The following is a 125,855-nucleotide window of genomic DNA, read 5'->3' on the forward strand; positions in this document are numbered from 1 at the left end:
GATTCTGTTTAAGCACTTTGAGAAGTAGTTAATTTCTCCTAAGCCTGTGGTGCGAGGGGCCATCCAGGACTTAGGTTCTGTTTAAGCACTTGAGAAGTGGTTAATTTCCCCTAAGTCTGTGGTCTGAGGGGCCATCCAGGACTTAGGTTCTGTTTAAGCACTTTAGAAGTGGTTAATTTCCCCTAAGCCTGTAGTCCAAGGGACCATTCAGGACTTAGGTTCTATTTAAGCACTTTAGAAGTGGTTAATTTCCCCTAAGCCTATGGTCCGAGAGGTCATCCAGGACTTAGGTTCTGTTTAAGCACTTGAGAAGTGGTTAATTTCTCCTAAGCCTATGGTTCGAGGGGCCATCCAGGACGTAGGTTCTATTTAAGCACTTGAGAAGCGGTTAATTTCCCCTAAGCCTGTGGTCCAAGGGGTCATCCAGGACTTAGATTCCGTTTAAGCACTTTAGAAGTAGTTAATTTCCCCTAAGCCTGTAATCCGAGGGGCCATCCAAGACTTAGGTTCTGTTTAAGCACTTGAGAAGTGGTTAATTTCCTCTAAGCCTGTGGTCTGAGGGGCCATCTAGGACTTAGGTTCTATTTAAGCACTTTAGAAGTGGTTAATTTCCCCTAAGCCTGTGGTCCGAGGGGCCATCCAGGATTTAGGTTCTGTTTAAGCACTTTAGAAGTAGTTAATTTCCCCTAAACCTGTGGTCCGAAGAGCCATCTAGGACTTAGGTTCTGTTTAAACACTTTAGAAGTAATTAATTTCCCCTAAGCCTGTGATCTGAGGGGCCATCCAGGATTTAGGTTCTATTTAAGCACTTGAGAAGTGGTTAATTTCCCCTAAAACTGTGGTCTGAAGGGCCATCCAGGACTTAGGTTCTGTTTAAGCATTTTAGAAGTAGTTAATTTCCCCTAAGTCTGTAGTCCGAGGGGCCATCTAGAACTTAGGTTCTGTTTAAGCACTTAAGAAGTGGTTAATTTCCCCTAAGCCTGTGGTCCAAGGGGCCATCTAGGACTTAGGTTCTATTTAAGTACTTTAGAAGTAGTTAATTTCCCCTAAGTCTGTGGTCCGAAGGGCCATCCAGGATTTAAGTTCTGTTTAAGCACTTTGAGAAGTGGTTAATTTCCCCTAAACCTGTGGTCCGAGGGGTCATCCAGGACTTAAGTTCTGTTTAAGCACTTGAGAAGATGTCATAGTTAGCCCGACTTCAGTTCATCTTTTGATTTGTAGTGCTATCAACATGCGCCGTTCTGGGCAAAGGATTCCATGCAACGAGACCGTACCAACTAATTTTTCATCTACGTGTTGTGCCTTTGTCATTTCGACTGGCGAAGGTTCAGCGATATCGGCCATTTGGTCCGTGAGAACCTGCCCCATGACGGAGGCACGAGATATATATTTGATACTAAAAGCCCCCAATATAGTTCCGTACGGAGCAATCTTCTACATGGCATATGTCACAGCCAAAATGGTCCACTCCACCAATGGTCGATATATCGTTGTATTGCCTCGATAGGTTGAGCGTTCAACTCGCTTAGAACCAAGTCCCCACAAACGGCGCCAATTGTAGGGTCTCTATTTTGGAGCCCAAGCCCAAATTGTATGGAGTCTTGGTTTAATGAGCCTAATACAATGAATTTGTAGAGAATGGGTTGGAAACTTGGACCTTAGCGGATCAAACGAACAACCAACAAGTTTAGGTGATAAAGAAAGAAAGATGATATAGATTTACTAAGAAGAGACGTCCTCGGATTTTATCCGAGGAGACTCGTTCTTCATCTATATATCCCCCCTCTTACCAGTCCTTCCCTCCTATTTTATACTGTCTTCCTCCCATTTCCACCATCTACGTGTAGATTTAGGTTGATAATGATGATATTTGTCCCATCAGCTCCTTCCCAAAGTCGTTGGGAGTGGTTGTAAAGGCTGAAAAGCAGAGTTCAGTTAGTTGCAGAGCACTTAATGTAATACTAGCAGTTTTCTCTTAGATATTTTCAGGCCTCCCTTTGTCCTTTTCCTTCTTAATACTTATCATCTTCCATAGAATGGTCCAGAGTATCACTCTTAATGACTAACCGTCCCCTTTGTCCTCGACCTTGCCTGGCCGAGGAGGAGTTCTTCTTTGGGCTGGGCCCCTAGCCCAACATATATATTGATATGGGCTCCCTGATTTGTCACCCCCACAGATGAAATGTTTGCTTTGCAAAATGTGACTAAATCAATATTAGCAAAAAAATTGTGAACTCCAGTCCTAGGTAAGCCTCTAACTGCTATTAATTTTCAATTTTTTCATCATCCAACAAGATAAATTTTCATTTTCTTGGAGGTTATTACTTATAATTTACCATCAATCGTTCTTTAAATAATTTGATGTCAACTTGACAAACTAATGAAGATTTGTTAATTAAAGCTTAAAATCTTTATAAAAAAAATCCACTATGTCAAACTTCAGAAAGAAAAAATAATTCATAACAAGTTTTTAGTCACCTTATTAAATTACTTGTTGAGTGTCTTGATTCAAGGGAAAATTAAAACTACGTCCCTCATCTTTTAAGCATATTTTGATCCAACCAATATTATCCTAGTTTTCCTGGAGGCTCACCAAGTATCCCACATAATAGTTACACGACTTTCAATTTGTCAGTCAAGGCACCCCATGAAACTGTAATCTCTCAATAAATTACTACGCGAATTTGAACTGTGATCTACAATCAAACAACTCTCCATAAAAAAATTTAAAAAAAATAATTAAATAATTTAAAAAGAAAAAAGCTCTCCACAAGTAATCCTTAAATTCATATATAATTCACACAAACCTCATGTTTCAAACTCCAAGTCCAAGCCTCCACCTTTGAAAGGAGAAATATGACAATCCATTACCCTCCTAATTAAGGCTGATTGTAATGACACCAACTTGAAAGGTAAGAAAAATTGTCATAGTCCTCCATATGGTAACATTACATCGAGTGTATTTGTGTAATTAAATCTACAATCAGTTTAGGGTTTAGTTTACTATATTACTTTCAATAGAATATTTATTGTAATACAAAGTTCTAGTTTATAAAAATGTAATTTTTAAAGGTTTTTTTGTTGTGGACGTGGGTTGTAAAGTTGAACCACATTAAACCTATGCTTTTCCTCTCTCTTTTCACTTTTTTTCTTGATTTTGAAATCTATTCTGATGATGAGGAAGACTAAGGTTGAGAATAGAACCGCTGATTGCGAGCACCTATTCACAAATAGCAATAGCAATATTGCGTGTTTCCTGTAACTACAAAATGAGGATTTTACGTAACACCCATATCCTCCAATGAGCACTAATTCTCACTTATGCCATGCTGCCATAAATAAAAGGGACCAATATCTAGTGTGGCTTCACCTCTAAAATTTACATCGAGTGCTAAACCCTTTTTTTTTTTGGCTAAAACAGATTTGCTATATTCAACTTGGCCTGATCCGGTTTCAAGTATTTGAATTCGCATGTGGATTGTACAGTTACCAAAAATAAAAAAGATTGTAATAAGTTAAAGCTCATTGGATTCTTTGACACTTTTTATGCACGTAGAATGCTCAAAAAACCAATATTAATAAGTTAGAAGAATAGATCTAGTGATATTTTAAAACTTTTTTCCAGCAATGGCAGCTTGTGAATAACGGAAAATAAAAAAACGATGTGAGCGATGATATGTGAAAATGATTGTGTTGTAAATTTCGGTTATCAGTAAAAATAAAGAGAAGAAAAAAAAAAATCAAGCATTTACAATAACTTTATAGCGCCTCCGAAGAAACCCTAACACGATATATTGAAGATTTTCAATATACCCCTTACCATACTGCAAGGGGCGGCCTCTAGTAGAGACCAATATTACTTTCAAATTTCAATACAGAATATGACCCATTTTCTCTAACACTGATTTTCCATCTATCACGACTTGCCATCCATCTCATGAAAAAATGCCCTTTGCATGATATACAGCAGTAGGTAAGTCACTAGCTAGAGAGTGGATGCAAGCCAAGCCAAACCAAGTGAAAAATGAGGAATCTTGGAGACCAAACAAGTGACAAGTGACAAGTGACAACTTCCTTGCCCTCTTCCTCTCTTCCTGTGTGTATATTTTAGTGAGAAAACACCAAGAAAAGCCAACCCATGCTCTTGAGGGTCGAGCTTGCTGCTAAGGAATCAGGAGACAGGTCAAAAGATCAGATAATACTAACAAAGTTCATATATAAATATTGGATTAGTTGTATTAGAGAATATTATTGTACCAAGAAGCTTTCAAGATTATGTCGGTGCTGTCTTCTTCTTCTTATTCTTCTTTTTAAGACCCCCTAATACATGGTTGTATTTGCATGTTTTCACATCATCCATTACAGGGTTCAAAGCAAGTACAATGAGATTTTCAAGACTGGCTTTCTTACTCACTTTGGCTTTCATTTACTATTTGATATTTGTTGCTCAAGGGAAAGCAGACACCAATGAATTGCTGGTGGGCTCTGCAGGGACTTCTGTCAATGAGGTGAGCTCTCTCTCTCTCTCTCTCTCTCTCTCTCTCTCTCTCTCTCTCTCTCTCTCTTGTATAACTAATTAAACGTCTAGAGTTGCAGTGGTTAACGGCAGTTTGATAATAATATGATGCAGGGAAGAGCTGAGTGTAGCAAGGATGCGGTTGAGTGCAAAGAAGGAAATGGTGGGTCAGAAGAGAATGCTTATGAGAATGAGGATTATATCTACACCAACTCTCTTCCTTAGATGATACACCTCCTTGTAACGTAAATTTCTTTTTCCTTGCTCAAGTAATGTAAATTTGCATTCAATGTACGTATCAGTTGGTAGCGTGCACTAAATAATTTCTCCTTTTGGTAGAGCAAGACGTACTTTTTTTTTATTGAGCAATACCGTCAACCAAGTAAGGCAATTAATATTCTCAAAAAAAAAAAAAAAATAAGGCAATTAATCATATTTTGGTTTGACTATGTCTATAGTAGAGTGGAGAGTTTCTATCCATCCAAATCATGACATTTCACAAAGCACATCCTTTGTTCTCTTGTCAAATGGTGATCTTGTAGGCTGCAGCTCAATAGACCAGAAAAATTCCAAAGTTAGGGTTTCTTTTGTTTGCAAAGTGATGGAAAAATTATTAATTTCTCTCATATTAGTATTCCATATCAATAAATGCAAATCATTTTATATAAAAATATAACATAAGCTCAAAAATTAATTAAAAAATTTTAATTATAGTATTAATTAGTTAATATTTTTTTGGTGTGGAGTATCACATCAACAATATTTTGAAAGTACTTAATAATTACTTTTAAAAGTAATATAACTTAGAAGTTTAGTAAGATAAAGAACTCAAAACATTCAATAATGGGCTGAGCCTGCAACCCCAATTTTCAGTTGACAATGACTTTAGATGGGGAAGGTGGGGCTTGCCACTGAAAATAAAAGAAACTCTATTTCATTTAAATGCATAGATATCGATTTCAAAGGTGTCCAGTAGCCATATTCACCATAGCCACCACAATAAATTTGAATCAATGATATGCATGATCAACTTTTGCCTCTTAGAGCCAATCATATGGTTAGATCCAAAAGAAAGAAATGGGCCAATCATATCCTGTCATGATGCGATTTCATAATTTCTCATTGTTAAGTTATAGTTCTTCTCATGAACTCTACCCCTATTGGTCAGGAATTGCAGTCTAGTTACAGCTACAATGCTTAAAACCTATTTAACTACTTAAAACTTGAGATAATTATAAGCCAATCTCTTGTGAATGACATTGCATGCACACAAAAAAAAAAAAGGAGTTACTTCAATTGCTGAATCAGGTTTATTTCTTTTAGATTACTTTTGGTACTACAGCCTGGCTAAAAGACTGATTACTGTGGATGTGATAGGGTGTCCACAGAGGGTGCTAATATCAACAGACTAAAATGCTCAATCCCCTATTGGACCTTCCCAATTGAACAACTTTAGAAACAACTCATACATTTCTATACCTTCCCTGACATTGCTGCTTCTATGAAGCATGATGTGTTTCTCAATTCATGAATTTGGAAGTTGGAGAAAAATGCAGATAAAAAAAACAATTGGTACCAAACGAACTGACAACAGCAAGGCAACAGAGGCAATATATTATATGGCATTAATATGCGTGTCATTCTATTTTATCCCAGAAATTACATACTTAATTAGATGACACGGCACAGTATTATGGTGTATAAAATAGTGTCAATAGTAAACTTATATCAAAGTAATGTTATTTCAATCACAACTTATTTTCTCAATAATTATTATAAAATAAATAAAATAAAATAAAAATTGTACATCCCTAGCTGCAGCTCTTCTTAAATTTTCCCAGCATGCAGCTCTTCTTGAAGTTAACTCTAGCTGTTTGCTTTGACCACAAAATATATTCTTAAAATAGAGTAACAACTAGTTTCTGGAAAAGTATGACTTAAATTAAAGCATATCTTAATTTTCTCTCCCAACATACTTCTTGGTTGGTGTGAATTCAGACATTAACAATACGATATTTGTCCTCTCATTTGGGTTCAGCTGACCTGGCATCAAGCACTAGGATAATCGGAAGTCAAATGGAGTTGCTGGCTCATTGAAGATTCTCTCTTTCACACACATACACACGAGGAGAACCCATATTAGCAAGAACATGAGAACATGACCATGTGGGAATATGAAAATTTTTTCTTTCCTAATGGCATCCTTTAGCACTATTTACAATCATTTTGAATATATAATTTTTTAAGTCATCTTTACTTTTTCAGTACTATTATTCTTATTCTTTTGCTGTACGTATTAGGAATACAATATCTTTTTAAGCGAGTGAATTTCAGGGAGTTTAAACAATATCATTGCCCTAAACTCACTCAAAACATTCATTTCATAACTAATGACCTATAGGCTATAGGTCAGATGGTAAATATATTTGCGTGTTAAAGAGATTTGCAACGCCCTCGGAACGTGTGAGTAAGCCTATAATAACTTCTTCTTCTTCTTTTTTAAGCCGGAACCAAATAACTTTTATTGATTTAAAAGACTAGAGTCCAGGTACAAGGCATCCGCTGGTGGAGGATCCTCCTCCATCCATACAATTTCATTTTCAATCAATCTAGCAAATTTAGCCAAAGCATGAACAACACTGTTTGCACTACGCCTAACACAGTTAATAGAAATGGATCTAAAACCAGCAGTCAAACACCAAATATCTTCATAAATTAACCCAAGCCGAGAAAAGTTTGGTTGAGTTGTGATATCATCTTCAACACCGTTGCATTATCTCCTTCTAGAATCACCTCCATAAATCCAACATCTACAGCAAACTCGAGAGATTTGCAACAAGCCATCACTTCCACCTCTTCACTATCCCCCACAGCACCGCCTTTTGCCGAAAGAGCAGCCATCACTTCTCCATTCACATTACAGATAATAGCCCCATAACCCGATACAGCACCATTATCAAAACTAGCTCCGTCGAAGTTCAGCTTGAAAAACGTCCCCTGCAGTGGCTGCCGTGTATGGTTTACTGAGGTTGGGATTGAGACTGTCACACTCAATTGATCCTGTGCCTCAGTATACTCCCTCAAGTAATCCAAAGCACATTGGTAAGAGCGTGATGGATGTTGGAAGGCACCCCCATGCATGACCGTATTTCGTTGTTGCCAAATCAGCCAACACATAACCTAGAATAGGTCCAATTCCTCCAGCAATAGCTTTGGCATGAGACCAGATACCAGCTGCATAAAATCCTCTTACTCAATACATAATTTCTGGAATCGAGTTGCACTTCCAGCCCATACATCCTGTGCTGCCCCCACAACCCCAGAGCACATGCAATACCATTTCAGATGCTCTCTGACAGAAGCAACATCTTGCATCCTCGATTACACACCTGCAAACCAAATTGTCTTGAGTGGGCAAAATGTTTTGACATGCTCTCCAGGAAAAGATTTTAACTTTATTTGGAACCTTTGCCTTCCGATTCTTGACTAGACTGGATTGTTGGCCCTTTACACCGAGCACTCCCCACTATGATTTTCTTCCTTCCTCATTTGCTTAGCCACATGGTACCCAGACTTCACTATGTATCTGCCATTCTTTGTGAAAGTCCACACCAAAGCATCTTGCACGACCTGCCTACTTAAAGGAACTTTTAGGATGGCTTCAGCATCAAACTGATAAAATAGGGCTTCAATTCTTTCTTTGTCCCACTAGTGGTTCTGCTAAACAATCAAATCCGAGACCCTCCACTCCCATATCTCATACTCAAGTTGGAAAAGAATATTTTTGGTTGGCTAGTTTGGTAGCCAACAGTCCTTTAAAACTCATATTGAAGCACCATTGCCCACTCTCCAATAGCACCCTTTCTTCAAAATCGGTTGAGCAGCCAATAAACTTTTCCAAACGTAGGAACTATTTGGACAAGCATTCACCTCAAGGAAATCACACCGCGGAAAGTATTTTGTTTTAAAACAGCTATACCAAAGAGAGCTTTGGTCCTGCAACAACCTTCATCCTTGTTTTGCTAGCATAGCTAAATTAAAGGATCTTATGTCTCTAAAACCCATACCACCCTATTTCTTTGACTACATTAGAAAACTCCAACTTTTCCAGTGTATTTTCCTTTCCTCCCCAATCTAACCCCACCAAAATTTAGCACACATAGCATCCAATTCATCACATAATTTCCCAAGCAGCTAAATAACCCCCATTGTGTAGGTGGGGATGGATTGAGCCACTGCTTTTATTAGAACCTCTTTACCCGCCCTAGAAAGCAACTTCCCCTTCCAACCTTGCATCTTTTTCCAAACCCTTTCCTTGAGAAAAGCAAAAGTATCATATTTCCTCCTTCCTATCTAAGTAGGCAGCCTCAAGTAAGAATCAAACTTCTCCACTTCCTTCACCTTCAATTTATCAACAATCCATTCTTTCTGCTCCACAGACACATTGCTACTGAAATAGGCAAAAGACTTCTCAAGGTTGATACATTGGTCCGAAGCTTCAGCATATAACTGAAGTGTATCATAAACAACTTGCACTTCATCTTTATTAGCTTGGCAAAAAATCAAAGAGTCGTCAGCAAAAAGCAGATTAGTTATACTAGGAGCATTCCTACAAACTGCCACTCCATGCAACCTCCCATCTAATTCTGCTTTAGCAAGGAGAGAAGTAAAACCTTCTGCACATATCAGAAACAAATATGGGGACAAAGGATCTCCTTGGCAAAGACCTCTAGAAGGAATAACATTCCCATATGCTTTGCCATTGATCCGAACTGAAAAGGAAGGTGTGGAAACACACCTCATAACCCTATCCACCCAAACCTCTGGAAACCCCAATTTGATCATCATACCCTTTAGAAAACCCCACTACACCCTGTCATAGGCCTTACTCACATCCAGTTTCAAAGCTAAAGCCCATTTTTTACCCTTTTTTTCTAATATGCATGGCATGTAATGTCTCATAGACTATGAGCACATTATCAGTAATAAGGCAGCCCAATACAAAAGCACTTTAAGTAGGAGAAATTAACTATGGCAAGAACAACTTTAACCTATTTTCCAGAACTTTTGATATAATTTTTATATATCACATTACATAGGCTAATAGGTCTGAAATCTGCCATTTTTTTCCTATTTCTTTACTTTAGAAATCAAGACAATATGAGTATAGTTAATATCAGGCACCATATTACCATAATATAAAAAATCTAACATAGCATCAGTCACATCATTGCCAACAATATGCCAAAATTTTTTATAAAAGAGTGCATTCATACCATCAGGTCCAGGAGCCTTTGTTTGACCCATCTGGAACAACACTACTTTAACTTCTTCACTGCTATACGGCCTGGTTAGCACCTCCAGCAGATCATCAATAATTTTATGATTAACTGTATTGAGACATTCCTTCATTCTGTTGAGACATTCCTTCATTCTGTCACAAGTGCCTTCTTTAAAGATATTATAAAGTAATATGACACCACATCCGCCACGTCATCAACTTCCTCCACCCAAACTCCATTAGCATTTCTAATTCCCTCAATATAATTCCTTCGCCTTCTTTGGGACGCTTTGGAATGAAAAAAATTAGTATTCCTATCTCCATGCTTTAACCATGACACTCGGGATCTCTGACGTCAAAAGATCTCTTGTTTCAGTAATAAGTCATCAAGCAGTTTATTCACTGCTAGAAATTCACTCCTATTGTCTTTGGTCATCTCACTTGCATTCATCAACTCCAGTTTCTTTTGTAGCCTCTTAATCTCCTCAATTTTGGGTAGGGTCTTTGATGAACCCCATGCACGCAATTCGGCCCCACAAGGCTGGATCTTGTCCCTTGCACCACTCAAACCCGAGCGGCCATAGCCTCCTTTTGTCCACACCTCAGTCACAGCCTCCTCACAATCATCCCACAATAGCCAACTCTCCTCAAACTTAAAAACACCAGCCCCCCTTCCTCTAGTCCGCCTATCATTCATGGTTTTCAATAGGATTGGAAGATGATCAAATGCATGGCTGAATAGATGGGTAGCTGAGCTTGCAGGGAATTTCTCAATCCAAATTCTATTAGTCGTGGCTCTATACAACCGTTGCTTTGTGTGAGCTGCACCTAGCCGCCTATTTTTCCATGCAAATTTATGCCCATTGAACCCCAAATCTGTCAACCCACATCCTTCCAATGCTAACCGAAAATCCTTCATCTGATTATAGTAAGGTGCATGTATACTTTGTTTCTCAGAGGCATGAAGTTTGGCATTGAAATCACCTATACAACACCAAGGACCATCAATGAAGGAACGTAGATGAGATAAGAGAACCCATGACCTCCGCTTTTCATTTGCTTTTGGCCATCCATAGAACCCTGTGAGGTACCACACAAAACCATCATATTCCACTACTTTTGCTAAAATATAGTTATCAGTAAAATTAATAACATCCAAGTTCATCTCCTCCTTCCAAAGTAAAGCCAACCCCCACCCAAATTTGGCTTTTTCACTATCAATTTATTTTTAAAAGGTACATCACCACAATGCTTCTCAAAACCAACTCTATCCAACCTTGATTCCATCAAGAAGCATACATCGGGAGCTTGTTCCCTCACTAGTTTGTGAAGGCTTTGAACTGTCCAAAGGTTCCCAAGAGCAGTTCCAACTTAAAAGCCTCATTGCTCTCTGCAAGGGTGTTGCAACACCCCTGCCGCTTCATTTGTGTTTGAGTCCTCGCATACCTTCCCCCTTTTTCCTTCCCTGCCTTTGTTCTCTGCCTCCTCGTCTGCATTCACAGCTAGCATATTTCTTTTACCCAAGATGGACTGGGCTCCTTCTTTTATTATTCCCACAGGCCCAACATCCATACAAACTAGTCTAGTTTACGTAGGTTGCTTTTTAACATTACTCAACCCAACCCCTTCTTCATTAAATTTCACATGCTCCCCTTGTGTAGCTGGCACCAATTCAATCCCCACACTTAAGTTTGAATTCTATACTCCCAAAACTAAGGAGCATGATTCTCTACTTTCCTTATCCACCCCCCCCCCCAATCCCCTGATTCTCGACCCTGTTACCGCTGCATGCCAAATCTTCTCCAACAATTCTAGTTTCATTTCCCATAACTTCCATAATCGTCTTGTTAGGGTTCCTGTCCTCACCGCCGCAGCTTTCCTCTATCACCGCCATTCCTTGTGAAGCACTCTGTCCCTCCATTGCTCCTTTGTCTCCATCATGCCATCCTTCCTTCCTAAATCCCCTTTTCTGTGGCGACCTTGCCCTTCCACCCATTGCCTTTGGCCAATCCCCGTAACCACACTCCACATCAACCCCATTTTTTGTTTTACTAAAATACTGAGCACAATATCGCAAGTCATGCCCAAGAAGTCCACAATAATTGCAAAAAACTGGCAATCTTTCATACTTGAGATGCACCCAATATTTCCTCCCATCCAATCCTACCAGAAAAGCCCCTCAACATATTTCTTTTTCTATTGGGATGGCCACCTTGACCCTCATGAAGAAATTTTGGCTATCGTTATTGCGCCTCTTCTCAACTTCCAAAACCCTACCCAATCGATTTCCCACCTCCTCTGCTACTCTAGGTGTTCTCATATCATATGGAGCCCCCCAGATTTGTACCCATAAAGCCACTGAGTCAAACTTTACATTTGTCACCGTCATCCTTGCCTTCCATCTGGTTAACAGCAGTGCTTGATTATCAAAACTCCATGGACCTCCTATAAATACTCTATTCAATTCAAACTCTGATCTAAACTTAAACTGAAATAAATTTGAACCCACTTCAACAACTTGCACTCCATCTTCCAGCCCCCACTCTTTTTTGAGTGTAGCCAGGGCTGCTTTTTTTTTTAAAAGGTTTGCAAGTTAAAAACTTGCCAATAAGACTCTGCACACAGCTCTCTAGTTCTTCTTTTCTATTTTCATCAGATATAGCAATAGTCTCTTCTTCCTCCAAAGTTAATTTCATCTTCTCTAAAATCTGTGACACGTTGTCTGCCATGATCGTCAACCCCACAAAAGAAAAAGAAAACGCAGCCCCGTAGGAAACCCTAAGGGAGAGATGTCTCGTAGTATACGAGAGAGAGCTCCTACAAACGAGGAGAAATAAATAAATAGTGTATTTTTTTTTTTAACCAACGTTAGAGAAAGATAGAGTAAATTTCTTATAACTTATTGTTGAACTATATATTTCTCAATATATATAACTAAATAATCATTCAACCATTGAACACTGTCCCTTCTCAAAAAACAGAAAACCATTGAACCCTATGTCCCTATCAAGCTGCCCAGACCTTGTATCAACCATTGACCTTTAAGTATTAGCCATGGTCTTACGTAAGGCCCTTTGAGGGTATTACAGAGTCTAAAAATAGTCAGATCCAACTAGAGAACTATTTTTTACTATCGTTAAGAAGACAAATTATGATTTGTTATCAAATAAGTCTAACGCCACTTTTAGAGTTCATTTCTAGCATTTTTATTGTCACCAATCACAACTTACCATCTAAGCATGTTATGAAAAGGCTTTATCCATAGGCTCTGTCAAAAACAAAAAAGGATACCCCGTTGAATAAAAACAAGGCAGTTTGGATGAGTAAGGATGGCCCTAACATTTACCCTCAACATCCAAACAAGGGAAAATTACAGCTACCGACCAACAAAAGGCGACTGCAAAAATGAAAACTTAGCTAAACAACTTTTAAATAAGAGCGCACATGTGAATACCCAGATGTGTACAATTGTTTGGAAAGAGTACTTTTCTTCTTTGTCGATCCATGTGCTAAATTTGCTTCAAGTACAGACAGTTGCTCGAAATTTACACAGACTGATTGTGCAAAAAAAGATTAGAGCAAAGAGAATAAAATTGTGAGGTTTGCAACCATCATTATTACAATTTCCATCAGAGATATTGAAACAAATGGGAGAAGCAAAAAGGGGGAGCACATTTTATTGAACAATTTTCTTCATGGTACAAAATTATACACCGGCTAATGTTCATCCCATCCTGCCAAATATGATGGGATGCTACAGTGCCAACATCTACAATATATATGTTATAAATGTAACTCCTGAGTAGGGCTGAGAGCTATCATTTATGACCATCAGCCTGCCAATAAAGTCACCATGTCTAGAGACTCTAGTCCTTTGGGGAACATCCTTGTTGAAACTTATAATTACAACAAGTGACTTAGCTAACCTACTTACAAGTTTGATCTCATTATAATTATGAATTTGAAGAATCCAGCGAAAACGTTCAGCCTCAAGAAGTTTTTTTCTCATGAATCAGAGAGTCGGAAGTTTTTGCTCATATTGATGGTATAAGAACCTTGCATGCACCTTTAAGCTCTTATTTTCTTCAAATGACTGGATGTTGCATGTTTGATTAGAAAGCTTTATATGAGCTGAATCTCCACTCTAGATCTGCAATGAACCCAACCAAATGAACCGTGGTCCATAGTCAAGATTGATATAACAGGAACACTTCACAGCAGTGACAATAATATAGCATAAAAACTGTAACCAGTAAAATGCTTCACAATCCCTAAAGATCATAAGAATGATTGTGCAAAATGGTCAACATGCAAAGGCACATTATTATAGCAATTAGGAATTTTTCGTAACTGTTCATAAATTAGTTATACTGCAACAAAGAATTTGCACTTCATCAATTTATTTGCCATCAGCTTAATTAGTGAGCTCCTATATGGCCTGTAGCTTATTATCTATGCTAGTGGCTGAGGCTCTCAGTAACTTATTTCCAAGGGCAAGAATAGTGAATGGATGATGGTTGTTAAAAAATTACATATATCGAATCCCGATGATCCACTTTACGTGGTTGGAACTATTTTGTTCGGTGATATAATGAGCTGGCTCAAGAAAGTCTTACTCCTAGGTGCTTTATATCAGTCTTTAATTTGAGAATAAGATGAGATATTTAGGATTTGTTTGGGATCCACTTATTTTGCTGAAACTGAAAACTTTTTACTAAAAGTAATGTAGATAAAGATCAAAGTTAGCTGAAATAGTACAGTAAGACCTATGAATAGTACCAAAAAGCATAATGGGGGTCCATAAATAGTAGCAAAAATAAGCCGAATAGTAAAATAAGCTGGAGCCAAACACACACTTAATGATACCGAAAATCTATGACACAGAGAGGTTAGGTTCCTAATTGCTCATCATGGACAACCCAAAGGTGCTATAGATTAAATTGCTAAGTTTGGAATTTGCACAACTATAAAAAAAAAAAGGAATTATTATGTTTTAACTTGACATCCTATTTAGGGAATAAATCAACTTAATAAAGTTTGTCCACTTTCATGTAAGTGTTAGAGAATGCCAGAAAATTGTGGCTACCCTTTTATTATAAGCTGTCTTGCAATAATGTGGGTATATGTGAGATAAAGGTATTGGCAGCTGCTTAGCCCAAAAAAAAAAAAAAAAAAAAAAAGGTGGAGGCATTGGAAGCTGGTGCAGTTAGGTTTTTCCAGTGTGAACATTGTTTTGCTCTTGGCAGACCTTATCACCATGGCACAATGAATGAATGGTACATGCACCCATTCCCCTTGCTCAATGCTTGATGGGATCAGTTGGGTACGCCTATTTAATGAATGCCTTCCATGGGCTCTGGGTCCTACCCTGTCTTACTCATACAAAAGGGGAGTGGGGTGGTCTTAGCAGATTTTGAGAACAATTTTTCAGTCTTCCATTCCACACTCCCAGGTACACCCTCCAGTACAGCTTGTTTGAACAGATTCATTGAACAAGATAAATATTGCCGACATCAGAAGGTTGATGAACGATGACAAGTCATTTTATCATCTGCTAGTTCTTCTTCTTTTCTTTTATTTTAATATTATTATTTTTTTCTGAATAACATTAATGACATATGTTGAATGAAACAAATAACATTACTCCCCACAAGGAAGATATCCCATCTCCCACACCCACAGAATTCGGGAAAACAGAGGGCACTGAGGAAATGGCAGTTCTCCTCGTTCACAGACTCCCATGCACGTCAATTGATTGTTTAAATAAAATTTCATAAATTGAAAAAAGAGTTCCTTCTAGCCCATTTATTTTTCTTATAAAAAAATAAAATAAAATAAAAAACTTGGATTATTCGGTCACACGTATCTGACACAATTTTTAAGCTGTCTAGAATGAGAGGAAATTGAAAAGGCTGAATTATTGAATATAAAGAGGCTTCAATGAATGTTAAAAACAAAAAAAAGCTTTTTTTTCTTTTATATGTAAGATATTTTGTCTTATGTGTCCTGTAGATGTACTTGTATGAAGGGAGTTACTTGGGGCCTGGCATGGCTTATATTATTAAAGAGACTTGCACAGATGATTTAGAGAACTAAAACATTATGTAAACAAACTACAGAAATCTTACCAATTGTTTAAGCAGTTCCTGTAACCAACCTCTCCTGTTCATCTAATTTTCTGACCTTTAGAATACCAAATAGAACTTGAAAGCCAAAAAATGCGCAGATGGCATATGCTATAGTGGCAGGCACCTAAAAAGGAACAATTTGACCAAAGCATTGAATAAGAGTTAAGCACCACAGACACTTTATTCTGCAAAGAACAAAAATTGTCACAAATGGCTTACTCGAATGGAATTGAAATACAAAATTGTTGCAAGGTTTATTAGACTTCCAGCAGCTACAGCCTGTTAGTCAGAAGAAGATACAATCAAGGAGAGATAAAATGATATAAAGAATATTCCAATTTTTTTTTTCTGATAAATATCAGTCAAATTTATGAGATAACCTGTCCAAAAGATATAGAGAGGATACTGGAAATGTTTTCATTAACATTTTAAATCTCTAGGCTAAAACTTGTCATGGTAATCTCTAGTCTTTTTTAAAAAAAAAAATTACCTTATTTCCAAAACTGTACAAAGTTTCTAGTTCATGTCATGGTATAAACTACTTACAAACAGATATTCAATACTTTTCTTTTTTCTGTTTTTGGTGACCTGACCATGTGTTGAAAGCAAAAACCATTGTTATGTGAAAAAACTTGAGCATTTTGTAATTACACAACTTCCCATCCCCATGCACAGACCTTTCTTAGATACAGCTCTCTTCAAAATAGAAAATCAATACCTTATTTTCACATTTCAATTTAAAGTTACATAAAATACCAATCAAAATAGTGATTTGACAATGTTAGCACGTATGCTAAAAAATGGATTCCAAAATCTTCCAAAGAAATTATATCACCTAAGATATTGGTACAGAATTTCGGAAAGTGATGATTACTGCCACATCCAATAGCCTTCTTCATATAGACACGAAGCGGTCTACCATGTCTCCTTTATTTCTTTTATGTTTTTTCTTCTCCTTTTTCTTTATTCCCCCTTGTTTTGGTGCTCTGGGATTTGGGAGCCCCAAGGGCCCAATAACCATCCATGTTTCACAAATTCTTTTATTTGTATTTGAAGAAACCACAAAGAAAAGAAATAAATTTTTTTGTGGGACTATCATGTGCTGAAACAATTCCATCTAAGAGTTCATGAGAAAGACTTGCATAATTCCACTAGGAGATCAGCCAGCAAAACTCACATTCCCTATTGTTCTCTGAACAGCCGCAACACGCTGGAATGCCCTCTCAGACTCCAAAGTTCGAACTCGCAGTTTAAGATCACCTTGCTCCTGTATTAAAAGGAGAACAGAACATCAAAATGAAAGCCACATCAACAAAACATATATCACATAAACAATTTTGAATAAACACCAATCGTTGGATAATTTCTGCAAGCTTTTCAACTCTGTCAGCCTGTCTGAATAAGTTGTAGAATGCAATTGACTGCCTGTCCCATCTCTTTCTGATGTCCTGACAGATATAAGATTCACTAGGATATTAAGAAACATACCATATCAATATACAAGGTAACAGTAGAATCGAGAGAGTTTCATTTGCATTCGGCCAAAAAAATAAAAAGATGAGTTTCATTTGCCTTTAAGATAACTTCAACTCCTGCTTCCCGAAATCTTAGCAACTCCATTGCATAGCTACAACGTAAAGCATCAAAGACAAGTCAGATAGACTGAACATATGGCTTGCTAAATCTCAAAGAGTTGGTTGAAATTAAGATTAAACTCACGGTTTAGCAATCTCAGTAATATCAAATCGAGGGTCAAGGCCTTTCCCAATGCCATCTAAAACTGCAGAAACGATCATAATTTACTATTCTTAGGTTCATGTATCATAATCCAATTCATAGCTATGAAGCGGCCGTGGTCTTTTTATATTACCTGAAAATGCTCTAACAACAAATGTGAATGTGGCAGGAAATCGAAAGGGTTGATCCGCAGCAATGGCTAATAAATCTTCCCCTATTAAGAGAATGCAATGGTTAGCATCTCATCAAGTTCATGGTGAATAAGTGAAAACCATAGTGCTTTCATTTGCTCCAAGGTAGAAAATTACACAACTAATTTGAGGGTAGGAAGTTCAAACATAAGACAGTATTTGTTTATTTTACTAAAGTTTTGCATACACAGGCATACACAAACATGTTACCATTGTACATAAATACATTATATAATATTCAATGATACTTTTGCCACAATTCATTTAAATTGCTCTTGATAAATTACCAATTGTCCCAAAAGTTTAAACAATTAGGAAATGCTACCAATTGTCCCAAATACTTAAGCTATTAGGAAATTATTAATTTAATCCTTTAACCAATATTCTAACACTCCCCTCATGTGTGGACCTAGACTCCCCCTTAATAAGTGGGGCCCAAAATGTGGGATTTTAAAATTTTAAAATGGGAGGTAGAGCAGAGATAGAGTTTGAATTCATGACCACTTGCTCTGATACCATGATAATTTACCAATTGCCCAAAGGCTTAAGCTATTAAGAAATTATGAATTCAATCATTTAACCTATATTCTAACAACTCTTACAAGACCTAAAGCTTTAATCTGCCAAAATACAGTTGCTTGGGTTCCCATCAAACAGGTACATAAATCTAACTCCAGAGTATGCCTTAATTCCCTAGGTCTCAAGTTACACAATGTGACCCCAGTACAGAATCGTTTCTGAAAAGCCAAGGCTTCTCGTAAAACAGAGGATAGTTCTTGGATGAAGAATACTAGGGCAAGATGCATTGTATTGATTGGGCCCACACCCACCACGTGTATTTAGCTCCCAAAATCTTTTAAAATGGTGCTATATTCAATATCTCATTAACAAGCATAGAACCTATCACAGGCACAAAATCTAGACCAGGTGAATTACCAATTGCAGCCAGCCTTTGTTTCTTTTTCATTACTCTTTCCTCCTTGCTCAATGGCTTTTTAAACCCAAGTTCCACTGTTGTTATCTCTCTTTCTTTTCTTTGTGCAGCAAGACGCTCTTCAAAACTGCAAAATAGTCAGCTTAGAATTTCATTTCATGGTTAGAGAAAGGTTTAATCAAAAAAAAAAAAAATGTCTTGAGATTTCACTGGTACTTCTTTGTTTTATGTTACCCAAGGGTCCCAGTGCTTATTTGAGGTTCACAGTGCAAAAAAACAGTAGCATAATCAGTGCAGACAACGTGTAGAGCTGTACTTAAAACAATATCATCGTACTAAAATACAAAATAACAGAATATCACGTATAGGTAAAGTCAGCACATTTTCAAATCCACCCTGTACATGATTAAAGATAACACAAGCATTACAGTATAACTCACGGTTGACAGCATATAACACTACCAACATTAGGCTAAAACATTATTCCAAAAGCTAATATCTTCATATCTGGTGGATTTTTAAATGACTTCTATGTCAGCTCTATCATGCAATAAATTAGTCAGGTAGAAGCATTGGTAGTGCTCTTCAAATGTAATACATTTGACCTGACATAAAGGCATTCTGCCCAAGTGGGCATTTGAGGCATAGCTAAGTTTAGCTTAGTTCTGTTTTTTGTCAAATAATAAATAATAATAAAAATTATTGGTAATTTTACACAAACAAAATAATATATCAACTGGCAGAATGCCTTTTTATCCAATCTTTAGCTCAAATGGCAAAATAACATATCAAAGAAAGTAAGCAAAAGCATTAATGAAATAAAATCTTTAAAAGAGAAAGAAAGATAAGAAATGGAACCCATGGGAATTTTCCACTCAACTCTCGCTATTATTCTCTACACTAAGAGCACCTGTTAAGGAAGAACTGTGCTGTTCGTCTGACAGCAGTCATATCTCCAGTAGGCACAAGAACACCCATTTGAATCATTGCCTGAAGGACCTGCACCAGCGCAAAAGTTTCCAGTGATAAAGTAAACACAAACCAAGCATGGGAACCACAATATTATTAACATATGGTAAAAGTAATGATGGCCACTTTTGCTTGAAAGTTGAAATAATTACCTTGTCTGGATCCTTCTCATAAACTCCATAGAATGTTTCCAGTAAACCTTCTCTGATATTTGGACTGATACTGCAAGTTAGAGACAGAAAATGCACAGGACAGTCACGAAAGAAAACTTGATAAATGTACTTGTCAGTAAATTCCTACAGTAGATAGACAGCAAAGGGTCCAGAAATACCTTCCCATCATTCCAAAATCATAAAAAATCAACCTACCACCGTTGACATCATCAACGGCAATATTTCCTGGATGCTGCAGATAGGAATAAAAAGAGGTTCTGATTACATCTAGCTGATAGATATTTAATAGCAGGATTGTATGTGATTATAAAAAAAAAATGTGGACACAGTTTCCTTAATTGTAGATCACAAATGGATCCTTAAAAACCTGAGTAAGACAGAAAACATGGAATTCTAACAAAACTTCTCTGTCATGGCTATTCTATTGAAACAGCATTAAATAAGAGAAAAGACACAAACAGATATATTCAAACTAACAGCCAAGAGGGACTGATAAAACCACTGTTCAAGAACAGTATAGTGCGAGGGTTTTCTAGACCACTTTTTAAATTATTTATATGATTCTAATATATATTTCATAAGAGTTCTCTTTCTCCTCTTTACAATAAATCTGTCTTGCCTATATCCAACAATATAAAAAGGAGACCTCATTTTAGCTTCTTTTTTTTTTTTTTTTTTAATCAAGGATGCATATTGAAAAACCACTGCGACAATGCAAATCAAATACAGTGACCATAAATGTGTTTGGGTTGGAATCAGATTTGTCAGGTTGTTCAATGCTGTTCCCTTAACCCTGGTTGACTTTTAGAAAATGCCACTGCACTCCACCAGAGTTGCCCTTTTCCTTATCTAATACCACCGTATCATGGAGGGACAGTCTGACACCAAACAAAATAAGAATTACAAACAGAGACTCGTCCAACTCCCCCATCCCCCCTTCTTTCTATCTTCCTGACCCCGCTCATCGGCTCATGTCTGTGATATCTAGGAGACTGAACTTTTCAAATTAAACAAGTTAACTTTATGCGCATTGTAGTCCAAAGTCAAAATACTTTTCTCCAAATAAAAAAAATAAAAATAAAACGCTATAAATTACAAATTAAGCGTCCGTTGATTCCAATTATAGATTAAAATTAAGAAAGAATATTTTTCTTCATAAATGATATTTTAATTTCAAGTTTTCCCGCGCGGGGGGGGGGGGGGGGGGGGGGGGATGTTGTGTTAGAATTCTAGCGTTTTAGCTGGTGCATCAGGTGAATGCCACAGCCGTCAGGCAAAACTCACACTTCAAAATGTTAGGGACAATCCTGTAAAGCATGAGCCTTGACACATTGTTGCCTCAAATGTGCAGCAGATTTTTAGAGAATCATTCCTTAAGGCAAGCCTTCAGACATAGTTGTTGCACATCATTAAAAATTAAATATAAAAAACAAAAACAAAATCAACGTAAGTGCATAAGCAATATGCAAGCACAATAAACTTCTGTTCTGGAATCATTTTATAATTCCACAAAGTAGTCCTAATTGGACAATTGTAAGCATACTTCAAAAAATAGTATAGAACCAAAAATCAAAAGCAACAGCAGGAACTCACAGGATCAGCATGGAAAAAACCATGAGACAGAATTTGTTCCAAGTATGATTCAACAGCATATCGACCCAACCTACAGAATGTGGCACTAGAATCATCAGGTCACATGTGATGTGTAAGAGTTGAAGGTCACTTGCAAAAATGATTTCACCAAGATGAAAAGGGAGGGAATTGGATTAACCTTTGGCGATCAACGCCCAGCTGATCCAAAGCTTTTATCTTGTTTATCTTGATCCCTGGGACATACTCCATTGTCAGAACCTACATGCATAAAATTATAATGATAATAATTAGAAAGGAGAGAGATATTAAAAAAAAAAAAAAAAAAAAAAAAAAAAAAAAAAAAAACTAATGTTCACTTGTTGGGAGGTCACTATACAGAAGAATTAAACCTGCGGTGTTGTGTATTCCCAGAATATTGATGGAACTTTCATGTAATCCATATTTTTGAAGTTACTTGCAAATAATTCTGCATTTGCAGCTTCCTTGGTGTAATCAATCTCCTGAAATTTCAAATTTCCAAATTTCAGGTATGGGGAAGAAGAAGAAAAAGAAGGAGAAGAAGAAGAAGAAGAAGAGAGAGAAACAGAAACAGAGAGAGGAGCAGAATATGAAATTAAAAATAAAGTACGTTCTGCATCAATGATCTATTAGGGACTGAAAAATGCAAAATAAAATAAGATCACAGCGTATTTTTAAACTTCTGCTTATCACATCTAATCTGTTGACTCATAAAAGGTTGAACTAAAATGGCAACCCAACACAATTTTCTTTCACAAATAGGATTTGAATTTTCCCATAGTTATAGCCTGCAAAGCAGCTCATGTACAATCTTCCATCAGAAGCCTTGTTCATCAAACCACTTCAGAACATTATGTTATATTCAGCACAGAATCAGTCTACAGCGTATTCAGCAATATCTTGTTCTCTCACTAGAACAGCATTCCTTAACAAACCATCAGGAAATCAATTTAATTCCAACTTGAATGACTAGAATGTCAACTTGACCATAATATCTAACATGACTACATGATGACCCCATGATGCTAACTGGAACGTCATTGTAAGCTCTTTATTATCAATTAATTGATGTTTGGATCACCTATGGGGAAAGGGGATCAAAACCAACCAGGCCAGTGCACTGTTAAGGAAACATGTCCAACAAACTAGATTTATACTAGAAGCAAATGGATTGAGTAGCCTTTTTCTAACACCGCAAGATCAGGTATTGATAAAAAGGATTTTGGTCATAGTCAACAGGGCAGGATACCACACTCAACTTGCCCTGTTTGAATATAAGAAATTTGAGAGGTCATTAGCCAACTTCATTGGCACATTCTGCTTCAACATTTTACTTTATGCTGGTCACAGACAAGATAACTCATAGAGCATCGTTTACTAGCAACCTTGACTCACATTCTCCTTTTTCTTCCCTCGGCCTCTGTTGCATGACTGAGCTTCGCAATCAACTTTCTCTAGTATTGTCCTTAATGTTGTTGCACGAAATCCCTCAAATGATTTAACATAATATTACTAGTCTATTTCTTTGTGGGCCTTACTCTTCCATATCAACATCCTTGTCTCAATTAAATTCATTTTACATTATGGATATGTTTCTTCTTTAAGCATAGCAACCCTTATAGTCATGTTGTGTGCCTTAAATTTATGAAAAATAGTAAGGTAGTTTCATAATAAATCTAACATAAGAATGAGGCAACCAAGGCAATATGACTACCTGATATAAGACATTAGCACACTCATCATAGATAGCAACCCAATCCCTCTTTGCACCGTCTGACTTTGGGTCAACTTTTTGAAGATATTCTGCAATTACCTGAAATAAACAATGACCATGCACATTATAACTGCAAAACCCCTAAAAGTAAAAACAAGTTACCCCTCAAATGCATTCCACATATAATTTTGTAAAACAATGTGGATGCCCATATAGATGTAAACACAACATAGACGCATAGAGACATTAAAAATTAAAAAGAAAAATTAAATTAAAAGCCTCCAAGTTTCTTCATTACCAATACCATGACATCACAATCATGGTATATTAAGTAATATATCTAATGAAAAATGTCAATTTTTCCAGGACAAAAGACCAAAAATCAAATTGATGAATAATTAAGATTTCATGACTATAATGACCACTAAAAGAATAATGCCAAAAAGAAAACTAACCCTCAGGTTTTTAAGATCAATATCAAAAAGACCCTTGAGACCAGGCCTTTGTACTTTAACAACAACTTCCTGTCCCTTCAATCTTGCACGGTGGACCTGACCTGTATAAATTAGATAACAGAATTTGATAATTCAAAATTTATCAGCTATGAAACTGTAAACCTAAAAACAGCTTTACCATTATAAAAAATGAATAAAAAAAAATAAGGAACACTTGAGCTAGGTTAATTTACTTTCGCACAAATTTCTGTATAACAAATGTCAAAAGCAAATCAAGGTTACCAAGACTAGCAGCAGCTATTGGTTCATAGTCAAAACGATCAAAGATAGCAGTCACAGGAGCTCCAAGCTCTTCTTCAACTATAGACACAGCAGTCTCTGATGGGAAGGGAGGAACTTGATCCTGAAGCAAAAAAGCAATTCAATTCTAACATAAAGAATCGCCAAATAGAAAAAGATAGCAAACCAATAATATTCAGTGAATGTTGTTCATTTGTTCTTTGGGAAAGGTAAGGAGAAAAACATGGTTAGCTTTTATATTCAGAAACTTAATAGAAAAGCAATGGTAAATGTCCAAAAGGGTGGGGGAAAATAGTAATTAATAAATTATTAAGCCAATGAGCTCTAGCTCAAACAACACTTCCTTCTTCCATAAGAATGGGTGGAGTGAGGCCGTGGGTTAAAAATACACATGGTGCACAAGTAACTAACCAATAGAAATAATTTAGCTTAGCATTTGTGACAAGAAAAAAAAGGGCTATCAACACTCATAAATGATATTTAATAAAACAACTTGAACCTGAAGTTCTGACAACTGATCAACATATTCTTGAGCAAGAATGTCCACCCTTGTGGAGAACTGCTGGCCAATTTTGATGAATGTAGGACCTAATCTCAAAATACTTTCTTTAAGCCATTTGGCAAGGGCCTTCCGCCTTAAAGTTTTCTTCTCTTCTGTCATTCCTCCTGCAAATTCACATAATTGATATTACGTCTAGATTCAACCACCACCCCCTCTCCAGAAAAATAAAAAAAAATTAAAAAAAAAAACACTCAAGTTATGTATTGCTCGAGAATTCTAGATTTCAAGCCCTCAGCAATTGCTCTGCAACAAAATCTTCTAAAGCAAAACCTTACAAGAAAAATGTCATAATGAAACAACAGAAACAAAATGAGAATGAAAGCATAATTGCAAACACTCTAATTAATTACAAAGATCAGCAAGGTCTATATTAGTTTCGAATCCTTGTGATCATCTAGTGGGCCTTGACCATCTGGACTACCTCACATGACAAGGTAGGGCTATTAGAAGTTCTATTTCACAGCCATCCCAACCAGAATAGGGGACAAGAACTAGTTGTAAACTAAGCATAACTTTTGGAGTGAAAGATTTGAACACCTTTTTTAGAAAAGAAAAATAGCACAAATGGGTTCATGCAGCCAACACCAAGTTGTTGGGATCAAGGCATTATTAAATACCATAAAGGGTTAATGACTCAATCGAAGTATTCATAATACATTCTTCTTCTTTTTTTGGAAATATAAATAAAACTATATTACAAAAAAGATGAAAAGGTACAATGAAAAGCCAAAGCACACAGGCAGTGTGCTAAGAACCATAAAAACAACAATTATGCATGCTAAGTACAGCTATCTAGCAAATCTGATAAGGAAGTAAACGTAAAAATTTCCGAAGCATTTGTCCATTCGAGCAAATTCTGGAAGAAAGAAAGCTTTAAATATTCATAATACATTATTTGTTAGTTTTCGTCAAGAATCTATTATAAACATAACTTTCAAAAGTTACTTGCTGTGTTTGTTAGATGACTCAACATCAAAAACACTTATGAGGCAGCCAACATTGTTCATTCTGAGATCCTAATAGCAATGAGCAATCATAGTGCATTCCTATGCTAACAAATCCAGTGAGAAGGTAACATGGTGCAAAAATCCCAATGAGATAATCGAATAATGAGAACAAGAACTCCTTCACTTGGTCAGCTGGTTTAAGGAGCAGAAGAGGACAGTATTGTTCTTTGTGCCATTGCTCAGTGATGAGTTCATTTCTGCTTCTGTTGGCCATGTCATAGGAAATTTTTTCTCTGCTCCTTGAGAATCCGATTCCAATGCCTATAGGTTTTATTTATGATCACGTTAGTTAAAATAGTTCATCTTCTCTCAACCATTGATACCATGTTTGGATCAGTGTAGCTTGCTCCCGATTGGAATCTAATAGGATTTATTCTTAGAAAGCAATTCCAAGTTTTGATGGTATAAACCTTTGGTAATGTTGTACCATGGGCTTATGAGGACTTTCTTTTCATCCTTGACACTTGCAAAGTATTTTGCATTCAGGCTTAAATATTGCAAAAGGCTTGCTTTATTTCTTCACTAGGACTCCTAGATGGATAAGTAAGAGCCAGATTTTCAGAGCTATTAAGAATGCAACAGTTGGAGTTTTAGTTAAGAAAAAAGCCTTAACTACATGCTTTCCATTGTTTGAAAATTTTCAACCAGTAGAAGCGCCTGACCTCGATAAGAGAACTTTTGATTGTTCAACCAAGCCTTAAAGATAAATGCTAGAACAAATCCCCATATTTCCAAGGTTCTCTGTATTGTTGAGTAGGTTTTGAATCTACTCCAACGGCCACCAGGTGTAACAGAAACCTGCAAAAGCCATATTTTAGCAAAACATTATTCTCAACATATATATAGGTTACCCTTATGAACTTATGTATATAAAAAAAAAAAAAAAAGCTAAGCTTCAAAATAACTTAAAACAAGATAATTATTTCTTGAAAACGTTCTGGTCAATATGTCATTAACAAATATGGATTTGCCATCTACCAACTGGTCTGATTCCGAGAATATATTTTAGCACAAAAAAAAAAGGAAAAATAAACAAAAACAAGCAAACAAACCTTTGAGAATATATTTGTAACTTGTAAGGAATATCTTCACAAATATGCATAATATTATATAAAGCTAGAAGGCCTGAAGTCAGCTCAAAGTCATAAAATTGCATGCTGAGATTTTTAATTATTCCTGACTAACAAATACAACAACAAAGCTTAATTCCCAAAACTAAGGGGTTAGCTTTTTTATAGCCAAAAAAAAAAAACTACTTATGGGCTTATGGATCCTTAACAGACTAATTAGGACTGTTTAAATGTATATTTCTCCGCCATTGTATCCTAAATCATACTCTCTGCCACCTCCTTCACTAACATTTCTTTTCTTTTCATTTTTTTATCACTGCAACCTCCTCCTTTGTCTGAGCTTGGAACCAGCTATGGGACAAACAAAAAATATGAACACTAGGTACAGACACAGATGGTGTTATAAACTAAACTAATGACAACTAAAATCTATCAAAAACCACCATGTCAAACACCACCAACCAACTAGTACCCTAACTTCCATGATTGATAGCCAAAGTTATATTCTTCAATAACACATATTAAACCAATGTCTCTTTGCACACGTCCTAGATGTAATAGAATAAGCAAGAACATAAAGTAGCATTTCTGTGAAATATCCCACATAAGATTACACAATTCTTTCTCCCATACAACACCCACAACAACAACAAACACTCACTCTGCATTCCTTGGCATAGAGTTGGGTCCTTCAAAATCGAACCCTTGAATTTTCAAATTCAACTAAACCTCAACTCCAAAACAATAATATCACAGCAAAACAAACACTATTCCTTCAAATAACACAGAATTGAAAAATCAAATTAATTAACATTTTTTTTTTTTTTATATATATACCTCAACTTCTTTCCCGGCTTGCTTAAACCACGCATCTTCTTTACCGATCTCCTCTAGCCTTCTCTTCCTTCCGTCCTCCTTCGCCGCCGAATCCTCCACCACCTCCGCTGCCGCCGGCGCCGCCACACCATTTCCATTCACATACTTCACCAAGCTCCCATTCTCACTCTCCACCGCCGCCGCGCCATTCGAGTACCTCCTCTCCTCGTACCGAGAAGCAGCAGCAGCTCCATTATTTCCATTCAATTCCTTGATCAACTTGCTCTCTCTCTCATCGACTTCCACCACCGCGCTTCCTTCTTCCTTCAAAGCTCTGATTCGACGAGTCCGAACAGAAACACAACCGTACCTAAGGTTTCTAGAGAGAGAAGAAGGTTTAGAGAGAGAAACTCGGCGCTTGAGTGTGGATTGTGGAGAGAGAAAAAGGAGCTCGGGTAGCAGTAGTGAAGTAGTGGCCATATTTATCAAACTCCAAACTCTAACCCTAATTTTTCATTACAGAGAGAGAGGGAGAGAGAGAGAGAGAGAGAGGAGAGAGATTTGAAAATTTTGGAAGGCTCAAAATTTGTGGTTGTGACAGTGAAGAAGAAGTGAGAAGAGGAAGAGACTAACAGAGAGTGAAAGACAAAAAAAAGAATAAAATAGTATTATGAATAAATAAATAAATAAGTGAAAAAACAAGAAATGGAGGGAAGCAAGTGGAGGTAGTTGGGACACGTGGCAAGCGGGAAGATGAGTGTTGAGGATTTGGGGGTTTCTGATTGGTTGAGAACCTTCACGGATTGCTTTTAACCACAAACGTGGAAACTTTTTTGAACGCTTTTTGGCTTACGTGTTATCCCACACTTCCAGTTGTTCCTGCCTTCTTTTCTTTTCTTTTTTTAAATATTTATGACATGAATTGAATACAATGAACAATGTGGCTACGAATAAATTTGAAAACTAGATTGTAACTCGTATTTATGGAAACATTTCACATAACGAGGATAAAATGGTGCTATTTGATGTAAGGACACAATTCGTAACGAACCAAAACAGTATTGGGCTCGCTCGTAAAAAGGCTCAAACAATATCATTTGTAGAGCATGGGTTTGAAAGGCTAGACCTTGGTCACCAGGCGGTGGGTTTTTCGCGATATCCGTACATGATTAAGTCGTCTTCGCCCCTGGAGTCTTTCTCCTAGAGGCGGGTTGGGAGGCTCTGGTTTTTGGCCATTTTTCCCAGCCCCCTTTTTGCACACTAACTTTTACATTATATAGTCCTTCTTGGTTGATCCTGGCCCTCCACTTGTTGGTCAGGCAGGTGCTCACTTCTGTACTTGTCCCATCAGCTGTCCCCTCTTACTTTCTGTTAGTTGCGAGGATCGAAGTTACATCGTCCAAGCGTCTTTTCTCATTAACATGATCAGGACGTTGGCCGGTGCATTTAATGCGGAGGGGATGTATTTTTCTTGAACCTATTTTGTACTGTACCTCCATGTGGGCCCTATTCCACTCACATCCCCTTCAGGGGACTATTTGGGGATGGCCTTCATTAAGACGTTGCGCTTCTCATCAAAGTCTTGGAGTGCCGAGAATAGGGTCGTCCTCAGCTGTTCCCCTTAACCCCTCGGCCTTTGATCATTCGTCCTCGGCACACTACCTCCTCGGCACGGGCCCTGAGCCCAGATAGAGCGTGGGCCGGATCGTAAGCTCCCCGACCCTACAAGTGAGATACTCATCATTATGAATGGATTACTTAATACCAATTAAGAAAAAAAAATGATAGATTTTGTTGTAACATGTTTAAGACTTTTTTTTTTTTTTTTTTAAGAGTTTTAACCTATAGCGTCAACTTCTAATGATAACTCTTTATCATCAAACTAAGACACCATTCAATTTCTGGTGTAAGCAGTGATTGAACCCCAAATCTCTTATTTAACTATCAGAAACTTTATCAATTGAGTTAATTGGAACCCACAAAACATAGTTTGTAAAATTGTTTGGGATTTTTCATTTACTCCCAAATTTATATCTAACTAATTACTAATTAGTTAGATATAAATTTTGGAGTAAAATACTATATGGTTAGAATTTCGGTGAACAAACAAATTGGGACGGAATGAGTAATTAATTAGATATAAATTTTGTAGTAAAATACTATAATGGTTAGATATAAATTTCGGTGTTTGGTGACCATTTATATATATATATATATATATAATGGTTAGAATTTAAAAATACTATTAGAGTATTCATATTAGTTTGTGCAAACTATCTTTATATTTTAGCATAAAAACCTACTTTTTTTTATTTTACACACCTACTTTCCAAAATACCTCAAATTAGATTATTTATTTTACATTACATTTCATTAAAATATCATTTTTTCTTAATTTTTTTTAATTGCTTCTCTTTCTTCACACACATTAACCACTATTCACATTCTTCCTCCATCCTCAAAATACATAAAGAAAGGATAAAAAACTGAATACAAAATGAATATTGTCAATGTAAATTTATACCGTTACTGTAACAACTCTGCAAATTTATACATCTTTAACTTGATTGATTGGGTAATTTTAGGGATAAAATGTGTAAAATTAAGCACTTTTTTTTTCTATTTTGGATTGACAGATGCAAATGCTCTTTCTAGCTATGTTGCCCACCATTTGAACCTGCCTCCCTAAACCCCCAAGTACCTTTTATAACAAGGGAGGTACCAACTCATCTAAAGAAGTACAGTGATTTTTGTGACATGTACAACAAATAGAGAATTGTAATATATTGCGATTTCTTTTTCTTTTTTTTTCTTTTTTTGTATCTTTTTTTTTTTGATGAACAATTCTTTTTTTTTTGTATCTTATGCATAAGGAACTCAATAATTAATATTGAATTAAGTATGTCATTATATATTTTATATTTTATGATGAGTATGTTGTATTAAAGTGTTTTCTAATTTTAATTTGATTGATCAAATTTTAACATTTCTCTTCTTTTTTTTAATGTTTAATTTTTCATAATTAACCACATGGTTCAACTAGTGACTCATAGGTTAACTAGATCACCAATGTTCCAATGCCTACATCTAGTCAAGTTCCATCAAGACATATATTAACAGTGAACCTTCAGGAAAGTTAGGTGGAGCACATTGATTATCATGGGCATGGCTAATGCAAGACCTCTCTTCCTTCTTTTTGGTATGTCTCTTGATTTCCGTTCAAGATGTACCTTTCAGACGAAACTAACACATTGTTGTGGAAGAATGCTACTAAGAATTGCTTAACTATTAAGTCCAATAGTGAAAAAAGGGAAAGAGAAATTAAAGAGGTGAAAGCAATGTTTAAACCACCAATTCCCCAAAGTATCTTGTGTTTGGTAAAGAAATTTGCCTCCAAATTTTTTCAATCTTGAGCCTACATTTTCTATTCCAAATTGTACTGCGCCCAATGCTCAAGTAACAAAGTAGTAATTTCATCTAGTATTGAGATTCTCCAACAGTTGAATTTCTTGGTTTATATTTATATAAAATCAAAGAAAAATATGATGAACTTAAAATATTGGAATCGTGACTTCTGAATCACAATTTTTTAGTTCAAAAAAGCTGAGTGTGCCTACTATTTGCACGAGTGTGTACGATAGAAAATTTCCATATTTTAAAGCTAGATGAACTAGATGTTCCAACTTTTTCGGTTGTGGTGTGTTCGTGCACGAATCTGTATGGTAGGGTGTAGAGGCTTGAATTTGTGACGTGGGGTGCAAAGTATAAATTGTGTATAAGCAAATGAAGAGATAAGATAAAAAGTTATCTTTGCATCAAATTATAAAATAAAATAAAAAATGGTTATTGTTTACTACATGCGGAAGTGAGTGTATGAAATAGACATGACTCTTAAAACATTCTCAATCTTTTTCATTTGAGTTGTAAAAGGTAAAAACGAGACAAGGTTTAGTAAATAAATTTGAAAGCTCGAACATGGTCATTCGCTATTGGAGAGTGTCTGTCATAGTCAAAAACATTACTATTTGCTTTCTCATTTACGTATTGATGATTTGCTCAAACCTATCCAACGCTGATTGATGGCTAACCGTTTTTGGCCAATAATATTAAAACAGCGCAGCAAAATTAGATGATTAAAATGATCTTAAGACCTCTTGAACATTAGAGTTGTTTGCACTTGGAGTCGGTGCCCTTAGGGGATTTTTTAGAAAATAACTACATAACCCAAACAATTTAATGAGTTAGGAAACGTTTCAAACTAATTTCGTATCTAGCAATTCAAGTTCAGAGGACTCGATTTCTGGGTTTGTTATTTATTATTTTGTCAGCAACTGAGGTGGCCAGATTGTCCACATAGGCGAGAAATCGAGTTCATTGGACTCGGTTTCTAAGCCTAGAAAATGAGTTCATTGGACTCGGTTTCAAAGCCTAGAAACCGAGTTCAATGGACTCGGTTTTTAAGCCTAGAAACCGAGTCCATTGGACTTGATTTTTATACATGTAAATCAAGTCCTCTGAACTCGGTTTCTTTGTATAAAAAACGAGTCCAAGGAGCATCATTCCATCAGTTCCTAGTCTCATCACTCCCATCCCACAGCAGCATCAATTCCCCACAGCAGCAACATCACGTGGGCGTATCAGTCCACCCACAGCCCCAGCCCTCCACGTGTTCGTGGGTCCCAGCTAGACCCAGCAGCATTAGTCCCCAGCCCTCCATGTGTCTGTGGGTCCCAGCTGGACCTGTCCCTCCTTACCGTGGGATCTCACAGCTTCTCTAATACTCTTCAGAAACTCAACTCTTCTCTTCAGAAACTCAATTCTATGAAACAACTTTCATAAACTCACTTGCACTTACAGAACACTCATCTCACACAACACTCTTAGGTAATGTTTTTACAATATTGTGATTATTTGCTAGTTTTTTTTTTAAGAAAAATTTAGAACATATTAGGAAAAGTTTTGTTTTTCTTATTTGTTAGTGTAAATATTGTGATTAATTTATTTGTTAGTATATTGTGATTATTTGCTATGTTTTTTTTTTAAGAAAAATTTAGAACATATTAGGAAAAGTTTTGTTTTTCTTATTTGTTAGTGTAAATATTGTGATTAATTTATTTGTTAGTATATTGTGATTATTTGCTATGTTTTTTTTTTAAGAAAAATTTAGAACATATTAGGAAAAGTTTTGTTTTTCTTATTTGATAGTGTAATATTGTGATTAATTTATTTGTTAGTGTATTGTGATTATTTGCTATGTTTTTTCTTAAGAAAAATTTAGAACATATTAGGAAAAGTTTTGTTTTTCTTATTTGTTAGTGTAAATATTGTGATTAATTTATTTGTTAGTATATTGTGATTATTTGCTAGTTTTTTTTAAAAAAAAAAATTAATATTAGGACACATTTATATAAGATCATGAATCTACTTAAGAAAAAATATCTATAATGACTAGTAATATTATGATTAATTATTGGGAATATTTAGTAAATAATTGTGATTAAATTACAACATATTGGGAAATTTTTTTTTTGTTAGTGTAAATATTGTGATTAAAACGTTTAAAACATTTTCTAAATAATGATATTGTTTGGATTTTATAGTTATTTTCTAAAAAAATCCTGCCCTTAGACCCCGTGTACTTTAATTTAGTCGATTAGTACATAAAACTTCAAATCTGTGTCACGTGATATGCATGTTGGCACTTGCATTGATATATATATCTTGCATAGCATACATATGACCAAATTAAACTGAATTTCTCAATTCAGACACCTTGCAGAAATTTCTGAATACTGAGAAAAATGTCCTTAACATTTACACCTCATATTTACAAAGTAACGCCCTCTAAATTATCTACAAAATTCTTTAAAACCCCATGAGAATATCTGCCCAACCCCATAGACTACCATTCTCCGTTAATCAAAATTAGACCTCTTGAACATTAGAGTTGTTTTTGCACTTGGAGTTGGCGCATTTAGACCCCGTGTACTTTAATTTAGTCGATTTGTACATAAAACTTCAAATCTGTGTCACGTGATATGTATGCTGGCATCCCCCCCCCTCCATTCTTTTTTTCTAGCTAGTGTACCACTGCCTTCACCAAATTTGGCCTTCAAGCTTAAACAATAGCTCAGAGTGCATTGCAATCCCGACAACCTCCAAGCATAGACACTGGATAAATACCAACTAGCTCAGAGCTCATTGCTAATCCTGACAACCTCTACAACTGTTGCGTTGCAAAAGAAACATCTCTGGCAATTTAAAAGATGCCTGGTTATACAGCCGTGACAAGATCTATGGGAACAAGGCACAAACTGGGAATCTGCTTCGCCTGAATAACAGATGCAGCACGTGCTATCATCCCCATCAATTTCCCCCCCATATCCCATTTCATCAATTACTTGTGACTCAGTCCGGCTAATAATGATGCTTGCAAATTTCTCCAGCCGCCCAAGTTTTCCAAGATTCACATCCCCCCTGAAGGATCCTGCCTGGAAAATCAATGAAAAGGGAATAGAGGCATAAATTCCAATTAAAAACCATCAACAAATATACTTCCTAGATGTTTCAAGCTAGGGCAAGCCAAAAACACACATTCATGACACAAGCTGACAAGCTATTACAAACACCAAAATAGATGGGAACTCAATACATATGTTTATTTCATAAACTAATGCATGTCCCAGTAGAAATCCTCAAAAGCTTAATCCTCAAGATCAAAAAGAAAAGGAAACTTCCGATCAAAAAAAAAAGAAAAGGAAACTTGACTAATGTCCAGCACACATTGAGACAAGTTGTGATGGACCAATTTAGGTCCAGATAACTATGGATAATTTAACAGCAGCTACAATAAATTTGCAAATAGTCAAACATTATGAGAACAAAGTTAGGCAGAGAGGTGAATCTATGATATTTAATAAGACAGCATCATCAACATAATGTTAGCAAGCTACTGTACATTGTACCAGAAGACTTGGCTATATAGGAGATAAAAAGGAGGTCATAATATTCTTACTCTATGTTTGAAATGGAGAGAGATGGAGTGAGGAGAGGGGAAGGTGGCCAGAATATAGTAATTTAATTTTTAGTATATTCCCCTCTTTTCTCCCACCATCTCTCTCTATTTCAAACATATCCTTGATCTATTTCTTCAAAAGTGGCATCTTAAATATCATAAACTAAAATTGTTTTCCTGCTGCTGGGAGAAGCTTAAAATTGTTGCAAATACAAATATGCATACATATCACACACACACACACAGATAAAAGCAATCAAGAACTAACCCAGTTATAATTCAAGAGATACTGGAAACCACAATGAACAGTTTTAGGGCAGTCCATGCTTGCAAATACACCCACAACATCATTGTGCTCCCTGCACTCTGCCCCAGAACTAGCATCCAACAAATTCAAGATGATCCCCACAAGAGGTGCCAATATCATGCCTCGGTTCACTTTCTCTAAAGAATGGCCATGTCGTCTAAGTGACCTGCAAAATTAACATGAAATAATATGAGAAAAAAAGTAACCTCCCCCCTTAATTGCAGCTATGGATCACGTTTGGATAAGGAATGAAGTTATTTATGAGAAGGCGTAGCACCAATTGAGGATAGAACAAGGAAGATTAGTTCAAGATGGTTTGGACATGATTGGAGAGGTAAATTGGGGGGGGGGCGGGGGGGCGGGGGGGGGAAGGCATGATCACATGGCCCTAAAATAGCCTGAGTGACGTAAAAGTATCCATGTAGCCAAACCCTATTAGTTAGGATTAAGTTTTGGTTGAGTTGAGTAGATTGACTTAAATTATAGCCAATGTTACTTTGTACCAAGAAACCACAATTCCAATGCTTATACATTTAAAGAACGATAAGAGATTATTTCATATAAGTTCAATAATACAAAAAAAAAAATATATATACAAAAAAACAAAAAACAAAAAAATACAAAAAATACAAAAAAAAACAAAAACAAAAACAAAAAAAAACAAAAAACCCATAAATGCTTCAAGAAAATTACATTTAGAAACAAAAAGATATTGAGATAGTAATGCAACACTTTTTATTTCATGACCCTATATAAATAAAAATTTCCTTATTGCAGCTCCTCACCCAGCAATCAAAAAAGATGTTTCTTTCAAAGTACAATAAAATAATATTAAAGTTGAAAAAAATCGTAACTTAATTAGAAGAGAGAGAGAGAACAGCATGAATTTGTATTCCCTAGCACAGAAACTTACAGGTCAAAAAACTCTGCATCCACTGCTGACGTTACATGGTTCAAAATAAAGACAATCAGTTCAGTTAGCCGTCGAAGGTTTGTATCAGTTCCCAACAGGAATGCTTGAGGAATTTCATGGGTACAGAACTCCAATACCCTGGTAAGATTGCATGAGAGATCAAATATTACGCTGCATTTTCTTTGCTGAAACTCTACTACCTGCAAAGATGATTTACAACAATTACATGATCTTTGAAAAAGAAATGATAAGGAAATTCATTAGGTTTGATATAAGGAGGGGAGGGGGTGATTATAGCAAGAAGAAGAGAATCTGCACTTGCATAAAAATGAATAACAGTCAAACCATCAGAAACTACAAAAGCTGAGAAAACCTTTAAGGTTAAAAAATAATAATATATTAATAATAATAACTTTGAATAAACTCTCCAGGTCTCATAATAGGTAAGAATTCTAACCATGAAATGATAGAGAACAAACACCAATACAAAACTATTAACAGTTTTTCCCTATAGAGTTTCGCAGCAGGATATACAACCACTTAGCAGCTGCATAACCCAACCCTCAAAACTGAGTATGGCGGAACTAACTTCAATCTGAACCATAATTATAAACAATAACCAGGACTGGGAACAAGTACAGGGTCAATCCAGGTTAATTTAACTATTAGCCAAATGAGACAATTTTGATAAGTCAAATTGAAACCAGACCTGAGAGAAATGAATGTGACAGTAGAGGCAGACACGGATTTTAAAACCCAGGTAAAATCCACTTGATTATTCAAAAATATCTCTCTCTCTCTCTCTCTCTTGACAAATATGTGTCTTCTTCTTTTTTTAATAGGTAAGAATAATTTTGTTAAAGGAAGACCACCTTATGTACAATGGACAAGCAGAAGCATAAAGAATTACAAAGAATGAATGAGGTACAAAAAAGCAGTGGCTCTAAAAACACCACAATGGAATCACTATTCATAAAACCCGATGCGCAAGACCAATTAGATAAGGAACTAGAAAAATTTGCTAGCAACTAAATACCCGTACTTTCCATATCTTCGAATGTACGCCAATTATGTTCCCTCCATATAGTGCACATAAAACATAATGGAACTATATTACAAATATCCTAATATCCAATGAATGCTTACCCACCCAATTTCTCCAACCAAGCATAAGATCAACAACCTTCTCCAGTAAAATCCAGCAGATCCCAATGATCCCAAATAATCTAAAAACAAAGCTCCACAAGTCACATGCAACCGTGCAATGAATCCATCAATGGTTCACTGTCTCCCCACCATACCAACACATACAAGTATACAACACCAACCATCTTTTTTTTTAATAAATAACAAAACTTTATTAAAGATAGAAAAGCTCTCTTTATGAGATTATCACAAGTAAGAATTTTCCCCAATGTTTCCATCCAAATGAAAAGGAGACCCACTAACAATGCTCATAAAGGATACGTTAAGAGATTTTTCAAAATTACAATGCTTATAGAACTCCTCAAAGAACACCATCACATCCGCTTATACCACCCTCCAACAATGCTGGAAAAAGGCCATAGTGAACCATCTGACCCCAGTGCTTTGTCCCCCTAAAACTCACTCACTAGCGGTAAAATATCCTCCTCAAACCTCCTCTCAAGTAGACTACTCTTAGTGTCCGTTTGGGAACAGCTTATTTAACTTTTTGTTAAAAGTATGCTAAAGTATACTTGTACTTTGAAAAAATTTGAAAAAGTGAGAAAAGCAGGAAAAACAAAGGTTTTAAAAAGCTATACATAAAAACTAAAAGCTGAAACTGATGCCAAACAAGCTATTAAACTCCCCAATAGTGGCAAAGCCCCCACCCATCAACCATATGCCTCCACCCTTCCATTTCTTGATACAAAACCATATAGAAATGCACCACTTGATCCCTCACCTCCAAGTCCTCCTCAGAAAACGAACCATCCACCTCCACAACTCCTAAATGATTATACCTACTATGAAAAATTGCCATCCTTTGAAAAACATGGAATTCTTGTCACCCTCCATAAGCCAAACTCCAAGGGTTGGTGACGTCTGCCCACATCAGTTGGTCTAGATGTTCTTAGGTATTATGTGATAAATCTAAATCACATTCATATCTATTATATACCACATCAGCATGTCAGTATACCCAGACTGCACCATACAGCATCCACACTACTCACCGCAAGCACATGTAAACAAATTTCCCGAATCAACGTTGTGAAATTTGTCTTTTAATTCATATATTATGTAAAAACATGCATAGTTGGGTTAATGATATCTAAAGATTGGGCTATAATTTTCCAGCACATTTATTTGTACTTTGCACCACACATCCCAGTGCTATAAAATGTGGCAGGGAAAAAATTACTAAAAAAATGGGAAAATGTATTATTGTAGGTCACCCAGTTTTGCACTACTACGTTTCAGATTATCCAGCTTAAACCAGGTGGTTTCAATTAATCAGGGTTCCATTCATGGAAACCTCATACTGATGTTGTATGAAATCCAGATGCAGGTTGGTCCCATCCCAGGTTCACACTAAGTGAAGTCATTATACTCAATAGTGATCCAACTCAACACCCTATTTCCCCAACATTTTGCTACCCTGGCCATTATGTATCTATAATCAGTATCATCATTAACCAAATTTACTCTAAAGATAAAGATCGGCTGCTGTGAACTTGTTCATCCAATCCACTTAATAGCTACTTCTTCTATTTGCTTGTGATCCTCCAAAAATTGTCTATAACTTTTTCCTCTCACATTCCCTAGCAACAACCCCCCCCCCCCCCCATCTCTCTCTCTTTCTCCTTGCTTTTGTTCATTTAAGTCCTCTCAATCTCCTAGAGTGTTGCCAGAAGTCCACCATGCACCATACATACCACATGTAGGTTGCGTTTAGGATAGCTTATATTGGGCAGCTTATTTTTGCTACTATTCATGGATCTCACTGCACTTTTTGGTACTATTTATGAATCGTATTATATTATTTTAACTAACTTTTAGTTTTACCTACAGTACTTTTAGTACAAAGTTTTCAATTTCAGCTAAATAAATTGTTCTCAAACAGACCCATAATGTATGAAATGTGGAAAATAAATAAATAAAACCATCACTTCAACAATAACCATGTTTTGAAAAAAAACAAACAAAAAACTTTTAATTAGTAAGATTAAAATTTATATAAAAAATAAATAAATAAAATTTGTTTCATGTCTCAATAAGAACAAGATTATGCATACCTGGAATTTTTCTTGCATTTCTCGAATGGAAACTGAGAATTCAGTCATTGTCCAGCTGAGAGTATTAAATAAGCGGTTGAGGAAAGCTGAGAACAGGTCTTTGTCATTGATGCAGGCTTCCCGTAGTAATCTCTTTATAAATGGATGAAGAGGCCCAAATAGAAGTAGAAAAAAATTGTCAAAAGTTACTCAACAGAATAGAGAGAGAGAGAGAGAGAGAGATCTAGCAAGAATAAAACATCATTATAATCAAAAAAAAAAAAATCTTCACTATTCACCTGGAAAACCACTGACGATGATGATGATTCCCCATGCTTGGAAGAACCAAAGCCAGAACCCCTACACAACCTCAGAAGAATATTGGTAACTGGGATCCAGGATCTTTGATCAAATGCCGACAGCAATGCTTTTGGCAACCTCAGGATTGCTGTTTCATTGCTCTCAAAAGCAGTCAAATATTCCCTGTACTGGACCAGGACTGATATAGATTGAAGGAGAAGATCCTTAAGATCTGCACTTGATATCCTTGGGTCATTGAAGTGGGCAACTACAAAAGTGACCTGATCAAAAAGACATCCGTATGTAATTTATTTGACCCGCACTATTACACGCATTTAACATTCTGAATAGAGCAAACATCATGAGTCCGTTGCCTGACTAACAGGCCCAAGTTTTAGCACATGTAAGATCTAGACATGTAGGAAGTCAACATATCACATGCATGTCATAATTAATTCCGAACTGCATGTAAGAAAAGCAGGACAAATAATACCATGGATATTGTATCAAAGCAATAAAAAACCCACTATAGAAAATTATTGGAGCTTTCTAAAATTTGGTTGCTTTGTTTAGAACATGGAAGATACATAAATATATGTAGAATTTTTTACAAGAGCTAACCCTATACTTTGTTTTGTCATTCATGTTGCACATATCAAGAGGCCATTGACAACAAAGATTATATCATCACTGAAGGATAGGAACATTCTTTTTCTTGATGCATGACATTCCATTTGCCATGAATACCATACAGTTTTAAGTTTCTTTTTTTTGAGCAAAGCTTTAAGTTTCAAATGTCTGAGATAAATGAAAAATGTTCTTTCCCATCATCAATAATCCAGCAATACATTACTCAAAATAGCTGTGAGAAGACATTCATATTTTTCAATATACACTGTTATTTTTCCAAATTAAACTCAAAATCGCAAAAACAATTGGAAGAAGACGAAGAATATTGACAGATGAGACATACAAATGAAGCAAGTCCCTGCTTGACAAATACCGCAGGGGGAACAAATGGGGGATCGCTCTTACGCAACACATGAAAGCAGTCAACCTGTGACAGAGATTAGAATACAGATTAACAATAATATGGTTAATGGAAACATAATGTCAAAATCCCATTAAACATACAGGAAATAAAAATTAAGAACAAGATAATATGAATGTTAGCAGTAAAAATTACAATTAAAAGTTCATAACTACTGGCTATGTGCAGTTTTTCAAAATCCTAACACGTGACTATATTAATTTTGGAACATATAAAAGATGAAAAGAGCACAAAGTCATATGAAGAAAAAAGGCTCAAGACAGATCAAGGGTGTATGTGTGTGCAGGTGGAAATATAAGTATCAGTAAGTGTGGTTGTCTTAGTATCGTCATATTCACCACCACAATTGGAGGACACATACACAGACACAGGTGAGAATCTTGCTATTGTACCATGCTGATTATACTGATTAGTAGCCAACCACCACTACTACACATGCAGGCACACATGTGAAAAGAGAGAGAGTGAGACTCAATATCTTTGAATGTCAAACTGCAATTTCACCATGCAACTCTATAACACCCTAATGTAGCCATAAAACATTCTGTTCAAGCTCCCTGCAGTTTGCATTGATTTGATACACTAATGGCAAAAGACGCAAATATATTTGTAACAATGTGCACACGTTGCAACAGAAGAAAGAAGAGCAGGGAAAAGAGTTTCTATATGCTCGTGCAACAAATTAAACAATAACGATCATGTACAACTCTCATATAAAATGATTTTACAAGCTTTTATGTTGAATAAAGTCTCTATTTACCAGAACTTCCAAGTAAAATTCCGGGATGTAAACGAACACTGAATCTACTCTGCTAAGAACCAGAAGCAATTGGACAATCCACATGCACGTAGCATACATCCCTCTTTGCTTCCATTGAGAAAAGAGAGAAATGCGGTACCTGTAAAGCATGACAGTCACAATTAGAAAATAAGAATGCAAACACTAAACTTTTTTGAATCACAAGGTGAACTGTCACTTTCACCGACTTTCTTTCAAGATTCCCAACTAACAGCAGGGAAGCTTAAATACATACATGTTTTTCTTTTATAAAAAATAACCTATCTAATTAATGATAAAAAATGGAAAAGGTTTCTCTCCAAACTAGTTAGGAGAGAAACCATTCAAACTCCTCTTATATCTTTTCATTAAATGTGAATTTTAAAAATCAAACCGTTAGATTCCATATTCTTTATGTTGTTAATACACATGTCAAATTTCATCCAAATCAGTTGTTATTTACTATTCAATCAATAAACTTATTTTTTATGCATAATTTTTTACCACAAAAACTTGAAATTTAAATATGTCATAAATGACTTGGCTATTGATCTTTGATCTTCTTAAAATTTTGCAAGCGTGGAGGATATAATAAGAATATGTCCAACAGTTAGATTTTCAAAATTCACATCTAATCAAAAGATATAAGAGATTGAAGGATTTCATTTGGAGAGAAACCTTTTCCATAAAAAAGAGACAACATGGGTATTCACTGGTACACAATGTGTGTACAAGAGACAACCCAAAATAAAAAGAAATTAAGATCTAAAATTTAACATATGCAGGAAATCAAGAAAACTAGAGCAAGAAGATGGATTGCTTTAGTCTACTCATATAGAGTCATTACAAACACATTATTCAATCTTAAAGTTTGAGGTCTCTCTTCCCTCAAACATCCACTCATTCCTTTCTCTCCAAATACACCGCATTAAACACAAGGGAATGGCCTTCATAGCTGAAATACATTCACATATAGTCATAAAAATTTTCAACAATCATATCTTCCCATGCAAAGATCAGCAGATACCAACTTCATGACAAAGTAAGTTAACCAGGCAACATATGCACCCAAAACATCTGACTCAGTTACAAACTACAATAAGGGTAGAGATGATAAAGAATAAACCGTAAATACAAGCAAAATTGAACTTGAAAAATATTTCAATGTGCTCATCTTACCATGCACAATGTCTCACACAGTCAATAACTTCTTCACGATAAAGATTCCGAGCTTCTTTCAAACGCTTTAATTGCTCAATGCAAGTTCCCTCTCTTATTTGTTTATCAGTTTCCTCCAGAACAGAGATTGAATGTGACTGATGAGACATGTAATATGATGCCTACAATCAGAAGATTTTATTTCAGATTATTCACAACATCCCAAAAGAATCTAGGAATGTAACAACAACAGGTTAGTTACTCAGTAAAACAACAATGTAGAGAAGTGAAAGGTCTTGAGCATGAGAAGAGAATGCTACTAAAAGGGAGGGGGAGGGGGAGGGGGAGGGGGGGAAGGTGGAAAATCAAATTCAAAACACTTCTTTTCAAACTAAAACAAATGCTCATTTAAGGAAAAACTTTGAAATAACCAGGCATGGCAGTGATTTAGAAGTCAAATGATGGAGGAGTTTGAGACCACACATGAGCGGGTGTTAGAATAATGGTTTTAATGATTAAATTCATCCTTTCCTATCAACTTAAGCTAATTTATCATGTGTAATAACAACAATATCAAAATTTTACTCCCAACATTAACAAATCTTAAAAAAAAAAAAAAAAAAAAAAAATTTGAGCTTCATCAGGTGATCAAAATCACTGATATTTTGCTGATGACCATGAGTCCATGGGGACTTTGACCCTCAATCAATAACATACATACATAAATAGCGAGTGCTTTATCGATTCGCTTCTTTGTATATTTTTGTTTTTCTCATTTTTACCTTGACACTGCATTTTATAATTTTAAGAAAGTGGATGGATTTCAGTCAAAGCAGTCACATCAATGAAGCATAACAATATGGATATAAGATTTACAAACATGCAAAAACAGAAACATCCATCAACATCAAAGCTCGTATACTTTAAAGAAGAGAATTTTCCATGTTGCTTCCTCACCTGCTTAAAGTTTGGTGCAAGGCCTATGTGATACAACAACAGTAAAGCATCCAGAAGTTCTTCTTCTGTTAGTGTAGCTGAAGACACATTACATTCCCTGGGTACAATCATCACATGTTGGACCGGACGATAATCCAATTCAGATTCAGATTGATCACTGGAGCTAGGCTTATTTGCTATCTCATCATTCAAAGTTCCAGCACTACATTCTGTAGCAACATGAGCTGATCTCTCTGGAATATGGTTGCAATGGCCAGTAGAACTTTTGGCTGTGTATATAATTGGATCCTTTGAGATTCTTGTGAAGTCATCATACCGTGAACTTGAACAACAACATGGTTTCTGCCTGGTTAAATGAGTTACTCTGTTTTCTTCATCATCCATACAGCCTTCCTCCCACCGGATCACCTCTGCTTCCTCATTCTTTGCAGGATTTGATTTCAATAGATGATTGAATGACCCTCCAAGCCTAGATATGCCAGTTCGATGAGGATCATTTTTCAGAAACAAGTACATGGGAAAACTTTGTTGGCCGCCCCTATGAAGAAAACCAACATCAGGGTCAGTTTCGCAGCTCTTCAACCAGCCACAGACGTCCCCCGTACCAAATCCTTCAGATAGAAAATGGAGTATGACTGTGTACAAAGAAACAAGAACAGAGTTGCTTGAAAGTCCAGGAGGCAGTACATTACGATCTGCTCCTCTATTCTTTAATAAAAGATTCTGTAAAAATTTCCTGAACACTGAACCAGGCAACTGAGGAGGTGCAATAGGTGGTATGAATTGAATGACCAAGCGACAAAGGTCCCTATGCTTCTCCTCTATCTGCAAATAGAATACGTGAGTCAGTTAATGGAAAATCATAACACCAGCATCCTAGACAAATATGCGTATTTTATGCACCTATATATACTATAGAGAATATACAATTGAAGGAACCCCCCAAACAGTCAAGAAGTCATATTGAATATTTTGCTCCACAAGGTCAAGCCTCAACCATGATAAGCTCTTGTACAAAGAACTTAGAGAATACACTTTAAAAAAATCAGTACATTCCATATGTGAGTAGTACACATAATCGACCTGTCAGGGTGCAGCCTAGTGGTTGGAGGCTTGGGATAAGCTGTATAACCAGACATCATAAGATTGATCCCCACTAGGAGTTCCCCTGGATTACCTGATACACATTTCTGGCAGGTGGGGTCGAGTATCCGTGGTTTACTCCCCAAGGGTGGGTCCAAAGGGCCCTGCCTTGGTAAGGTTCCACATCATCAAAAAATATTTAACTGATCGACACCACTCAAACAATAGCAGTTTGCCAACAATTCAAACCTACAACATATAGTTGGAAGAGGACTTCTTACTACAAGTCAAAGATTAAATTACAAGCAGACAAATAAAATGTGTGAATTACTTCAACATGGAACTAAGTAACTTTGCAGCAATTAAAAAAAAAGACTTCAACCCATTGCCAATTCTTGGTAGCGCCATTTATTAAATAAAAACAGCCATGCCTTCAAGTTCTCACACAAATATGGCCCATCTGTACTTGACTTCTTATGGAATCCCACATAAGTTGGGTATGTACTTGGTTAGATTATGGATATAAGTACTTGTTGGGTTTCTCCACCTACAAGCTTAAGCTTTTAGGTTGAACAACTTAGTATGGTATTAAAGCCCACTTTGTTTATTTTTGGACCATGTGCCAAACTTATATCTATTTGTTTTAGTTAGGTCTTCAGGGTCATTTGTCATGATTTCAGTTTATTTGAAGCTTAGACATAAGAGATGTCAAAGAATCCCACATTGGGTGGTAAGCACCAGCATCTTTAATTGTAGAAATAGTAAGAGTATTGTGCATGTCTCACATGCTATACCTTGTGAATATGCTATATCAAGATCCCATGCCAACTACCATTTGTAATTGTCAAAAAAAAAAAAAAAAAAAAAAAAAAAAAAAAAAAAAAAAAGATGCAAGAGGGAGACAAAAAGGTTATTTGACAAATGGAGAGTAACAATAATAAATATCTGAACTTGAACACGAATATCAATCAAACAAATAAAAAATAAAATAGGAAAATAAGAGTTTGATTTGGGTAAACATAAGTAGCCCAAATTCACATGTGCAACAAGGTTTTTTTTATGTCAATAAGCATGCTTACAAGAGAAGAGACACATCCAAACCTTGTATCCTTCCCTATAAAATGCCTAAATTACCTCTGGGAAAAATGGCGAACACGAAGAAGTTGTAAGAGTTACAACAGAAAATTCAAACTCATTTTTGACACGGGTTTAGAACAAAAATTTAACTAAAATATCATCTCATTTCTCCTTGTTAGCTTGATATAGAATGGTAGGCTGCTAAGTACTAAGTTGTAGATTCCAATCGTGAGTGAAAAGACTTGATTCATCTAAATCCTTCAAATTCAGATAGAAATTTTTATTTGACTTAGAAAGATTTGCTTCTATTGCATTCTATCTTATGGTAATCACATTATGTGATATTTGGGAACTGACCTTAATATTTTTTTTAAGGGAAAATTACACTAACCTCCCTCCATATTTTGCAAACCTACATGCATCCTCTCCTGTTTCAAATTACACATTAACCTCCCTTATGTGTTCCACACAGATCACCATCCCATAAATAACTGATGGGATATTTTGCCTACATCAACGAATTCATTAGAATATAAAATGCCAATTTTTCCATTAAAAGTACAATGGACACTTTTAGGGGAAATTAAAACATGGCAATAAAATATATCGATTTAACATCAATTATTTATGCATTAACACTCATGCTTCTTACAAATTTTATGCACTATTAATAAACATGCTTGATGATGCCATTACAGAAAGTAAAATGCTTAAAGAAATTTGAGTCTCATTGTAAAAACATAAAGAAAATATCCAAAATTTCAAAACCAAAAGAGGAGCAAGTGGTCAGTTTGTCAGGGAAGCAGCAGGATTAGTCCAGTTGTTTGGGAGCAAGCTTACTCAAACTAATATTAGCTCCCAATGGTTGGTGCAATACATACTAAATCTAAACCACTGGCCATTGCAACTATAAAAGGAAAATTGGTATTTTACACATTGCAACCAATTTCCAATAGTTTCTGATTACATCAGCAAATATCCCAACTTTTTTTTAATAATGTAGGGAACCTTTCTAAAGAAAAGCCCTTTGGACTCACCTCTAAAGAAGTGCAAGCTAAATGAGACGATGAGGCAAAATTCAGCATGTTACTCAAATTTCTTAACTAGTATTTGCATACTTCTATTTTTGGTATTATATTATTAGCATTTAAAAATGAAATTCTTTGTCTTTCACTGACTACTTTTTCACTTTTTGGATCTAAGGTAGCATGCATACACACAAAAAAAAATATATATATATATATATATATATATATAATGTAGTTAAAAATGCACCTTACTAATTGCTTTGGATAAAGCAGTAGTTGTCAAAATCATGCCACTCTCACAGGACACGTCCTCAGATGAACCAGGCCACCACACTGAAGGCATCATGCACTCAAGATCCTCCTTGTTTGGAGACTTCAGTGAAAGAAATCCTTCAAACAAGAATTCAAAATCTAATGACTTCCACCAAAGCATCATTAATTTTTCTCGTCTTAAGATATGACAGGCCAATGCAAGATAAGAATATGATCCTGAATATGGGCATTCTGCTAGAACAAATGGTGCTGTTTTACAACCACATGAAAGGGCATTTATCAGGTGCTCAAATAACAAATGAGATTTTTCAAATTCTAGAAAGATGTCGATAGCTCTATCCAAGCTTAAATAATCATGTGGTGCCTGCACTCCAAACACTTCCATCATGAATGACAGAAATGGACCTCGACCTATATACTCCAAACTCCCAGCATCTGTTTCAAGTATAGAGAAAAATTCTTCACATATCCCATGGAATACAGGATCAAAAAGTTCTTCAAATGAAACAAACCTCTTCAATCTCCTCAATTTCTCAACAGAAGCATGGTCACCCTGCTCTTTCCGTTGCATATCCAAAAGCCTTGACAAGCATTGCAGCAACTGTGTAGCAAAAGAAGTTACAGAGGAAGGAGCTTGAATTGGGAAATATCCTTCAATCGGGTACTTAAAGGGGCGGGACCCAAAATTTAATTCGCAACGTTCACCTTGAGAAAGAGAAATTGCTGGATAATACCCAAGACCAGGCCCCATTTTGCGAATCTCATGAAAAGCCACTCCAAGTGAGACGCCATTCCTGTAGAATGAAATCTCATCATAATCCAAATCTATGCAACATCCAATGACATCACCAACAACCCATGACTGACCATATTCCTCAGCTTTGTTATTCCATTTCCTAACCCTTCTTCCATCAAATGCATATGAATCATCAGCATCACCTACACCCTTATGTTCAGTGAAAGGGCAAGAAAGAGTTACCCATCCAAGCTGTTGTACACCTGAAGTTTCTAAGATAACTTCATACATCCATTTTCCTTTCCAAACACAAGCATTAGCCCTGGCACTACTGAACATTGCTAAGCTCTCTACAAGCAATGGTGACTTAATAATTCTTATATCACCACAAATGCTGATATCTTCAAGACCAATGACAAGGGGACCACAACCATTATCAAATATACAAAGTCCATCCCTATTTCTAACCAAAGAGCCCGAGCTCTCATAAAACTTTGAGAACTCACTCTTTGCAATAGAGCGAACAAAATTGCTGTCAACTGGACTAGTCAATGGACCAATTGATTTGTGAGGGAGACCAAATACATATTCAATCATTCGCTCCACAGACTGGTGACAAAAATCATCACAATGTGAAACAAGACGGGTTTTTGACGAATTCTCTCTGCCATCCTCACCCTTCAAGATTACAGCCAAACCAGAAGAGAGCCCACCAATCCGTAGGCTGTCTTCTGCCATTGGCAATATGCAGAATCACTACAAAACCCTCAATTTTCACAGAACACAATCAAAAATCTTCAAAACTCAAATATCCTTCCAGAAATATTGATCCTTTCTAACAACACTTTGAACTCTTGTAAAATCGCCATCCTCCTGACCCTGAAATTTCCAATTCACAACACATATGATTGCAAACACAAGCTACAAAGAACTGTTTGGTTGCCAATAAAACTAAAGGCCAAAAAACAAAAAACTAGCAAACACACAGTCCATTTGTTTGATTATCAAACAATAAAATAATTTAAGAAAAAAAAATTATTTAGCATAGTTAACTAGGGAGCCCGAGAATATGAAAATTTCGCATTTTCTTTGGTTCTGCTTTTTCTTCCTCAGTTTTCTTGGTAACCAAACAGATATCAAATTCAAAAATTCAAAATGAATTTAACTTTTAATAACTTAAAAAACATAAAAATTCAAAAACTGTCTATAAAGAACTGTTTGCTTGCTGAGAAAACTAGAGGCTAAAATCAAAAATCAGCAAATACAGTCTCTTATTCTTTTTTTTCATTTCTTTTTTTTTTTAAGAAAATGTTATCTATTCATTTGATTTACCAAACAATACATAAAATTTACTTAGCTAAGTTAAGTAAGAAGCTCAAGAATTTAAAATTTCTAATTTTATTTGCTTCTGTTTTTTCTACCTAAGTTTACTCCAGAACCAAACATAAATGAAATTAAAATGAATTAACTTTTAAGAATTTATAATACAAAAAAAAAAAATTTCAAAAATTATCTATAGAGAACTGTTTGCTTGCTGATTAAACTAAAGGCCAGAAAACAAAAACCATCAAATACGCAGTCTATTCGCTTGATTTACCAAAAAATACATAAAAGTTACTTAACTGAGTTAAGTAAGAAGCACAAGAATATGCAAAGGGCTAGTTTTATAGATCCTGTTTTTCTTCCTAAGTTTTCTCAGCAACCAAACATAAATCAAATTAAAATGAATTAACATTTAAGCAATACATAAAACATTCAAAAACAATCTATAAAGAACTGTTTGGTTGCTGAGAAAACTAAAGACCAAAAAACAAAAGCCAGCAAATATATGGTGTTTATTCGTTTGATTTGCCAAACAATACATAAAAGTTACTAAGCTAAGTTAACTAGGAAGCCCAAGAACATGAAAATTTCTAATATTATTTGCTTCTGTTTTCTCAGCAACCAATTCGAAATAAATTTCAAAATGAATTGACTTTAAGAACTTACAATACGTAAAAATTCAAAAACAATCTATAAAGAACTAGTATTTGCTTGCTGAGAAAACTGAAGGCCAAATACACACAGTCTATTCGTTTGATTTACCACACAATACATAAAAGTTACTCAGCTAAGTTAACTAAGAAGCACGAGAACATGCAAATTCCTAAGTTTTCTCGGCAACCAAACACAAATCAAATTCAAAATGAATTAACTTTTAAGAACTTACAATCCATAGAAATTGAAAAACAATCTACAAAGAACAGTTTGGTTGCTGAGATAACTAACCAGCAAGTACACACTGTCTATTCGTTTGATTTACCAAACAATACATAAAAGTTACTCAGAACATACAAGTTTCTGATTTCTATTGCTTCTCCTTTTTCTTGGCAACCAAACAGAAATCAAAATTCAAAATTTGGAAACGAATATTGAAAGTGAATTTTAAAGTTATAACAACTTACAGGTGTGGCTCATGCTCTTCTTCTTTTCTCGCTTCGGAACAGTGAAAGGCGGCGGAGACAAGGCATGCTAGGGTTTTGCAGAGACCGTTGATTGAGAGAGAAAGAGAAAGCTTTTAAAGAGAGAGAGAGATTGTTTTGGATTTTCTAAATGTTCGCCAAAAGTTTGGGGAGAGATGTGAACGAACGAACCGAAGCCATAGGTTAGGGACTGTCAGACAGAGCAGCCGCGCCAAGCCAACTCAACTGTGAGAGAGAGAGAGAGAGTGCTCAATCGAACGAAATTGACCGACACGTGTCCACCTCGCGTGGGACTTACGGGTTGCTGACGTGGAGGCGTCGGCTAATGTGCGCCAACAGGTGCAAACCGCCCTCTCTGCTTGAAAGAGTATTGTTCTGTTCTGTGACTAGGTCAACTCAGCTATTTTCAAATGCAACGTTATCACTATTCACTACATAGTGTGCTGCTCAGACGGGGATCAAGGAATCAATGATTTTTTTATATGCACTTGTGACTCTGATTATTTCAACAGATTTTTTTTTTTTTACCAACAATTAATTTTGCTTAAATTATGCAAAATATATTAATAGTCCGATTGGATTGAGAGAGAAGGAGGGGGAATAGAATAGAGGAAAGTAAATTTAGTATAAAATTAACTTATTTTTAACTAACTCTACTTTACTCTCATCTACTCTTCCTCCTTCTCCCCTCCTTCCAAATAAAGCTATAAGACCATAATTTATAGGAATAACTTATTATAAAAGTGTGAGTATTGTAGATTAACTTTTTTTTTTTTTGTTTTAATGGAGAAATTAAGAATTTAAAATTTTCAACCCTCAATTATTATCATACATTTAAAAAATAAATAAAACAAAACAATATAAGTTCATGCGAATGAACTTAAACTTTTATTATATGATTGTGTTTGTTTAGCAAAAAGAAAATTTACATTTTTATTTTTTGTCTTAGTTTTTTCAAACTCTTGTTGTCACACGTTTGGTAAACAAAGACTAAAAATTATAATTTTTTACCTCATGTTTAACAAATGAGAAATGATTCACAACATTTTTACAACATATTTACAACAAATTCTAAGTGACAAGTTGTTACTGGTTGTTATTGTTAGGTTAAAAAAGTAATCTTAGTTCTAAATTCAAATTTGAACCAATAACAACTAAGTACTTATGATTTGTTGTAAAAATATTATAAAATTGTTGTGAACGTAACACTTCTCTTAACAAATGAAATATCGAAAATTACGGACTATCAAAAAGATTATTGATTAACTTGGAGAATCAAGATACAACATTTAAACAAATGATAATCTATATATATAGGTGGAGATTCAAGTTTGTATAGCTAATCATACTGATTTGTCCAAAAATGTAGTAATAACTTCACAATCTATGATCCGTTTGGATTGGGGTGTAGAGTAAAGTAGAGTAGATTTAATACAAAATTAACTTATTTTTAACCAACTCTATTCTACTCCCCTCTACTCTCCCTCCTTCCTCCCTTCATCCAAACAGGCCACTGGATTGGTGGCTAAACCCTTTGTTAATTCTTTTTTCTATGGTAGCAACTATCTAACCCGGCCCGTTGTTTTGTTATAGTTTTTTTTATTGATATTTCCAATACATATATGGATAACTTGGTTCCCCTTGTTTCTCAAAAAAAACTTGGTTCCCCTTATTAATTTTATTTGGCCGTATCCATGTCGTTTATAATACTTCAAATGACATGTTTGATTTACTTGTTAAAAAAATTGACATGTTTCATTTCAATCGTCTTCAGGTGACCGTTTGAAGAGGTTGTTCCATTATTAATAATACTGTAATAAATTTATATATATATATATATCCAGCTGCAAATTAGAGCTAGCAGCCTAGCAACATCAATTGGCTGTATTAATGGACAAAATTGATTTTTACTTGCACTTGATACTAATTCAAACAAATAAAATTGACTTGGTTCTAGATTAAAACCTTTATAAACTCACAAAATTGTTTTTTATTTTATTTAATAAAGGTGAAATTTGTTTGAAAGGTACTCTGATGCCTCTCAAATCAACTGAATCCAAGTCCACCAAACATTTGAATTACCGTGGAAATTCATTGCCTTGATTGGATTTTTGTTTTTATTTTTGGAAAAAGGTACTTCATAAATAAACATTAATCACCTAATAAGGTATACATCCTTCTTCTTCTTCTTCTTCTTTTTTTTTTTTTTTTTTTTGGGAGAATGATAAGGTATACATCTTAGCCTGTGTAGGAGGCAAAATTTTAAACCAATTATAAAATGCCACACCAAAATTTAGTGACAAATTCTAAATTAATATGTCATTAAATTAATTAAATCAAATGATGATATGTGTCATCCAAATTGATTTCGCATATTAAAATTTGCCACATGTCACTTGGCCCACAAGATAATAATAAATTTCCTATTCAAAATTTATGGATAATTACCTTTATTGAAATAAATAAATAAGATAAAGATAATTTTTCTATTCAAAATGGATGAATAATTATCTTTATTAAAATAAATAAACAAAACAGAGATAATTATTTATCTTTATTTATTATCTTTATCAAAATATGATCTGTGGGTACCTAAGGCATGCTTGGCAACGTCCTAGGCATGCTTGCAACGTCCTCAGCCATCCTCAGCATGCTTTGCAACGTCCTCGGTATGCTTGGCAACGTCCTCGGCATGCTTGGCAACGTCCTTGGCCGACCTTGGCATGCTTACAACCTAGGCGTCCCGCATCGAAGGAAAACCCCCCCACTTTCTGCCTTATAAGCTCAGAGGTTTGGTGGTACACTATTCACTTTACTTCACAGCTTATAAGGCAGAAAATGGGGGGGTTTTCCTTCGATGCGGGACGCCTAGGTTGTAAGCATGCCAAGGTCGGCCAAGGACGTTGCCAAGCATGCCGAGGACGTTGCCAAGCATGCCTTAGGTACCCACATGATCTTTATCAAAATAGATAAATAGAGATAATTATCTCTAAATAAAATTTGGGCCAATTAAGAGTTTACTACATATCTTCAAGCATATCAATTCAAAGTGGAGTTTATTATCTGAAACCACTATAAATAGAGGATATCTCCACTTGAAGGACAACAAATCTCTAACAAGGTTAAAGCCAGGGGACCATTGTTCGAGTCAAGACCTCAACGAAGATAGAATCAATGGACAACCAAATTTTAAAAAAAAAAAGTTCGTGTTCAAGTCAAGATCACAACAAAGATAGAATCAAATGAGCACTTTTTGTAAAAGAATCAAAAAATAGAGATTGTACTCACTACTTGATTAATGCAAAAATATATTTGCGACACCTTTTTCAATTTGTTTAATTTTCTACCATTGTTAAATTTGTGTTTACAGCCTAATGTAAATAAAATTTGAAAATGAAAACTACACTCAATGGAGTATTTCAAAAACATCTTCGGCCTTCATTTTACATAATTTTGCCTAAAAAGACCCACATCAATCAGATTATGATTGTGTAACATTACAAGTTTGCTACAGTAACCATATAGATTTACATGGACACTATAATGACGCAGTTTGGTTCCTATGCCCAAAAGGTAATAGGAATTAGGCCCAAATAGCACAATACAATGAATTTGTAGAGAGTGAGTTAAAAAACCAGACTCTAATGAGTTGGATAACAATTATAGTGAATTCAAATGATAAGAAAACAAAGATAAACTGGTTTTATCCAAATAAAATTGTCATTGGCTCAATCCAAGGAGGTTAATTCTTATATATGATTCTTTTGAATTTGATTACAAATCTAGATCTTGTTGCTATAATGTTTTTCTCTTAATCTTTTGATCCCTCCTCCTTAGGGTATTATTTCTCTTTTATACTGTTTGCCTTATTTCGTCTCCACCCTCCACGTGTAGACCAGGTTTCTAACGTTGATCCTTGGCCCATCAGCATATTCCTGAAATCTTTGGGAGTAGTTATAAGGCTGAAAATTATTGTTTAGATATCACTTCCACATTAATGGGGTAAAGAATTAGCTATAAAGCATTCAATGCAATGGTAGCAGCTTTCTCTTAAATATTTCATAGTTCCCATTTATCCTGTTCCTTCATGATATGTATCATTATCAATAGAATCTCCAAAAACGTTGCTCTGAATGGCATACCACATCTTCGGACCTTTGCTTTGTTCATCCGCGGAGGCATTCCTCTTCGGACCACCTTCTTGGACCCTTATGACCAAACCCCATTTCTTCATTCATTAGTGCGAACTTGCATGACAACGTTTACCCGTTCTCAGACTACTAGATGTTATCAGACTGGGCCCTCGGCCTAACATATACATAGATATGTACTATTGGGCCTAACATACCTACAGACACTATTTATTTTGTATTTATTTTTTTTACATATCTTGAGGATAGAGAAAAAATTGGATAGTAGTTATTATATGTAAAAAAGATGAATAATTAAAAAAATATTGTAAAATGGGTAATCTGATGTTGGATGTTTTGAAAAATGAATATGTAAAGTAGAAAATGTAAGTTTTTATATTAATATAGACATAATCTTTTGCACGAATTGATGTAAATGTTATGAGGAATTCTATTTATTAGTTGCATCATTGCATGCAATAATTGTTTCTTTAAAAAAAAAAAAGTTGCATGCAATAATTTTAGTTGTGAATAAAATCTGAATAAATAAATATTATTTTAAAATATAATAAAGGAATTAATAGAGAAAGAATAATTGCAAATATGGTATACTAATTTTTTTTTTAAGCTTTTGAAAAACCCACTAAATTGTGCCTGAGTAAGAACTAAAAGGAGAATAAGTGTATGTTTGGATCCACTGAAAGTTGCTGCGTTTACGTTTACGTTTCAGCTTTTTTTTTTTTTTTTTTTTTTTTTTTAAACGCTAAAACACTACTGTTCATTACTGTTATGAACAGTAGCCGCAACTTTTGACTGTGAACAATGGATATATGCACTGTTTACGGACCCACAAATTACACTTTTCAGCAACTTTTTCATTAAAAATGGGTCCCACGGTACTATTCACACATTTAAAAATTATTTTGCTACAGTGTTTTCAGTTTTCAGTTTCAGCAAAATAAGTTCTATCCAAACACACCCTAAGAGTGTGTTCTAAAAAACACACAGGAAAAAAAAAAAGCATAAGAGCAAGTACACCCAACTATTCCCCAGATGGTGATTTTTCCTGTAGATGAGTATTCTGCACTTCGCAAATGGTAACACTACAGTTCACTAGATGCGCACTCAAGAGTCAAGCCTTTTGGATTCCCCTATTGATGCTCTCGGTCACTCAAGGTGCGTACTGCACACCACCCGCGCATTATAAACGCTCCCCCTATTATGAGTTTATGACCTCATTATCGACTTTTCGCCTCCGTTCCTTTCCTTTGTTCCTCGCAATCACATATATACAATTATACACTACCTTTTTAAGTTTTCCACTACCACAAAAAGCGAGTCAAACTTGATTTGCTTCATTACGTTTAAGCTCAAACTCTTTGCATCAATAAATTCAAAATAATAATAATAATAATTAAAAAGTACTTGGTGGCAAACAGCATCACGTGTTCAATTAAGGGGTGTTTAACATTAATTTGGTTGAACAACTCATCTGATTTGCCAGATTTGGACGTGTTCCTTTTTAAATCAATGGTTGTCGTGGGTTACACGTTGACCTAGAGGACATTTTGGTGGTGATTCATGACAGGAAGCATCCAAAGAGGGATCCAGATTCCAGATGAGGTTTTTAGAGCCCATTTTTTGCTTCTTTTTGCATGCTGTATGACATGATTAATCAACCAATATTCGGTAAACGGTCTCTTCTTCTTCCTTCTATTTATACGACTGATTTAAATCTGTATGACATGATTTAAATCTGTTTACGTGTATTAGGGTATGTGGTGTTGTGAAATTTTAATGTACTCGCAAGTGTACGAACCGTACCGAAGTATAGTTGGACAAGAATGAGGTCGAACCCACAGGGACTTGTATGAACGTAGGAAAATTAATTAAATCTTAACCAAATTAATCCTAATCTAGTTTAATAAAAATTGGTTGTTTGCAATTAAATAAACTAAGCAAATGCTTCTAAAAAAAAAATAATAATAAACTAAGCAAATAATAAAATTAAGCAAAATATATAAAACAATAAAAAGATGTAAACAATCAAGGGAAATAAATTAAGGTTTTGGAATCCGCCTTGTAAGTCATATCATCATATATTTATGATCATTAATTTTTCCAAACCACTGCATGATAATCTAGAAATCAATCTAACTATCATGAAAAATATCATCATTAAAATCCTTATTTTAAAAATCAAAAGCATGTTCTTCTTCGCTTCTTAAGTATAAAAATCAAATCATAAATTGTATCCATTGACAGACAAATCACAAGCGATATCTAATTTTATAATCAAGAATTAATAAACCAAGTATTCAATTAATTAAGACAAATCCTAAATCATGAGAAAAACATGATTGAACTCATATCTAGAATCTCATCTTAGTCAATTGATATGAAATAAAAACAATTTAAATCATTAAAGAACAATTATTGTGGGAAAAATCAAATCACATATATTACTGATAATCCTTAACAAGGTTTTATCCTCAACCCTAATTATAAATTTATCTACTCATAGTAATTGAACTAAAACACAAAAATAAAATACTAAACATTAAACTAGACAAATAAAATAAAACTAACTGTCATGGAAGAAAACCAAAGAAGTAGCCGCACTCTCTATACATTCAGCCCTCAGCCCTAGCACTAGCCTCAGCCCCTCTGAATTTTGCCCTAAAGAGCCTTTAAATAGGTCAAGGACTCCTATTACAAGTTGAATTCCTGTTTGGCGAAAATCCCAGATTTTTAGGCTTCACTTAACCGACTATTTTGGCCTACTTAACTTCAGAATTCGGACTTTTGGTAAACTACAAAGTTGTAGCCCTTTAAGTTAAAGTTCCAGCCCAACTCGAATCATCTCGATTGGACATTTGAGCCGAAAATTATGCCAAAAATACTAACTAATGTGCAGTCTGGAATCCTAATCCGAATTGGACTTGGATTAGGTGCAAATTTCATTTGATTCCTTACTCCAATTGGACTTAAATTTAATTAAGTTGGCCTTCTTTAACTTCATCATGGCCCTTGTAAAAGTAAAGTGCATTAGTTTCCTTCTTTGCACACATCCACTTATTTAATTCCATTCTCCTACAAAAGACAAATTCACGCAATAAGATTCAATTAAGCACAAAATTGATTATTCAACATTATTCAAAAACCAAATATAAAATGCATGAATTAACTCAAAATAAGTATGATAATGCTTTCTAACAATTATATAAATATGCAAAATTAAGCTATTATCAATGCACATCAAATACCCCCAAACCTACATTTTGCTAGTCCTCGAGCAAAACAGGTAAAGAGTAAAACAAAACAAAGAAATTAAAAACAAAGAAAAAGGAAATCCTAACTAATCCACTTTCGCTGGAATTTTCGATTGCATTTAGCATATGCAACAAGCCTTTAAACCCCTAGCTTACACTAGTGGACGAGTTGTAGTCTTGTGAGGGTTTGCAGGGAATATACCCCCAAAATTCTGAGAATGAATACTAAAATAAACAAACAAAGAAAATCAAACTTTTTTTTTTCAATTGCCTTTTGCAAAGAGGATTAGTTCAAGTTCAAAAACACTACATATGCTAAAGAAATTTCTCATGCCATCAAAACTCAATGTGAGTGAAAAGTGGTAGCCAACCCAAACATACTCTTAGTTTTAGAATAAACTTGACTCAAATCTCTATTTGAAAATATGTTTCAACTCAAATCTTTCTAGTGTTATCACTCAACAAATGAAATCACTCTGAAATGGGGTGTAACACTCTCAACAATATATGTGAGCGGAATAAAGTAAACAAAATCAAACATCTCACATATAAATTCCGTGAAAAACGCTTAATCAAGAAAGAACAAGTAGTCTCATGAAAGGATGCCAAAAAGAATTTATACCACACTTTTTATTCAGTCATATCAATATCTGAACTATACAACCTTCAAGATCAAATAAGAACTTTATTAGAACGTAATGTAGGGTAAAAGTAAAAGGAATGAAATAAAAATGGGTGAAGGTAAATAATAAGAAGTGTTTTCAAGATTTGTCGGAATGTCAACTTTTTTTGGAATTTCCATCCAACAATTTTTTTTCCACCTCTTCTTCTTCTTCAAAGCAATATTCCTTCCTTACATTTCACTTCTCAAAATTTGATGAGAACCTTTTTTATTTTCTTCTTTTTGACATTTTTCCTTTTTTTTTTTTTTTTTTTCTATTCTTTTTTTCTTTCTTCTTTTTTTTTTTCTTTTTTTTTTCCTTTCTTCTTTGAATTCTCGCACAAACCACCACATTGAAACAAATTGATCAAATTCCATCTTGAAACACTATGGATAAGGGCTTTAAGAAAGAAATGCTAATTAAAAGGCTCAACGGGGTGACTAGCGATAATGTATCCAAAAAAAAAAAAAACACATATATGGCTCAAAGTAGAAAAAAAATGGTCTAATCTCATCTCTCAAAGACTAGTATAGTTCATTCAACATCAATAACTTCAAAAGATTCAAGTATGGCATAAAATCATATATTTTTTCTTGGCCAAAAGAAAAAACAATGAGACTACAACAAGGGAAATATGTTACGCACTTCCAAATGAATTTTAAGATTAGAAACAATAAATAACCCTCCAAAAATAATGATTGGCTCAAAACTCACAAGGGTTACAGTCTCCACATTGTTATCATCAAAATTTTCTAATCATTTTTATCCTTCAACTAGGGATGGCAATTTTTGCCCGACCCGTGGATACCCGGTCCGGTCCGACCCTAATGGGTCGGGTTTTACCCGATCCGATTAAGAAATAGGGTCGGGTATGAGTTTTAAAAAAATAACCCGAAACGGGTCCGGGTCGGGTCCAGATTTTATTAAAAAAATCCAGACTCGACCTAAGACCCAACCCATATAAAAACCCGTTTAAAAACCTGGTACCTAAAATTACAAAAATACCCTAATATATATATAAACCTATAATCTAACCCTAACTATTCCCTCATTTCTTCTTCACTCTTCAATCTTCAGTTGCCGCAGCCCCTCTCCCTCCTTTCTGCCTCACGCCTCACGCGCAGCCCAGTCCAACACTCCGCACTCCTCCCTCCCTCACGCCTCCCTCTGCCTCACGCCTCCCTCCTCCCTCTCCCTCACGCCTCACGCATAGCGCAGTCCAACAGTTCCTCACTTCGATCAGCTCAGTCCGACCCTCCCTCACTCATACACTTCCTCAGTCAGTCAGTCACTGAGTTCGTGAGCCTTCCCTCCCTCGCTCAGCTCAGCTGTCAGTCAGGTATTCTTAATTTCTTATTTCATTTTCACTGAGTCCGTGAAGTTCGTTTTTATCTTTTGATTCTTTTCCTTAACTGCTTTGTCTTAAATATCTTTGTTGTTGAAAGGGTTTTTTTCTATTTTGTATATCTGCTGGTAATAATAATGTTTATTTGGGTTTTGGGTGGGTGAGGGTTTGGTTTATGGGTTAAGGTGTTTGTGATGTTATACTGTTATTGGGTTTGTTAACTATTGAGCTGTTGTATTTTGTGAGAGATTTTCAAATTAACTCTGTTAATTTTGTTTTTTGTGTTTGTTGGGAATGCAGAGCCTAAAACGGAGATGGAAGACACAAACACAGACACAAACAAATCTGGGAGTTGTGCCACAATTGATGGGAGTTGTATCACAATTGATGAAGATTAAACATTTTGTATTAATTTAGTAGTTTTTTTAAATTTCTTAGACTTGTTGGATTAATACGTTGGTTTGTAATTATTCTAAACTTGTGGGATTTATTTTGTAGCTTTTTAATTTCTTGGACTCGTTGAACTTTTGATACTTATTTCTTGGACTTGTTTGATTTATTTTATTTTTATGTTTAGCCGGTGATTTTAGTTATGATCTAGGTAATTTATTGATTTAAAATCTTGGTTATGATTTATTGAATTATGATTATGATATTAGTTATGGTTTATTGATTTATAGATTTATAATTAATAGGTGATTTATTGATTTATGATTAGTAGTTTATGATTTGGCATTTGGGTCACGTTATTTAGGCTTGAATTTGAATATGTAGGTTTGAATGTAGGCAAAAATAAATTTGGGCTTAATTTTTTTATTTGGAATATGCAGGCTTGAACGGCAAAAATAAATCTGGGCTTGAACGTAAGGAAAAAATAAATCTGGACTTAAATTTTTTTTTTTTTGGTTGGGCCACGAACTGGGCCCAAGCCCTAAACAGGGCCCGCGGGGCCCGGCTGGGGCGGGTTCGGGCCCCGGGAAAAAACCCGGTTCCCTAAACGGGTCGGGTCCGGGCTACGGGTCTTGCCCCGCAGGTCGGGTCCGGATATGGAAAAACCCGGTCCGAACCCGACCCGTTGCCATTCCTACCTTCAACAACAAGTTGTGTCTAAGTGGCTACGTGCATGTGCAATGAATTGAGCATGAAAGCAATGAAATTCTTTAAGCAAGAGGAGTATAACAAACTCAAAACATAAACCTCAAGCTAGGCAAAAGAATATATATATATATATATATTTTTTTTTTTTTAACACAACAAAACGAAAAGATAGAAATCTATGTACATCCCCCCCAAACCTAAACCAAACATTGTCCTTAATGTTAAAAATGATACTCTCAAATATATGTCTTGAATGAAAAGATAGCAAAATATTAATATGCAACATGAGAACCAAGTAGAAACAAGTAAGGTAAGGAGAAGGAGGAGATGTACCTTGATCAAGCTGATTGTTATAAATTTTAATTTTTGTCAAATATCAGCTAGAACAAAAGAAAATAAAATGAAACAAGAAAATAAACACAAAGATTAATCTAAAACCAGAAAATAAACAAGATTTTTTTTTTTTTTTTTTGCAAAAAGATTTAACACAACTGGAGATCAATCTTGATAAACAGGACCATCCAAACCCCAACAACACCATGGAGATAAATAATGCATATTATGAATGGACTAGTCCAATGATATTGTAACTTAACTGGATCAAAAATATGTTGAGAAGCTTTTGCAGTGTCTTCCAAGTGAATTCTATGCATAACCACAAAGGGACTAATATCCTTAATCTATATATATATATATATATATATAAAACCGAAGCTTTTAAAACTCCCACAATTTTCTACATCAGCACAGTTTAAAAAAAAAAAAAAACATAAACCCAAAAAAAAAACTTTTCAAAAACTAGAAAAAAAAAAAAAAAAAAAAAAAAAAAAAAAAAACCTAAACGCAAGACGGCAAGAGCTCTTCTAAAACCCAAACTCGATAGTATCAAAAAGTTGACAATACTTCTAGATTATTTGCAGAAAGGAATTGATGAAAATTGGGCCGCTGCCTTGGAACATAACCCTGAAGCTTTTGCAAGGGTGGTATGTATTATCTATTTATCTTCAACCCGGCTATCACTATTACATACATAAATATATATATTTTTATATATTTGTTTTTGTATTGATTTTAAAGTTTCTTATGCAACTCTTCAGGTTATGTTGTATGTGGACATGGAGGTTAATGGTTTCCCATTAAAGGTAACAACTAGATGGTGAAAAATATCTTAGGAATAACTTATTCAGTTCAGCGTAATATGAAATTACTGAAGGGCTTATAGGGTTTCTTGTGTCACTTTTGTGATCCTATGTAAAACATCTTACACACGGGGACTGCCCTGGTTTAAAAACACATTTCAATGAGATTTGTGCAGGCATATGATTTGCAACCAGATTAATATCCCCATCATTTTGAATTATGCATCCCTCTTTATATTTTATTGTTAGTTTCAGCCCCTGCTGATTGAGAACTAATCACATACACAGTCTGCCAACTAATTTTCACCATGTTTCAGGCATTTGTTGACAATGGAGCCCAATCAACAATAATATCAAAAAGTTGTGCTGAGCGTTGTGGATATGTACTGTTTTATATCTGATTGCCTGTTGTTTAATTCAGTCGGTGGTAATATCATTTTTCATTTTACTTGCTATTTGACATGGTTTAATAACTTAGAATATCAAAACCGGTAGATATGGGTATTACACTATTTATAAGTATTGGGGAGCAATTACATATGTGCACCCATACATAATTACCTTTATAGTCTCATGAAACATATGCAGCTTTGAGAAAGTTGATTGTGGATTGCACCAGGGATTGGGAATTGGTAGCCACCTCATGAATGCTAATGTTGATTATAATTTCTCTGTACTGATACTAATGTTGGGTTTCTCCCAATTATGAATATTCATTGGTTAGAAAAGTAAGTGAACATGAGTAAAAATCCAAGGGTTTGCTGGTGATTAGATTAGATGAGCTTTAACATGTGATTTTAATTAAACCGCAAACACATTCCTATACATACTATCAATTCCGTTCCTTTGTCTTGGGATCTTTATTGAAATTTCTTATATGTGTGTAATCCAAGTAATAGGGTGGTATATGTATATGCTAAATTGCTAAATTTCTTCTAAACACACAACAAATATATTGTTGTTGTTTTAAATCTTCTTTTATGGAATTGTCAAATAAACAATTTGAAAATCTTGGCCTGCCAATCTCTCCTAGCATAGGAGTTCTCTCTCTCGTCTCTAGGCGAGTTTGCTACCTCCCTTAGATTTACTAAGGGTGTTTGTATTTTACTTCTTTGATTGGCTGGCCTGTGGGTACCTCTAATGGCAGACGAGGTGATCCATAGTATGGAAAAAATGACGTTGACTCTAGAAGAGGAGGAGGTGATAGAGATTTTGGAAGAGGGTCGAATGAAAGATATAGAGGAATGCTCACAGAGTCTAATTGGAAAGTTCCTTACTTGTAAACCGTTCAATAAGAAGGTGGCGCAGAATACATTGAGGAGAGCCTGGGGTTTGACTGAGGAACTACAAATAGTAGAGGTGGGTTCAAATTTGTTCCAATTCAAGTTTAAATCTGAATTTGAATTGGAGCGAGTGTTTAAGGGGGGACCTTGGACTTTTGATAACCAAGCATTGATGCTTCGACGGTGGGAGCCAAGAATGACAGCGACTAATGTAATGTTTGAGACGATAGCCATGTGGATACAAATATGGGATGCTCCTTTTGATATGAAATCCCCAATAGTTGCGGCGGAGATAGGGAAACGTTTGGGGGAGGTAGTTGAAGTGGAGAAGAGAAGGTCACAAGACACATAGAATCTTTTCATGAGGGTGAAGGTAGCGCTCCCAACGTCTAAGTCGTTAAGGCAGGGGGCATTCCTTGGCTGCTCAGAGGGCCAACGAACGTGGGTCTCATTCAAGTACGAGCGGCTCCCTATATTTTGCCATTGTTGTGGAGTGTTAGGGCATGACCTTAAACATTGCGCCAAGAATTTTGCTCAGAAGAAGAATGGTAGGGAGGCAGTTTGTCAGTACGGTGATTGGCTGAAAACAAACGGGGGGGCGGAATCGATCCTTTTCACGGAAAATGGAGTCAAACATAGAGAATCAGTTTGGGAGGACCGGTGAAGATCTGGCCGGAGAGACTAGCCGTCCAGCCGTGTAGGTCGACGAAGAATTTCATGCAGCGAACGTTACGGACAGCACTAATGGTGCATTAAATGAGTGCGCAAATCATGGGACTGATGCAGATTCCAGCCACATGCAGAGTGTAACGGATGGGATAAATTTGGAAAGCATGGGCATGTCCACGCCAATTATTAAACCAGCTGGAGATGATTCAAAACTGGTGAATGTACCAGTCAGGTCCGAACTGAAACAAGTGGAGACTAACTTCTCCACACCACTTCCTGTGCACGTGACTGGTATAAATCAAGTTGGGTTGCAAGAAAACAAACCTAGGCCCACTTGGACACGGAGAGCACGCATGGAACTTGGGCCAAAAGGGAGTAAGGGAGATGTTATTAAGCCCATGCTGGGGAAACGAGGGCTGCATGAATTGGAGACAGACTCAGACGTAGAGACCGAAAGTAAGGAAAACAAGAGAGGTAGAAGACAGACGAAGATTCAGATGAGTGAAACGGCGAGGGTGTTGGAGCACCCTTGCCGAGCACAATGAGGCTATTATCATGGAACTGCCAAGGGCTTGGGAACCCTTGGACAGTTCGTAGTCTCCGCAAACTAGTGCGGGACCAAGCTCCTACCGTGTGCTTCTTGATGGAGACACGGCTTGACAGGGAAGGTTTTGAGAAGAAGTGTGGGTGATTTGCCATTTCAAAACAAGGTGATAGTGAAGAAACCAAATTCTGGGGGTGGGTTGGCACTTCTTTGGAAGACACAGGTTCAACTTGACATTATAAACTATACGGAAAACTTTCTGCTCGCAAAAGTGGTTGAAGAGAATGGGTTCACATGGACTTTAACGTGTTGCTATGGTTGGCCGGAGACAAGCCAGAAGCACAAGACTTGGGCGATGCTGTCTCATCTTTCTTCATTAGTGCAGGGCCCTTGGTGTTGCATTGGCAACTTCAATGCAATACTTCATTCTTCGGAAAAGCAGAGCAGGTTCCCACCGCCATTCAAACAGATGGATGAGTTTTGTATGACATTGGAATCTTGCAATCTTGTTGACTTGGGCTTTATTGGATACAAATACACATGGAACAATAAACGGACAGGGGCAGCAAATACAAGGCAGAGACTGGACAGGGCAGTGGCAAACGCTGGATGGCGAGGTGAATTTCCGGCAAGCACGGTGACTCATCTTTTCTCTCACGCATCAGACCACCGCCCTTTGATGTTACAAATAAAGAAGGATTGGAGAAATAAAAGTAGGATGTCACGGGCATTCAAGTTTGAAGAGTCGTGGCTTCTCTGGGAAGATTGTGAAAGAACGGTTGAGGAAGCATGGCATAATGCAGGAGGGAGTCATACGGGTTTAAACAGAGCTAAGGAAAAGATCAAGAAGAGTGGGGAGGAACTGGCTGCCTGGGGGTCCACCAAAACTCAACCCGAGGCAGAGGAAATTAAGAAATTACAGAAGCAGATAGAACAACTTAGCATGGAAGAGGCAACGGAAGAGAATGGGGTGAGTCTATTGGAATCTAGCAAGAAACTTGATGATTTATTACTTAAGCAGGAAATATATTGGTCCCAACGATCACGGATATCGTGGTTGAAACATGGAGATAAAAACACCAAATATTTTCACTCCAAAGCTTCACAACGGCGGAGGAGGAATATGATTCAAGGTGTTAAGGACCAGCATAATAATTGGGTGGAAGAAATTGAGGATATTGCTGGTGTGGTGACAGAGTACTTTGAGAATATTTTTAAATCAGGTGCATGTGAAAGATTGGATAAGTGTCTAGATGCAGTGCAACATAAGGTGAATGGGGAGATGCAGGAGATATTATCCAGAGAGTACAGTGCTGAGGAAATCAAGGCGGCGCTATTCCAAATGGGACCAACAAAGGCTCCCGGACCAGATGGTATGAATGCCCTTTTCTACCAAAAATTTTGGCATATTGTTGGTGATGATGTTGTTGATGCTGTTCTAGATTTTTTGAATTCTGGTAATATGAACCCTGATTTAAACTATACTCATATTGTACTTATTCCAAAAGTTAAGTCGCCTGAAAAAATGTCAGATTATAGACCTATTAGCCTATGTAATGTTATTTACAAAATCATTTCCAAAGTTATGGCTAATAGGTTGAAACAGATTCTCCCTCAACTAATCTCTCATACACAAAGTGCCTTTGTTCCGGGACGCCTCATAACGGACAATGTGCTTGTGGCGTATGAGACGCTTCACTCTATGCATTGCAGGAAAACAGGGAAGAAAGGGATGCTAGCACTGAAACTGGATATCAGTAAAGCTTATGATAGGGTTGAGTGGGAATTCCTCAGGAAAATGATGGCTAAATTGGGGTTTCCAGATGCATGGATTGAGCGGGTTATGACCTGTGTTTCTACCCCATCCTATTCTGTCCGTATAAATGGCAAGGCATTTGGCAATATCACACCATCAAGGGGGCTTCGCCAAGGAGACCCCTTATCCCCATATCTATTCCTCCTATGTGCAGAAGGGTTCACTGCGTTGCTGGCTAAAGCAGAGGCAGAAGGGAGAATCCATGGGGCTGCTATTGGAAGGAGTGCACCTACAATTTCCCATCTGTTATTTGCTGATGATTCATTGTTGTTTTGCCGAGCTACACATGAGGAGGTGCGGTGTATTTCAGACATCCTACAATTGTATGTAGCATCCTCCGGTCAATGCATCAATTTTGAGAAGTCTTCTGTTTATTTTAGCAGCAACGCAATGGGGTTACAAAGAGAGGCTATCAAAAGTGAGCTGGAGGTGAAGGAAGTAGATCGTTTTGAGTCTTATTTGGGACTACCTACATTGGTGGGACGTGCAAAATATCGTACCTTTTCCTTCTTAAAGGATAGGGTTTGGAAGAAAATTCAAGGGTGGAAAGGAAAACTACTCTCTAGAGCAGGAAAGGAAGTGTTGATTACGGCGGTGGCCCAATCCATCCCAACCTATACAATGGGGGTTTTCCAATTGTCAATCAAGCTATGTAATGAATTAAATGCTATGTGCGCAAAGTTTTGGTGGGGTCAAATTGGGAGTGAGAAAAAAATCCATTGGAAGGGGTGGAATGTGTTGTCTCAACCTAAGAAGGAAGGGGGTATGGGCTTTAGAGACTTGAGGAATTTCAATTTGGCAATGCTAGCAAAGCAAGGGTGGAGATTGCTACACGAACAAAACTCATTAATGTATAGATGTTTCAAGGCACGTTACTTCCCACGTTGCAACTTTTTAGAAGTTTCGGATGTCCCAAATAGCTCTTTTGTGTGGAAAAGTTTAATGGCGGCTCAACCTCTACTTAAAAAAGGTTGTTGTTGGCGGGTGGGGGATGGTTCCTCAATAAGGGTAACCAAAGATAAGTGGATTTTAAACCATCCAACTAATATGGTTATCCACCCACCATTGGAGGAGGAATGGGAGTGGAGGGTGTCTGATATTATTGACTGGAGAATTAAAGAATGGGATAGGGAATTAATTGAGGCCAAATTCCATAGTGATGATGCGAATGCAATCCTTGGCATGCCTTTAAGTCGCAGACAGGCCTCTGATCTAATTATCTGGCTGCACACGAAGAGTGGGGAGTACTCTGTGAGGTCAGGTTACCATGTTGCAAGAGAAATCTCTAAACAGGAAAGTAATAAGGGGGAAAGCTCAAGGGCAGACCTGGATGGGTTGATCTGGCAGCATCTGTGGAAAATGAAGGTTCCAAATAAGATAAAAGTTTTTGGGTGGAGAGCATGTCAAAATGCTCTGCCTACCCGAGAAAATTTGGTTTGCTGTAAAGTAGTGGAAGATGGACGGTGTGAGGCTTGCAAGATGGAATCTGAATCGGTGGCTCATGTATTATGGCAGTGTGGGGTAGCGCAAGACATATGGGCAGGGAGTATTAGGAAGATACAGAAGAGTCTAACTGGGCACTCGGATTTCAACCAGTTGGTTGCTATATTGACACAAAGGCTGACTGAGGAGGAGCTGGAGCTGTTCTGGGTACAATGCTCGACAATTTGGAATCAACGGAACGTGGTCATGCATGGAGGAAAACTACAACACCCTTCTGTTCTCACAAAGCGAGCAAGTGATTTTTTGACCGAGTACAAGGACAAACAAGCTTTACTTGCTACTTCGGTGTCTACGGAGTCTGTCCAGCAGTGGAGACCACCCACAGGTTCGGTGTTCAAACTAAATTTCGATGCCGCAATTTTTTCGAACAAGAACTCGTCTGGTGTGAGCGCCATTGTCCGAAACTGCCGAGGCGAGGTGATGGCTGGACTGTCTGCTCGAGGTCCGCCTGTGGGTTGCAGCGAGGAAGCTAAAGTGCTAGCGTGCAGAAAAGCTCTTGAGTTCGCTCTTGACTCGGGCTTCTCGGACCTGGTGGTTGAGGGAGACAACGTCACAGTAATGAAAGCCATTGTCTCTCCTCATCTGAACAGGTCTAGGCTAGGACACATTTATGATGATATTAGCACTTTAGCGTTGGGTTTTAGGAGTTTCTATGTGAATTGTATAAAGCGGAAAGCCAACGCTGTTGCTCATTGCTTGGCCCGCTATGCCAGTCAGTTAGCTGAAGATGTGGTTTGGATGGAAGAGTCTCCTCCACCGGCACTACAGGCTTTGTATTCGGATTTAGCTTTCTTGAATGAATGAATGAATACCCGCCTTGTTTTCAAAAAAAAAAAATCTTCTTTTATGGGACGGAGTTTTAATATCATTGAACAATTTCTTATTCTATGACATAGTTGATGTTAAGCTCCTTTGGAAAGTAAAAAATCAAAATTTGATGATTTTTGATGCATTCATTCATCTTATGCATTTAATTGTAGGAAAAGGAAACCGGGTAGCTGATTATTTCAAGAAACAACAAAGGATCCTTGAAGGTTGTTTGGGTATGCTCTCTTCTAAACACAGCAAATATATGGTTGCTGTTTTAAATCAATATTCTGTTTTTTATAGTTTGATTGAAGGAACATGAGAGAGTTTGAATGTTAATGTTGATTATAATTTCTCTGTACTGATTCTGATGTTGGGTTTCTCCCAATTATGAATATTCATTGGTTAGAAAAGTAAGTGAACACGAGCAGAAACACATTTGGCATATATCACTAAATCAGTTATATCAGTTTTGCAAATGGAGGCTCTTCATCCATTTAATGTAGTGCACAGTAGCTCAAAAAGCAATTTATAAATTGTGGATCTCAATTTATTTCATTTTAGGTTCTTTACACCCAACTGAAAAGCTATTAATGTTTTTTTGCAGAAAAAATATAGCTTCATGGTTTATGTTTTGACTGTTTTAAGTTCAGACTTAGAATAGTTTAGATTTCTTAGGTTTCTTTTTGGATTTTTAAGTATGGATTGAGGTTGCAAATTCTTTTTAGTTTGATTGCTTTATGGTAATTACCTCTTACTAAAACACTTCTCTCTAATGAAGAATAAGATATTAGGGGTGAGAAGTATAAGAGTGTTTAAATTGATTGGGAGACCATATGCAATTAAGAGCATGATTTATATCAATAGGCTACCTATTTAGATAATCTTAATTTTTTGGCGAGTTTTTTAATTCTTTGTAATTCATGTTGACAATGACACTGATTTTGGGTTTTTGCTCATTTAATTGGATATCTAATACCATCCTATCTTAGCAGCTTTATTCATGAGAAAGTCAAGAAAATTGTTGGAACTACCTTGCTTGAGATGGTTTTGTAAAAATTATAGGGAAATTAAATCTGAATTTTCAATTTTTAGTGAGTTTAAATCTGAATCAACATAAAATCTGTGTTTTACATCTAAAATCTGCACTTTTTTACAACTAAAATCTGCTCTGCACTGCACTGTTTCACAAAAATCTACACTGGACTATTTCATTAAAATCTGCACTACACTGCACTGTTTCAAACTTTCTACACTGCAATATTTCTCTTCTATTAATGTTTCTTGAACATTGGTTGAAAATTGGATTTGTATTGTTTTGCAGGCAGGGATTTGGCATTTTGTTATCTGAGTTATTTGGTAATACAACTACAAGACGAGGACAGTCAGGGATTTACCAGTCTTTCCTTTATTTTGTACTGTTTATTGCATATTTATTGGTAATATGTTTCTAGAAAGAATTTGAAATTAGAATATGGTCACATATTCATTTTTTGATAAGCCAATACATGCACTTATATTATATGAATTTACACTATAACATTGGAAAATTTGAACAGAGGAAATGAACTAAAGCTTACACTTTGGGGTTCAGTTGCAAATCAAGTTGAGGAGAGCTTCTTTACTGAAAATCCAGGCCCTTTTATCGTAATAGCTACATGCTTGACTGTCAAGACTTTTAAAGTCAAGTCCATTTCTCTTTTCTATTTCTCTTTATAAGTAATTATGCACCCAATTCTTGAAGACAAAAACCATCTTCTGAACTACATTAGAAATGATCCAATTGTTTGAAATACAAAGTATTTTGGTTGAATTATTATGTAAGCATCCAATTAAGTTGTATAACTGGCTGGAAACTCAGATTTAGTTTGTTATTTTCTATTTGATTATTGAATGCCCTATAGATTTTATAATTTTGAATTTGGTTGGAAATTTTTATTATTGTTTGTGAATTTGAAAATTTTGGAGTAGGAGCTGGTATGGAGCCTAGAAAGACTTAATTGAAAACAAAAGGCCGAGATTGGGGTGGGGAATGGGAGTTGGAATAATGGAATAGCATGGGCTTCTTTCATATTTTATTGTTGATGATATATGTTTATCTTTTGCTGGTGAAGAGGGACTGAGGGAGAAAATTTAGGTGTTGAGGCTGCTAGAGTTTTTCTCAAGTTTGCAAGCTTCTTTGTGAAGATAACTGGGTGGGTTTTGGTTAGGATGTCTTTAAATTTTAAGCTCTCTGGCCTTAATGGTAGATTACCAACCTGTTCCAAGCTGAAGAAGGCAAAGGAACGTTTACATAGGCCTAATTCTTCCAAAAAATGGAGAAGAAAGCTTCTGTTTTTCTTTTGTCTTTTAGTTTCTGTTGTTCTGAAATAACTTTTAGATCAATGTGGTGGGCTCCCATTAATTCAACTCATAATTTTTTAGTCCTTAGACCAGGAACTCGAATTCAAATCCTGCTTATACAAAAAATTAATTGATATCTTGGACTGATAATAAGGATTATAATCATGAAAATAATGTCATAAGTTTTTTTAAAAAAATTCTATCATAATTATTAATTAAAAAAAAAGATTTACATCAAAGTTAAAAACCTAAAAGAGGCAGTGTAATTTCTCAGAAAGACTTGAGCATCCAACATTAAAAGCACAATTGGTATCAAGATCAGTTTGTGCAGTTCATTGCAACCTAATTCACTGGGGAAGCTACCTAAACAGCTTTTAGAGTTTTAAAATCAATGGGTGTCAAATTGCTTCCTACCTTAGGATCCCCTCGAATTGATGCAGTATTAAATAATAATTGATTGAGATCAAAGTATGAATCCTTTACTGTTTATATATATATATATATATATATATGTATGTATATAATGTATTGTGTAATGCTTGAGCTCTAAAGATCTAAGGTATGTTATTATAATACGTGAGAGATTTGCCAAGGCCCACTTGGTTTATTATAATTTTGTATAGATTATAAACCACCAACTTCATGCTTTAACTTCCTTATTATCTAAATCAGATCAAGTACTATGTTTATAGCTTTTAAATTGTGTCTTTAATACAAATTTGTATTTTGTGTTGCTTTAAATACAAATTTTGTATTTGTAGAACCAATTGAAGACTGATGGACTGATGGTATCCTTGGCCTCTATAAAGGTTTTGGCACTTTTGCTGTTGGATCATTGCCTGGTAGAGTCCTAGCTTTGACATCACTTGAAATATCAAAAGATATGATGTTAAAATATACTGAAGGTTTAGATATAGCTAAATCATCGTTAATTATTTTATTGTCACGTGAATTACATGTGACCGTTAATTTTAATCATCATTCAAAATATGGGGTGCAATTTCCATGTTTAGGTGCAATTGGGATGGTAATGGAAAGTTATTTATATTTTGGAGTGCAAAGTGAAAGTTCCCCTTTGTTTATGATGGATTTCTACAATTAACCCTATTTGTTTGTTTGAATATAAAAATATTTAATGGCCTACTATGTGCCTTTGGATGTGGTAGGTGAACTTATTCTTTCCATTATATACACTCCTTTTGTGTCATTTTTTTAATCTAGAAATATGGGATTTGGAAGGAGAAAAACGGCTAGAAACACCCATAATGTATATTTTGTTATTACTTGATGGCTGTTACAATTCTAATGTCACATCATTTGGAGGTTCATCTTAATGTTCCAGTGATCTATTTTTTCCTTCACAGTTAAAATGTGAACTAATGTGTTCTTCTCTTTAACATTTTCTTCTCACTTTAGGAGCTTCGGCTACAAAGATGATATGGACAAAAATCCATCTCATATATTTAGTTTAATTGTTTGAGTAAGTAGTTTTGCACTAAAAAAAAAAAAAAACCATGATGGCTGGAATGAATAATGCAAGTTAATGTTTCTACTATAGTTGATGCTCATCTTTTGGGACAGCAATGATATTTCATGTCCTTTTATTATGGATATAATTTTTATTTATTTTTAATTTTAAAAATTGGTAGCATTCCCGTGCATCGCACGGGTTAGCGACTAGTATCAACAATTTTCCAACCTATAGCTTCCTTATGCACTTGAAGTATACTTATCAATTGGTGTTCCCAAAAGTCATCCAACTTTGGTGGTTCTACAATATATGGGAGTAAGGGTGAAGAAAGTGGAAAAGGGACCACTTTTGGTTGCCAGCTATCAATATTTAAGAGAGGAACAAAATCCAACAATGCATTGACCTCCTCAATTGATTTTTCAGTATCCAAATTGCAATCAAAAAGGGTTAAGCAAGCCTTTAGGGGATCCTCACAACTTGATTGTATGAAAGTATCATGGACTAGGCTCCCAATCATGTTAACCTCACATATATCCTCATTGTCTAGTACTTGCTTACTTATGTCAAAGATATTAAGCTCAACAGTCATATTCCCAAAAGAAATCTTCATTACACCACTCCGACAATTGATCAAAGCATTGGATGTGGCTAAGAAAGGGCGACCCAAAATGACATGGATTTGTGTACTGGCATTTAGGGCAGGCTCAGTGTCTAACACAACAAAATCAATAGGAAAATAGAATGCATCCACCTTAATCAGCACGTCCTTAATAATACCTCTAGGGATTTTCACAGACCTATCAGCTAATTGAAGTGTCATGGTTGTGGGTTTCAACTCCCCCAAACCTAGCTGTAAGTATACTGAATATGGCATTAGGTTCACACTTGCCCCCAAATCTAGCAAAGCTCACTCAATGAGACGGTCCCCAATCCTGCATGAAATTGTAGGAGATCCAGGGTCCTTACATTTCATTGGATATTTATTCTGAATGATTGAACTAACTTGCTTTGTCAAAAATGCCTTTTTAGGGACATTTGTCTTTCTCTTCATTGTCACAAGATCTTTTAGAAATTTGGCATAAGCAAGAACTTGCTGAATTGTATCAAGGAATGGAATGTTTATTTGCACTTGCTTAAAAACCTCTAAAATGTCTCCAAATTGTGCACTTTTCTGAGGATTGATTAACCTTTGAGGAAATGGAGCTTTAGGAACAAACCTCTTATCAAGGGGGGAATTAAGATCCTGAATTGGAGTGGCGGGTGGGTTGTCCTTCTTTTCTCTATGATCATCATGTGAACTATGAGTTCCTTTTTCCTTTAATACAATATTTTCGTCATCCTCCACTTTTGGCATTTTCACTTGATTATCAACTTGCTTACCTGACCTAAGGGTAGTAATAGACTGAACATGTTCTTGTCCATGAGTAGAACTAGAAGAACCATTAATTGGATACTGCCCTTTTGGATTAGGTATAGGTTGACTAGGAAACTTTCCTTTTTCCCTCTCTCCAACTTAGGTTGCTAACTGGCCAACTTGATTTTCCAACTTTGAAATAGCTTGAGCATTCAAATGGGTGGAACTTTTCATCTCTTGAATGGCTTGGCTAGTTGATTGCATGAAAGTTTTGAGAGACTCCTCCAAAGATGGTTGTTGTCTTGGTGGTGCTACAAACTGAGGTATTGATTGAGGAATGGGAGGATATGCTTGAGTAGGTGGACGAAATTGACTTTGTTGATGCACTTGTTGTCCACCTACATTTATGGGAGGCTGATTTTGCCTCCATGAGAAATTAGGATGGTTCATCCAATTTGGATTATATGTCTCTGAAAATGGACTCGCAAATGGTTTTCCATAATTATTCAGTGCATTTGCTTGCTTAGTATAAAAATCAGGGTACCCAGCTGCAGAAGGACACATTTGTGTTATATGCATAGGACTTGCACAAATAGAGCATGTTTCACTTTGAACTTGATTGACAGAATTCATCCCTCTACCTAAAGTTAAAGCCTCAACCTTACGAGTGAGATTGTCCAACCTAGCTCTTATGTCTAAATCCTCACTAACTTCATACAATCCTTCTTTCTTAATTACAGGGGCACATCTCTCTTTACGGTTGGAAAAATCCCATTGTTGTAAACTATCAGAAAAATTCTCAAGAAATTTGTATGCCTCATCATCTACAAAACTCAAAAATCCACCACCATCCATGGACTCAATCATGTTACGATTTGTCTGAGTCAAACCATTATAAAAATATTATACTAGTCTCCATGTTTCAAAACCATGATGGGGACACTTTAAGATCAAGTCCTTAAATCTCTCCCAACTCTCATAAAATTTCTCTTGTTCATCCTGATAAAAATCTGCAATTTCTCTCCTCAAAGCATTGGTCTTGGCCATTGGGAAAAATTTAGAGAGGAATTTTGTGACCAACAGTTCCCATGAAGTGATAGATCCAAGTGACAAAGAATTAAGCCATGCTTTTGCCTTGTCCTTCAAGGAAAAAGGGAATAAACGCAAGTGAACAGAGTCATCAGTGAAATTCTGAAACTTACAAGTAGCACAAATCTCAAGAAAATCATTCGCATGCATATAAGGATCTTCTTTATCCAATCCATGAAAAGTAGGAAGAAGGTGGATTATCTGTGGCTTCAACTCAAAATGTGCAGCAGTGGTTGCAGGCAATACTGTGCAAGATGGAGGGTTGGTGGTTATGGGTGAGAACAACTCCCTAAGAGTTTTTGAATCATCTCCTGTTTCTCCCATTGTGGATGAATAATCAAAACTAACAATACGATTTTCTTTATCACGTATCCAAGTTCTCATACACCAAGCACAAAGAAAAAAAAATTGTTTTTAAAAAAAATAAAAATAAAAATAACTACAACTAGTAAAAGGAAAAATTCAATTAAGACCTAATTTATTTTCCTAACCAAGTCCCCGGCAATGGCGCCAAAAACTTGTTGTGAAATTTTAATGTACTCGCAAGTGTACGAACCATATCGAAGTATAGTTGGACAAGACCGAGGTCGAACCCACAAAGACTTATATGAACGTAGGAAAATTAATTAAACCTTAACCAAATTAATCCTAATCTAGTTTAATAAAAATTGGTTGTTTGCAATTAAATAAACTAAGCAAATAGTTAAACTAAACAAAATATATAAAGCAATAAAAAGATGTAAACAATCAAGGGAAATGAATTAAGGTTTTGAAATCCACCTTGTAAGTCATATCATCATATATTTATGATCATTAATTTTTCCCAACCACCGCATGATAATCTAGAAATCAATCTTGCTATCATGAAAAATATCATCATTAAAATCCTTATTTTAAAAATCAAAAGCATGTTCTTCTTTGCTTCTTAAGTATAAAATCAAATCATCAATTGTATCCGTAGCCAAACAAATCACAAGATATATCCAATTTTATAATCAAGAATTAATAAACCAAGCATTCAATTAATTAAGAAAAATCCTAAATCATGAGAAAAATATAATTGAACTCATATCTAGAATCTCATCTTGGTCAATTGATATGAAGCAAGAACAATTTAAATCATTAAAGAACAATTATTGTGGGAAAAATCAAATCACATAAATATTACTGATAATCCTTAACAATGTTTTTTCCTCAACCTTAATTATAAATTTAGCTATTCATAGTAATTGAACTAAAACACAAAAATAAAATACTAAACATTAAACGAGACAAATAAAATAAAACTAACTGTCATGGAAGAAAACCAAAGAAGTAGCCGCACTTTCTATACATTCAGCCCTCAGCCCTAGCACTAGCCTCAGCCCCTCTGAATTTTGCCCTAAAGAGCCTTTAAATAGGTCAAGGACTCTTATTACAAGTTGAATTCCTGTTTGAAGAAAATCCAGATTTTTAGGCTTCACTTAACCGACTATTTTGGCCCACTTAACTACATAATTCAGACTTTTGGTAAACTACAAAGTTGTAGCCCTTTAAGTTAACGTTCCAGCTCAACTTGAATTATCTCGATTGGACATTTGAGCCGAAAGTTATGCCAAAAATACTAACTGATGTGCAGTCTGGAATCTTAATCCGAATTGGACTTGGGTTTGGTGCAAATTTCCTTTGATTCCTTGCTCCAATTGGACTTAAATTTAATTGAGTTGGCCTTCTTTAACTTCATCATGGCCCTTGTAAAAGATTTTTAGGCTTCACTTAAATGACTATTTTGGCCCACTTAACTTCAGAATTCGGACTTTTGGTAAACTACAAAGTTGTAGCCCTTTAAGTTAACGTTCCAGCCCAACTTGAATCATCTTAATTGGACATTTGAGCCGAAAGTTATGCCAAAAATACTAACTGATGTGCAGTCTGGAATCCTAATCCGAATTGGACTTGGATTTGGTGCAAATTTCCTTTGATTCCTTGCTCCAATTGGACTTAAATTTAATTGAGTTGGCCTTCTTTAACTTCATCATGGCCCTTGTAAAAGTAAAGTCCATTAGCTTCCTTCTTTGCACATATCCACTTATTTAATTCCATTCTCCTACAAAAGACAAATTCACACAATAAGATTCAATTTAGCACAAAATTGATTATTCAACATTATTCCAAAATCAAATATAAAATGCATGAATTAACTCAAAATAAGTATGATAATACTTTCTAACAATGATATAAATATGCAAAATTAAGCTATTATCAATGCACATCATGTGGGCTTTAGGCCCACCTTGTTTATTTGTATATCACACTTACTTGTACTGTACACTTTACCTCTTATATAAAAGTAATCATGTATATTCTATTACTTGAGAAATACAATACATTTATTCAGTATTTCTAACATGGTATCAGAGCCACTGCTCTAACATTTTCTTAGCAGTCATGTCTTTATTGGTATTGCTCCATTCTCAGCATCGCTTCCGCCATCACAACAACCATCGAAGCCTTTCGTCTTTGAACCTCTGACATCTTCCAGCTGTCATCCTAGGGTTCCAGACCTACAGTTGTTGCCATTAAGGAGTTTCACACCACAAAGACTACTGCTTTTTGCCTCACCTCCGCGAATATTGCTTCGATTAATTTCCTGTAGGTACCACGTGCCGCTCAAAGGTTCTATGTCGTAGCTCACACACCCCACGCGCCTCCATATGCCACTGCACATCTAGGTTGTATCAACATGCACTCCCACGCGCTGCGTCTTTAGGTCACGCGCCCTCACACGCCTCAACACTGCTGCTGACATCATTCTGCCAAGTCAGCCCTAGTTACGTCATAGCTAACGTCACTTGCTTACGTCAGCTACTGACATCATCGTTGACTTCTATTGATGGACCGTTGACTTTTCCATAGTTGACTTTTTGCAATCTAGGTGCTCCTTACCTAATTATTCGCGTAAATTTCATTTTTGCAGTCCATTTTTTTGCACATTTTGCTTCTAAATGAAGAATAAGGATAAGTCTTCTTCCTTTTGCAACAATCGTCGCCAACAATCCAACAAACGTTTTTGCAAACGATTTGGCCATAATATTGAGACCTACTATCAACGCAATAAATCAGCTGTTTCCATTTCTACTGCTATGGTTGCTAACACTGAGAGTGTCCAACCTATGGCTCCCATTTCTACACAATCTCGATCTTCTAGATCCATTTTCATCATTTCCAGAGATAACCTTATAAACATCATCGCTAATGTCATTCGTATGGTTGGTAATATGTCTTATTCCTTTTCTCTCTCAACTTTATTTAGTATGTCTCCTACTTCTTGGTTTATGGATTTTGCTGGTTGCATTCACATGACACCTCACTCGTCCTTATTTTCTGACCTTAAGCCTGCGCCACACCCTCTTAATATTCACATAGCAAATGGTTCCATAATGTCTAGTCATAATATAGGTTCCGTTTCGACCTCTGACCTTTCAGTTCCTGGGTTCTTTAATGTTCCTAACCTTTCTTAAAGTTTATTTTCTGTGGAACAATTAGCTGAGTTGTGTTATCGCATTATATTTGATTATTCTTGGTGTATTGTGCAGGATCTAAGGACAAAACAGGAGCTTGGGATTGGTCCCAGAGTTAGATGTATGTTTCCCGTGGACAACCTTCGTCTTCCACTTGTTGCTCCTGTTTCTGTTGCTGCAGCTGCTGCAGTTTCTTTTATTCTTTCCCTTGCACTTTGGCATGCCCGACTTGGTAACGCATCTTCCTCTCGGGTACAACACTTGGCTTTTAGATGTTTGTTAGGTTCAGTGTCCACAGAAAATTTTGATTGTATTTTATGTCAATTAGGAAAACAACCAACTTTGCCTTTCAATACTAGTGAATCAATGTTCACTGATATCTTTGACCTAATTCATTCTGATGTCTGGGGGCTATCCTCTATCTCTAGTATTGGTGAATCTCGATATTTTGTTGTCTTTGTTGATAATTATTCCCGCTATAGCTGGATTTTTCATATGAAACATCATTTTGAATTATTGCAAGCATATTCTAATTTTGCATAAATTGTTAAAACTCAATTTTCCAAACGTATCAAAATTTTTCGATCTGATAATACTTTTGAGTACACTCAATATGCTTTCTAAGCTGTTTTACATTCCTATGGCACAATTCATCGACTAACTTGTCCAGGTACCTCTCAGCAAAATGGTAGAGCCGAACGAAAACTTCGTCATATTCTTGACACTGTTCGTGCTCTCTTTCTTTCTACCAAAGTTCCTGCTCCTTTTTGGGGTGAAGTTGCTCTTCATGTTGTTCATGCTATTAATTGCATTCCAAGTCCCGTTATCTAAAATCAAACTCCATATAAACGCCTTTTTGGGTCACCTCCAAACTATCACGACCTTCACTCATTTGGTTATGCTTGTTTCATTCTTCTTCAGCCATATGAGCATAACAAACTTAAGCCTCAGTCAAGACTTTGTTGTTTTCTTGGCTATGGCGAAACTCAAAAGAGGTATCGGTGTTATGATTATGTCTCTTATCATCTTCGTATCTCCAGTAATATTGTCTTTTGGGAACATCGCTCCTTTGTCGAGCTCTTTCACTTCCTTGCCTCCCTATCTTCCTCCTCTATATTAGATCATTTTTCCAGATGAAGCATGTATTCCTTCTGTAGCTGCTCCTGATCCTCCTGTAGTTGCTCTTGATGCTTCTATAGATTTCTTTGTCTAACCACCAGATACCTTTAATCCATTTACTAATTCACCCTTTAATGAATATGTGGAAGATGCATAGGTTAAAGACGAGCTACCCAACCTTGAGATTGGATCCCCTACTCCTGCTCTGCTTAAAGATCTTGCACAAGACATTCCACCTCATCACTCAACTCAGGTAAGATCCATTCTTACACATTTACTTAATTATCATTATTACACTGCATGAGCCTCTCACTTATCATGAGGCTTCCACTGACTCTTATGGCAGATTGTAATAAAAGAGGAACTTGATGCATTATCTAAAAACCATACTTGGGATTTGGTGACTTTCCCCCCTAGGAAATTTGTGGTTGGTTGTAAGCGAATCTACAAGATTAAGACTCGCTTTGATGGGTCCATTGAGCGCTACAAATCTCGTCTTGTTGCAAACGGTTTTACATTGCACTACAAATCATTGTTACATTGCCCTTGCTACACTGCACGAGCCTCATACCTATCGTAAAGTTTCCACTGACCCTTTATGGTAGATTGCAATGAAAAAGGAACTTGATGCATTATCTAAAAACCATACTTGGGATTTGGTGACTTTCCCTCCTAGGAAATTTGTGGTTGGTTGTAAGGGGATCTACAAGATTAAGAATCGCTCTGATGGGTCCATTGAGCGCTACAAATCTCGTCTTGTTGCAAAAAGTTTTACACAGGAGTATGTGATGACTATGAAGAGACCTTTGCTTTGATTGATCTTATCTCATTTGTTCGTGCCCTCTTAGCTGTTGCTACTGCTAGTAAATGAGACCTTTTTCAGAAGGATGTTAAAAATGCATTCCTTAATTGGGATTTAAGTGAAGAAATTTATATTCAACCTCCTTCTGGTCTCTCTGTTAAATCAAACAAGGTTTGCCACTTTTGACGTGCACTTTATGGTCATAAACAAGCTCCACGAGCTTGGTTTGCCAAATTCAGTTCTATCATCTCTCGCTTAGGTTACATGACCAGTTATTATGATTATGATTTATTTATTCGTTGCACTGACAAATACACTATTTTACTTCTCCTGTATAAAAATAATATGATCATAACTGGTGATGACCTTAGTGGCATTCAAGAACTCAATAATTTTCTCAGTCAGCAGTTTGAGATGAAAGATCTTGGACATCTCAGCTATTTCTTGGGTCTTGAAATCACTCATTTTACAGATGGACTTTATATTACTCAAGCCAAGTATGCCTCTGAACTCTTATCTCGAGCTGAACTCACTAATAGCAAAACTGTTGACACTCCAATTGAGCCTAATGCGCATCTGACTCCCTCAGGGGAGAAACCATTATCTAATCCCTTTCTTTACAGATACTTGATTGGCAGCCTAGTTTATCTCACTATCACTTGTCTAGACATTTCCTATGCTGTTCACCAAGTGAGCCAGTATCTATCTGCTTCACAATCGACTCACTAGACTGTTGTTCTACGCATTCTTAGATACCTAAAGGGCACTCTCTTCCATGATCTTTTCTACTCTGCTCAGTCTCCTCTTGTTCTCCATGCATTTTCTAATGCTCATTGGGCAGGAGATCCCACTGATTAGGTCCACCGCTGGTTATTGCTTTCTTCTTTGATTTATTGGAGAAGCAAGAAACAAACTCATTTGGCCCGCTCCAATATTGAACTAGAATATCGTGCCCTTACTGATACTACATCTGAGCTCCTTTGGCTACAATGGCTTCTCAAAGACTTAGGTGTGTCCACATCTTCTACTACTCCTCTTTATTGTGACAACCAAAGTGCCATTCATATTGCTCACAATGATGTCTTCCATGAACGGACTAAACATATCGAGATCGATTGTCATTTTATCTGTTATCATCTTGTCCATGGTGCTTTTAAGCCGATCTCAATCTCCTCTAAAGATCAACTTGCAGATATCTTAACCAAGTCACATCCTAAGGGACATTTTCGTACTTTGGTTGACAACTTCAAATTGGTCTCACATTCACCTTGAGTTTGAGGGGGACTATTAACATGTATTAGAGTATGTGGGTTTTAGGCCCACCTTGTTTACTTGTATAACACACTTACTTGTATTGCACACTTTACCTCCTATATAAAGGCAGTCATGTATATTATATTACTTGAGAAATACAATATACTTATTCAATATTTATAACAATTTCAACATATGATGTTTGCTCATGATGATTGTTTTTTATCATCAAATTAAGATACTAATTGATTTTATATGTAGACGTCAATTGAACCCTAAATCCCTTATTCAATAACAAATTACTTTACCAATTGAGATAATTGTAACCAATGAAAAGTGGATAAGAAATTAGATACCAAATGCTAATCTTTTTTGTGCTAAAAAAATAACCTTATAATTAAATGACTGACATACACACCAAAAGTCTCATACCACAATTAGTTTACATTCTCTTGGTGTTTCCAAATGGGATATTCATTGTTCAAATCCCCCTTCCCTTAATTATCGAATTATCTACAAAATACAGGCATACACCTATTAGACACTTTGAAATCTTCAAATATATATATATATATATATATATTAATAAGTAAAGCTTAGAGAAAGATCAATTATAATTTGAAATTGGAATTCAATTTTGCGCCGTGTGTCTAAATTTATGTGGGACCACACCATAATTATCCACTTAAATTTGTGCCATTTATCCACTTAATTTTTTAATCTTTGTGCCAAATGAGTTAATGAGTGCAAAATACTAAGAATATAATATTAATGAATTATAAAATTAAAAAAAAAATAAAAATCAATCACATATACTCAATTAAAATCACCACACAATAAAGATCATCACATGTTCTATTTTATTAAAAATTAGAAAAAAAAAATTGTCATAAGTAGCATTAAATTTAGGTAATAATTTTAATATGTGATTAATTACATTTACTTTGAAAATAATAATTTGACTACTTATTTATATTTTTATGATAAAAATTGTGTTTAATTTTAAATATATCCATATGTATGCATGTGTTACATGCTATTTTTTTTTTTTTTTAGTAATTTGACTAATTATTTATATTTTTATAATAAAATTTGTGTTTAATTTTAAATGCACTCATGTGTTTGCATGAGTTACATGCTAATTCACATTAAGGTGCATGTGTTGATATCCATTTTCACGACACCTACAAGCCCGATTCAACTAAGCCTAACTTCCTTGTGGACTCAATTCATGTATTATATTTATTTTAGTTTTTTAAGCATGACCCAAACCCATGCGACATATTGAGGAAATTGAGGAAGTGTGGTTTGGAGGGTATATGTTGGTTTCTTTCAGACATTTTGTATAAGCATAGCATATGTGTGCTACCAAGTGGGAAAAGGACTCTAATAGCATCTCATGCTTATAGGGGAGGTCTTATGCTTCGGCTATTCGTGGCCCAAGTTATAGCAACTAGATTCAATTGCTAAGAGTTGCATTTGACTAGGAAACAACAACCCTTAAGTTAGGGCCGCTTTATTTCCCATATCATGCTAAAAGCATGCCAAACTATTTCCTAAACAAGAGCAACCCAGGCCAAAACACCAAATTAGTGTCATGGGGGCTAAAAACCTCTTTCACTACCTAAAAATTAGTCATTAAGGATGCCTCAAGGCTAGTATAAAACTCTCTGTTCAACTTAAAAACAAGTAAGCCATGTTCTACCTATATAGCTAAAGCTTTAGAGAAAAAGCTCATTTAGCCAACAATGATTCTCCCAATTCTGAAGCTTGGGTGTAGAAATACTGGTATAGAGGAATCTTCCTTCTCTTTGTCACAACCTCTCTTAATTTTCTCTTCTTGATGTATGTGGCTCGAAGTTTCAAACCTATTGTTTTATGCATTTTTCTGCATTTTTGTTATTGACATTTTAATTTCTCTCTTGTTAAAGCACCACTAGCCTCTATTTACTAAGTGTGCAATTGGATACCGCTTATTTTACTGAAAGCTGAAAATAATAAAAAAGTTATTGTAGAGGCGCACGTAAAAACGCAAATGCAGTTGATGTGAGACGTATCCAAACAGAGCTTATGTATTGAAATTTTTGGTTTAATACTCTCCACAAATAATCACTTCTAAATAACCTAAGAGGAGATTTGGATCGTCTTGCATTTTTTGCCCTTGTCGTAAAATGTCCCCAATAATGTGTAATTTATAAACCATAATTAGTTGTCGAGAAATTATGTTGGGGGGTGGGGGGAGGTAAATGAAACTAATTAAAAATAACTTGAATTTATAAATTTCATCTAAGCCAAACATTTTGCTTACTTTTTTTGTGAATCTTGATAACCAAATAGTAAAATAGGTGGAGGAGCTCAAGCTTAGCAAATCCAAGATTGGATCTAAACATAACTTTACCCTTAATTATTCTCACAACTCATAAGTTATTCCAACTACATAAATTTGAAAGAAGAGAAAGTAAAAAGGCCATTCACTTCATATTCCATTATCATCCAAAACGTACCGTGGCTTCTCCAAAATACATTATATGTATATATTTATAGCATAGGTAAAGAAGTTAGTTCGATATTGACCAATTTAAAGTTGCACTTTTATATTAAAAGTTAGAAGCATTCATTGTACCACCTCACACCTTTGGCATGATGGAGTGCTTATAAAGTGTGAGGGCTAAAGGTTAGAGTTCAAGTATTCAAGAAGGCCACACATATACATTTTGATTATGCTAAAATTGATTTTTTATCTTATATCAAAAAAAAAAAAAACATTCATTGTAAATTACCATTTAACACGACCACATGCACTAAACAATATTTGAAGGCCAAAAAAGAGTCTCAATGTAATTTTAAGTTTAGTGGTCTCTTTGAAGATTTAGGAGGAATTGTTTTGTGGGCTTGGGCGAAATAAGTTTTTCTTCTTCCTAAATGTTATACTTGGGCTTTACGAGAGGCAAGACTTAGCCCATGATGTATTCCCACGTCAACATATAAGAATGTTATATGAATTGGTAGTGGATTAAAGCATTCACATCAACCCGTCTAAATTTTTTCTTCTATTTTAGTATAAGAATTGATTTTTCCTATTTTACATAAACAGTTTGCATAAACACCAACATCATATTGCTTATTATACATGCTATTTTCTTTAAATAATCATATATTATTATTTCCCTACCAACACACTATCTAACTTTATTTGGTGGATACTAAAGAGAGTAAGAGAATAGATAGAGAGAGAAGGAAAACAAAACATATTAAAACAATAAAATAAGAAGTGACGGTAACCGTATATATTTACACAATTAGAACACTTGCATCAATGTTTGTATAATATAAAAAAGTACCACATTTTAGTCAACCAAACCCAAAATTCACTCACATTAGGTCATGTAAAGTTGTGTAGAAATACATGATTGATAATAACCATGAAAATTTACATTAACACTATTAATTTTGGATTTAGTTTTTTATAGCATTGGACACAAGTTAAACATTATTGATGAATTTAAAGCTGCACTTTTATATTAAAAGTTAGAAACCTTCATTCTAAATTACCATCTAACACAATCATATGCACTAAACAATACTAGGGGGCGGAAAATAAAAAAAGTTCAATTAAATTTTAGGTTTAGTGTGGCTTTGAAGAATTAGGATGGATTGTTTTGTAGGCTTAGGTGAAACAGGTTTTTCCACTTCCTAAAAGGTTATACTTGGGCTTCACATGAGGCAAGACTTAGCCCATGATGTCTTCCCATATCATCATATTATGTATGATGGTATGAAAATGTTACATGACTTGGCAGTGGATTAGATGTGATTTTGGGACGAGCCGAAGGAGGAGCTGGAGGTGTGGAGCAAATATCTCCTTGCCAATTTTAAGTATTGAATGACAATATGATATGCTTGGGTGTGAAGCAGCACTTAGAGTGGATTGACCAAGACACACTTTTGATGACATCAAACCCCCTTAGTAGAGGGTTTGGAATTGATCGTGGATCAAGACAATGTAGGAGACCTCTTTATTGGAGCTATTTATTTAATGGTAATTTTGGCAATTATTTCAAAATATTAAACATTACCAACAAGTTCGACTTAATTCAATACATGCATCCTTATTATTACATGGAGTTTCGTCCCACAATTTTATAACACACCCCATTAATTAACATTAATTATTCTATAAAAAATTAACATTAATTCCATGTGGAACCAATCATAATTATTTACTCATAATCATATGTGACCAACTTTAATCATGTTCACCCTAAAAAAAAAAAAAAACTTTAATCATGTTAATGTATTCCAATGGTCGAAAACTAGAGTTGACCATAACTTTCAATTTGGTAATCTGATTAAAGCACGTGCCATATCGTTTTAATTGTTAAGACTTATAGATTTGTTTTGCATTGAGACTTTGGGAACTACCACCGTGCATCCTTAATGCGGTGGTCACTCCACAAGTATAAATGCTTGTGGGGTGTGGGGGGTAAGGGCCGGAGTTCAAGTTTCCAAGAGGGAGTTCTACACACATATACACTTAGATTAGGTTAGAGTATAAATTCTATCTTGTAAAAAAAAAAAAAAAAAAGTTCGAGAACTCAATAGTCCAAATCATGATTTTGCCCTTAAGTCATATAATGACAAATTTGCCCCCTCCTATTGAGGTTAAACGAATGTAGTAAAATGGGGTGTTATACATATTCCAACTAGGGATGTCAAGTTTGCCCCACCTTGCTTGACTTGCCTCTCCTCGCTTTCCTGCTTCGCTCTATGCAGGTTTTCCCTGCCTCGCAAAGGCGGTGAGACAGGAATGGGGCGAGAGTTTAGCCCCGCGCCACGATGGGTTTAGACTTTTTTGATCCAACCCGCCTTGCTCCACATTGATAAGGGTTAAATTGTAAATTTTTCATACCCTAAAACCTTAGTATTTAAACAAACATATCATTAACTTATTTTATTCTACCTAACAAGGCTTTTTGTCTTCTTTTTTTTTTTTTTTTTTTTCCCTCTCTAACAAGGTTGGAAATAAGGTACCAATTTTAATATTTTATTTTATCTTTATTATAAACAAATTTATATACTATTGAATCATTGATTTTTGTATTATGAGATTTTTGTTTTTGTTGTGATATTGTCTTGTTAAACACTTTAATAATATTATTCAATTTTTGCTAAAAATTAGTTTGATTTAATGTGATAAATATATTTGTAATTTCAAGTAATTAACGAAATAAGTTTTATTAAAAACAATTATAATAGTTGTGGGTAAATTAACAAAATGTAGAGTTTTACAGGGTGGGGCGGGGCTTTGCAGGGGCCCTAAGGGGCGGGGATGGGGTAGAAAATTTTCCCTGTCATGCAGGGGCGGGGCGGAGATAAGGTAAGACAAAACCATGGGGGTAAGGGCGAAGACCCCGTCTTTCGGACCTGCCCTGTCCCACACCATTGCCATCCCTAATTCCAACTGAAGGAAATATTCCCTTGGGAGCCTAGTTTAGCTTATTACCGCGTTTGGTCCATTGCAAGGTGATGACAAGGTTGGTTGGTATGGATGGTGATTGAGGCTAAGATTCTTGAAGATAATTAAGGACATTGCGTTGATGTTTTGTATGGTATATTGCCAATATTATATTATGTTGAATCTTGTCCCAAAACTCATGGACTAAAGGGTATAATTGTTTAAGTGAGAATTATACTTTACCACTCTAAACTATATTCTTGATTACACTTTGCATCATAAACATTTCAAATGCACATTTTTGTACTCTAAACTATGATTTTTGTTACACTTTGCACCCCAACATTAAGTTTGATGTTAACTTTGATGGAAAAGTATGGTACAATTTGAAAATATCTAATTGCCCTTCTTCTCAATCTCTTAAAAACAAATGAGAAATTATACTTTACCACCCTAAATTATACTCATGCTTACATTTTGCACCATAAATTTTGAATTTTAGTCAAAGTTTACAATAAACTTAATGTCGAAGTGTAAAGTGTAACAAAAATTATAATTTGGGATATAAAACATGTACTCAAAAAGTTTAGAGTTTAAAGTATAATATGACGTATAGTTTAACGTGATAAAGTTTAATTTTGTCCATATGCAATAAACCATTTTTTGAGGTTTGAAATAATGCTTAACCTTTTCCATTGCTTTAACAATGGCCTTTCATGCTTACCAATTTTTGTTTGTGTAAACAATGAATATCATAAACTTATAGAAATAAAGTATTTGTTTCAGTATGAGACAACCATGATTACTTACTTTATATATTTACGCGTAGTTTAAAGTTTTTTTTTTCGTGGGTTTACTATAATCATTAACAAAATTTTTACCCAAAAACCATTATATGACATTTGTTAAACAATAAATACATAATCACAATATAATTCACAACAAATTTCATTGTTGTGGGAATTTACAAACCTTTAATGTTGGACAATAAAATAGTGACAGTAATTAACCCATATGAGAATCAATAACATCCTACTCATAGTTGTTATTCAGCCAAAAAAAAAAAAAAAAACTCAATAGCTGTTAAACTTGTTTTCAAAACCGATTATTTTTTTATTTTTTTATTTTTGATAGGAAAAACCGATTATTTGTTAAACACACCAAACACGTGTATCTTTAATATACCCACACAGAATTACTTCTCCGTGGGCGAAACAAAAATACGTTGTCCCATCTCACGTTTTCGCATTTACACTGGCCTCGCCGTTGTCCGTACGCTAGTTTTTTTTGTATTATAATTTTGGTCTCAGCCCTGAAAATTTGAATTATTTCGATCCCATCTCAAACCCTATACCTTCCGCGCCTATCTCTCTCTCTCTTCAAATTAGGACCAGCGTTTATTTCACGCCCAAACAAAGCCCTCTCAAATATATAATTCTCTCTCTCACAAGGCATAACTCATAAGTTCTTATTTTTCAAATCCGGATCCACCGCTTTCGAATCAAGCCCCAAACCCTATTTCCCTCTCTCTCTCTCTCTCTCTCTCTCGCTTTAGGTTTTCGCTTTGCAATTTGTGAGCTACGAATAACAATGAGGAAAGGAGCAAAGAGAAAGGCGAGCCAGAACGAAGAAGCAAAGCCTCAAGCTCAACAACAGGAATCGAAGAAAGCTACTTCTCAAGCTAAGCGGGTCAAAGCATCCAAGCCCGAAACCGAACCTGAGTACTTCGAGGATAAGCGTAACTTGGTAGTAGATCGATAATTCCTAGTTATTATTTGCAAATTCAATCTACTTTTGTTCAATCTACTTTTGTAATAATACATAGTTTGTTCCTTGGATTGGTTTATAGTAGCGAGCCTTTTATTTTCGATATTGTTTGTATTGTGATTTGTGTTGATTCTTCAAGCTTGGTAGTCTAGTATATTTGCATTGCACGAATCTGAAAGTGATCAGTTATTATCAATTTTTTTAAAATCTGCGTTTAATTTAAGCTTTCAGCTAACAAAAGCTAATTCTAAAGAATTTTATTAATCTAGAGGCTTAGTTGGATGGAATTTTTGACTTTTTGGTAATTGGTTTATGCTATTTGTTAAGTTTTGTTTCTAAAACTTAACAAATAGCAGAACACAATGACCAAAAATCTTAATAATGAGTTGAAAATTCCATCCAACTGAGCATAAAGCTTTCTTAGAATAACATATTAGGCTTTATCCTTTAGAATTAGATTTTTTTAACTGAAAGCTAAATAGGCGTTTGAGGATGTGGACAGTTCGGGAGACCAGCTGCTTGCTTCTTTTAGTAGTTCTTTGTTTGACTGATCTCGGGCTTGGGGACTCACATCTAGTGATTCCCTTCCTTTGTTCATTAGTTCCTCTGTTATTTTCTTTTTTCTTCTTTGTACATTTTGCCTTCTTTGTGCTATTTTTGCATAAAGTAGCTTTATCAATACAGTTTTTATTATTTATTATTTTTTTAAAAAAGAAAAGAATTGTTGCTCTTGCTTAGCATTGTTATCTCAAAAGATAGTTATTAATTGATGGTGCTCCGGCTTTGTCTTAATGTTGTTTTGCGCAAGGAAAATTTCATTGTGATATGGGCATGATAAAGGTGTGTACCTAAGTGAAACTTGCGGGTTTGTGTTTTTGATTATGTTTTATATTTTGTTGTGCTTATGCAGGAAGATTTATGGAAGGAAGTATTCCCTGTTGGGACAGAGGTTTGCTAATTCTTTTTGGTTCTTTCATCTTAAGTTATTATAATTTGTCCTGTTATGGCTAATATTTTATAGTGAAATTATAACAGTGGGATCAATTGGACGCTGTCTACCAATTCAACTGGAATTTCTCTAATCTAGAAGTGAGTTACAAACATTTCTTGGACTTCAATATTTCATTGAGGTTTTCCTCACTTTTTTTGGTGTAAGATTACTTTAAAAGGGCTCGTTAGAATGGTTAGTTCTAACAGAAATGTTTCAATTGTGGTTAGGAAGCATTTGAAGAAGATGGAAAGCTATATGGGAAGAAAGTTTATCTCTTTGGTTGTACAGAACGTGAGTAGCTTACAGATTTCTTATAAATCTTGGTCTGGAGTCCATTCTTGAATTACCGAGACAATATATTGCATGTAGAAGTATCTGATTGTATTTCAGATTTTGTACAAAGTTGCTAGACACTATGTAATGCTTATTTCTCACTTTCACTTAATTTTTCCATCACATTCAATTCTCACAATATTTTCTGGTACTGCAGCTCAATTGGTCTCTTTCAAGGGTGAAAGCAAAGTTATCTGTATACCTGTTGTAGTGGCTGTAAGTTAATCAGTATTGCCTTTTGATATCAGTTTGTATTGAAGATTATATGTAATTTTGGTGATGATCAATTGTATTTAATGTTAATTTGTGGAAGTTATTTTCTTAGGCTTGCAATTTCTCAATTGCATAATAATTGTAGTAACTTAGTTGGGGCTTCAATTTTCTATTTTTATTATTATTTTTCAATTTTAAATTAATAGTGGCTCCTTGAGTTGCAATTTTCATTGGGTTTATATTATATATACATATCACCATGTGGCTTTTGGGTACTTTACATTTGCCTCATTGATTTTCCTCCAAGCCTTCAGCTTCTTCAATCTGCAAACAATGGTAAAACCTATGCTCATATTTTTAGATGCTTGAGGCTTCTCTGGTATAAACCATGTGGCTGTTACTTTAAGGCACAACTTTGAAATCTGGAGTTGAAGGCTTGGAGCATTGTATCTTGGATGCACAATTTACTTGATCCTGCCTCCATAGCTGTGGTATTTATTTTTTGAGAAAGGACTTTTGTTGTCAATTCTTTTGCAACTCAATTGCAATTTTTTGATGTCTTATGCTTTATACACAGTTAAATTTTGTATATTAAATTATTTAAAAAAACTTGTATGTTAGTTTGATTGATAATAGTTTTTTAGGTTTACATTGTGGATGTTGTTTGTGAGAAGGGGCTTTGCCTTGAAAATGTTTGTCAATATTTTAGTTCATTTTTATCTATTTTGATCAATTAAATTTTTTTAACGTCTTAGACTAACTTTCAAATGAAATTTGTATTAATTGAACATGATGCATTTCTATCTATTTTTTAGGTTTACATTGTGGATGTTGTTTGTCTTATACTTTCTGCATTTCTACCATCTGTTAGCTTTAATTCTTGAGATATGTATTTGTTTCATGTTCAGAGTGTTCATCATTGTGAGCACAATGCTCTTCTATTTCAATAAAATTCCTATTACCTATAAAAAAAGAAATTTGTATTAATTGAAATTAATATAGTTTGTATAGGTTTTTAGTATGACACTGACATATATCAAAATTGATCCTGAACATCTGAACTTTAGAGCATTTCTTTAATTTTTTGCCCAAATTTATTGCCTCACCATTTTTACCTTTTTAATTTTGTTTTATTATATCCTAAGGACCATCATTTTGTAATGTGTATTTTTGTTTTCCTACCACTTTTTGATGCAAGCAAGTGTTTTGGTCTCTATTTGACTGTTCTAATACTTTCTTGGTAGGCAACAAATAATTTTATTCTTTAGTGAGTGTTGTTAGTGCTAATAGATTTTATTTTTTTCATAACTCAGCAAATATTTCATGTTTCTGGCTTGTTAATCTGTTTTGGATTCCTGTTTTACAGGTTGTATCTCCTTTCCCTCCCTCTGATAAGATAGGGATTAACTCAGTTCAGAGAGAGGCTGAAGAAATTATCCCCATGAAACAAATGAAAATGGACTGGGTTCCTTATATTCCTCTTGAGGATAGGTATGGGATCTCTATTGTTTATTGCTGGGTTTTTTGAACTGATATCATAACATATTTCTTATGGGCATCTTCAAAAATTTATTTGTTGATTTCTTTGTATTAAGAGGATGTTGTGGGTGTATAGCTAATATACTTCACTGTCCCCTTTGTTTTGTTTTGTTTTGGTGGTTTTTGTTTTCTCCTCATTGATACAATTTGATTTATTTTTATTTTTTTGATGTCATTGTAAATATAATACTTCTACAGAGATAGCCAAGTTGATAGGCTGAAGTCTCAAATATATATATTAAGATGCACTCAAAGAAGGTACCATTTTGTCACTTTCTCTCTTTCTCCTCTTTATATATATTCTCTGTCTCCTGCATTTAGTGAAGGTACTATTTGGATTCTTTCTTTCTTTTATGTTGGAATGACCCTATTAGCAGATTAGAGGCTTCCTATGGTTGATATAGGTAGTTTGTGACTAAATTTCTGGTTGTGGATGAAAAGAAAAGGTGAAATTGATTTTGTTTTTGAAGGGTTTCATTAATTGAAAAGAAGTAGATGTTACGGAAGTTTCTGGGAACAGTTAATTGGGAGTGTGGCTATGTGCTAAATTAGGGATCACAGATGTAAAATGTGTGGGCTTTGGGTTTGCAATACCATAGGCAAAGGGAGAGGGTCTGGGATTGAAATTAAGAAGGAAATCTAAAGTCAGGGGTGCTGCCGTTCTGGGCCAGTGATAAGTACCAAGAAAACAAATTTAAATCTTCTTGGATGGTTTGTTTGTAAGAGTTTTTAACTAGGATTTTTGAAACACAAAAAGACATTTAGCAAACTTTTAGGATTTTACATTGGGTTCTTACATATGACAAGACTAAACCAGTTACTATCATAAAGAAACTAAAACCTAGGATGTAGTATTAAGAAAATAGCCTAAGATGGGTCCCATTTGATCCCCATATTGAATTTAGACAATTTTAAAAAAAATTTATTGTCTTTAAGCTTGTTTGCTATTGATAAAGTATTATTTTTGCTAATGGATTCAATTTTAATTTGGATACTTGTTTGTATGAATTGTTTGTGCAGGGCTGCTTTAAAGCATTTGAAGATAGACCGTCTCAAGAAATATGAGTACTGCTTGCCTTGTTAGTTCTCAAACTTCTTATTGATCTTTGCTTGGATGATGAACATCTTTTTATCAATGACTTCAATGTAAAAAGTTCAGACATGGATTAAAATTTCTGTGTTTCTTTAGTTGGCAACTATGTAGACAATCCTGGAAGATTCAGAATAAGATATATTTTACTTGGCCATATTTAATCACTTTATTTGGTTATTAATGTGTACAAAGATTCCCTTCATGTTTATCTCTGTTCCATAACATGTTACTTTGCTAGCATCTGATGTGCTTCATTATTTTGGCAGATTTCTACCAGCCATTCAAGGAAGATGAACTTGAGCAAAGCACTGAGGTTCAGATAATTTTCCCAGTAGAACCAAAGCCAGTAAGTTACAAAATGTGATGGAAAAAGAACTGATGCATATGATGGTTTGGATACAGATGAATTTATGTTTATACATACAGTCAGTGATGCTCATTGGAGTTGGAATAATTGAGATACATGGACTGCACAATTTTTTTTAAACTGATCATTCTCTTTTGGTTCCTGTAGATTTTCTGCGAATTTGATTGGGAGTTAGATGAGCTTGAGGTACAGAGTTAGCCTTTTTATATTTGCATTCTAGTACAGTTGTGAAGTTGTAATAATGTTGTCTCCTTACTTCAATTTATTTTATACCAATATTATTATAGTGATGCCAATTATCCCATTCCTGGGTGATTTCGTGCTCAACATTGAATTTCTGCAGATTTTTCTCCTTTCCTTTGATCTTGGGATTACTATTCCATTTGATGGACTTGTCCCCTAAATTGTTTCCCCTTGCATTGATTTTATGATAGAGTTTTGTTTGCTTACATTATTTGCAACTTGTTACCACATTATTGGGGTTTAGTGTGGAATATCTGTCCTAAGTGGTGTGTTTTTGCATTTGAGGAGGATAATGTCTCTCACACCATTATTTTGTCAATTCTGTTAAACTGACCCCCCCAACCCCAAAATATTTAAAGGGTAACAAGGACAAGCAAAAAATGATTTTCTTGTACTGAATTGCACCTATAATTTGTAGGAGTTCACGGACAAGCTGATCCAGGAGGAGGAATTGGCTGAAGATCAGAAGGATGCCTTCAAGGTAAAAAACTAAAAATGAATGATATATGAACAACTCATTATTTTTCTCTATATAAGCCTTTACTTGGGGTTTGAGCTGATGCTTTTTTTCTTTTTTGTCTTACAGGAGTTTGTTAAGGAGAAAGTTCGAGAAGCGAAGAAAGCTAATCGTGAGGTAGATTATCTGGCAGATACAGTTGCAAGTTTCTCTGTTTTAGGAGCATAAACTCTGTTGAGCAGTTTTACTAATTCCATCTTTTGTAGGCAAGGGAAGCCCGGAAAAAGGCCCTTGACGAGATGACTGAAGAAAGTAAGGCAGCGTTTGAGAATATGAGGTTTTACAAGTTCTACCCTGTACAAACACCAGATTCTCCTGACGTATCGAGTGTTAAGGTAAATTTTTGAAAATCATTGCTCTATTTATTAAAAAAATGCTAGGATTGCTGAACTATTATTAGAACCTTTTCTTGTCAAAGCAGCCTTGCTTTAACCTGCAAAACCGACGGTTTTGAGTAATAATAATTTCTCATGTCTTACTTTTATTTGTATTTTCTAGTATAAGGTCAATAGCTGTTGGTCCAAATGAAAATTCTCTCCCATAAGAATGGGTGAAGGGTGAGATCGTTGGTTTAAAACCCACTGGGTGTATATAACTTGCCAATAAAAAAAAAAACCCTTATTACCAGAATAAATGTCTTTAATCTGTATAGAGATGTATTGCATGCTGACAAAGCATGTAAGGTCAAGATGCATTTGTTGTTAACTCTAACTTTTACAACTTGTAGTCATACCAGTTTGTGGTCATTTTGACTGTCATGTTTCTAGTTGCTTATTTGGGCTTGAATGTGTTAATCTGATGGAGTAGGATGATTTCTGTTTGACTTGGTGCACTTAGCTGAATTTTTACTAGTCATGGTTTAGCAAAAGTTTGCTATTTGCTAATTCATTTTGTGAATGATTGAATCAGTTGATTGAGTTTGTCTTAACCTGGAGGATTTTATTAAAGGTTTGAACTTTAGGATTCTATGAAGGTTTTACTTATTCAAAAAAAAAAAAAAAAAAAAGGTTTCTATGAAGGCTTCAACTCTCTAAAAGGTCGTACCCAGTGCACAATGTTTCCACTTTTGCAGGGTTTGGGAGAAATGATTGGTCTACAGTCTTATCTCCAATTTTTTTTGTTTTTTTTTTTGGGGGAGATTGATTCCCAGACTTGAACCCATGATCTGTTGGCACTTGCCATTGCAGCAAGGCCCGACCTTTCAGGTTTCAACTTTCTAGTCAGGAAAATTTTCCCTTTACAGAAGAATACAGAAAACTGCATTCTTTTGTATTCTTAGTCTTTAGAAACAGAAAAAGTATTCCGGTCAAAGCATCGAGTTGTGGCCTTATTTTGTAGGAGGGCATTAAGTTTTAACCACTCCTGATCCTGCCTCCTTTCTTGCATGCCAAAGAAGAAATATAAAATAGAAGAAAAGGGGCCTCTAAAATTGCTATTCATGCTCTAGTCGTACATAACAGAGTTTGGGCATAAAATAATCTTAGAACCTGAACATCTGATATGACAATTCACTTCAGTGTCTACTATAAGCGTGCTTACATGATGCTATTAACATGGTCAAATCTTCTGTTCCTTTCCCTCTTGTCCTAATTAAATGTGAAATTGGTGCTTACTGCATATATTATTCTTTAAGGATAATTGGCCAAAAGAACACTTTAAATGAATGACTCAAGCTTTCAGTGTTCATGTATTTCTCAAACTTGAACTCCTTTTTAATTATTTGCTTCAATTTGTGTGGTTTTAGTAGGACCAAATAAACATTATCTCATATGAAGCTTGTATTCTCTGATACTAAATATCTGGCTACCTGGCTTGACAAAAGTTTACTGACTGTTCTTATTTTTTTCCCTTTAAAAAAAAGTTATGTTTCTTTTTTAATATAGTTTTTTCTCTTTATTGTGGAAGCTTGGGGTCTTAGAATTTATATACACTTGAAATATAAAGGCTAAAGTATACTTTCGACCTTAAAAGCTTAATATCATTTTCAGTTTGGCCCTTTACTTTTTAAAGTTTTCATTTTAACTCTACTTATAAAAAAATTCATTCAATTCTTTATGTTTGATTCCATTTTCATATTGGCGTTGTCGTTCATTTTCATTAGTAATCTGACTGTTACATGCTCTTCGTTTTTAACTATTTCATGGAATACTATCACCAAAATGCAGTGGAATGTAGGAATTTTATTGTTGTGGAAAAAACATATTTTGGACGGTCATATATGAAGTGTCAAAATAATATTTTTGTGCCGTGAAGGGTCAAAATGAAAAAAAAAACCCCATACTTTTAAGGGTAAAAAGTTTACTTTAGCCAAACATATTGCTTAATATGATTAATGAGAATAGGGCCAAAATGAAAAGTAATAATTTAAAATGTAATGCTTCATAAGATGTATCCTTCTTAAATTTTGGGATTGTATGAACATCACTTTCTTCTTATCAAATTCAAATTAGCAAAATTTCCAACTATGTTTGCACATGCAAAGTAAAACAAGAAAAGAAAGAAAGCTGAAATATTCATTTGGTTACTGTCATTATGTCTAGGAAAATTTTCACATTTAAACGTAATAAAGTTCCAATTTTTGCCCCTGAAAAACATAAAAGATGTAAGTGGAACTTTTTAAATGAGGGACAAAAATTGAACTAAAAATTTTCATTAGAGGTGTTCCTTATGGAAAGTATTTGTGGAGAAAAGCATCCTTGGGAGAGAAGAATGTTGTCTTATGGTCTAGTCTTGGATTGGTTGCATATTTTTTGTGAGGGCTTTATGACAGTTTTATGGAAACGAGATTTTTGTTTATCAGAGCATTACTACGAAAGGTGGCCATGTCTTTCACAAGGTTTTAACTGACTTTGTATTGATTAAATTTTCTGATTGCTGGTTTTATTTTTTTGCCTTGCAGGCTCCATTCATAAACAGGTATTATGGGAAGGCTCATGAGATTCTGTGATTGGTCTCAAGACCAATGTGCCTGAGAGATGATCTAAGCCCACTATGGTAGCATCAAAGCAGTTCAGATGCTTAAAGATTTTGTTTATTACGCAGAGAGTTGGGAGGCAAGCCCCTGTTGCCTCATCATATATTTCCTTGATCAGAGTTTAGGTGTCTCAAAAGATGTAAACTAGTATTAGTTTCAGAAGTTTTAGATCAACAGTTGTGGTGCTCTCTCACCCTAGGAGGAAATTGTAAGATACAATCTTGAGGCTTTTCAAATTTCATATAAATTTTAAGCTTCCCGAGTTGCAAACTTGCGACGGAGTTGAAATTCGGATTACTAAAATGTCAAACTTTACAAACAAATAAGAAAAGTAACGATCTTTTTAAATATTGTTTCTCTTTTTACCAAGAGCAAATCATTACACTTAATGAAATGCGACGTGTAATCTGCAAGGTACAAAGAGAATATGTAAGGGCGAATTCCTTTTCCTGAGACTGGGAATTCTATCAATGTACAAACCCGGGGTTTTCCTATCGTAATTTAGTACCTACTACCAAGTATGGAGCTTCACAATTAATGTCCTATTTACATATTTTCATTATTGGCGTACCTTGAAGAGTCTGCCTAATGAGAGCTAAGAACAGTACTTGTCTCTCCTAACATACAATTTAATGTCAGCCACAAAGATGACCGATGGCTGGTTAAAACTTTCACCTCAATGCAAGGAGCGACTCCACGTCCATTTAGTTTTAAAAAAAATCACCAGATCGAGTGGTACCTGTCTCTCCACAATAGGGAGAGTGCAAGTTTGAACGCAAGGGTTTTAATCCCTTTGAAACTAAATACTTTGCAGTAGGAGTTTATCTTTTAATATATGTTTGGTAAATTGCGCTTAAACCCTATAGGTTAGACATGGTTTCAAAATTAAATTTCACAATTTCAAAAGTTCTATAATTAAATTATACAAATGTTATGTTCATAACATTTTCACAAAAAAATTATAAGTGATAAGTTGTTACGAATTGTTATTAATAAATAAAAAAGTAATTTCAATACTATATTTAAATTAAAATCAATAACAACTTGTCACTTATAAATTGTTGTGAAAACCAAAGGCTTTGTAGTTGAATTGACACTTTCCTATGCACAAAGTGCCTGGGGGTCTAGGGGGGAAAGGGTTCGAACTGCAGGGTTAGCAGCATATTGTAATTATCTCTAAAAAAAAAAAAAAAAATTGTTGTGAAAATATTGTGGAAGTAGCACTTCTCATTTAAAAAAAAAAAATTTAAATCCATACCATAAACTCATTACAAGTGAAGTTGTTAATAGATTATATTTAAACTAAACGAAAATAACTTATATATAATAAGCACATGAGTTGAAATAACCTTACTTTATCATTTTGTTTTAGCATCTTCCTGATTATGTCATGCAAATAAATTTATCATTTATGGTTTGAATTAAAACATTTTGGAAAATTTATGGTTTCTAAAGCGTTAAGGTTTACCTATGAATTATGGGGCTTAAAATGTAATTGCATTAAAAACAAATTATACTATTTTCATTTCAAGTAGCAACTTGTAACAACCAATTTACTGTAGCTTAGTGAAAACTTAATTGAAATTGTTGGTTTGAGACCCTCTCATGGAAGATGGTATATGGTGTGAGGTATATAACGTTTATCTCCTATGGGGTGAGTTCTACACTGGTTTACACTAGTTACACCAAAAATTCCTCTTATGGAGAGAGAATTAAATTTCTTTATTAAATTACAATTTGGTCCTTAAGGTTTGCAGTTATTTTAATTTGGTTCACCAATTTTAATTCGGATTTCAAAATGTTCATTCAATCTATTTTGGCTACTAATCTAGCCATTAGTACTAATAAAATGATGTTGTTTCTTTTGGTTTGATTTTTTTTTTTCTTAACAATTAAATTTGCTATCAACTTGAATGAAATGGCTATTTTGAAAACGGAATCAAATTAAGTGGATTAAATTGAAAACCGACAAAATTTTTGAGTGGAAAAAAGTATAATTCAATCAAGGAAGATAAAATATATGTTCTGTAATACATTCAAATAATGAATTCAGCTAACCATCAACACCAAAGTTGAGATGGCCGAGTTGGTCTAAGGCGCCAGATTAAGGTTCTGGTCCGAAAGGGCGTGGGTTCAAATCCCACTCTCAACAATGTTTGTGTTTTTACGCTTTACTTTTTCTTTTTTCAGCTCTAGTGGTATGGTCTTAACTAAAGTCCTAAATTCTAGCAAAAGAATTTCCAAATAACAATATAGCAACCAAGTAAGCATATAGCCCAAGCTCACTAGTTGCCTTTTTATTATCCAAGTTTGATTGTGCCTCAAACAATAAAAAGAATATGTTAAATTAATTTATGAAACATAGAAAAGAATCCTAGACAGGAATATATTGAACTAGCAAGTTAATCCAGAAACTACAAGAAAGGGAGAAGGCAACTGTCATTCAAGGCAATTCCATATTTCATGAGAATGGATCCAAAGCTTTAGGATTAGGATCAGACATTTAATAGCAACTCAATTTAGAAGCAGCAAGGAGAAAAAAAAAAAAAATCAAAAGAATCGAAATAAAGTTGGTATTAATTTGATGAACACTTCATGTACGTTTGGAAAAAATTATTTTTTTCAACTTATTTTATTATTTAGCTTATTTTTGCTATTATTCAAAGGTCTCACTGCACTTTTTGATATTATTTATGGGTCTTATTGTACTATTTCAGCTAACTTTTACCTTTATCTACAGTACTTTCAACAAATTTTTTTCAGTTTTAGCAAAATAAGCGGATCCCAAATAGACCATTTATATGATTTTGCAAGATTTTGCCATGACAAAACCCAAATACAATGCCCTGCATATGACGTATCATCAACTATTAGCTCAACATAGGATAACCTCTTGGCTTGAAAATCCTAACTTTAAACAGTAAATTTTATATCTGATACAGTTTCCAGTATTTTGCAAACTTAAACTGCAAAAAGAATAAAGAAATCAATGTTTTGATCAGTACTATAAACCACCACAGTATCTCTTTTTTCTCTTTGCCAAATGAACACCAAAATTTGTATGTTATTGTGGTTTCTCAAAACTCAATTTGAAACACATCTAGATTGTTACTTACAAAGACAGTTGATGAAGATTTCATATATATATATATATATATATATATTATATTTTACAACAAATTAGTTTTGAGTTAAAACTCTAAGTTCTCTTTTTCTTCCCATTCTCACAGCAATCAAATAAATGGCTTGTAATGCCCCCACCCAAATAAAAAAAAAAAAAAATGCCCCCACCCAAATTAAAAAAAAAAGAAAAAAGAAAAAAAAGAAGATTTGTTGGGACGAAAGTGCATGAAGATAATAGATCATGTTTCGGCTTTCCTTAGATTTGTCCTCGCAATAGAGTTAAATATTCTCATGTCAAAAGAATAATTGATATCAAATGTTTATTTTTGCTCTTATCACCTTTAAAAAGGATTTCTTTGGTCTCTAAACAAATGTGTAGTTTGGCACTCTAAAACACAGGCTTATCATTTCAACAGAAATCAGACAAGGAGGAAAATATTTATGGACATAGTTCTCTCTCTCTTTTTTTTTTTTTTTTTTTTTTTTTTTTTTTTGATAATTCAATCGTTACAACTTACAAAAAAAAGTTGGGGGGGGGGGGGGGGGGGGTGTTGGATTCAAACTTTGGTTCTCCTTATAAAAGGAGACCAAGCTATGTCACTGTGCCAGACTAAAACTAAAATACAACAGCTTGATGTTACAAGGATATTATAATAACTGATACATTAATAAATGACCCAGCTATTCCAGCAGAGTTTTCACCCAAAATACAGCAATTGTCGGCGGCTTTTGATATAGTAGGGAGTAGAGACTAATAAGTTATGCAGCTCAAAGATCCAAAAGTAACATTGATACAGAATGTGTAAAAGCTCTTCTTGCTGCTCCAAACTATAGTTCATTACCAGTAATTAGATAATCTGTCACCAGCAGCAAAATGTGATCTTTCCACTCACCAAGACTTGCAAAAGGCACAAGACCACAGAATAGTGGTAGAAACAAGAGCAAGATGGCATAGAACAGAAATCGGCGGATCCAGTAGGGAAATATTGCATTGCCTTTTGTCCCTTGAGATAAATTTAAAGAACCATGAAGGAAACGGAACAAGGTTGATGTACAGACATTAGAGAAGAAGTGCAGCACACAGAGAATCTCCCAATATAGGAGCCAATAATATCCACTCCCTCCCAGAGTATCTACACAAAGCTTGCCTGCAAAACCACAGGCAATTCCTAACAGCAAGAGCATGACCGTAACAGGCATTATCTGTTTTGTAGTTGATGAGCGCTGGAGAAGCAAAAAAGCAATTGCGATAATCATGAAGACACCAAACAGCATTCGACTCACAACTTGAACCTGGCACCGAAGGACATGCAGCCCTGAATTGAAAGATGCCATTGGGCTTGGGATCCACCAAGACTTGGACTCCTGAAACAGGAAAAGCATCACCAAACATTTCCTAGACAAGTAAAATAGCATTGGGAAGAAAATACAGCCAAAATAAATTGTCATAAGTGGAGTGTTGTCTGGCTGAAGCAACTGCTACTGATTTTTTATTTTTATTTTATAAGCAAGCAAGTGCTACTAATCTCAAGAATATATTTGAAGATTTGGATTTTTTTTTTTCAAAATAGCAGCAGCAGAAAAAAAAAAAAAATTGTGAGCCATTAAGATAAGACCTCAGACAAAACAAGTCCTAAACTAATTTTGGAGAACTCACATTGTTTTGCATGTATCATTCTATTTTGGATGAATGTATTTTTGGGATACCAATTTCATTGATAAACCACATATTTTGACAAATACACCTATTTCTTATTGTTTCCATATTGAACCTAGAAGCACATCTATGATGTTATGTTAGCAGAAATTAAAGAAGTTGAAAGCAGAAATAAATTGTACTTGCCTTGGGTGAAGGTGTACAAGATTCAGTAGCTTCAGTAATCCTTTTGTATGAAAACACATAAGTGCCATATAACAGGGAAGCTGACATGATAAGCAAACCAGCAACAAGACAGTCTATGCACTTTCTAAGCAGCTCAGAATGTCTTGTCTCTTCTAACTGACTCTGGAATTTTTCAGCTTTAAAAGATGCCTTTGATATTCCCATGGCTAGTTTTGACCTCTCTAAATGATTCGAATCATAGTTAAGAGCCAGCTGTGTCTCTTTCAACTTCAATCTTTTCATAGTAAGACCAAGCTCCAAAACTTTAAGGTTATTAGAACGAGCTTGCTCTATGAGAGAATTCTGAATACTGCCATGCATGGACTGCTCGATTGCAGAATCAGATATGCGCGGAAAGACACAAGCCACTTGATTTGTTTGCCCATGAAGGGCAAGTTCCTGAGTAATGGAACCAGTTAGCATATTCTCTCTCACCTCTTCAATGGTATTTAATAGATCCTGAGTTGCAAAATTTTGCAAGGCTGCGTCTGACTGAAAATCTTCTACACTGGAGTTGTTTGTACATCCTCCCTTATCAAGAGTCACAGCTGGAGTAGGGCCTTCTTCATTAAGGTTGTTGAAATGATGTCCCCCACTTTTTACATGTGATTCATTGATCAATCTAAGGGTCCTCAAGGTGCTCCCAAATGACTTCTCAAAGTTCCTCATAAAACAATCAAAATTTACACCAAAGACCTGCAGCCACATAGGCAATCAAGAGAAGAGGCAAAAAGATACCACTTTAGCAGCTTGTATATGGGTGATGTTGATATGAACTTCAAGGGGAAACTTAACTTGAAAAACCAGAGTCATGGATGAGTCAGCAGTTTAAGGTCTGGCTTACATTGACTAAAGATTCTCTGACAGCCGAAGTGCAGATCTGCAAGTAAGAATAAATCAATTTAGAAGACATGTCTAGAAGGTTGCAACCCCCACAGTAATGAAAAGTTACCAACTGTAGACATTTGACATGTGAATCACTGATGCCAAGGATCAATGATGCCTTGATAAGCAATAATTAAGAGCCCCACTGAAATATTCAGTGATCAAATTAAAGCTTTTGGGGCATGCCAAGAATGGTACATGGGAAGGACCCATGAATGCGCATATCCTTTGGTGGAAGGCAAAGTTTAATAATCACAATATCTGATAAGAGGGCTATAAGAATACCGTTGAAAGATGATCGATAGACATCCTTCCACCTGCTGGGTCTTTCGTTTCCAGAACCTAAAATCAACAAGTACAACATTCATTTGTTAATGCATAATTTTCTCTTATGGGATCTCACATAAAAAGTTTGATAGTATGGTATAGTATAGGTTAATGTGTGGGAATCACTAGAGCAAGACGCTAAATACAAATAACTTGAGCCACAGATACTGGCTTTTAAAGTGCTCAAAGACTTTTATTCAATAAGGACCATACAAGACACAAGACACCAAGTCTCAGCACTGATTTTATACGACCCCATGCAGTGCTTACCCCATAAAAATTAAAGCTAATAAAAATGAGAGAATTGACACAGAGCTCATAGAAGTAAATTGAAAACTTAAACCATCACATAATTTTTTTTTTTAAAAAAGCCTTCATATTAGGAACTTAAGTTCAGACCAATAATTTTGAAGATGCCCATAGGTCACTCCACACACACACACATCAAGACGTGCAAAAGTTGTTCTTTTCGGTTTTTTTTTCCCCCTTTTTCCTTGTAAGTGAGAGCATGAAATTAAAAATTTTAAAGACAGATAAAGTCCCTCAAACCCTAACTTTTCATACAGTACTATCATGTAACAACTTTCTTTGACCTTCAACTGCATTCAATCATTCACAAAACCCAACATCATATGATAAAAATAAGAATAAAGAACAAGAATTGCAGACAAACCCAGCATCAAAATGAAAACTTTCCCAATGATCATCCAAGCAAATCACCCCAAAAAAAAAAAAAAAAAACTCTATGCAACAATTGCCTTGTTTCAAAACATAACCTATCACTGAATTGTTACCTCAATCTCAATGAGCAATAGACTTTCAATGCATTTAAACATTCATAGATATCAAAACCCCCAAAAAGCAAAACCCTTTAAACCCAATTCCAAATTTCGAAACTTCCCATTCAATCAAAATTCAACAGCATATGCTGCACATCTGACACAAGAGTAAAGAATGAGACTTTACAATCGAACACAACATCAAAATCGAAACTTTCACAATAACCCACCAAGCAAATCACCAAAAAACAACAAACCCAATAATCAAAACAACAAAAAAACCCAAAATTTTCAAACTTGATCAATGAAATAAATCACACGCAAAAAGGGGGGTCAAAATTTCGAACCAGAGCAACAACAGCTGCAATCGACATTCCGAGAGGGAGAGCGATGGCGTCCACCTTGCCGAGATTACGAGGCGGCGCCGCGCCAAACAGAGGCCTAGGGTTTCGGCGTCTGAGAACCACGCGCGTGCTCGAAGATGATGAGGATGAACATGAAGACGAGGAATGGTTATCATAATCTTTAGATACCCTTTTCTTGTTATTGTTGTTCTTCGTGATCAAGATAATATTTTTCTTCTTCTTCTTCTTCTTTTTCGTATTCTTGTTCTCTTCACCGTTGTCGGTGGGACCCGTGGTCGTGGCTATAAGAGGAGGAGGATCTTGGACCATCGGATTGGCAATGGAATCGAAGGCGGGAATGGAGGATTGTTGAGGCGAAGAAGAAGGAGCCTCCAATTCCATGAAGATGAGAAGGGAGCGGGACGGTGGGAAAGTCAATTTTGAATGTTGCAATTATTAAAAAAAAAAAAAAAAAAAAAAGCTGAGTTTGGATACAAGTTGCGTTTGCTTCCGTTTTAAGTTTCCTGTGTTCTTCTTTTTTTTTTTTTTTTTTTTTTTTTTTTCACGCCTTCCCCCTTCCCCCACGGTGGGAAAGTCAATTTTGAATGTTGCAATTATTAAAAAAAAAAAAAAAAAAAAAAAAAAAAAAAAAAAAAAAAAAAAAAAAAACTGAGTTTGGATACAAGTTGCGTTTGCTTCCGTTTTAAGTTTCCTGTGTTTTATTTTATTTTTATTTTTTTTACGCCTTCCCCCCCCCCCCCCCCCAACACACACACACACACACACACAACAATAATACTGTTTATGTACGGTATATGAACAGTAATCACAATTTTTGACCGGTTTTTTGTGAACCGAGTATCTGTGTACTATTTACGAACCCACAAATTTTATTTTTTTATCAATTTTTTCATTAAAAATGAGTCCCACAACACTATTCACACATTTAAAAATTATTTTGTTATACTGTGTGTTTGGTTTGGGAAGCGCAAAACGCACGTTTGCCTTTTTTTTTTTTTTTTTTTGGCCGAACCAATTTTTAGCCACATGTGGGTCACGTGTATTGTTCACGGACTCACAAATTTCACTTTTCAACAATTTTTCATTAAAAATAGGTCACACGGTACTATTTATACATTTAAAAATTATTTTGCTACAGTATTTTTCAGTTTTTAACTGTATCCAAACGGACCCATAGTTTCGAATTGAGAGAATTTAAAAGCGAAGAAAAGAGAGAGAAAAACTATAACAATAGGACTTTTTAGGTTTTAAATTACAATGACAGTCCTGGTAGGTAAATACTGTTTAGTTGCTATTTCCTCTTTATATTGAATTTTTTTTTTCCAATTAACCTTAAATTTTTAAGAATTTCTTTAGTTGTCACGTTTCAATACTATTTGGGAAACTAATATCTCGAGTGTTTAAAATTTGAGATCAAAGGTATAAATCGAGCTATTAATCCTCGAGTTCGGGGTTTTCATACAGATATGTGGACAAATTTTCCACGGGGAACCACTTTTACCATGTAGAAGTCGAGTTTATAATACTCGATTATAAACTTGAGTTACAAAATCTTTATTTTTGAACGATCAAAATCACTCAAACACGCTTTCAAAAATCTCACTCAAACACCAAAAACACTCACTCTCACACTTTTAAGCACGGTTTCAAAAAACTCACTCAGACACCCAAATCACTCACTCTCATACTCAATCACTCTCCTCCTTCAGACACCCAAACCCTCACTCTACTGGAGACGATCCTCTCATCGGCGGCCACTCATTCAGACACCCAAACCTTCACTTTATCGGAGATGCTCCTCTCATCGGCGGCCAGAAAACCCTCAGTCAAAATCTTGTTAATCTTACCCTTTTGTCAAAATCCCTCCTTTTTTGTCTCCTTTCAACATCCCACCAACGAAAGCTCAGATCTGTTCCATAGAGCACCCAAGTTTCAATTTTTAATGCATGCTTTTTCATTTTTATGTTCATTTATAGTTGGACCCAATTTCTTTGTTCTTCTGAGGGATTTTATTTGATGGATTTTATTTGGTTTGTACCCATTTTTTGTTTCATTAATTGTAACCTTGGAACCTCTACTTAAAAGCTCCATAAGAACATTGTGGGACATGCTAAATTTTTGATGAACAATATTACATTGGAATTTTTTCATAAAGCTTGGTGGTGATTCTAGAATAACTCTAGGTGGTGAAAGTTAGGGTTTGTTAATTTTTGAGTTTTAGTGCGGTGATGTTGGTTGAGGATTCAGTGGTGGTTTTTAGGGTTTTGGGCAGTGATAGGGGGATTTGTGCCCATGGGATCATGATAGTTAAGTGGTGGTGATAGGCTGATGGCTTGATAGGTTTTGCCTGGGTGTGTGTTCGACTCTGTCATCGATTGTTGATGACAATAGTTTTTATTTATTTATTAAATTTTGGATGTTTTGGGCTGTTGTTGAGATGTGAATCTAGTTAGCTTTGAGATTTGAATGGTGGTGCTTGTTGGTTGAGTTGTAGTGGTTTGGTGATGGTGGCTTGACAGATTGTGGGTTATTGTAGTTAGTGGGCTTGTATGATTTGGTGGTGGTTGGGTGGTTTCTTAGGGAGTAGATACTGTGAATTGGATCGGGCTTTGCTTTTATACCAAGTTGATGTAGCACAAGTTCAAAAGAAATTGAGGGATGCAAATAGAACTAAAAAATGATTGCCCTTTCTAGTAGCTAGGTTTTGATAAGGAAAATAATTAAACCATAAACATAGTCCCACATAATCCTCAATTATAATAAAATTACATTAATAGAAAGCAATGTTAGGCTCATAGACTAGTTTTTCTAGATCTTCTTAATCACTCTCTTGCCTTTATACATAAACAATGAGGGTTTTATTGGGGGCACTTGGCAGCAACATGACTAAAGCCTTGAAATTTAAAGTATTTGACTCAAGATTTCAAAGTGAGGGATTCATTAACTATTTGATTTTTGTCTCTTTATGGTTATTTTGCTTTGTTTTTAACATTTTTACGTGCATTAAAATGTTACGATGTGTTTATATGATCTCACACTAGCACTCTTTACGAAATGGATCCTTAGATCGGTGAGGAACTAGAGATCATGTGCCTTGATCCCATTGATGCCTCAGTGCTGACTTAACAACCATATCATTGATCAATCGATATTTGGAATGGTGAGGTGAAGTATCTAGTTCTAACAACCGCTTTAATTTTTATGTTCTCTCTGAATTTTAAAGTTCTTTCAAAGCTGTATATCTAGTTCTAACAACTGCTTTAATTTTTATTGATTTTGCAGGAACCGAGGCCACTTGATTGCCGTGGTCGCTTTAAGGAGATGGCAAAAATATTGATGCTGAACAATCGAGTGATTGATATTATCAAGTTGGTGGATTGTATAGGCTCCAGTCTAGAGAGATAGATCATGGTCTAATATTGGTCTTAGTTGAGCGATGGCAGTCGGAGACCCATATGTTCCATCTTCCATATGGTAAGATGTCAATCACCTTACAAGATGTGGAGGTTATTTTGGGACTTCCTATAGATGGTGAGGTCTTGGTTGGGCTGACTGGGGGGGGGGGGGGGGGGGGTTGGAGCACTATTTGTGACGAGTTGCTTGGTTTTGAAGTTCTGGAGAATTTGAATATTTTGGTGGGGCAAAGAATTCTCATCAGCTGGCTTTTTTAGCACATTGCAAACCCACTGCCTGACGATGCAACGGAAATTCAGATACATCAATACGTCTGGTGCTATATTTTAGCGCTATTACGGGATACGATTTTCATGGATAAGTCGGGAGATAGGGTGCATTTGATGTTCTTGGAGTTCGTGTGGAATCTTCGTGATCCGCCACAGTATAGTTAGGGTAGTGTTTGCCTGGCATGGTTGTACAGAGAGTTGTGTCGGGCAAGCCATAAAGAGTTAAGGCAGATTGGTAAGGTGATGCAATTGGTCCAGTATTGGGCATGGGCGAGATTCCCATTCTTGTGCCCGAAGATAGAGCCCTTACCTGTATTTGGTTATGGCCTAGCACCAAAAGCTCCACTTGCATTCAAGTAAGTATTTTCATGATATTCACTTGTTATACATCGTACTTTTCTTAGTAACTAAGTGGTATTATCTTATTTACTCATAACTGTAGGTGGGTGTGGGTGCCAATCCTAAAGAGTAGGCCATCCGGCGTGGTGTTGGTTCGCTATCGCAAGTAATTAGTTAGAATGCAACCAGGTAATAATATAGCTCCAATCTTGTTTGTAATGTCTAACCTTTTACTTACTAAAATAGAGGTTAGATAGTACCTTCAAAGTGTGGGGGTATGGCTGTTTTAAAGAGTAATAATATCTTAATAAGAAAAACATGGTTTCTGTTTCTAAACAACAATATTGTTTAGAAAGTTTGTAAGTATATTCATCTCTCTCACTTTGTGTGTGTGAATTAAGAACTTGATGCTACTACTACTTTGTTAAACTAATCGGATCAAATGTGAGATGATAACCTTGGTCTCTTGTTTGGGAAAAAGTTTACAATTCTAATGTTAGGTAATAACTCCAAAAACAGTGATACATGTAGAACCAAAGAGTCTAGGGCCACTATCTTGTTGAACTTTGTAATTTTTTCACCTCATATTTTGAGCTTTGTGACTTGCAAGTTGCAAGTAGCTTGGGATGGGTTGGGCCAAGAGGGGTTGATGTTGTTGGTTTTGTTCTTTTTCCTTTTTCTTTTTTTAATATAATTTTATTTAAAGAACTCCTTTTATTATTTAATGTTCTTATTGTTTTTAAGTTTTTGGATTGGTATTCTTTGAAAAAGAAAAGGAAGAACAGACTTTTTAGTCTATAGAATTTTGGATACAAGCAGTTGTTTAGTAGCAGTATGGTTCCCCTTTCACCTACAAATATATTTATTCTAGTTTTGGCCTTCCTAGCTATCTTTTGTTTGCACTTTGGGCACAATTGAAGATTTGTTATGCTAGATTAGGAGTCCATTTGGATTTTTTTTTATAATGAAAATTAGTTTTAAGTATAACTGTATATAGAGAAAGTGATTTTTTTTTTTCTTTTTAAAAAATTGTGCATGAGCAAATATGTTAAAAACTAAATGGACTTAAAGAAAAGGTTGTTGTTTGCCAACACTATAGGGATTTAAATAATAAAAATAAAAGAATATAAAGAATTCCTCATACCTGCTCCCCTTTCCCCTCAAATTTTTTTTTTCATTTTTAGTTGCAGAGTAAATATTCATGCAATTCATAAGATAGTGGAATAACTTTGCTAGAAAGGAATGAATATTTTTATTTGCATTTTATATAATAAAGATAAGATGTAAGAAATATTTTGAAAGTGGAATGGTGCCAAGTCAACAAACCATTCACTCTAACTCCAATTTTCTAAATATTGTTGTTTAGAAATAGAAACCATGTTTTTCCTATAAAGAACAATGTGTGTGTATGTGTGTGCGCTTAATACTTCTAATCTTGTTTTTAATATCTTCTTATTTAAATATTTGGTAACTTAATTGCTCTTTTTCCAGGTAATAATATAGCTACATTGTGTTTTCTTCAAAAAGTACAATTTGCATTAATATGAAAGATGCCTAATGTTTTTGCATAATGTTTTTTGTCTACTGTAGGTTATGTGGTAGCCATATGAGGCAGACTTAGACCACCTTCTTGCCTTTTGCATTGCAGGGAGGGATATGTGAAGGGCAATCGTGCCACTTGTGTGTTTCTGCATAGTTTAGACACACCACTTGAATTGTGTCCTTTGATAGTTTGGGTTGACACAGGCGGAGCCTGCTCGTGTTGAACCAATGCAAGACTGCATGTAATAGAATTGTGTGGGAAGGTAGACAAAAATTAGGGGGAGGTACACGCAGGGTATATCCATGAATGGGATACTCGACAACAACAAGTCCATCATGCACCTCCTTAGATTGGTGATATGCCTCGTGATCATGCATATTTCCGTTGGTACCGTCCGATCACTCGAAAGTATGTCGATCGCAATAGTGCTAAATTAGATATAATGGTAATGTGTTCTAATTAGATTTTATTGCCTTTTTTTTTTTCATGTTGTAAAGAGTGTAGTAGATCACTAGATGTATGAATGTAGAAGCAAGGTATATCCATGAATGGGATACTCAACAACAACGAGTCCATCATGCACCTCCTCAGATTGGTGATATGCCTCATGATCATGCTGGTACTGTTCAATCACTCGAAATAATGTTGAATGCAATAGTGCTAGATATAATGGCAATGTGTTCTAATTAGATTTTTTTTTTCATGTAAAGAGTGTAGTAGATCACTAGATGTATGAACATAGAATCAATTGATTTCTTTCTTTGGATTTGGAATATTAGCAATATGTTCTAGTCATAACATATTGCCTAAATAAGTACTAATATATACATTCTGTAATTGATATATAAAACTTTCAAATATGATCCTAATGGTACCTTTTCCATTTAGATTGAAAGCCACTTAGCACTATTGAAGCAGCTTCCTGTAGGCAGCCCAAGACACATGCATGTTGTGGATGTCCTAAAGGCTGTGGATGAGCTTGGTTGTGTTGTTGCGGCAAATGGCCAGGCAAACAATGGACGTGAGACTGAATTAGTAGCTATTGTAAGCCCAAGCACAAGCGTAGCACCTGTAATTAGGGGCCATGGTCGGCGTGCTACTGTAAGCCCAAGCCCAAGCGCAACACCCATAATTAGGGCCGTGGTCGGCATGTTGCAACCCCTCGGGTTGTAACTAGTCCCGAGATCCCTGCACCCACCCCGCACACATCTCCTCAGCCTGAGGTCCCTTTACCCATCCCATATGCATCTCCTCAGCCCGAGGTCCCTCCACCCACCCCACCTTTGCAGCTCAGTTTTGATCTTGGTATTGTATTCAATTTGAACCCTCCTATGCACTTCACAACACCCTCATACCCACCCACTAGCTCCAATGCACCCACTTTGCCTGTAGACCCACCCCATATTGAACCCATGACAATGATCCCCACTTCTAGCCTCTATACAGAACTGCATGACCCACCCACTACGGATGTCACTCACACAACTACTCTTACCTCATCCTCAGCCGACCCTCTAGGACCTCCAGTTGGGATTGACACTCAACAGCCAGATATTGATGTACTGGACGAGCATCCCCCTCATCAACCCTCACCCTCACGAGGTAGACCGCAATGCGCTAGAAGAGCACCCACCTATGGGACATGTGGACACAAAATAGGACACAAAGGCAACTCTATGGTATGATAACATTAATTACAATGTAATAATATATTTTGTAGTTGATAGTATTCTTACCATTATACCGAAAGTTGATTGTATGCATCTAATGTCTTTGTAGTACGATGATGAGCCTGAGGATGATGCTCTGTAGCCTTCTCCGCCGCCCAAACATTACATGAGGCTTAAAAAACGCCAAAGTGGTTAGTCTACCATCTAAGGTGAGGACTCATATGGGAATTATGCCCTTGGTATGACTAAGTTCTTATTTATTTTTCATTTTCAATTTTGATTGATATTGACTTACCACTTGGTTCATATGACTTACTACCTATAGGTAGTTGTGGAGTCTGAATCTTAAGTTTTCAGTATTACAGCTGGCATTCATCTTGTTGTGATGTGTCTTTCTCATTTTTTTGACTTGTAGTTCTCATTTACAATAAGCCAGTGCAACAATCTCAGGAGTAGGTGTTTATGGGAAACTCATGATTATGATGTCAAATACCAATGACAATGACTGACATTTTCCTTTTGGCAGCGAGTCCCAGTCACAGAGAAGTCTGGACGTGTTCACACCAGTGCTGTTTCTGTTTCTATCCTTCCTCAAGCTGATGAGGTATTAAATTTTCAATTGAAATTGTAGGACACCATTATCTGAATGTGGGATCCAACTATATTTGAGAGTTGTGTTTGGTTTCCCTTTCCCAGATGGAACTTCCTTTTGAGCATCTATGTTTTAGGTCACAAACAACTTATTGCTTTTCTTTACTCATTTGTCAAAGGTCTGTGTAATGTCTTAAGTATGAATATTTGATTGATGTTTCTCTTGTCACTAAGGTTTCTATTTTTATACAAGGAATCATTCCCTTTATCATACATGTTTGGGTCTTCTGCAGGTAGATGTCCAGTTGAGGAATGAAGATTTGAGAATTGATACCTATAGATCTGGTGGTTCTGGTGGGCAGCATGCAAATTGTGTTGTCAAGTTCAACTTTGGCCCTGATTTTGAATTCTTTCCAGAGGACTTTGATGGACGTCCAGTGTCTAAGTCCTTGGTTGAAGTTCCTTATCATGGGTTTGATAACCGAGTTGAAAATGGAGCATCAAGTGAGAAGAAACATTATCCAGCAAGAGGCTCCTTTCAACCTTAACTCTTGCGGAGATTGGAGATGGATCTGAGTTTAACATTGTTGTCATTTTAGCTGTTAAAAATAGACTAACAAATTATTTGATGACACTGTAAACTTGAATTTTTCTATGAAAGAGAGAAAACGGCTTGTTAAATATAATAATGTCGCTTGAGCCCAATGATATTTTTATATTTTTACTCATGATTTTAGTGGATATTCTGGTTTCAACTGTTGTGAGATCTCTCTTGTAATATATTATTATGAGTGCTCTTGTATTCCTTTTTGCAATGATAGGATTGGAGAGTGGAGTTTGGGTCGCCAAAACTTTATTGGTGTGGTATAGCTGTTTGGGTCGATCTTGGGTTGCCAGAATTTTTCTGGGGCGGTGGAAAGATGCTAGAGATTGCTATTTACCATGATGTGTATTTTTTAAGGAAATTATGACTAGAATTGTGAGTAGATATTTAGGGGTGTACATGGGTTGGGTTAAGGGGATTTTTTGACCCAACCTATCATGGTGGGCCAAAAAAAATTCAACTTAACCCAACCCAACCCATCACATAAATCCAACCCAACCCACATGAGTCGAGTTGAACTCATGGGTTGGACAAATTTTATTATTATTAAAAAATTCAACCCAACCCAACCCATCACATAAATCCAACCCAACCCACATGAGTCGAGTTGAACCCATGGGTTGGACAAATTTTATTATTATTAAAAAATTCAACCCAACCCAACCCATCACATAAATCCAACCCAACCCACATGAGTCGAGTTGAACCCATGGGTTGGACAAATTTTATTATTATTATTATTATTAAATTGAGTAGAAAAAAAAATATATTAAAAAAAACCAAAAGATTAGTATTAATATAACTCCTTAAAGGCAAACAACACTAATGACTAAACCATAATAGTAATTTATTAGGGTTTGTGTAAACTAATTGGCTTTTATATAAGATAGGAAGAGTTGGTTATTTTTAAAAAATTATTAATTATATAATATATTATATATTAAATATATGGGTGGGTTGGGTCGGGTTTGGCGGGTTTGGAATTTTATAACCCAAGCCCAACTTGACCAGCTATTAAAAAAATTTTGTAACCCAACCCAACCCAACCCACCAAGCCCTAAAAACCGACCCAATTAGGAGGGTTGGGTTGGATTGGGTCTGTTTTGGCAGGTTGGCTGCACACCCCTAGATATTACTCAAACATATGGCATTAAATTATTAGTTTGGAGGACTGTTAGGCATTGCTAACATGGTCCTCCAAGTGCATTAAATAATTTCTCATGAAATGGCCACTATCTCAAGGTTAAGGGGTAATACTATATTTTTCCCTATAAAACTATGCTAACTCATAATTAATTTACAACAAGTTACCTCCTTGCCTCGATAAATGATATGCGTGAAAACTGCTTCCTAGTTAGTTGCAAGCCAATTTGACTAAGACTAGTTTTCCATCAACCCTATTCTACCTACAAGGGTTCACACAAGAGTAACAAGAGGGAGACAAGTTTTTTTTTTTTTTTTTTTTTTGTGACTGATAAACAAGTGAGAGAAAATTTATATACAAGCTAAGGATTAGTCAGGGTTTGGGCCCAATAAAAAATAGCACAACTCTCTCTCTCTATTTTATCCTTTTTTTTTTTTTTTTTTTTAACGTGTTTTACAGCGACTCTGGTGTAGAAAAAAAAATATACACTTAAGAGTGGAGTGGGTTAGCAAACCTCTCAAGAATCTGAAACAGAGAGCAGTTATAGAATATTAACAGTCTAAATTCAGTAATTGTCCCAAAACCAGTCCGAATTCAGTAACAGGTGACCTGAGATGGTCACCACTTGGCCATGACCACATCAGGGTTAATTTTGATTGTGCAAGTTTCCCAAGCCTTAATTCAACGGGTGTGGGAGGTGTCATGAGAAACAGTGCTGGTAAAATATTAGCAGCCATGGCCCAGAGGCTTCCATTACCACATTAAAGGATCAATTACAAAAATCATTTACTAGTTTTATCAATATGTCCACTAAATGAATCAAAATTTTCTAATGCATTATAATCAGTTTGGGGGGTTTTTCTTCTTTTAAATGACTGCAAATCTTTCTTTTTCTATCTATTGATTAAGTAATTGGCTTCGAGTTAACTGGTATGCAGGCTAGAAAAGTCGGAGAACTGACACTTCATTGATGAAACAATGATTCTTGCAGGAGCGCAATGTCTCTTGTATATCAGAAACTTTTGCAATTGACATCAATGCCAAACTCGATGAGTATTTGTGAAAGGAAAAAATAAGTAACACTTACCACCAGTCTCCGCATGATGATTAAGTTTCTTTGGATTTGATGAAGCTAATTTCGGAGAAAGGACATACCAGAGTGCCAATACATTATGATTTATGAGCAACTGAGAAACATCATTGCAATTATATTGGTACATGTTTGTTGCTGCTATGCTTGAACATTTTTTTAGCTAACGCAATGGTGTGCCATCTTTTTAGACTAATAGAATAATACAATAAATTTAGTAAGAGAAGTGAGGGTGGACATTCATGCTGAAAGTTATCCTCAAGAGAAAAGTCTAAAGAGCAAGAGAGCACTAAAGAAGTTGAAGGGTGTATCTAGTGATGTCAATATGAAAAGAGTATTATCCAAGACCAAGAGCAAGATATGGTCAAAGGACTTTTGCACTCAAAAGTCCTGCATATCAATGATGAGAAACTTTGTTTTTGAAGAGGTCTTACTAGTTCGAGAAACTTTGTTTTATTTAATTCTTTTGTTCTCATACCATTAAAAAAATTTATTCCCCTATTGGTTGTGTTCTTTTAGGAGGAAATCTATGATGAGACAGATCATTGGGAGTTTATAATTTGAAAGTTGCTTTTTCTACTGAGACATACGGGCAAACAACAAGCTTCTTTTACTATAGAGAGATACAGGCATACAACATTATTCTTTAAATCAGAATGATTACTGACTATAGGAAGATGCTAAAGGGTTGTTCTATGATTCCTTTAGACTTTGGAAGTGAATGACATTTTTCCCCTTTTCTTTTCTAATGCCATTAAAAAATATAATAATTACAGGCCAGAGTTTAATTAGATAAAAGCCCATATAGTATTTATATGACAGTTAAAGGCTAATTTTTTTTTTTTTGGTGAACACAGTTAAAGGCTAATTTGGCTAAGAAGTAATGTTATCAATTCCATAATAATAGTAGAACAGTGTACAAAGATGAACACGGGGCATATGGCATAGTAGAATATAATCAAGACACTGATGTCTTCATCTCCTTTGTTGTCTAAGTGGATGCTTTTTTATTTATTTATTATTATTTTTTTTTTAAGTTTGTTAATCTGATGCGTACATATGACTTTAGTGTACTCCCCCCATAATATTCTTCTTTCATATATGCAATTTTTTTCTTCCTTTCTTAAATTGTAGTGATTCAATGCGTAGCCAGATTGTATATTCAGGAATCAAGATAATATACATGATAATTTCTCTTTTTTTTTTTTTTTGGCTGAAAAGGTAAACAATAATTTTGATAACTTTAATACTACAAAAAAGTATCTAGTTTAAATTTAATTTAATTTAACTTTTTTTTTGGTGGTGCGCGTCAAAATTGCATGTATAATTTTTTAATGTTTGTAATGCGCCGGGGGCATATTAGGTCTTGCATTATTCATTAAGGAATTGACGTTGGTGTTAAATGAGCATGAAGAGATGTTTCATCGGTAGAAGTTCTGCATACTTCAACTGCAATTGTATTATTTGCTAAGTATTTGTCTACTATTACATCTTGAATACAACTATTTGGATACAACTTCTTATTGGTGATGATTGTTGATACCCACTTTTGATAAAAATGGCCCAATAGCAGAAAAACCCAATAACTGGCAATAAGGGGTGCAAGAAGAGATTAGTAGGTTGTTAAATATTAGCAATGCGATGTGTTATACCATGTTGTGTATGCTAGAGTGGATGCGGAAGAGGAAGCATAAAATAAGAAGGAACACTGAGAACACGAGGGTTACGTGGTTCAGCCTTGACGGCCTACGTCTACGGAGGAATCCCTTAAGGGTTACATCTTTATTGTATTAGAGTGTAGTACAATAATGTCCTATGTTACAATGAACCCTAACATGAGTATATATAGGCGACTAAACCCTAGACTAATAGACTTCTAGTACAAGTAGGAGACTTGACTTGCACACAAAGTAGAATTAGGGTTGGGCCTATTACATTGGGCTAATATGTCTAATATATATCTCTAACACCCTTCCTCAAACTCAAGGCGGAAGCTCGATGAAGGCTTGAGGTTGGATAAGCATGAGAAGATCACTTGGAGATGCCTTGAAGAATGCCTTTGAAGAAACCACAATGAAGAATGTGCCAAATGTCCAATTTCGGAGCCTCAAATGCAGAAATGGAGCCCAAAATCGGAATCTACGCGAAAAACTGAGCAAGATAGGCCCTTTTGAAAATTTTGACTTTTGGTCAAAGGTCAACGCAAAAAGTCAAAGTCAACTGTCCAGGTCAAAGTCAACAGTCAAAGTGCTCATGGGTCAGATCCGGGTCGGTCCGGGTCGGGTTGGTCCGGGTCAACGGTCAGCTAGGTGACGTGGTGCTGACGGGACGACACTGCTGACGTGGTTGATGACGTGTCGCTGACGTGGACTAGGGCTGACGTGGACTTGCTTGCGTGGCTGCTGACGTGGATATATGACGTCATTTGGTGACGTCAGATGACGTCAGCAATCAGTTTTCCGGCGCGTGGAATGCGCGTGACAGCGTAACCGACGCGTGGAGGAGAAGGCAGAAACCCAGGTGGCGCGTGGAGGCGCGTGCAGCGGCTGTTGAAGACGATATTTCTTCCGTAGGTAGATCGGTGGTCGACATGGCCGATTGGACGGCGCGTGTGGCCAAAGGATGAGCTGAAGTGATGAATCTGAGGCGGCGCGTGGGAAGTTTTCCGGAGGCTTCTGCGGCGCGTGGAGGCGCGTGGCAAGGATTTGGGTGACCGGATTTCTGGGTTTTTGTCGCGAGAGATCTTGGAACACGTCTGTGGTGTTGGTTTCGTCAGGCGAGGCTTGGATTTGCGCAGATCTGATAAGTTAAGTCACGGTTTGCTTGAGTTTGTGGATCTTGGACACAGCACTGCGCCACGGTGGCTGCGAGATGCCGTGGAGTCTAGATCCAGCAGAGAAGCATGCGTGACTTCTGATGGTGGTATGCACGTGAGAATCTTCTTTGTTGTGTAGAGATGTTTTGTTTGATGCCAAGAACGAAGTTTGGCTCTGGAAGAGGAAGCATAAAATAGGAAGGAACACTGAGAACACGAGGGTTACGTGGTTCAGCCTTGACGGCCTACGTCCACGGAGGAATCCCTTAAGGGTTACATCTTTATTGTATGAGAGTGTAGTACAATAATGTCCTATGTTACAATGAACCCTAACATGAGTATATATAGGCGACTAAACCCTAGACTAATAGACTTCTAGTACAAGTAGGAGACTTGACTTGCACACAAAGTAGAATTAGGGTTGGGCCTATTACATTGGGCTAATATGTCTAATATATATCTCTAACATAGGTAATGGCAGAAACAAGGGTTGTAAAAGCCTGAAAGGAAAGAGAGAAAGAAATAAGGCCCAACCGGTTAACTCGGCAAGAAATAGCAGCAGGCAGGCCCACAAGCTCAAGAAGAGGCAAAAGTGGGGCAAGCCCAATAAGCCCATGTCATCCTTCATAAAAGATAAGCAGGGGCAGAAAGGATGCAGGAGCAGAACGAGACAAAGTTGAGCAGCAATGGTAGAAGTAGTGTGAGAAAAAAGAAAACGAAAACAAAAACAAAAAGTAGTGGAACAACCACGCTATGGTCGGAGCACCACCAACCTACAGAGGGTGTGGTTTGGTGGAGGGGGGAAAACAACTCATTTTCGGTATCCAACTAGGGCCTCTTGAGGGAGATACTTTGCTGGGATGACATCTTTTTCCAAAATAAGTAATAGATGGTTGAGACCACTTGATGCATACCAGAGAGGTAGGTAGAAAGAGACACTTTACCTATCAGAATGGGAATGAAAGGCACACGGCAGAACCAAACGAATTGAAATTTGTCATGGAATGGGTAGTGGAAGAGAAAGAAAGTACTGGGCATGCCCAGGTGTAGTGGAGGTCGAGCAGCCAATAGGTTAGTGGGCAACTTTGAAGAGTTGTTCACAACAGACAAAAGTAGTTGGTGAGCAATGGGGGTAAAAGAGAGAAATCTCATAGGATTAGTTCGGTAAAAATAGAAACAGTAGCCATAATAGGGGGACGGCGACTAAGGCAAAAAATAGAGAGAATTGAAAGAGAAATAATAGAGGAGAGAAAGAGTGAAGTAAAAGAAAAGAGAGTAAATACAACAAAAAAGGCATGCATCAATAGGCTATATTTTCCCTTCCTCTTATAGCAAACCCACTCTTTGTAACTCCAGTAGAACAAAAAGTAGCTATTTAGACCCGTTCTCCAAAATGCATAACTTTGATGGCTTAGCCCAATAACAAGGTTGTCCAAGTTAGAGTTTGGGCTCTCTTTAGTTCAATTCTTGTAGAAAAACTCATTATTTTACATTCTGATGTATTATTTTGCATTATGCTATATTGGTTATGTTAATTGCTTCCCTGACTAACCTTCCTGCTATAAGATATTCGCTCTTAAATTTATAAACGTGTACTGACATTTGTGGACTAATATACATATATTTGTTAACGCTCGTTGTCTTTATTTTGGATGCTGGGTTTGTGTAAAAACGAACCCTTTAGCAAGGTCTGGCTAGAATAGTGGGTCAGACCCAACTCTCCGACCCATAGTAGAACGGGCCCTAGCCTAGTAGAATAGGCCTTAACCCGTTAACTCAAAAAGCACATACAATGATTATTATCAGCTTTATAAATCTTCTTCATAGAAGTAAATGATCTTATGTCTTTTTATTCTTTTGTAGCATTTCATATGTAACTTTCTTAGTCTTTTCTTTTTTCTTCTATTATATTTGTTTTGCGCTTCAAATTTTTTTTAATATATTTTTCAATGTATACTCAACTTTTTGCCTTTAGTTAATTTGTTTTAAATTCTAATATATAGTTTTTCATTATCAATACAACAAAAATGAGGCTGCAATAGTGATACTATTTCTAAAAAATTGAGCTACAGTGAATGACACCTAAGGCAGATGTGAGGGATGAAACCTAGGACTTGCAAGCCTAATAAGAACCTACTAACACAATAACCATTAGACTATGATGTGTCGTTTTTGGATTTAATATTTTTTTTTCATTATCAATACAACAAAAATGAGGCTGCAATAGTGATACTATTTCTAAAAAATTGAGCTACAGTGAATGACACCTAAGGCAGATGTGAGGGATGAAACCTAGGACTTGCAAGCCTAATAAGAACCTACTAACACAATAACCATTAGACTATGATGTGTCGTTTTTGGATTTAATATTTTATTTATTTTTAGTTTAGATTATAGTTTTCAATTTATCATATTATTTGATAATTTTATTAAAGGTTCAAGAATTATGCTTTTTTTACATGTGAACATACAATTTATTAATTTATGTTGAAAATGATTTTATTTTAGATGATTTTCAGTGAACCTTCATCTATGGCAGACGCGAGGGATGAAACCTAGGATCCGCAAGCCTAATAAGAACCTACTAACACAATAACCATTGGGCTATTCTTTGTTGATGTGCCATTCTTGAATTCAATATTTTATTTATTTTTAGTTTAGATTATAGTTTTTCAATTTATCATATTATTTGATAATTTTATTAAAGGTTCAAGAATTATGCTTTTTACATGTGAACATACAATCTATTAATTTATGTTGAAAATGATTTTATTTTAGACAATTTTTTTTTTTTTTTTTTAATTTGAAAGATTACTAAACACAAAATTTTTAAACTTGTTTATGCATTTATTATTTTCTATTCTTATAAAAATGGTGAAAATTGATTTGAAAGTTCTTAAAAAAATTTTAGACATATTTTTAGTAAATTTTTTTTAATGTTTGTCATTTTAATACCTTTATTTGTATTTTATTATTATTAATTATGATATTATTACAGTTCGACCTTAGTTGAACCTCAATACAACCTTAAAAACCTTGAACCTCTTCTTTTTATGGTTCATCGAACGATCTAAGTCTGAAAACCATGGAAACGAGTGAAGCCAATGTATCAATGAAATTAGCATAAATTATGAATACTTAGGCCAGTTTTTTAATAATTCATGTCCAAAATAAACGGCTTTTCAAAATAAATTACGATATTTTCTTGAGTGTGTGTTGCTTAACAATGACATTTGTAGTTGCACGATTTTTCTGGCCCAAAACGCAACACACAATAAATATTTGTAGAGGATGGGTGAAAGAACTTAGCCTCAGTGAACCTAGTCGGCCTTGGGTATGGAGAAGGTCGTAGCAGGGATAGAAACACCAGAATGAATATTCCCCAGAAGATTTTATTTCCTAATTCATGAATACAGATTTTTCCGTCCCTCTCTTTGAGGGATTCTATTACATTATATAGCTCTATTATTCTTATCTGAACCTTACACTTGTTGATCATCTAAGCCCCCACTTGAGCACCTGTCCTATCAGACACCTTTATCATCCCCTTGTGAGTTGCAGTGGCCAAGGCAGTACTGTTCAGGGGTCTTTTCCTCATTAATGCGGCCAAGAGGGTGGTTGTGATACATTTAATGTGGCGGTAGCAGCTTTCCATGAGATATTTTGGGTTTTATTCTTTTTATATGCTTGGAGGATGAGCTGCAGTGGTAGGGGCGAGCTCTTGGTCTGGACTTCGTAGCGTCCGAGGAGATGTTACTCCTCGGACAGGTTTCTTTTACCGTAGTTGGGCTTGAATAACGTTTTGGCTATGACTTTTCCTCGGACGTGATGCTTTTCGGACGGGCCTGTGTTTAGGTGGCCCATTGTTTTTGGGCCGGGCCCCACAACATTATATTCATAAAAGAAAAAATGTATAAATTAGTAAACAATCAAAATTTAATATATATTCTCAAATTGAAATAAATGGCTAACCACTATTGATAATAGATTATAAAATTAGTTTTCAGGATTGTAAATTTCTTATTTGTTTTTATTATTTTTCAAATTAGTTATTGAATAAGGCATTTGTAATATTGTTTTATGTTTTGGGATGTTGATATTGTGTAGAAATGAAACTTGTGTATTTGTTTTACTAATCTTTTGTGCTATTTTGTTTTGGTTAGTAATGTTGGGGTTTGTATAATTTTAAAATTATTGAACAAGTATTAATTTGTTTAGTTGAGCTCATTCTTGATATGAGTGGTAAATTCAAAGTAATGTATTTTACATTGAGTAATTTTTTTCGTAACTTTACAAATGGCAAATACATGTTTTTTTTCATTTTATTTATTTATTTTTAAAAATTCATGTGAAAAATGAGGGCCAACCTGACTCGATCTACAACCAGATTGACCCGACCGCTTCTAACCCACTTAAAAAGACCTTTTTTTTACTTGCAACCAGATTGACTCGACCGTTTCTAACCCACTTAAAACGACCTTTTTTTTACTCGCAACCAGATTGACCCGACCTAAACCCACCTATTTGCCACATCTAATCAAGAGTGAACTCAATAAGTTGAAGCTATTTATATAAAAATAAATCATTTAAAAAAATGTAGACATTGAATTATTTATGTGTAACAATATTATTAATTTTCTAAAAAAAAAAAAAAAAGTTATGTGGAAAGAGGGTGCTTACCCACAACATGTAAGAATGACTTTTTTTTTTTTTTGGATACAAGATAGAAATTCTACTCTAACCTAATCTAAGTGTATATGTGTGTGAAACTTTCTTCTGGAGACTTGAACCCCGACCCTTGCTCTCCACACCCCACAAGCACTTATACTTGTGGAGTGACCATTGCACCAAGAGTGTGCGGTAAGAATGACTTTTTCTCAATTATGTCAAAATCCTAGTTGATATTATTATTACAATATTATGTAATATAGTTCCCTTTTTTTATAGTTAATACCAAGGTACATGGCAATATAGTTACAACTTACAACAATATAGTCCACAAACATCAAAATCCTAAAAATAACAAGGAATTTATTAATCCTGTAAATCAAAGAAGTGTAAATCATGATAATAAACTATTTAACCCCATAGTTACAACAACACCAACTCCATGCAAACCAACGCATCCATGTACAACAAATAAAATCATGAATCATCTCGAAATTAAATCCCAAAAAAGAAGAAGTAATAAACAATTTAATCCCACAATTTCAATAAGACCACCATCATGCACAAGCCCACAAAAATTCACCAGTTGTGTGGTTGAATGAAAAGGGCAACCAAGTTAAGCGAGAGTTGAGGATGCAAAAAAAAGCAAGGCGTAAGATAGACTCTAAGAATATTGAACTATAGATAGTGGTCTGGCGTAAAAGCTCCTATGTGGTCTCCATGAACAAATTTAGGAGCTCTAGGATTTTTTTTTTTTGTCAGGTGTGCTCTCTTTCCTTTTTTTTTTTTAATGATTCTGACAAGAAAATTTGTGAGAGAGGCATGTCATGTTTCTTTAAAAAAAAAAAAAAAAAAAAATTCAGTGATCACTACAAAAAACGTGGGCTATAGCCGTGTTTTTTTTAGCCATGTTTACAAAAACGTGGATATAGCTAACCTTAAGTCTATAGCCACGTTTATAAGTGGTTTTATTTGCATTTTTAAAACGCGGCTATAGGTTAAGTCTATAGCTATGTTCATAAATGCGGCTATAGGTCCAGCCAATTTTTTTTTTTTAAGGAGGACATATAGCCATGTTTAAAAAACACACCTATAGCTAACCTATAGGTCCGGCCAATTTTTTTATTTTTTATTTTTTAAAAAGAGGACCTATAACCATGTTTATGAATGTGGCTATAGGTCCAGCCAAATATATATATTTTTTAAAAGGAGGACTTCTAGCCATGTTTAAAAAATGTGGCTATAGCTGTCCCCTATAGCCACTTTTTATAAATGCGGCTAGAGTATGTCCTATAGCGCATTTCTAAAACGTGGCCATTGGTCCTAGCCTATAGCCGCATTTGTAAAAACGTGGCTATAGACCCCTTAGGCATATAGTTATGGGTTTTAGGCCACGGCTAAAAACGCGACTATAGGCCAAAATGTCCTATAGGTTTTTAGGAGCTATAGCCGCGTTTTAAAAACGCGGATATAGGACTTTTTTTGGTAGTGGATATGAACAATTGTAAAGGCTCCAAAGCTTATTTGACACAATATGAGGAAGATAACAAATAGTCCCGAGTAAATTTTCCTTGCCCTAGTAAGGTGATTTTTTGGGGGGGGGGGGGGGGGGGGAAGGTGGATGAGTTTTGCTTCCCATGCCCCCCTCTCACGCTGTTGCACCCTTAATGTGTGTACATTTATTTTATGTAATACTAGTGTTGAGGCACGTGCAAGGCACATGTAAATAACTATTAAAGAATATTTATAACAAATCATTCTTCAATTCAAAACTAATTTTCTCTAAATCATTAGAATGAGGGACCAATAATTATTTACAACAAATTTACTATTAAAAGATTTTGTCCAAATGGATGATAAAAAGAAAATTAATAAGAGACTATAATTTGTGTTTGATGTTGTGCGGGTGAAACTTTGATCTCCAAAAGGGCCCAAAGCTATGGACTTGGGCTTGGGCTTGGAGGATAAAGCCCACTTCAATTAATTTGTTCAAAGATGGGCATGGCATACCAACTCGTGGATTCCTAGGCCAAGAGCCTGACTTGGGATGGACAAGCCCAATCGAAGATAAAAGACAAAGAAAAACATAGATAGATTATGCAAAGAAAAAAAAAATGAACTTTGTATTAACGCTCCCTTAGTTTGGTTGAGGTAAGTGTCTCTAAACAAGTTACAACACAAGTCTTAGTTGATAAACTCTCCCTTCTCTCCCTCATTTTTCTGATCCCTTTCTTAGTGGGGATTCCCTTCCTTTTATAGTAGTCTGTCTTTAATCATGGACCTCCAGCTGTAGGGTGGTGGTTATTGATCAAGATACTTGTCCCATCACCTCCTTTTGGGGGAAGTGCAGGGTGAACTACAGATTGTCCAAGTATTGTTCAGGTATCACCTCCCTCATTAATGCAACTATCTTGATTGATGTAGAGCATTTAATGTAAAGGTGATGGGTGTTTCCCTAGCACGCTCCCCCCCCCCCCCCCTTTTTCCTCTTTGGTGCCCACGTATGGGTATCTTCCTTGGTCTAGGTCCCTTGGCCCGTTGATAACCCATCTCACTCCCTTCGGTGTGAAGGTAGGTCTTCCTTAGTAGGACTATCACTCTTGTCTGTCTGCCTGGCTTAAAGGTTCCTTAGGCTTGGCCCACATTTTTAATATTTGTTAAAATTTATTATTATTATTATTGTATTAGCCAAATAAGTTTCAAGTGTGTCAGTTGTGCATGTTGTGCACTATAGACATTTTCTGCTAGTGACTTAATAATAGAGACCAAATTGACCATAACTACTACCAAAATGTAGGAACTACATTGACAATGACCCCAAATTGAGTCAGAATATGTCATTTTTACCCAAATTGCATTTCTTTAGGTATAAAATGAAGTTTCCTTAACAACAATTAAAACAAAGTACATCAAAAGATATACACCAATTAAATTACAAGCCATCAAGAATATCAAGACAATAAGAAAACCCTAAATACAATTCCTTAGGTGCTATAAATATTAGGTTGCGTAATTAAAGTTAAATACATGGTTGCATTGACCAGTAAAGCGTAAATGATATTGTCTATTTTAAGGACAATAAATTTTTTTTTTTTTTTGGGAGTAAACAGTAATACTTATTAGAACACACATGAAAATAATAATAGTGTTTTAAACTAGATTTATAATACAAATAATCAGGTAAGCAATTCATCTCTTGATTATCCTCACTTTTTAATAACAATATAGTTAATACCCAACTAATTTGTATAATAAGCATTATACATGGAACACAACACAATTTTAACAAAAATATTTTTAAAATGCAACTAATCAGGTAAGCAATTCATCTCTTGATTATCCTCACTTTTTAATAACATATGATATAGTTAATACCCAACTATTTCGCATAATAAGCATTACACATGGAACATAACACAATTTTAACAAAAATATTTTAAAAATGCAACGCACATTATGCTGCATCAGCTCGTAGTTACCCAATATATAACTATTCCAATTCTATAAATGAAAGATAACTTGGTCAATTTGAAGTGACAAGGCTCCTAAACTTCAACTATTTCACATAATAAGCATTATACATGGAACATAACATAAATTAACAAAAATATTAAAAGAAAATGTGATGCACGTTATGTTGCATCAGAAAGTAGTTACCCAACATATATCTATTCCAATTTTATCCATTTGTTTTGAACTTGATGAAAGATAACACAATCAATTTGAAGTGATTAGCCTCCTAAACTTGAGAGGGACAAAGAGACTTTTAGGGTTTAATTTTCTACTTACCACATATTTCTCATACTAACGTTTA

General features: G+C 35.5%; 6 protein-coding genes, 1 long non-coding RNA gene and 2 other non-coding genes across 9 annotated transcripts; 5 read left to right on the top strand and 4 right to left on the bottom strand.

Annotated features, from left to right (window-relative positions):
• Nucleotides 1-3,737: 3,737 nt before the first annotated feature.
• On the bottom strand, nt 3,738-4,364 carry LOC126733233 (uncharacterized). Its single transcript, XR_007659648.1, has 2 exons — nt 4,258-4,364; nt 3,738-4,163 (listed from the first exon to the last, which is right to left on the bottom strand). It is a non-coding gene; the product is annotated as an uncharacterized LOC126733233 (long non-coding RNA).
• A 9,086-nt stretch (nt 4,365-13,450) lies between these two features.
• Nucleotides 13,451-28,113, bottom strand: LOC126733229 (protein ACTIVITY OF BC1 COMPLEX KINASE 8, chloroplastic). The gene is made up of 21 exons (XM_050436452.1): nt 27,486-28,113; nt 26,241-26,376; nt 24,509-24,675; nt 23,992-24,112; nt 23,710-23,810; nt 23,255-23,353; nt 21,912-22,022; nt 21,701-21,780; nt 21,523-21,592; nt 20,088-20,161; nt 19,909-19,978; nt 19,698-19,786; nt 18,790-18,914; nt 17,796-17,876; nt 17,645-17,705; nt 17,498-17,552; nt 17,275-17,373; nt 17,103-17,192; nt 16,145-16,204; nt 15,926-16,049; nt 13,451-13,947 (listed from the first exon to the last, which is right to left on the bottom strand). The coding sequence occupies exons 1-20, from the start codon at nt 27,942-27,944 to the stop codon at nt 15,933-15,935; spliced, it is 2,265 nt and encodes a 754-aa protein (XP_050292409.1). The 5' UTR covers nt 27,945-28,113; the 3' UTR covers nt 13,451-13,947; nt 15,926-15,932.
• Nucleotides 28,114-33,143: 5,030 nt separating this feature from the next.
• LOC126733235 (E3 ubiquitin-protein ligase RKP) lies at nt 33,144-50,033 on the bottom strand. The gene is made up of 11 exons (XM_050436456.1): nt 49,824-50,033; nt 46,618-48,258; nt 43,183-44,007; nt 42,247-42,407; nt 41,050-41,188; nt 40,212-40,295; nt 39,238-39,519; nt 38,960-39,091; nt 35,700-35,899; nt 34,748-34,952; nt 33,144-33,955 (listed from the first exon to the last, which is right to left on the bottom strand). The coding sequence occupies exons 2-11, from the start codon at nt 48,115-48,117 to the stop codon at nt 33,656-33,658; spliced, it is 3,828 nt and encodes a 1,275-aa protein (XP_050292413.1). The 5' UTR covers nt 48,118-48,258; nt 49,824-50,033; the 3' UTR covers nt 33,144-33,655.
• Nucleotides 50,034-57,974: 7,941 nt separating this feature from the next.
• On the top strand, nt 57,975-61,888 carry LOC126689978 (protein DNA-DAMAGE INDUCIBLE 1-like). The gene is made up of 5 exons (XM_050385127.1): nt 57,975-57,984; nt 59,551-59,625; nt 61,207-61,331; nt 61,446-61,490; nt 61,805-61,888. The coding sequence occupies exons 1-5, from the start codon at nt 57,975-57,977 to the stop codon at nt 61,886-61,888; spliced, it is 339 nt and encodes a 112-aa protein (XP_050241084.1).
• A 772-nt stretch (nt 61,889-62,660) lies between these two features.
• LOC126689979 (uncharacterized) lies at nt 62,661-63,122 on the top strand. The gene has a single exon (XM_050385128.1). It carries the CDS (start codon nt 62,661-62,663, stop codon nt 63,120-63,122), a length of 462 nt encoding a protein of 153 aa, XP_050241085.1.
• Nucleotides 63,123-74,202: 11,080 nt separating this feature from the next.
• LOC126690691 (small nucleolar RNA R71) lies at nt 74,203-74,311 on the top strand. The gene has a single exon (XR_007644727.1). It is a non-coding gene; the product is annotated as a small nucleolar RNA R71 (small nucleolar RNA).
• A 13,436-nt stretch (nt 74,312-87,747) lies between these two features.
• Nucleotides 87,748-96,881, top strand: LOC126733236 (protein HEAT INTOLERANT 4-like). Its single transcript, XM_050436457.1, has 14 exons — nt 87,748-88,242; nt 89,174-89,212; nt 89,299-89,352; nt 89,482-89,545; nt 89,745-89,803; nt 91,167-91,291; nt 91,538-91,597; nt 92,360-92,418; nt 92,699-92,778; nt 92,947-92,985; nt 93,461-93,523; nt 93,629-93,676; nt 93,766-93,894; nt 96,459-96,881. The coding sequence occupies exons 1-14, from the start codon at nt 88,087-88,089 to the stop codon at nt 96,504-96,506; spliced, it is 1,023 nt and encodes a 340-aa protein (XP_050292414.1). The 5' UTR covers nt 87,748-88,086; the 3' UTR covers nt 96,507-96,881.
• Nucleotides 96,882-98,604: 1,723 nt separating this feature from the next.
• On the top strand, nt 98,605-98,685 carry TRNAL-AAG (transfer RNA leucine (anticodon AAG)). The gene has a single exon. It is a non-coding gene; the product is annotated as a tRNA-Leu (tRNA).
• Nucleotides 98,686-100,032: 1,347 nt separating this feature from the next.
• LOC126733237 (protein CPR-5) lies at nt 100,033-104,354 on the bottom strand. The gene is made up of 5 exons (XM_050436458.1): nt 103,877-104,354; nt 102,709-102,765; nt 102,383-102,418; nt 101,500-102,234; nt 100,033-101,021 (listed from the first exon to the last, which is right to left on the bottom strand). Exons 1-5 carry the CDS (start codon nt 104,273-104,275, stop codon nt 100,485-100,487), a joined length of 1,764 nt encoding a protein of 587 aa, XP_050292415.1. The 5' UTR covers nt 104,276-104,354; the 3' UTR covers nt 100,033-100,484.
• Between the last annotated feature and the right edge of the window lie 21,501 nt (nt 104,355-125,855).

The sequence above is a fragment of the Quercus robur genome, chromosome 6 (assembly GCF_932294415.1).
Source record: "Quercus robur chromosome 6, dhQueRobu3.1, whole genome shotgun sequence".
NCBI lineage: Eukaryota > Viridiplantae > Streptophyta > Magnoliopsida > Fagales > Fagaceae > Quercus > Quercus robur.

Excerpts from the sequence above, each read along its gene's own strand:
- LOC126733229 (XM_050436452.1), bottom strand. The coding sequence starts at position 27,944 with ATGGCCACTACTTCACTACTGCTACCCGAGCTCCTTTTTCTCTCTCCA. Across the intron at positions 21,781-21,911 it reads GGGAATACACAACACCGCAG|GTTCTGACAATGGAGTATGT; the intron begins GTTTAATTCTTC and ends TTATGCATGTAG. Across the intron at positions 16,050-16,144 it reads TGTATTTCAATTCCATTCGA|GTGCCTGCCACTATAGCATA; the intron begins GTAAGCCATTTG and ends GTTCCTTTTTAG.
- LOC126733235 (XM_050436456.1), bottom strand. The coding sequence starts at position 48,117 with ATGGCAGAAGACAGCCTACGGATTGGTGGGCTCTCTTCTGGTTTGGCT. Across the intron at positions 42,408-43,182 it reads TTGCACCAAACTTTAAGCAG|GCATCATATTACATGTCTCA; the intron begins GTGAGGAAGCAA and ends TTCTGATTGTAG. Across the intron at positions 41,189-42,246 it reads TGTGTGAGACATTGTGCATG|GTACCGCATTTCTCTCTTTT; the intron begins GTAAGATGAGCA and ends CATGCTTTACAG.
- LOC126689978 (XM_050385127.1), top strand. Across the intron at positions 59,626-61,206 it reads TGCCACAATTGATGGGAGTT|CTCTTCTAAAACCCAAACTC; the intron begins GTATCACAATTG and ends AGACGGCAAGAG. Across the intron at positions 61,491-61,804 it reads TTAATGGTTTCCCATTAAAG|GCATTTGTTGACAATGGAGC; the intron begins GTAACAACTAGA and ends ACCATGTTTCAG.
- LOC126689979 (XM_050385128.1), top strand. The coding sequence starts at position 62,661 with ATGACGTTGACTCTAGAAGAGGAGGAGGTGATAGAGATTTTGGAAGAG.
- LOC126733236 (XM_050436457.1), top strand. The coding sequence starts at position 88,087 with ATGAGGAAAGGAGCAAAGAGAAAGGCGAGCCAGAACGAAGAAGCAAAG. Across the intron at positions 88,243-89,173 it reads TCGAGGATAAGCGTAACTTG|GAAGATTTATGGAAGGAAGT; the intron begins GTAGTAGATCGA and ends GTGCTTATGCAG. Across the intron at positions 89,546-89,744 it reads TCTCTTTGGTTGTACAGAAC|CTCAATTGGTCTCTTTCAAG; the intron begins GTGAGTAGCTTA and ends CTGGTACTGCAG.
- LOC126733237 (XM_050436458.1), bottom strand. The coding sequence starts at position 104,275 with ATGGAATTGGAGGCTCCTTCTTCTTCGCCTCAACAATCCTCCATTCCC. Across the intron at positions 102,235-102,382 it reads TCAGAGAATCTTTAGTCAAT|GTCTTTGGTGTAAATTTTGA; the intron begins GTAAGCCAGACC and ends ATGTGGCTGCAG. Across the intron at positions 101,022-101,499 it reads CTTGTACACCTTCACCCAAG|GAGTCCAAGTCTTGGTGGAT; the intron begins GCAAGTACAATT and ends TTCCTGTTTCAG.